The sequence below is a fragment of the Poecilia reticulata genome, chromosome 9 (assembly GCF_904066995.2).
Source record: "Poecilia reticulata chromosome 9, P_reticulata-male-v2, whole genome shotgun sequence".
NCBI classification, from domain to species: Eukaryota; Metazoa; Chordata; class Actinopteri; order Cyprinodontiformes; family Poeciliidae; genus Poecilia; species Poecilia reticulata.
This window is the reverse complement of record NC_088838.1, coordinates 27456142-27588752: the sequence shown is the minus strand read 5'-3', so window position 1 is coordinate 27588752 and position 132611 is coordinate 27456142. Positions and strand designations below refer to the sequence as shown.

At 38.0% G+C, this 132611-nt stretch overlaps 7 protein-coding genes and 2 long non-coding RNA genes across 15 annotated transcripts; 5 read left to right on the top strand and 4 right to left on the bottom strand.

Moving 5' to 3' along the window:
* Positions 1–1971: 1971 nt before the first annotated feature.
* Positions 1972–3913, top strand: LOC145552838 (uncharacterized). Its single transcript, XR_014088962.1, has 2 exons — positions 1972–2064; positions 3543–3913. It is a non-coding gene; the product is annotated as an uncharacterized LOC145552838 (long non-coding RNA).
* Positions 3914–16096: 12183 nt separating this feature from the next.
* Positions 16097–24075, top strand: LOC145552836 (uncharacterized). Of its 3 annotated transcripts, none has more exons than XM_081610819.1 (15): positions 16097–16750; positions 16818–16877; positions 17299–17349; positions 17450–17641; positions 18056–18294; positions 19123–19235; positions 19804–19940; positions 20083–20151; positions 20622–20819; positions 21385–21477; positions 21670–21824; positions 21959–22087; positions 22607–22747; positions 23083–23194; positions 23315–24075. In XM_081610819.1, exons 1-15 carry the CDS (start codon positions 16672–16674, stop codon positions 23530–23532), a joined length of 1986 nt encoding a protein of 661 aa, XP_081466945.1. In that variant the 5' UTR covers positions 16097–16671; the 3' UTR covers positions 23533–24075. The 3 variants fall into 3 exon arrangements, with proteins under 3 accessions (XP_081466945.1, XP_081466944.1, XP_081466943.1); XM_081610818.1 differs by having other exon boundaries at positions 21577–21803; XM_081610817.1 differs by having other exon boundaries at positions 21577–21824.
* Positions 24076–24190: 115 nt separating this feature from the next.
* On the bottom strand, positions 24191–28589 carry LOC145552837 (uncharacterized). Of its 2 annotated transcripts, XM_081610820.1 has the most exons (6): positions 27705–28583; positions 26907–27040; positions 26626–26773; positions 25662–25910; positions 24546–24810; positions 24191–24423 (listed from the first exon to the last, which is right to left on the bottom strand). In XM_081610820.1, the coding sequence occupies exons 1-6, from the start codon at positions 28058–28060 to the stop codon at positions 24220–24222; spliced, it is 1356 nt and encodes a 451-aa protein (XP_081466946.1). In that variant the 5' UTR covers positions 28061–28583; the 3' UTR covers positions 24191–24219. The 2 variants fall into 2 exon arrangements, with proteins under 2 accessions (XP_081466946.1, XP_081466947.1); XM_081610821.1 differs by lacking the exon at positions 25662–25910 and having other exon boundaries at positions 27705–28589.
* Positions 28590–28825: 236 nt separating this feature from the next.
* Positions 28826–43777, bottom strand: LOC103469941 (zinc finger protein 462-like). Of its 3 annotated transcripts, XM_008418025.3 has the most exons (12): positions 43539–43775; positions 43397–43427; positions 43188–43238; positions 38282–43089; positions 37351–37640; positions 35863–35981; positions 34994–35113; positions 34638–34884; positions 33555–33697; positions 31946–32169; positions 30308–31448; positions 28826–29439 (listed from the first exon to the last, which is right to left on the bottom strand). In XM_008418025.3, the coding sequence occupies exons 3-12, from the start codon at positions 43195–43197 to the stop codon at positions 29309–29311; spliced, it is 7233 nt and encodes a 2410-aa protein (XP_008416247.1). In that variant the 5' UTR covers positions 43198–43238; positions 43397–43427; positions 43539–43775; the 3' UTR covers positions 28826–29308. The 3 variants fall into 3 exon arrangements, with proteins under 3 accessions (XP_008416247.1, XP_008416246.1, XP_017162359.1); XM_008418024.3 differs by lacking the exon at positions 43397–43427 and having other exon boundaries at positions 43539–43777; XM_017306870.2 differs by lacking the exon at positions 43397–43427 and having other exon boundaries at positions 43569–43775.
* Positions 43778–44614: 837 nt separating this feature from the next.
* coq2 (coenzyme Q2 4-hydroxybenzoate polyprenyltransferase) lies at positions 44615–50441 on the top strand. The gene is made up of 7 exons (XM_008418026.3): positions 44615–45093; positions 46510–46676; positions 47626–47747; positions 48709–48794; positions 48889–49022; positions 49900–50088; positions 50180–50441. Exons 1-7 carry the CDS (start codon positions 44778–44780, stop codon positions 50306–50308), a joined length of 1143 nt encoding a protein of 380 aa, XP_008416248.1. The 5' UTR covers positions 44615–44777; the 3' UTR covers positions 50309–50441.
* Positions 50442–55608: 5167 nt separating this feature from the next.
* On the top strand, positions 55609–80163 carry gldc (glycine dehydrogenase (decarboxylating)). Of its 2 annotated transcripts, XM_008418027.3 has the most exons (26): positions 55609–56030; positions 56140–56218; positions 59590–59725; positions 60096–60260; positions 60387–60464; positions 61191–61338; positions 62101–62297; positions 62384–62480; positions 62582–62687; positions 65055–65123; positions 66274–66413; positions 67068–67148; positions 67295–67392; positions 68844–68928; positions 69016–69057; positions 69901–70043; positions 71498–71573; positions 73298–73423; positions 73765–73914; positions 74866–74978; positions 75472–75613; positions 76321–76432; positions 76518–76613; positions 76692–76864; positions 77505–77585; positions 79367–80163. In XM_008418027.3, the coding sequence occupies exons 1-26, from the start codon at positions 55704–55706 to the stop codon at positions 79505–79507; spliced, it is 3201 nt and encodes a 1066-aa protein (XP_008416249.1). In that variant the 5' UTR covers positions 55609–55703; the 3' UTR covers positions 79508–80163. The 2 variants fall into 2 exon arrangements, with proteins under 2 accessions (XP_008416249.1, XP_008416250.1); XM_008418028.3 differs by lacking the exon at positions 65055–65123 and having other exon boundaries at positions 55610–56030.
* A 543-nt stretch (positions 80164–80706) lies between these two features.
* LOC145552835 (uncharacterized) lies at positions 80707–90073 on the top strand. Its single transcript, XR_014088961.1, has 2 exons — positions 80707–83030; positions 89674–90073. It is a non-coding gene; the product is annotated as an uncharacterized LOC145552835 (long non-coding RNA).
* On the bottom strand, positions 89085–95359 carry LOC103469945 (monocarboxylate transporter 13). Its single transcript, XM_008418029.3, has 5 exons — positions 95010–95359; positions 94124–94416; positions 93882–94025; positions 92377–93159; positions 89085–89988 (listed from the first exon to the last, which is right to left on the bottom strand). Exons 2-5 carry the CDS (start codon positions 94323–94325, stop codon positions 89780–89782), a joined length of 1338 nt encoding a protein of 445 aa, XP_008416251.1. The 5' UTR covers positions 94326–94416; positions 95010–95359; the 3' UTR covers positions 89085–89779.
* An 877-nt stretch (positions 95360–96236) lies between these two features.
* jak2b (Janus kinase 2b) lies at positions 96237–127765 on the bottom strand. Its single transcript, XM_008418031.3, has 24 exons — positions 126781–127765; positions 124579–124813; positions 123960–124083; positions 123738–123855; positions 118318–118463; positions 117885–118176; positions 116846–116965; positions 116597–116754; positions 116312–116423; positions 115625–115811; positions 112790–112914; positions 112491–112625; positions 111767–111854; positions 110800–110927; positions 110509–110647; positions 110054–110205; positions 108677–108827; positions 107545–107678; positions 106618–106807; positions 105475–105599; positions 105213–105385; positions 103005–103122; positions 97999–98112; positions 96237–97020 (listed from the first exon to the last, which is right to left on the bottom strand). The coding sequence occupies exons 2-24, from the start codon at positions 124808–124810 to the stop codon at positions 96913–96915; spliced, it is 3369 nt and encodes a 1122-aa protein (XP_008416253.1). The 5' UTR covers positions 124811–124813; positions 126781–127765; the 3' UTR covers positions 96237–96912.
* Between the last annotated feature and the right edge of the window lie 4846 nt (positions 127766–132611).

The following is a 132611-nucleotide window of genomic DNA, read 5'->3' as shown; positions in this document are numbered from 1 at the left end:
CAAAATAAATAAACAAAATGACAAAAATAAATGAATTTGAAGTCTTTGAAATAAAAAATTTCCTTCAAAAAAGGTTTAGCTGAGACCAAAGCACCAACCTGAAAGCTTTTATCATACAGTTTTTTGCAGAAAGAAATAAATAAAAAGAGAAGTGATAAATCATGCCAATGGAAATTATTGAATTTGTTTTAATTAATCATGAGCACGTAGCTCGGTTCATTGTGCGCGTTGAAGGGACACGCAGCGGCACGAGCTGACGCCGCCGCATGCGCAGTGTGTCGCAGCGCTTCGTGCATCTCTGGATCTTTGCAACTCGGTGCGGATCACGCGCGCCGCTCTCCCAGGCTAATCTGTTGCTTAGAGATCAGTGTGTTTACTGGTAACCAAGAGCCACGAAGAGAACTTCAGATATTTACTTTTGCGAAATTTGCCAACGGTAAATGTCTTGTATCTAATCAGGTAAGCGTTATTTCAAAAGAGCTTTTGTTTTATAAACTACTTGTTATTAATTTGATTTTAAGAGATAAGCGGGGGGGTTTTCTGGTAACGAACTGCCACGAAGTATAAATCGAGATTTTTACTTTTGTGTTGAATGTGTGTTTAATATAGCCTATTTGCCATTAATGACAAAAAAAAATTACTTTTCTGCAAAATTGACCAACTGCACAATTCTTGTTAATATAAAATAAGTGGTATTTCAAAAGAGCGGGAGAAACATTATACATTTTTATCAATAAGTATTTTTTGTTGCTACGCTGTTAATCTGTTGCTTAGAGATGATCGCGTTTTCTGGTAACCAAGTTCCACAAAGTTCCATAAAGTAAACGTCTGAGAGATAGCAGAAGAAATCCTATGTTTTTTTAACAATAACAATTTTTTGTTGCTTATCTGTTGCTAAGAGATGAGTGTGTTTACTGGTAACCAAGAGCCACGAAGTGAACTTCAGATATTTACTTTAGCGTACTTTGCCAACGGTAAATGTCTTGTATCTAATCAGGTAAGCGTTATTTCAAAAGAGCTTTTGTTTTATAAACTACTTGTTATTAATTTGATTTTAAGAGATAAGCGGGGGGTTTTTCTGGTAACGAACTGCCACGAAGTATAAATCGAAATTTTTACTTTTGTGTTGAATGTGTGTTTAATATAGCCTATTTGCCATTAATTGACAAAAAAAAAAATTACTTTTCTGCAAAATTGACCAACTGCACAATTCTGTGTTTTGTGTAAAATAAGTGGTATTTCAAAAGAGCGGGAGAAACATTATACATTTTATCATAAGTATTTTTTGTTGCTACGCTGTTAATCTGTTGCTTAGAGATGATCGCGTTTTCTGGTAACCAAGTTCCACACAGTTCCATAAAGTAACGTCTGAGAGATAGCAGAAGAAATCCTATGTTTTTTGAACAATAACAATTTTTTGTTGCTTATCTGTTGCTAAGAGATGAGTGTGTTTTACTGGTAACCAAGTGCACGAAGTGAACTTCAGATATTTACTTTAGCGTAATTTGCCAACGGTAAATGTCTTGTATCTAATCAGGTAAGCGTTATTTCAAAAGAGCTTTTGTTTATAAACTACTTGTTATTAATTTGATTTTAAGAGATAAACGGGGTTTTTCTGGTAACGAACTGCCACGAAGTTAAATCGAGATTTTTACTTTTGTGTTGAATGTGTGTTTAATATAGCCTATTTGCCATTAATGACAAAAAAAATACTTTTCTGCAAAATTGACCAACTGCACAATTCTTGTTAGTGTAAAATAAGTGGTATTTCAAAGAGCGGGAGAAACATTATATTTTTATCAATAAGAATTTTTGTTGCTACGCTGTTATCTGTTGCTTAGAGATGATCGCGTTTTCTGGTAACCAAGTTCCACAAAGTTCCATAAAGTAAACGTCTGGAGAGAGAGCAGAAGAAATCCTATGTTTTTTGAACAATAACAATTTTTTGTTGCTAATCTGTTGTAAGAGATGAGTGTGTTTACTGGTAACCAAGAGCCACGAAGTGAACTTCAGATATTTACTTTAGCGTAATTTGCCAACGGTAAATGTCTTGTATCTAATCAGGTAAGCGTTATTTCAAAGAGCTTTTGTTTTATAAACTACTTATTATTCATTTGGTTTTAAGAGATAAACGGGGTTTTTCTGGTAACGAACTGCCACGAAGTATAAATCGAAATTTTTACTTTTGTGTTGAAAGTGTGTTTAATATAGCCTATTTGCCATTAATGACCAAAAAAAATTTACTTTTCTGCAAAATTGACCAACTGCACAATTCTTGTTAGTGTAAAATAAGTGGTATTTCAAAAGAGCGGGAGAAACATTATATTTTTTTATCAATAAGAATTTTTTGTTGCTACGCTGTTAATCTGTTGCTTAGAGATGATCGCGTTTTCTGGTAACCAAGTTCCACAAAGTTCCATAAAGTAAACGTCTGAGAGATAGCAGAAGAAATCCTATGTTTTTTGAACAATAACATTTTTTTGTTGCTAATCTGTTGCTAAGAGATGAGTGTGTTTACTGGTAACCAAGTGACAAGAAGTGAACAAAAAGCAGAGCACAAACATTTCTAATGTTACTATTGCCCAAATTAAAAGTAGGCTTTTTCCTAAAATAAGCTTTTTAGCTATTTTGTTTATTTATTAACCATGTTTAGCACACTGAATGGAGGAAGTCAATGTAAGACAACATGCTAGTTATAGGCCACATGCCACTGGCTGCATTTAGGCTAATATTACCATTATTCGATCTTGATATTGCCTAATGTTTTGTGATACCAAGTATAGGCTACAGAACAAAGACAGAAATATTTACAAAAAGAGATGTTTAAGCAGAATCAATGCAAAGGCAGAAATGAGAAAAAAACACAATTTATCTTAAACTCCTAGAACTGGCTTTAATTCTTGAGTTATAGGAATTCTATTAAAAAACAGAAACACCTGCTTTACAAGCAGACTTAAAATGTTCCTTTCTGTGAGCATCCAATGTATCATCTGATATTGTTCGGACAAGTTCAGATCTGATATCACTTGCCTTGTTAAATTTCCTGTTCATAAGTTCTCTGACAAGGCCCAGAAATTTGATAACGAGTCAGATTTCTAATTTTTTAAATGTTATCAGAAAGGTAGAAAGTTTGCATATTATTTTCCTTACATTTTACAGTTATGCAGCACTTTGTGTTGATCTGAAGTAATCATCTTTGTTGTAAAATATCTTGGAATTTGTGGCTGCAGCATTGCAAATGCTAAATAGTTATGGGATGTAAGCACTTCTGCACATCATGGTGCTTGTTAGAGAGCCCTAAATATTGTATGTTTATGTCATTTCCCTCAGTTACTCAACATATACTGTTACAGAAACTCACAGTTTCAGTGTTGGGGTCACATTGTATTTGGGAAACGTTTGATAGTTGTGCACATAAGAAAAAAATAATGTAGTTTACTGCTAGGTGAAACGCTAGTTAAAATCAAACCTACTTGGAGATACTCAGACAATGTGTATATTTTATTCATATTTATATAAATTCCCTTCTCACCCTTCCGCAGGTGGACTCTTTCATCCTCTGAGCTCGGGTCGTCTACCAGAGGCCTGGGAGCTCGAGGGTTCTGCGCAGTATCTTGGCTGTGCCTAGAACCTGACATTTCTGGACTGAGATGGCTGATGCTGTTCCTGGGATCTGTTTTAGCCACTGCTCCAGTTTGGGGATGACTGCCACGAGGGTCCCAATGACCACAGGCTAGACTACCACAGGTCCCTGCGCTCCTCGGCCCTGTAGACGCAGGGTGAATCCTAGCAACCTGCGGCCTCTTTGCCGGGAGCACCGGATGCCACCTGATGGTGTAGACCCGCCGATTTCTGCCAGGATCAGTTTGGTAAATGCCAGGTCGCTAAAAAATAAAACTTTCGTCATTAGGGATTTCTTTTCCTCTTATTGATTGGATGTTTTATTAACAGAATCATGGACAAGTGGTTAGGTGACTCCAGCATTTTTAATGAACTTGTACCGTGGTACTGCAGCTATTTTAATGCTCCAAGGATGTCAGGGTCCGGTGGAGGTATAGTGACTGTTTTTAAAAGCAGTTTTACTTGTAAACAGTTGCCTCTGGCCTCGTTTAGTAGCTTTGAGATCAGCCTATTTGAACTCGGCAGCTCTCACACTGTGCTGTGTGCGGGTCTATCGGCCACCGAAGTACAACAAAAACTTTATAAATGACTTTTCTGATTTCCTGGCTGATATTATGCCAAGGTATGACCGAGTTCTCATTGTTGGTGATTTTAATATTCTACTTCACCTATGGCTCAGTCATTTCTTAATGTAACCGATTCTTTTAATTTTGTGCAGTCTGACTGGTGCTATCCATGAGCATGGTCACAGTCTTGATCTGGTTTTATCTTATGGTCTACCAGTTTGTAATTTAGTGATTGGTGACTCATTATTTCAGACCATATGCCCGTTTTATTTGAGATAACGCTGTCCTGTGCTAAAGCTAAAGCATGCACTGCAGCTCGGTTCTATCGTGTTCTTAACCCTTCTACTGCTGGTCAGTTTTCTTCTGTTTTTAATCAATTTATTGGTGTATAAAGTGCTTCATAAATAAAGTTGGTATGGGATGGTATTGTACTGTGGTCTTCACCTTCCAGGCCTTTTCCAGTTCCTCTCTGAGGCCCTGGTATTTCTGCAGTTTCTCGTGCTCCTTTTTCCTGATGTTGTAGTCACTTGGTACTGCTACATCCACCACAACGGCTTTCCTCTGTTGTTTATCCACCACCACAATGTCCGGTTGGTTCGTCATTACCATTTTGTCTGTCTGGATCTGGAAGTCCCACAGGATCTTAGCTCGGTTATTCTCCACCACCTTTGGGGGTGTTCCCCACTTTGATCTTCCAGTCCATATTCTGCAGATGTTCCTGTACACTATGCCTGCCACTTGGTTATGTCATTCCATGTATGCTTTCCCTGCTAGCATCTTGCACCCTGCTGTTATGTGCTGGACTGTCTCAGGGGAATCCTTGCACAACCTACACCTTGGGTCTTGTCTGGTGTGGTAGATCTGAGCCTCTATTGCTCTGGTGTTTAGGGCCTGTTCCTGTGCAGCCAGGATGAGAGCCTCTGTGCTGTCCTTGAGTCCAGCTTTTTCCAGCCATTGGTAGGATTTCCTGATATCAGCCACTTCAGTTATTTGTCGGTGGTTCATCCCATGCAGGGGCTTGTCCTCCCATCATGGTACCTCCAGCACCTCATCCTCTGTTCCCCATTGTCTGAGACATTTATTGAGCACATTGCCTGTTGAGATCTTGTCCTTGGTGTATTTATGGATCTTGGATGTTTCATCCTGGACAGTGGCTCTCACACTCACTAGTCCTCTGCCTCTTTCCTTGCGGCTAGTCTCAGGGTGCTGGATTTGGGGTGGGACCCTCCATGCATGGTTAGTAGGTTCTGAGTCTTAACATCCATGGTGTTCAACTCCTCCTTTGGCCAGCTAATTATTTATTTATGTATTTATTTTTATTTATAACAGACAGAAAAGACAATCAAGAAAGAAAAAAATCAAATAAAATAGAATGAAACAGACTAGAGAAATAAGAGGTAAAACAAATTATTATGCCCAAGTAACATGAAAATTTTATATTTTCTGTTTGAAAAGGAGCAGAAGATGTAATATCTTATGATGTCCTGCCCCTTTCATACTTATCAATTTATAATCAATTAACTGTCAAAACATCAAAACGAGACAACTTGTTTCCATTTTACATGACATTTAAAGATGTCTCATTATTTAAAAAGTATTTATATCATCAATAGTATTTACAGACTTTAAAACAGTCATCTTATAGAACATTTTGCAATAAGCTCCTTTTAATCAGTTTTTAAGCTGGTTTATTTCTACTTTTTTGAACTCATCATTCAATCCATTCTATACATCTACTCCACGCACCGATAAACAAAAACTCTGCATGGTTGTTCTAATACATTGTTTTTTAAAATGTCCATCACCTCTTAAATTATAACTTCCCTCTCTGTCACAAAACATTTCTGTATATTGGGTGGAAGTTGCTGATTTCTGACCTTAAACATGAATTGTACAGTTTTAATATTTCAGTATTCTGGGACCTTGTTGCTCTGCTTGGGTTCCCAAGGTTTTGGGCCCACTCCTCTTTTACTGTACATACACCCAATAGGTTTATTTTAAATCGCCACAGTAAAGGATTCCAAAAAGGTTTGGTTCCCTCAATTAAGAAAACTCAAGGAATCACCTGCCTTATTTACCTTCCTTGTTCCTCGTTTAGTCAGAATGCTGGATTTGGGGTGGAGCCATCCATGCATGGTTAGTAGTTTCGGAGTCTTAACATCCGTGGTGTTTATCTCCTCCTTTGGCCAACTAGCTATTCCTGCAGGATCTCTGATTACTGGTAAGGCTTAGCTGTTTATTGCACTGATCTTGTTCTTGCCATTGAGCTGGCTTCTCAGGACTTGCCTTATTCGTTGGAGGTATTTGGCTGTGACTCCTTTCCTTGTGACCTCATCGAGGTTGCCATTTGCTTGTGATTCCCAGGTACTTGTAACTGTCCTCAATGTCTGCTATTGTTCCTTCTGGGAGTGAGACCCCTTCTGTGTGGACGACCTTCCCTCCATCTGACCACACTTCTCCAGTCCGAATAACATCCCAATGTCAGTGCTGTAGATCCTGGTGGTGTGTATTAGTGAGTCGATGTCTCGCTCGCTCTTGGCGTACAGCTTGATGTCATCCATGTAGAGGAGTGTTAGGGTAACATTAATGGTGGCCCCATTCTTGAGTCGGTATCTGTAGCCAGTCTTGTTGGTGATTTGGCTGAGGGGTTCAGATGCAGAACAGCAGTGGACACTTGTGCAAGTGGTTTGCAGTTTGCATTATATAAATAAAAAAAATAAAATAACAAAACTGCATCTGAAAACCAATTGTGCAAGTGGTTTGCAGTATTATAAAAAAAAAATAAAATAAATAAATAAATAAAAACTGCCCTGAGACGACTGGCGACCTGTCCAGGGTATCGTGCGACTCTGTCCAGGGTGTATCCCGCCTCTCGCCCCAGAACTTTAGCTGGAGATAGGCACCAGCACCCCTTCCCAACCCACTAAGGGACAAGGGTGTAAGAAAATTGATGGATGGATAAAAAACTGCAACTGAGAACCAATTGTGCAGTTTGCAGTATATATATAAAAATAAATAAATAAAAAAACCTGCAACTGCAAACCACTTGCACAAGTGTTAATCAAATGGGGCAGAAATCAAAAACTCTGGAAAGAATCATAATTCTTTCCAGGAAACTCTCTGCCCCCACTGCTGTTCTGCATAGGTCTGAATCCCCTCAGCCAAATCATCAACGGAGCCATCCCGTCCTTCCAAACAGACTCCAGGATGGTGACTCATGGGATCCTCCCAGTCAGAGCCGTCATGCACTCCCGCGACATCTGCCCCCGACCCGGAGTCGGTAGGCACCTTCTGTGGGAGTGTAGCGCTGCTGTGGACCTGTGGGCAAAGGCCGGCTCCTTGCAATTCCCATACTTGCCAGTAAGGGAGGTCCTCGACACGCAGCTAGTGCTGCACGGGTGAGCCACCGGAAAACATAAAAAGGGCCTCATGGAGATGTGGCTCACCCTAGCCACCATATGGACCTCCAGAAACCTGCTGGTAAGCAGGCGCAGGCAGATGCCCACCCACGTTTCTGTGATCCGAATGGTGGCAAAAAAAGAACATACAGAGCTACAGGTGGCGCGCCTGTAGCTCAAGGACACAGGCACAAAGAAGAATCGCCTGCGCCTCTTTGGACGAAGGAGCCGGCGCTCCACGGACAGAGGTCCCAGCAGCAGTGGGGCCCTGGCTCTCCGGGTGAGGCAGGTGGGAAGGAGCAATGAGGGAGGAAAGCCCCTCTGAGCACCATCGCTGTTTGGAAGAACGGGATGGCTCCAAATTCAACCAGACTGGCCACGGATACCGACTCAAGAATGCAGCCACCAAAAGTCTCCTCCTCTACATGGATGGCATCAAGCTGTACGCCAAGAGCGAGCGAGACATCAACTCACTGATCCGCACCACCAGGACCTACAGCACTGACATTGGGATGTCATTCGGACTAGAGAACTGTGGCGGATGGAGGGAACGTCATCCACACAGAACGGGTCTCACTCCCAGAAGGAACAATAGCAGACATTGAGGACAGTTACAAGTACCTGGGAATACCACAAGCAAATGGCAACCTGAATGAGGTCACAAGGAAAGGAGCCACAGCCAAATATGAGGGGGTACCCAAAAGTTTCCAGAATGGCGCTGCTGCACGCGCAGTTTTCGTAGTACACGATTCTGCCTCTAGGTTAGCGGTTCTCAATGTGGGCGGTGCCGCCCCCCAGGGGGCGTTCAGAGGACGGCAGGGGGCGCTGGCGGACATTTTTACAAAAGGGGGGCGCTGGGATGCCTTTAGGGGGCGTTTAGTCGAAGGTAAACTTTACACCTTAAATGCACAACAATGCCAGTTTAGACTTTGAGCAACTTGGTAAAACTGTATTGTGTAACATTAAACCATGCTTGGCTGCAGCTGTATTGATGGCAGCTCTTCTTCTATTCAGTGTTTGTAGCTTCTGTTAGCTTCTTGGCGCAGCTCCGTTCTTCTTCTACTGGTAGCTAAAATCACGATACCCTCACTGTGTATCCCTCTGAAAAATGAACCCATTTAAATAAAGAAATCAAGAAATCCCTCCATGGGTGATACCACGATAGAGGGCGTTCATTTTATAGCCTTAACACCGGTGCTGTAAGTGGTCCGGTATGAAACTGGTGTGATAGAACAACACAGCACTTTTAAATTTCAATAATCAGAATGCAGTATAGCCTATATGTGCTGCATCGCTTTTCCCCATCGATACGCTTCCCGACCGCCGAGCACCTTAGGGGCTTAAAAAAAAGACGTGCACATTGCGCAAAACTCTGAAACAGGAGAAGCGGGACATAAAACGGAGCGACGAACTAGATGTGAATTATGGCATAAAAACAGAGAATCCGACACTGAACATTGAAAAAAATCAACACATGATGTGAAACACATGACGATTAGGCAGCGCAGCAGGTGATGAGTGAAGATTACTGGTGTGAGCGTCAATAAATGATCAAATAAATCTAGCAACAGGAAAGAAACTAAAGTGGACATAGCAATAAACCAAGAGAGGACAATACTAATCAAAGGAAACTAAATGGAAATGAATGAAGAACAAAATGCAAGAATTAACTAAGAAACTAAAGTAAATACAGAGGAATAAACTGTATGGCAAGACCTTTCGAGCATAATTAATACAGAGGACTGTATGGCAAGAATAAACAGACACTATTTCCAGATAAAGGTAAAATATTGTTGAAATGTCATGGGTTTGTTGAGACCCCATCTAGTACTGAGAATAAATATATCTTACAGACCCAACAGTAAAGAACTGATCACTTATTTATGTTTTTAATTAGCTTTGATATATTTATTTCTTCACTATTAATTTCATGTCAGTGTCATGAGGTTGAGACTCCATGACACTTTCAATTTGACTCATTAGGATTTGATTAAGGATTCATTCTGTCTCATATTGTATGGCATTAAAAGACCTGGAACTTTGTTTCTCCACTGAAGCTCTGGTTTGCACAATAATGGATGTAGGTGAAGTTTATGATGATACTCTGATGTCCATTCCTGAAGGCAGCACAGAGGTGCACGACCAAACTGACAACACTGATGTATTACATTCTATCCATGTTTATGTTCAGAGCTCAGTCTTTTGCAAATAGTTCAAGTTTAACTGGCTTGCTACATCTTTTTCTGTCATTTTGTCAAGATTTAACAACTAGAAAACGCACAAAATAAGATTTTTTTCCCACTCTGATTGGCTGCTGTTAGGCCTACAATTTAACTTGATGTTCATTGCATTTTTCGTAGACGCTGTGAATAATTTCTATTTCATCACTTTTTTGTTCTCTGGAAATTATTTTTGATGATAAATACAGAAACAAGCAAAAAATCAAAACATCTACAATATGATAGTAATATTAATGATAAAATATAGTCAGTGCAAAGTCGCCTGCAAATCTTTGGTGGGGGCGGTGAGGACCTGGATAAGGGCTAGGGGGCGCTGGCTTGAAAAATGTTGAGAAACACTGCTCTAGGTATTTGTTCAACCACGCCTTCTCAATCAGTGTGCCAAGCGGCGTTGATGTGGAAGGTTTCATCTACCCGCAGTGAATTTTGTTGTAAGAGCTGTTTTGTCCAGCCGTCGTTTTTCTTCATGGAGAAGTTTGCGTGGCTGAAGCTTTGCTTCCTGCTCAGGAAAAAAGCATCGGAAACCGTTCAAATGTTAAAGAGCGCTTACAAGGATGACGCTATGTGTCAAGCTCAAGTTTACTCATGTTCACCAGCTTTTAAAATGGTGAATTGTCAATTGATGATCAACCGCTTTTTTCCGGAGCAGGAAGCAAAGCTTCAGCCGTGTGCTGCTCATAGAACTTCTCCTTGAAGAAAAATGACTGCTGGACAAAACAGCTCTTACAAGAAAATTCACTGCGGGTAGATGAAACCTTCCACATCAACGCTGCTTGGCACACTGATTGAGAAGGCGTGGTTGAACAAATACCTAGCGGCAGAATCGTGTACTACAAAAACTGCGCGTGCAGCAGCGTCATTCTGGAAACTTTTGGGCACCCCCTCGTACCTCCAACAAATAAGGCAAGTCCTGAGAAGCCAGCTTAATGGCAAGAACAAGATCCGTGCGATAAACAGCTACTCACCAGAGTAGGGCTGTTCTAAACGATTATTTTAGTAATCGAGTAATCTATAGATTTTTCTTACGATTAATCGAGTAATCGGATAAAAACAATTATGAAATAAAATATTAGTAAATCTTCCATAACACCAGTGTTACTATCGGATATCAACATCAGTCTATTTTTTCCACATTTGTGCTTCCCTACCAGTTACTTTTTTGTAGACCGGGGGAGCAATACGGGATATTTACTGCTCCTCCGTTCAGAAACTCATCTACCAGCCATGTTCCGCCTCCCGTTTGTTCAGACCAGGATGATAAAAGTTTATTGTGCGGTTCGTCCGTAAAGCTGCTCTTACCCTGTAAGCATCAACCCTCAGCCGCCCGCCGTGTTCAGTCTCTCCGCTCACCTGTATAAATCCTCCTCAGCTTCTTCCCGCCGTTCAACCAAAAGCTCCGGAGCAGAAAGGCTGCCGAACTCCCGGCATCATTTTAAGGATGTTTATTGGTCCCACAAAAACGATGAAAACCCGGAATTATCACCAATCAGTAAAATCCCCGCAGGCCGAACTTGAAGATTGGACGTTATGCCGCTAACACGTAGCTTCCGTCAACAACTCAGAGGCGGAAGTCAGAGCTCCGCGCAACGCAGATCATGTACCGGCTGAAACACGGTGCGCTAAATGATAAAACATAAATTAACGAAGCTTCGAGGCAGGTCAATTTTCCTCGAGGAATTTTAATAATCGAGGTACTCGAATCACTCGAGGAATCGTTTCAGCCCTACACCAGAGTAATCAGAGACCCTGCAGGAATAATCAGCTGGCCAAAGGAGGAGACGAAGACCACCGATGTTAAGACACTCGGAAACTACTGACCATGCATGGAGGGCTCCACCCCAAATCTAGCATTCTGACTAAACACGAGTCGTAGGGAAGGTAAATAAGGCAGGTGATTCCTTGAGTTTTCTAAATTGAGGGAACCAAACCTTTTTGGAATCCTAAAGACCTTTATTGGAAATAACAAACTGTTCCACAAACAGGAGCCATAATACTGGATGGATAATAAATGACTAAAACTATATGATCACGTAAAAGGTTAAAATAAGATTCACAAATATATATGCGTAGAAAACAACAAGAAAAATGACAAAACAAACCCTAATTGATTTCTATTTGCTTTTTCTCTTTCTCTCTGTCTGAGCCTCGCGCGGTGCATCTGACCTCTGACCTCAACTCTTCCCATCTGTCCTCCCATGGACCAGATGATGTCCCTCCTACAAAACCAGCCGATGAAAATGATCGAGAAGATCTGGAGGATCAAGAAGACAGAAAAGACCTCCATCACCTCCAGGGGACAACTGTCAGTCTCCTGATGAGCATTTGGACTGAAAACTGTGAGACTGAGCTTTAACAACCTCCGCTGGTCTGCTGTCCAGTATCAGCGTAGAGGAAGAAAAGTTAAACATGCTTCAGAGCTGTGAGAGAAGACGACTCTGAACTGTTGATGCTTGTTTCATCTGTGGACAACATGGACATTTCCTGAGGGACGATCTGGACAACCCAAAGATCCAACACCAGAACCAGTTGGACTGACAGGAAGCCAGAGAAGAGAGACGGGGGAGGATTTGGCTGCAGCAACGCCGAGACCGAGTGGGGGAGAGGGGCGAGAAGGAAGAAATAACATGAATCCACATCAAGCACTGTGAAGGACGACCTGTCTGTAATGTCCATCTAGATCACGACTTTAAATCTGAAACAACAGAGCAACAGAGTGAGCAGCAAAACTTCACTCTACCAAGTATCAAGTACTTCAACTTTTGACACCAAAGAGGACAATGTCCAGAGCAACAGCTAGTTTAGATGTTTCTGAAAGGCTCTCCACTCAAAGAATTATTGCTGGTCCACTGTCGAGTGACCAAAGCAGAGAGTGAAGATTTATACTTTTATGACAGGAGGTAACAAACCCTCCTGAGCAGGCGATCAGTGTTCCTGCTTCTACGCTTTACCTACTTTCCAGATGGAAAATCTGCGCTTTCTTGTTGGGTTTTGAACGGACACTTATCTATACCTTCACTGCACTAATGTAATTTTTTTTTGTTTTGTTGGGTTTTCTAGAAAACAAATGAAATTGGGTAGCTTAATTATGATCATTCTTAGTTGTTTGACTCCTGAAGATGTTTAAGAGTTTAGAAATTCATTCTTCTAGACATAAGAGAAGTACATTTAAAATTAACTTTAATGTGTTTAAAAGACTCATGTGTTGTCTCTGCCTGGCAGAGCTTTCCATCCAGAATTGCTTCATGATTGATTGTCCTACAAGCTCTCTGTATTGTGCATAATTCATAAATAAACCTGATTGAGTGATTTTACCTGAACAGTGCTTGGTAAGTTTTTTTCCACAACAATGGAGAAAACATTAAAGGCTCTCAAGTAAAAAGCGTGGCAGTTTTAGTTAATGTTGGACCCATGAGCCAATGCTAACATTAGCATATTAGCCTGCAAAGACTTTTATGCGTCATCTTTTCAAAGAAAAATTAACCTGTAACCATATATGCGAGTAGTAAAGGCATACATGACACATGAAAATATACTGAAGACGAATATCTCACCTTTAAAGAAGCTCTGTTTCTTCCAGTGGAAGCTTCCCGCACTTTACTGCGCACCGCTGAGCTGAAGCATTGACTCCAGTGACAAAAATAGTCAAATCCAGTTTACTCAAAATAATGTAGTCTTGTACTTTTCTCAGGCCAAACATGTACATTGCTCACATTACTTGAGTTGAATAAACAATTTAGTGAGACTTGAGTAAAGCATACAAACCTAATTTAAGTAAGAATAGGTATTGCCTTTTAGAGTGTTCTAGGCAAGGGCGTAGGAACGAGTCTGTCATTGGGGGCGACGCATATCGGAAACCTGACAGATCAGTTAATATTTTGAGCAGAAATGTCAAACAATTATGCCATCATCACATCAGTAATGCGTTACTCTAATCTGACCCTTGTTTCAGTAATAAGTATTCTAACACGTTACTATTTACAATCCAATAATCAGGATTCCAGGATGAACACTCACTTTAGCATTTGCCTCACAACTAGCAAGCTACATACTCTGGTAGCACTGACAGGCTACCAGATTCTGATATATCTTATTGGTCAAAAGACATTTGATTATTGGTCAAAATGCACTGATATAAATTGACTTGCAGTTGAACTGGTTCTACTTCTTTCTAAAACCAAAGTAAAAAACAAATAATAAAATAGGACTCGGCAGTTTTAAACTCAATACAGCAGTTTGACCAACAAAAATAAAATCTAAAAAACAAGTTTTGTTCTTCTTGAACAACTCTCTACATCAGTGCAACAGTTTGATCTACAAAATAAATAAAAATGATGCTTTTCACGTCTGACACCTTAGCTCCTCACTGTTAACTCAGTCTCACTTTCCAGCCCTGCATTCAGTAACTTAGCAAACATGAGCCATAAAAAACACTGAGGCAAAAAGCCTAAATGTTTTTATTCTCCTGTCATTTTTAGCCGCAGACATTTAATTAAAAATATCTACAGATATGTGTTTCTGTCTCTGCCTCCCTCTGACTCTCTGCTCATGGACTTACAACAGACACTACAGTCATTTACAGGATCAGAATGTGAACTAAATATAAAAAGTATGTTTTTATCATACAGAATGCAACAACTTCATTTTCAGATGTATACATTATTATACATCTCAACTCTATTTACTTTGTAGCAAAAATTTTCACTAATTTACTTTTAAACCTCTCCTCAAGCACTTTTCTTATTGTCTCATGTAATTAATATAATTTTTATATAATTAATTAATATAATTTTTATATCTTCACACTCTAAAACTCCACCTGGCTCTCCTATGCCTGATCTGCTCCTCTCTTAATAAAATAATTTAGCTTATTTAAGCGCTCTGCTAATGCGCTGTAAAAGCATGCGAGTGGAAGATTTTAAAATTCTTCGCAACTGAGGTGAAATTATTGGGGGGGACGAATGTGACTCTCTTCAATATTGGGAGGGGGGGGGCGGACATGTCCCCCCGCTTCCTACGCCTATGCAAGTGACGCTAAAAGTTGGACGAAGTCCCCACCTTCTATGAAAGCGAAGCGCTGCTGATTTTACATGTCGCCATATCTTATGGTTTATGCAGCGCTATTATATAACTGACGATTAGACAGACATCTTCTCCCGCTCAAAGGAAACCACTGCACATGTCGGGAGCTTCACGTGCGAGTAAAGTTGGAGGCGATGGGTGACAACAGACGCGTAAGTCACGTTATTACTTGGATTTTACGGCGCCACCTTAAGACACTGAACTTCACATTTTAACGGAAAAAAAAGCTCAATGCGACTTGGATGTAACGAGTAACGCGACACTTTTGTAGAAATGTAGTGAAGTAAAATGTACAGATACTTACTGTAAAATGTAGTGGAGTAAAAGTATAAAGTACCCATTATTAAATCTACTTAAGTACAGATACACGAAAATTGTACTTAAGTACAGTAACAAAGTACATGTACTTCGTTACTTCCCACTACTGGCTAGGCATTTTTAATTTTTTTAAGCGGTGTATTTTCAACCATTTAGACACCTAAAATTTTAGCTTAGCTTTTGGACACAATTTTATTTTGGTTTCAAATATTAGCATCAACAGTTTTGTATAATTTTACACATCAAATTTGTTGGAATAAAATGACCGACACACATTACTTATTTTATTATTGCACAAAGACACAACAGTGAAATTGGCATCGAAATGTCTGAAAATAGTAAATCATATATATTTAGCAATATATTATTTGTATATTTATAGGCACACTTGCGACTTTTCTATTTTTTTTTCCTGTGGCCAAGCGTCATGTCGTTTCCAATTTCACTGTTGTGTCAGTGCGACGATAAAACAAGTCAAAAAGAAAAATCTTATGAAAAACATTTTATATATATACTGACTTTCTACAGAGGGCTCAGTTAAGTGCGGTTAAAAGTAATAAGTTTTGACAAATAATTGTACATCAAGGTCAGGCAGATGTTAGCATACTTGCTATGCTAATTTTAGGTTAGCATAGCGTAGTTAGACGATTATGCTAATATAGTTGTGCATTTAGTTATATCTGAATTTTTATTTTTATCTATAAAATGCCAAAATTTAAGTATAACTTTAGATTTTGATTCATCTGATCAAATTTTTTAATATTAAATGATTTATGTTTTAATCTGTTAGTAGCCTCTTTACCAAATACTGGCTACTTTTTATTTGAGTAAAAATATGTTGTACTGCTACTTGAGTACAACTCTACCCACCTATGGAGGACCAAAACTGACATAATAATAAATAAAAGAATATATATATATACTATATATTTTCTTTTTTATTTCTCCATACACTTGACTTTCCATCAAGAAAAATAGACATTTTTTATTTATTATTTCCTAACCGTATTTATTTCTTGATGTATTTATTTATTATTTCCTCGCTGCATTATTATTCACTCCTCCGTATTATTATTCACTCCTTCGTATTATTATTCACTCCTCCATATTATTATTCACTCCTCCGTATTATTATTCACTCCTACGTTTTATTATTCCCTCGTCCGTTTTATTATTCCCTCGTCCGTTTTATTATTCCCTCGTCCGTTTTATTATTCCCTCGTCCGTTTTATTATTCCCTCGTCCGTTTTATTATTCCCTCGTCCGTTTTATTATTCCCTCGTCGGTGTACGAACGAGGGAATGTAAATATGTAAATGAGGAAGCCTGCTTTCTATGTCCTGCTCCTCTATTGGGTCAATCAACCGGAAACAGAACGATCAGTCTGCAGATCCATTGTTCATGCCTTTCTACTTTGCGCTTTCGGCCTCAGTTGAGCAGTACTTAAGGTATGGCGGAGTCACATGGCGGACGCTCAGTTTCTGACTTGTTAAGGGAGGCTGCGAATAGGTTGGAGGAGTTGGAACGCGGTAAGTTTTGGCTAACTATACATTTGGAAATTTGTGGAAGATGTTAATCATACTCTCATTTCATTAGCAACCACCGGTTCTACTCCTCCGACACAAAGTCCCAGGGCCAGGCCAACGCGCAATTTTAGTAAGTGTTCTCTTGTTCCCGTCCTTGTGTGTGTTTTTTTTTTTTTTTTTTTTACTATTTTTAATGTAATTCGTCAGCTTATGTTATGTTACTTCGTTATTGTACTTAAGTACATTTATTGAGTACTTTCTCCACCACTGATGGGCGGAGCAGCAGGAAGACGCAGGTGGAACCGTATCAGATGGGGAATCGTGGATTGACATACTCCCGTTTCCTCCCACAGTCCATAAACACGACTGTCAGGTTTATTGGTCTGTCTAAATCAGGGATGTCCAAAATGTTTTTAGTGAGCGCCAAAATGCAGAAAAATAAATGAAGGTATTTAGAGTCTAAATTATCCGTAGTTGTGAGTGTGTGTTCATGTTGCTTACAATGCCAGACTTTCTCACATATTTTGACACATTTCTCATCATTTTCACAGCATCAACAACACCTGGAAATGTTGATTTTGCAGGACGGCATCCGGTTGATGGTGAGCTATTTCATAGTTTTTAAAAAAAGGTTTTTAAAAAATTGTCTTTCTTAAGTATGTAACTTTGGTGCTTTGAACACTTGATTATTTTCACCCTCAGCTGAGGTTTCTAGACTGTTTTCCAGCCGGACAAATCTAAGGCATCAGAGACGGACAAATCCCGTCTGTCAGACGACGTATACACACAGTTTCTGTTGTCTTGCACGGAAAGACTCCTCGGTTGTCCCAAGACGACAGGACAAAGAGCGTCTCCAAAGAGCTGGGCTGGGAGAAAAACGCATATGTTTCCGAGGTGGGTTAGTTATGTTACTGTTGCTTTACTATTTTGCTTGTCTAACAATGTATGTAAAATGTTTTAGTTCCATAAATTAAAGTGTGTTTGTAAGGACAAACCAATTATGTGTCTTTAAAAGGCCACACTGGTTTGCAATACATCAAACAATTTTATTTTGACAAGTTTGATACATTCCTTCAAAATTTCTTGCTTAATTTTTAAAATGTAATGATTTATGTTTCTTATTTGTTTGTAGAGTGCAACAATGTACTACTAATGGAATGTCTTTCTTTTGTTAAACTACTTATTTTTTATTGAAAACAGACAGACATTACATTTGTTATTACATTTAGTGGATGTCAAAGACTCCAATGATAAGGTTTCGATAGACAAGTTCCTTCATTTTTATCTTTTGTTTATGTTATTTTTCAGGTAACTTCAAAAGTTCTGAAGATTTTTCTCACTGGCTGTATGACAATTATCCAAAGTTGAGGAATAGTGGCGGATACGAGCTCCTTAGATCATCTGGTAACACGAGATCTCGCCAGCTTACACTTATACACTGTCCTAACGAAGGATACAGTGTAGAATACCTGAAGGCACCGAGCACCATGATTTTTCACTCCACTATATACATCCGGCCTGTTCAATCCAATATCAGCATGGAGCAGGTAACTACATATTTTTACTCTGAAATATGATCACTGAACTTGCACTTTAAATCTTGGCTCACAACTGTACAACTGTAATAATCGCTACATTGTTTTATTGATATTTTTGTACTAATAAAATGCACAGGCATTGTGAATTTAGAAATTATCAGTGATAGATGTTTATATCTATCTATCTATATAGACCAGTGGCTATATAGGATCATATTGAATTATTATTGGATCATATTGAATTATGATCATATGATCATAATGATTCAATCCGACTAGGTCATAGTCGGACATGGGGTTCGGGGCCATCGACCGGTGTTCTATCAGATAGCCATACGCTGTCAGGATAGCATACATGCAGTTAGTACGCATGCCCGCGCATGCGCATTAAGAAGTCCAACCGTCAGTGGAGTTGTCAGTTCAGCATACACAACACGTTATGACGAAAATAAGTCATTAAATTGTCTATAATATCACATGATAACTAGATAAATATACATGCGTTGTCGTGGTTTCAACGTGTATTTAAAGCAGGTCTTGTTGCTGCTACAGTAAATTACAACACACGCCGTGTAAAACTCATTAACCTACTTAACCGCTAAGTCAGGATGCCATACAGTTGTTCATAACAAAGTGTATGATGATCTACGTCATGATTATATGTTGCTGATTAAATAAAATCATATGGTAATGACTGCGTATACATGTCTGAGCTAAGCGTATGACTATCTGACAATGTATGCTGATCTGACAGAACACCGGCCCCTATCATGTTTCAAGCTCCACCACTGAGAGATACTTATTTTTAATCTTTATATGTATTTGCTTTCTATGTAGGAAGAAATCGATTGTCATTCCGGCCAATTTTCTGGACCACTGACACCATGTCTTTTTTGTGGAGAGGACTTTCCTTTTTCACAGATGAGGACACACAATCAGTCATGTTCAAGGTACTGACCTAAATCTAAAGTACTCAGCTATACACAATGTTGGACTTAAAAATGTAAAATGCTTTCCCAGACATTTATATTACCTGGATTTACAAATGAGTCACATATACCTATGTAAGAATTGCCTTCATATACCATTTTACAGATTCTTAGGTTTATTCTTTGCTATGAAGTGGTAATGGCTTAATCGAAATTTACTCTTAGTTTATTGTCAGTTTAATTTACATAATTTTAAAAATTAACTTTTAATAAAATTTAATATTTAAATTAACATAACATGGATATTATATGACTTCCCAATCCATAAGGAGTTGTATCCAAAATATTTTTATTAATAAAATTATATATAGGCGATGTACATAATCTGACACTATCAGGTGCAACACATTGTGAAGGAAGACACACCACACAAATGATGAAGATGTTTACATGTAGTACTATTACACATATTTTAATATAATGTGACATATTTAGAGTGACTCAAATTTTTCATTTAGAATACATATATATTTTTTGGGTAATAATAAATAACATGAATGATGTACATCCTTATTTGTAATTGTTTCAGAATATCACAGGTTGACAGGGAAAGACAGACAGAAAATGACACTGGAGAGGAATCTATCCCTTCCACCAGGGGAACAAGTCGCACCTCTTCACTGCAACATGCTATAGATATAGGGGAAAATACAGGTTCAGATCAGGGTTTGTACAGTGATATCTGCAACCAACTGCAGCAATATTTTGTGTATTTTTAATGTCAGTCCATTGAGTTTGCAAATTAATAGAAGCCGACTTGTATTAAATGTGTCTTATAACTTGTGCTATGACTGTTTTTTATCTTTAGCTGGTCCTTCTACTTCTACAAGTGTACAACTGGCTAATCCTCCAGAAATTGAAAATGATCAGGGACATGGTAATTGGCATTATTGTATCATACTTCAGACTTCAATCTATTACTCAGTAGATGTTAAGATTTTCCGTTTATGTCAATGGTCACTTGGGCACCTATTGAAAACAGTGGCTTTCCATTTTTTTTTTCAAATTGATCGTGCTTGTTTGTCATTGTGACGCAAACCTGCTGCTCATGTCATGACATTTGTTATAAAATGTTTTTTTCAATATTCAATGACACACACTCATGTAATAATTATAAAAGGAGACCAGCGCATCACATTAACAAAGTTTGTTTCATTTTGAAAACTGTGCCTTCTTTTATTAATGAGGCCCCAGTTGTTCAGTTGCTACATGGAGTATGGAATGTACATGATTAGAAAAAATGTAAGGATAGAATAGATGTTTTGGTAAAAGTCTGGTTTTGTAGTCATGTCTTTACTTAAAAATTAATACAGCACTGATTTTTGTCCTGTTCATGTCTCTGTTAAGCTTGGATTACAGAACCTCTCCCAGCAAAAGCTTCTGAACTGTACATTGACTCAGTACGTAAAGCGAACAAGGATAAAGACAGTCTGACATTTACTCTGAGTTTAAAGGAAAGCCTGAAGGAAAGGAACCGTGCCATTATTGGATTCTACAAAAGACCACGAGTGCAGTGGACCAACCCACTGCACTGCCAACTCATAGGTAAAAATGACATGAAATAATTTTTATCATTATAATCACGTTGGGAACACGTTTGGCTTATGCTCAACAATAAATTATTTTCATAACAGTCAAATATGAACTTGCTTATATGCACAAATTTGGTATGACTGACTGTTGGATCGTAATTGTTTGATTTGTCATATGGCATATGTTCTTTAACTAAGGTAAAATGCCTTTTAAATGTAATTGGTCCTCCATAGCTTGTTGATATTGCAATAACACATTATTTAAGATGGTTACAATTTATATTTAAACTTGAAAGCACTTTTAAATGCCTTGCTGGTGAAATAGGATATATAAATGCAATATGATTCAATAAATGATTTATGTAATGGATATGCTAAAAATGTATTAAATATTGTTAGATTAGATATTACGTCTTTGGATGGAGATTAACAAAATTAAAATTAAATTAATTTTTTCTAAACAAAATATAAATTTATTTATTCATTTAATTAGCCAGTAACTGCATGGACACAAACTCTTGCAAGAAGTTGCTTTGATCTTTTTCACACAACTTATCTTCTTTCTACCTCTTTCTTAGGTGATACCGCAATTGGGGATGGTGTCAATCGACATATACTTTCCATAGTAATGTATCATCTCCAAAATGGATTCCTGCTAGCTGAAGAAAATGGTACGGTTGTTTTGTTCATTGTCTTGTCCTGGCAGCTATGCTATGGAGGTAGTTCAGTAAAAATATGTTTATTTAAATATCTACATAATATCTTAACAGATGTGACAACATTGTTGTTCGAGGGTGAGCAGGACCATTTAACTCCCTCCACATCAAGGTTGCTTACAGAAAGCGACTTTTTTGTGGTGGCAGGTAGAATGATTGGCCACAGCTTCCTGAATGGTGGACCTCGTCTGGTTGGTCTCAGCCCTGCCATTATGCACGTGCTGATTGGAGGGGACCCAGAAACCGCCACTTTAACAGAGTCAGATTGTGCTGACCAAGACGTACGGGAAGTTGTATCAATGGTTAGATTAATGTATTTATTTTCTTTTTGCGCAATTTTGGATGCCCTTCATATATACTTAGAGATTTATATGTTGCTGTGCATATCTATCAATTGATGTCAAACTGTTTCATTTCTTCAAAATTACATATGTAGTTACAAGGAACAAAGGAATTGAGTGAAGAGGAGAAGTCTAAGGTCCTCGCTTTGACGCTGCCATGGGATCTTCCCGGCGTTACATCCAAAAATAGATTTTGGCTCAAGGAGAAAATCCTTCTACATGCTGTAAGTTAAAATGCATGCAGAAAAAATGTCTTATGAAAGGCCATACATTGAGGTAAAAGTGTCCCAATGTTGTTGTACAGTCACTGCAGTCATTATAGTCTTACCTTGCACAATGTATAAGTGTTGAAAGTAAAGACAATTTCTATAAAGACAGAAGGTATGTAATATTAAAGACAAATATGTCTCTTTGTATTACAGATTGTGATAAACATTTTCTTTTAATTTTTTAAATTTTGAATACTCTAATCATAAATTTAAAAAATAACCTAAAAAAGTGTCATGATGATAAATCCTTTAAAAGCAATAAAGAGCATGTCATTAATTCCATACAAAATTTTTAAATTATATTTCTAAGCTTCCAGGACAACCTCTTAAGTACAACACAGAGCATAACAATGTACCTTCTTCTCTTTAACATTGCAATGACCATTGAACTAACTGTCGTCTGTTTTTTTTGTTTTGTTTTTTTATTTTCAAATGTCTTACAGTGTATCACAATGTTTTTCTTATGTTTTGTAGGTTTTGGAAAGAACAGAAAAACAAGTCAAACAAATTCGAAGAGGACTCAAAGACACAGGCGTTTTAGAATTTTTCAGTTCAAGGCCTGATGCTTTGCCTTTACTTTTTCCAAGGGCCAGAGAGGCTGAAATAACTCCACAGGTAAGTTCACATTGCACAGCTTACAATTACACAATGCATGCAAAGTTGTTGTTTTTTTCATATTAAACTAAAAACCATTAAGAATATATTTTGGGGATGGGGCCTACATACAGTGCTTGTACACGTGAAGTTATATGCACTTGAGACATGTTACTGCACAGTACATACAAATGCATGACACTGTTTACACTTGTATTTCATATGTCTCTTCTGCACATTAAAACACTAAACAAAAGACTTTACACATTCTTAGGCCTACCTTTATACGCATCTTTTTCAAATCTTCAATAACCTATATGTAGATGAATGTTTTTGCATTTCATTTCTTTGTGCAGATGTTACTTGATAACATCAACTGGCCTAATGACGAAGAGATCGATGAGGACATAGTCTCTTTGGAAGATCACTGTCTGATTATGAGTTTCCTTCGCAGATTCATCGAAAGTGGTAAGAAATTATTTAAAAATACATTGGGTTTTTTCAAAACTTAATTGGGAAGAGTTTTTTCACAGATGTATTAATTAAATTTTAATCTTAACATAATTTTTGTATTTGTGTGCCGTAAAGGGACGTCGGACATCCTAAGGAATCTACTAACCTTTTGGACTGGCTGGGGTCTGGTCAGCTCCAATCTGGAGATTCAAGTTGTTGACTGCAGTCTCCCGCAGTCATCTACTTGCTTTCTGATGTTGAAATTGTCAAAAAATGACAAAACCTATGCAGACTTCCACCAAAACCTTATGGCCAGCATTTCATCAAGCTATTCAGGTTTCGGACTAATTTGAACCAGGCTATTGCAACGCGTTACAAGTTTACGCACTTAGACATGCCCCATGACATTTCTTGTCAAAGTTACAACTTTCTAATTTTCTGTAATGGTTCTGAAGTAATGTGTAGTGCACTTGTTAATTACTCGAGTTTGACAGAACTTTGCATTATTGTTTAAAATATAACTGCTTCAAGTTATTGTACAACTTATTGAAGAGCTTGTTCTTGATGCTATCAATTGTTTACTAAGTTTACCTAGTCATTTGTAGTATTGCACAAAAACTTTCAAAATATAAAACCATAGTAATACTTTATTTCTTAGCTTGAAATTAATTAAACCTACAAGCTAAAATCTGATATATATTGATTTATAATGAAAAGTCATATTAAAGGTGTTTTTATTACAGAAACATGTAAGTAGCACATTTAAACACTGAATATTGTTAATTTCCAAATAGTTCACATCAAGTTTATTGTCTTTTCAATTACAAAATGTAACTGGACCACTGTGAAAGATTATGTGATGGTTATAAATAAATAGCAAGTTGTTTCTGTTATAATGGAGTTAATTTTATTAACTTTTCGTCTGAAAAGGAGCAACATACATTATGATAATAAATTACACACTCAAAGAAAATATTTTTATCTAATAAGGAAACAAAGTTGCATCAAATTTTCAAGGACGTTTCTTTTGTAGCCTCTATTTACATATTTCCAAATATTTCAGTGAGAATATCAACTGTCTGTTGATAAACATTTATCACATTAGAAAACAAGGTCGTTGGATCTGGTAGTCTTTCAATTTCCACCCGAGTCAAAGGCCTTGGAAGCTCTACCTCTGGCACAGTCACGCCATCATGATGGTGACCATATTGCCTCTCCCCATCAATACCATACTGGTTGTCAACCTGTCAAAGATTTAAGAAATCGTGATATAAATAAAATCCAAATTAGACACACTGGAGTTTTTTTTAAAACACACAAGTTAATTTATAATTAAACTTTGTGAAATGGAACACATTACACAAACCTGTGTGGGGTCGCCATCTTCACGTTGGTTTTGAGACCACAACAGTAGTGGTGACTGGTTCCGTTCTGTACGTAGTCTGTGGTTGTTCCAGCCGTCCATGAAAAATCTCAGATGTCTGTTGATTTGAGGTAGAAAGGTCCAGTGTAATGCGTATAAGTGCACCTCGTTGTCTGTTTGCAACAGGCCCTCGGTCTCCAGGTAGCAGAAAGTTGTATAAAACAGATCCAACACTGCCCCAAATACATCTCTCCACAACCTCTCAATCCTGGATTGAAAAGACATTTTAATGAGAAAAACAAGGATCTCATAATACACTTATTTAAAGACCAACAACTTTAAATTCTATTTACATTATGTCACTCAATGTTATTCATGTCCTGTAAATGTATTTAGTCTTTAGAAAACAAATTGAATGGTTATTTAAAATCTTTAATAACAGTCTGAGCGTCAATAATTTTCAGCAAATTCAGTCATGTGTACTACAAAAATGTGAAGACACAGACAACTGTACAAAGCCTTGGACTGCTACACAAGTTAGATGAGTTAGAGCAGTTTAGTCTTCCAGCAGCCCATGACCATGGAGACAAAGGAGAAGACGTGAGAGAAAACAAAAGCTAGGGTGTCATGGACTTGCACATCAGCTAAAAGCTACCCTTTCCAAATGATAGCTTGAAAGCAATGTATCATTGCTTTCATGTAGTCCATTAAGCTTCATGGATTACATGAATCTTAATGTAACCACCAAAAGGGAAACAAGAAACTGCTGCTTTCTCTTTTTCTGCAAGACATGGATAAACTATTTTTTTCCTGATAATGCCATAAGGCTTGGAGGGGCTAACAACTTTTATTGCATGACAGGAGTCATGCTCTTACAGGTAAATCCAGTATAGGTTGTGTTTGGATTTACATTAACAGCTGGCTTCACAACGCCACCCTGGTATCCAGTTATTGCTCTGTAGACATTGAGTTCATGATTTTGAGTTCCATATCTTTATACTAACCTCGGTAATTTGGTTATTTTTAATGCTATTTTTAAAAAGGTAGCAATTTCCATGTAAGTAGTCAATATGAAAAAAAAGGATAATGGATAATAAATATAGAATTTAATTTTAATACCTCTGGTTATGTGTGCTTCTTCCTGTTATGTGAGAATTTCTGTTATGTCCTCTGGTTGAAACCATGAAGTGTGCCACTAGTACGTTCTCTCCTCCTTTGTCTGAACGAACACGAGATGGCACTCCATATGTGTTCACAGCTTCAAGAAAGCTGTCAAGAACTGTTGTGGCACGGTTGTTTGTAGCAGCAGTCAGGTAAACAATGAGGCGGCTAAAGCCGTCAATGCCCCCGTGAACAACGACTCGCCATCTATATAGAGAAAAAACATTTTTGATTAGCACTGGTAGAAGAAACTTTATTTTTATTGTTGGATGCATGATTAAAATTCACATAGAAATAAAATCATAACTGCAGTGCAATTATTAAGCTAAGTCCATGTTTACGTTAAATAAAATGGTAGTTCCATTAAGGGTTAATTTCTCAATTAGGAAAAGCTGAGAAAAAAGTTATCCTTTTTTTGTCTCACTTTGAAAAATGGCATTAATAAAAGTAATCTGTATAATCATCAGCACTTGAAGTCCTTATTCCCTATTTGTAAAAAGTACATGTATTTTTAATGTCAACTTAATTCCTCTTTTTAAAAAATTACATTAATAAGTAATCATGAGCAGGCAAATAAATTTATAGGAATCAATTTTTACTTTAATGCTTTTCATTATGTAAATGTAATGAAGCAGCTATAGAAGTTTTACAAACATAAATCAAATGTTTTTTTTTTTCCTTAATAGGCCTATTCTTTTCATAATAGGTGTGACCCTTAATAAAATGATCAAAACCATTTCAAAATAGATGGTCATTAAAAAAGGAAAATTTGTATGCTTAATTTAGGAAGATTTAACATGTTTGATCAGTATCTGCAGGTCACTAACTATATAGTTAAGCATTTATCTGGTCTTGTCATTTCTCTGTGTCCATAAAGTATCAGGAATTGTTGATATTATTCTATCAAATAAATAATTCTGACCGTATAAGTTTATGGTTTCCATCTATGTGCCACAAGCTGTTTGGAGCTGGCACAGAGTATCTTCTACGACGAACAGTGCGAAGCTGGAAAGTGCGCGTCAATATTCCTTGCTGGTCAACTCGGTGCATTGCTTCTTGCACTCTTCTTCCTTGAAAATTTAAGTAAACCATAATTAAAGCATATTTTATTTGGAGGTGAAGAACATTTATCATCAATTGAATGATATATAAAACTGCAATTGTTGTTTGTATAAGCAGCCACAGGCTCATCTGTTGACTTACTTTGGATATGAATACCTCGGGCATTCAAGTAGCCCAATAACATCTTGTATCCTGTGTTAGGGTGATAACTTAGAATGTCTCGCACAACTCCATCGAGCTCATCATCTTCTATGTTGCTGTATAATTGAGATATTCTAAAAGAGAAAATAAAAAGCAACACAAAGTGAAGTTACACACACAGAATGAATTGCAGGAATAATTACCATAATAGTTATGTGGAAGAATATTAATGGTGGACAGCAAAAAATTCGTAAATACTTTTCTGATGCCATCTAAAACTAAATATATTACTATTAATCAATCAATCCATCAACACTTATCATTATCCTAGTTGGGTGATGATGGGTGAGGTAAACTATCTCCAGAGGTTAAGAGGTCAGAAGCAGGGTTAGAACAGAGAACGAGCAAATCATTAATGAATATGAATATCTCACAATTCTGAACTTCTTCAGTGAATTAAAGGCTCAAGATGACATGTTTTATTAGTAAAATTTGATATTTGGACATTTGAACACAACAGATCAGAAACATGCGGTCAGGGGAGGCAGAGCGTCAGCTGTCATCATGAAAAAATAATATAATGATAACATTATTTATAATGATTTTTGCACCCTGTTTTTCCATAGCTAAACACTAACATGAATGGGATCTTATGATTTAGATTAAGTCAGTACCTCAACAGCCATGAAACATAACCACACGCAACTGAAACAGATGTTCTGTAACAACTGGAATTATAATACTAATATTAAATACAAATAAGTTCCAAAAAGCAAAAGAAATATCACACATGCTTACCTTATACCGTACTCTGCCATTCGCCTGTGAACTGTTCTTTCACTGACCCCAAAAAGTCTGCCAATATCCATGACGGATACACCAGCAAGAAGAAATGATTCCAATACCTCAGCAGGCAGCAAATATCCAGGTCTTCCAACTGTTCTTGTGTGGTACACAGATTGGTGCAAACGGCAAGCCACTTCCTCCAACATCTGGACAACTAATGAGTCAGCATCATTATCCGTGTCTGCAGGTACCTGGACCAGCAACTCCATAAAAACATTGACACGAAAAAGCAAATAGTCATCACTGACTGTGCTACTTTCAGCTAAATTGGCAAGGTGCCTTAAATCCTCAGCAATCCTACGATACATGTCTTAGATTTTTTAAAATTCCTCTAAAAAAGGTTGCTCTGCTAAGAGAAGCACAGCGCAGGCATGAACAATGGATCTGCAGACTGATCGTTCTGTTTCCGGTTGATTGACCCAATAGAAGAGCAGGACATAGAAAGCAGGCCTCCTCATTTACATATTTACATTCCCTCGTCCGTACACCGACGAGGGAATAATAAAACGGACGAGGGAATAATAAAACGGAGGAGGGAATAATAAAACGGACGAGGGAATAATAAAACGGAGGAGTGAATAATAATACGGAGGAGTGAATAATAATACGGAGGAGTGAATAATAATACGAAGGAGTGAATAATAATACAGAGGAGTGAATAATAATGCAGCGAGGAAATAATAAATAAATACATCAAGAAATAAATACGGTTAGGAAATAATAAATAAAAAATGTCTATTTTTCTTGATGGAAAGTCAAGTGTATGGAGAAATAAAAAAGAAAATATATAGTATATATATTTATTCTTTTATTTATTATTATGTCAGTTTTGGTCCTCCATACCCACCTGACTAGCACACGAGTTACAATATTTGGATTCAAAATGTTCATTCTATAACTATGAAATTGTAGCTAAAATTAAAACATGAAATTCCATTGTGTGTAAAGTATCTACAAGTTTTACTTCTGAAGTTAACCTAAAGCAAGAATTGCAGTCTTCACTTTCATTTTATTAAAGTACAATGCAAGTGGGAGAAATTAATTTAATAACTATCAAAATGCAAACAAAATGCTTAAATCTAAAGGTTTATTGAAATAAAAATAGAACCAAATACTTAATCTTAATAAAATTCAAAAAAGCAAAAGTGCCTTACTGAAGCAGAGGCACCACCTACAATCTAGAATAAAGTCAAAGTTTTGAATTCAAACACAGTTCACAGTGTTAGTGTCTGCATATTTTACAGCAACAGTGTCGGGGTAATAACTGTTCTGGAACTGCAGTTAAAATATAAATGAGTACTAACATTTTTAAACAATAGAAAACCATTTTGACTTTAACCTTTCAAGACAGGTCACATACAATACTGTCATCCTCCTAAAGTTTTATTTGCTTACTGTTGATGTATAAAACAGCCGTTGTATTAAAAAAAATATTTAATTAGAAAAGGATAAAAAAAAAATCTAAAAAAAGGGGGCTGCATAATCGTAACAGTGGGAACAGTCTGAGAACAAAGAGAACAGTATAATACTTTTATCAGAGAACATAATGGGAAACTTTATACTCCATGACGTAAGATGTGGCGGTTCAGTTCAGAGACGTTCATGAGGTTTCGTCCACATAGTTCACAAGTAAACAGTTTCTCGTCATAAAGAAGCTCAGCAGCTCCATCCATGGGGGCGAATGCATCTGAAAAACAAGAGGTTAATCATCATTAAATAAGATATCTTTTGAATTTCATCATCATCTCATGATACTAAAATGTCCATAGGAATAAATTAAAAATTTAAATTATGAGAATAAAATCGTACTAATATGAGAATAATCATAATATTTCTGAAATGAAGTCATAATAGTAAGAAAATAAAGTCGAAAGAGGATGAAGTCGTCATATTTAGAGTAGAGACTTTCTTAAGAGAATAAAGTTATATGAGAACAAAGTCAGGAATAAAGTCAGATTACAACAATAAAGTTGAAATAATAAGAGAATAAAGTCATGATATTACAAGAATAAGGCTATAATATCTAGAGAATGAACATAATGAGAAGAGTCATAACATTCCATGAATATGGGAAACTCCACATTTACAAAAAAGATATGAAAGTAACCAATTTACTTAATACTTCAGAAGATTTTTTATTAATCCTGTAAGACTATTATTGTTCTAATAGTAGATACAAATTTCCCAAAAAGAAAATTTTAATATTTTCTATATTTATAAACGAATGACAGTTCTGTGTATTAAATGACCTGGTGGTGTCGATTTGTATATGAATGTGTATATGTAGGTGCAGATAAGATTCTGATTGTTAGAAACCTTTGTGGTTGTGGTTGGATGGGCAGAAAACCAACATTAAAAAATATAAATAAATTTAGTACTAAGGACCCATTAGGGCAATGTTTACCCTCCCATTAGGGCTGGACAATAAATCAATAACAGATTGACATGTGATCAATATCAACAGATGATAGAATATTCAATAATTTCACAGAACTCCGATCCAGAACCACACAGCACTCACGGGGATGTACAAAACATAAGAAAAACAATCCTACCATCATGAAGATGTGGAGAAACATGAACCTTGAATTCGTTCTTCTTGTTAACTTCATCTTCTCCGCCCACCTTCTCCATTTGCTCATCCTCCTTTTTCTCCTCACATTGTTCGAGATGAGGCGGCTCTTCCTTCACACACTCCTCAAGTACTGCCTTCTCTCTGTTCGGTTCAGATTCATCCTTAATGATTTTTGGACTCTGGCTTTGCTCCCGTTTAAAGTTTGCCAATAAGCTGCCCAAACTCCCCCTCTGGCTCAGTTTGAGTCGAGTATGACTGGGGGAAAGCGTCAGCAGACGCGGCTCAAACTTGAAACCCTCTTGCAGCTTTGACACGTTTCCCTGTGTAGAATTCAGTTTTGAAGTGGCTGGATTTACAATAATGTCTTGAATTTTGAGGTTCTGGGCCAAAAATGTGCTGCAAACTTTATCGGTTTTCTCATTGTCTGCTCCATTCCCCACTGTTGTTTGTCCCATTGTAACGATTCTCTCCAGATCTGCCCTCTTTCGCAGGCTCCTGTCTTCATCCAGCAGCAGGACGTGACGCACGATGTCGTCTTCTACCATCGCCTCGATGCTCTGGGATTTACGGTGATTCTCCGTAAAATGCAGCCCATCTGCCTTTGCATCCATTATTTTACCAGATGTCAAACTCCTCTGTGCAACTTTTTCATCCTGTCCGTCAGTCCGTGTGGTTTGGTTCTTACTGCAATCATCGTATTTAATATCTGCATCATCGCATTCCTCAGCCTTTGGTTCAGTATTTTTTTCATGCTGGTCTTTTGCAGATTGATGCAAGGCTACATTCTGGTCTGGTGCTTGTGAATCCTGCTCGTGTCTCTGCAGGACGGAAGTGTTTTGCTGAATAATGTCAGAATCAGAACCGTTGGCGGGTGTTTTTCCATTTTTCTCCTGCTCCTCAGGTTCATATTCTTCCTTCATTGGAAGCATCATGTTCTCTGTGGAGAGGTAATCTGGAACGCTGTCAATTTGTGGAATGTCGTCACGATCAGCGGTAAATTCCTCGGCTTCCACCTCGTCGCTGTTGGAGCCGTGGTTAACGACGGTTTCTGGTCGGGAACCTGTCCTCGCTTCCAGCTGATCCAGGCTCACCTGACCCACGAGCTCATGGTTTCTCAAAACCTGCAGAAAATATTTAAATATTAATCCAGAACTCTTCATGAGTATGCAGATATGATGGATGGATGGATGGATGGATGGATGGATGGATGGATGGATGGATGGATGGATGGATGGGCAAACTGGTGGATGGATAGATAGGAAAATGGATAGATAGATTTTATTTTCACAATCTGTTTCCAGTATTGATGGAAATAGCTGCATATCTCAAACGAATCCTTAAATGTTTCAAGAACAACAAAAAGTGAATTAAAGCAATAACTACTGATCTCTGAAAGTATTTTTATAGAATATTTATTTTAATTATCCATCAGCTGGAGAGTCCTCAAACACTGGGTTTACCATTTTAAGTTTCGAGGTTAAAATCAGTTTAATTCCAACCAAAAGCTACAATAAAGACTAAAATCTGTCCAACAGAAACTTTTCCTTTCACAGCGGACAGCTGGGTGAGCAATTAGACTTCAAGGAATGTCAGTGATGCAGAGAAGAAGCCTCCTCACCTGATGCTTATCACTCAGGTGTGCCTCCAGGTCTGTGAGTCGAGTGCAGTCGAAGTAGCAGAGTCGACACTTGTAAGGTTTGACGTCATCGTGCCTCATCATGTGCAAGCGCAGGTTTTCTGCACTACCGCTGCTGAAAGTGCATTTGTGACAGCGGAAGACGATGCCTTGTAGGTAGCGGGAAAGTTTTGGGCGGCGAACTTCTATGGGTATGACACGCTCCTCTGAAACAAACAAAAAAAAACAAACACAAAGCGGGGTTGAAAATAAAACGACACATCTAAGCCTGTCGCGATAAACGATAAATCAATTAATCGCGCGATAAATTAAACATATCAACCTCATTTTAATTATCGTCTTTATTGTCTCTTCCGGCCTTTTTTCTTTCTGTTGATGACACTGAATGAAAAAAGGCTCAGCTCCGGTGACCCTCCCTTCCTCATTTCCTTAGTGTAATGTCCAGCTCACACTACACAAGTTGTCGGCCGACTGTCGGCCCATTTTCTAAACCTGAGACACATTAGCCGACAGAAATCCTGGGTATAACAGTTCGATCGGGTTCGTCGTGCCATGTGGTGTCCAGCCACATGGGCACAAAATAATGGCTACAACTCCAGTTAACAATTTTTAAAATCAGGCATTAATCAATGCTTTACTAGAATCTACCTGTGATGCATGTGGCTAGAGTCAGCGTAAAGTCCTGACTGAATGAAAATCATTGTAACCTATTTATGTCACGTTAACGAAGAACAGCTGAAAACGTACCGGGTTTATCAACTGCAGTAGCAATTTGGCTCCAACTCCTCCCCTTGTCATTTCTATATTCTTTGCACGAAATGTTGAATAAATATTTAATGTTGTTTCCACATATCTGGACTTCGGGTTGCGCAGTGTCAGCTGTTTGGGATTCTCCTCTGTAATTTCCCCTCAAAAAGCATGGAGGAGAATCCGCGCTTTCTGATCACATTTTCCTGTCACATTCAGCGTTAAGCTCCCAGTCGGGGAAAACCCCTGATTTAGATCGGAGCGGCCACGATGATCTAAATCACACTACAGGATGATAGGTTACGAAATCACCAGCGACAATATTAGATTGTTGGCCGATCTAAGATTGTCATAAGGAGAAAATAGGGGCAAAAAATGGTGTAGTATGAACTATTGCATTAGGTTGTCGGATGTGATCATCTTCTCTATTTAAATCTAGTGATTACTGAAGGGCAATATATTATACAGACTTTATAATCTGCACTCTTTTGGTTGAATGCAGTATTTATTTCCACTTTGGCTTTATGTTGTTTAGTTTTTATTCAAGTACGTTTTTTGTTAATGGAGACTGAGAGTCCATTTTATTTTTGTTTTTGGTTGTTTTGTTTATTTAGTTTATCAGTTCCAGTGTTATGTGTTCTTTTGAAAATAAAGTGCATCTATCTATGGCAGAAAATAGCATACATTATTAGTCATTTCCATTAAATCAGTGTCAAAAGGTCTTAAAACAATATTATCGTTAATCGCAATAATCTTTTAGACAATTAATCGTCCAGCAAAATTTGTTAATGTGACAAGTCTAGACACATCACAGGGCAGGAATCTCGTAGAGAACTCAGCGCACCTCGATGCAAGATGATGTGGTCGATCATGTTGTTCTTGTTCTTGGTCTGGTAGAGGCAGAACGGGCAGCGAAGGTCCTTCAGATGAGTCGGCTTGGACTGGCAGGTGGAGTGGCCCGTCTCTATGTGCATCTCCATGTTTTTCCTTTTTAACAAGTAAAAAGTGCAAACAATTAATCAGATTAATCGACTCCTGAAATAATCGTCAACTAATTTAGTAATTGATTAATCGGTAACTGGAGTATACAAACTCAAAAAAAGACTGTTTGTTTTTTGAGCAGTAAGAAAGTCAAAACTGGACTAAAAATTTTAATGTTATTGCATTTAAAATAAAGAATCCCTTTGTTTGTAAATATTTTTCACCAAAAACTTTCAAGTGGCGTAGTTTTAGCTTCACATTCTGTAAAAGGAATTTCCTACAAAGAATCTTTTGCTATCCAGTTATTAATTAAATAAAAATGACTAGGCCTGTCACAATAATCAATAAATCAATTTATTGAAACCAAAACTAGTGTTTTGGTTTCAATTAGCCATTTTTTTGAAGGACAATTTTGTTTACAGAGACTTTATAATGTATTTTATTTGTTGTTTCTTTGTGTTCTTGCATTATTTTGTCATTACCATTATATTAGTTGAAAATGTATCCTCCAGAAAAATGTGTTACTATGAACTGTTGACGTGTCAGCAGAGCAAAGTCGTAAAAAACAAATAACAGTTCTCACTAACTGAGACCTGAGTCACGGCATCGAGTCGTTGAAAAGAATCAAGTTTCTCCTAAACGACACACCCAGCAGATAGAACCTGGCTTCCTCTGATCATATAAGTAATCTTGGAGTTGTTTTCTTTCCACCAATATCTTCAACTTTTGTTTCAGTTTATAATAATGGATAAGCCACTTATCCATTATTATTTTTAACCAAAGTCATCGGTAAGCTAGATGTAGCGTCGCACTTTGATCTGACCTCACAGTAAATTAACGGCCGTTTACATGCAGTAACCCGCGGACCACTAGGGGGCGTCCATGGACCACAGTTTGAGAAAGACTGACTTGAATGTTACTGATGTCACATTTGGCTGCAGCTTACCTTAAACCCGTGTAAAACTCGCAGTCTTTGCACCTTAGGATTTTCTTCCCGTGCCGGTTAGCGTAGTGCCGCCGGATGCTCGACAGGTGCTCCGTGTTGAAGTTGCACATCTCACACTGAAGGTTTCCATCAGACAAACTGAGTTCATGCAAATTCATGTTAGTTTTGTCCACATTTTGTGCCATCAGGCTGTAGTGGGTCAACTGCCGCTGAACATTTGGAGGCTCCGAGTACGACTCTGTAAATTCTGTCAAAAAGTCCAACTGTGTTACCACTTCAGCAATAAAAAAAGAAAAGAAAAAGAGTAATTCTGACAGATTATATAAGTTAAATCAGATGTAAGGAGAATAACTTGCCTTCTACATCCTCTGGTTCTTCATTGAGTTCAGGCAAGTTGTACAGAAGCTCCTTGTCTGAACTTTGAGAAATCTCCTCGTCCTTAGTGCTCATTTCGATGATTTCCTCCTCAATGATGTCTGTGAATTTGGAAACAGGGAAAAACAGATATTAAACCCTATAAGGCCTAAGTGTCAAATTTCCGCCTGGATACTTTTGCTTATTTTAATTGTACAAAGCTCTTTAAGTGTCCTGTGAGTAAATAATTTTGCCCATTTCTCTGTAACAACTGGAACCTTCAATATCTAGCAGTTACTTACAATTAAGAGTGTTTCTTTCATCAGATTAAAATAAAGAAAAACACGTTTCCTGCAATGGCTGAAGAGAAATTGCAGTAATAAATTAATATTGATTGGAAAGCATAATGTCTCCCCTTTCAGAAACCGTTGGAAATGTTCAGATACTACAAAGTATCATGGAGTTACATTACCGCAAAGTTGGCTTGCAAAAATGTGCCGCTGCTGACAAATTTGGCCAAATTGAGTTAAATAAAAATAATTTAGGCTATTATATCACCTGTAACAAGTACTTTTTATTAATATTAAGGGTTTAATCACTTAAAACAAGCTGCTATTTCTTGCTGAAACGTTACTTGTAAGTTAGTTTTATCGTATTTCAAGTGTATTCAGATATTTGCACTAGAAACTAGACCATAAAAGCTTGGTAAGAATTTATGTTTTTGTAGTGTAATTTATGTCTAAAGGTATTCTCTTCTCCTGTGTGTGAAATACTGCTGGAGAAAAAAACTACTAATTTAGATGTAGTTAAATACCTTGTTTAATAAAAAAAAAAAGTCCAATCAAAGTGGAAGTACTCAGTAGATTCTGACCTTGATGGTTCTTCAGAAAATGACTTTGCCAAAGTGCCATGAAATTCGTCCGGTAAGCACAGCAGCCGCAGCGGTAAGGCTTCAGAGTCTCAGGTTTATGGAGGAGGTACTTTTTAATGCTGGTGGGAGAAAGAAAACACACACTTATTAAGAACATGAATCACAGTTGATGCTTAGAAGCATTATAATTAGAAAGAAAATCAGCCTGACCTGCTGATTGCAATTTTTTATTTTTTTGCTGAAAAGTCATTAAATATAGCAGCAAAGTCGCTAACGTTGGCAACAGTGGGGTGACTATTGTTAACTCTACAAGTCTGTCAGTCAGTCCTCTCTCACAGAAAAGCAAAAGAGAACAGTGGCTCATTTTTAGACCTTTGTAGAGTTATGCAAGATTAGTTTGACCAGTAAATATCGCCAACCATCCAAAATTAAGGCAATCGGTCCAATTTATCAGTGCACCCCTCAAAAATGTCTTGGGTATTTTTATAAATTCATATGCTAAGCATGATGTTATTTACTACAGTTTAAAGAATTAAAACAGGTTTTACTGCATAAAAATAAATATTTTTAGTGTAGCCTTTTATTTGAAAATAAACACAAAGTGTGTGTTATTCAAGAGGAACTGCTGACTGCTGGAGAACATATGGTTACCAGAATTATCATCACATATTTTAGGTTTGTCCAAAGGTTCTGAATTACTGGAAAGACATGATTCCTGTTAAGGAATAGAAAGACGCGACAGTGGTTATTTATAGGATGGAAAAAATTAGCCTTTTCTGCAAATCTGCAGATTTGTTCAACACTGGGAGAAGTAGGACAATAATGCCAGAAAACGTAAATCCAATTTTATTTGAAGTAAATGAGGAACTAGCTAAAATATAAAAATGTTACTTCACTGCAGAAACACAAAATTTTACCAAGTAATTTTGATCTAGTTTCTAGTGCAAATAAGACAAACTAAGTAACTTATCAAGATATAGAGGCTTGCTTTAAGAAAATTACTTATTACTGATGAAAAAGTACCAATTCCATTGGCAAATAAATTAACTTATGAGAAAATGCCTTGCTAGAAGTGAAATACTCTGCAAATAGAACAAGAACATTTCCATCAATATTAAGGATTTACTTACAACAAGCTTATATATCTTATTGAGAAATTACTTGTAAGTTAGTTTTGTCTTATTTCAAGTGTACTAAGATATTTGTTCTAGAAACCAAACAAAAAATACTTGGTAAGATTTTGTGTTTTTGCAGTGTTAAACATGGCTACACGTTAATGTTCCCTTTCTGTTTTCTGATTATTTTCATTAAAAAAATATGTATATGTTAAAAAAGGGAAAAACATGAGATGAAACATTAGTTGATCTTTTTCAGATTTATTTAGAGCTAAAGAGCATTGATTGTGTTTTTGTTTCCACCATGGGAAAATAAAAATAAAGTAAAACAATAGGAAAATCCTAAACATTAAATGGTAGCAGTTTTCCTTACTTGTTTTTGAACTCCGTGTTGACCAGATTGTCCAGTTTCTTAATGGCTCCCAGGGCTGCGTGACTCCGCTCATGTGACCGCAGACCTTTGAGCGACATGAACGTCCGCTGGCACAGTTTGCAGGTGTGTCCGGCCTCTGGTGCTTCAGCCTCCCGTTCGACATCTGGGACTTGCGACGACGACGGTGGAGGACTGGAAGGGAGGGTCACGACCTCTACCGGTGCACCAGTCCAGTGGCTGAGCTCCGTGATGGTTTCAAATGTGGGCAGTTTATCTTTTTGTTGAGAGACCTGAGAATTAAAATTGCAGAAATTAAACTTGCAACTGCAGCTGGAAGATGTGGTAAAAGATGAAGAGCAGAGCAAAAGCAAAAAAGTATTTTTGGACTAGTTTCTACTGCAAATATCTTAGTACTCTTGAAATTAGACAAAACTAACTTACAAGTGACTTTTCAGTAATATAGAGCTTGTTTTAACTCATTAAAAAAAAAACTTATTCCACTGGCAGATTATTTCACTTATAACAAGGCATTTCCCCCATGTTATAAGTGAAATAATCTGCCAATGCATCTAGTACTTTTCACAATAATTAGGGAATTTTTTTACTTAAAACAAGTGACAGTTAGTTTTGTCTCATTTCAAGTGTAGTAAGATATTTGAATCAGAATTCCTTTTAATGTCATTGAAATTTTAAAAAAATAGCAACTCTTGAAGAAACAAAACTGGGATGTTCAGCATAAATAAATAAATAGATAAATAAACAAATAAATAAATAAAATAAGGTTATAGATGGGTTTGCTGTGTGTAGTGCTACAACAGCTCTTAGGTAGAAACAGTTTTTGAGGGAGGCGTTTCAGGGACTTTACTGGAAACTAGACCAAAAATACCTGGTACGATTTTGTGTTTTTGCAGTGAGTTGAAGAGTAACTCACCTTAGGAGACGAGGGATCTGCTGTTCCACTGGCAAAGGAAAGTTTTTTTTGCGAGGCCTCCATTTTCATCTGGTCTCTGTGGCGATCCAGGTGTCTGGTGAGATATCTAATTCCATGCAGATTCTTCCTGCAGAATTTGCACTTGTAGAGCCCAGTGCTTTTCTTTCTCACTCCAAATGACACCACCGTGAAGTCAGATTTGTTGCTCAACTGATGAAAATTGTTATAATGTTCAATCAGCAACTGGGACGAGTCGAACACCGAGTTGGGGCATTTCTTGCAAATGAGATTTAGCTGTTTTTTTAACTCATTATATCTAAAGAGGAAGTTGTTCTTACGTTTGTTATACTTTTCCAACTTCTTATAAGTACTGAGAGCATCCAGTTTGTGGAAATATTTGTAATGACACTGGAGTTTTTTTCGTGTTAAAGACGAGTAAGTACACAACTCGCACTTGTAAGATGAGAATTTTTTCAGCACTATCTTTAAGGGGGCTGCTTTTCCATCTTCCCTCTGAAGCTGGGCAGATTTTTCTTCTGCTTCGTCTTTGTTGTCATCTTGTTTCTCTGCTTCAGAGAGAAGCTCAGAAACGGCTGCAGGCCCATGTTCATTTCTACAGTGGCTTACTAGTTTCTTGATTGACGGATGAATTTCTGGACAGCTTTTGCACATGTACCCTCTTTTATAGGAGCCTTTGCCTTTGGAGCACTCCACAATGTTGGAGATGAGTATTTCACCCGTTTCCAGTTTATCTGCTCTCACAGTAAAGCTTGGGTGTTTCATCTGGCAGTGGGTGAGAGTCCCATGGTAACTGGTATTCACATATGGACAAGTGGGACATTTATAGACCAGCCGTTTTTCCGAGTTACTTTGCTGTTGCTGAGATGACAACTCTTTCTTCTTCTGAAATGGCTTGTAAAGTGGAATGTAGTATTTCTGAAAGGCACCTTTTCCATGAGTCCTGACATAATGCTTTGCAAGTCGTCTTTTAAAAGGATACGTCTGTGAGCACAACATGCATTTATGTATGCCATGCTCTGGAGTAGCATTGTTGTGCTGCTTAAGCATGTGACTGTTGAGTCCAATGTTTGTGCTGCAGACATAAGGACACTGTGGACACTTTATCTTGATGTAGACCTTCTTGGTGAGAAGCGAAGCCTTGGAGACAGACTTAAGCGTTCTATTGGGCTTAGCCAGATTGATTCTAAGGCTCAGCTTTGGCATAGAAGAAGCTGGTTTGGTCACGCCACTAGTGGTCTCATTGTGATCTTTTTCGCGGTGCCTTTTCAGTTTATTCAGCGTTTCGCAGATTTGTGGGCAGGTTTTACACATGTAGCCACTAAATTTTGAAACTTCGTCAAAACTGTTTCCTTTCGTGAAGTCATCACAATCCGACAAACGTGCCGTGTCCAGATAAAGGCTGTCCGCCCTGGAGGTGGAAGCTGGATGCCTCATCTGACAATGAGTGAGGACTCCCTGATGACTGGTGTTGAAATAGTTGCAATACGGACACTTGTAGACATGCACATGCCCTTCAATTTGTTCGGGTTGTTTTTTCACATGTCTGCCGTTGAGGTGTTTTATTCCAGTGTGAACGCTCAGACCGTGCTTGTTGTGAAATGTTGCTGGGCATGAAGGGCACTTGATCACATCGGAAGATGAAGTTTCTTCATCTGTGTCTTCAAGAGGCACTTGGAAAGATTCAAACAATCCTGGCATTTTGTTGAGGTCATCCAACTCGCTCTTTTCTCTTTTGCCTTTGTCACTTCGGGAATCTTTTACCAGCGAAGGATGAAACTTGTTGCAGTGGCGTGTAAGATAGCGCTGTGCATTACTTTTGAAAGTACATAATGTGCAATGGTAAAGCCGATCTTGGTCTTTTTGTGAACTTTGGGATGTCTGGCCTTTAGAGACTGATTTTAGTTCAGTTTTCTCATCTTTTGAATGTAATTCTTTGATACCGACAAATAACCGAGCCTTCACAGTCCCAAGGCTCATCTGCTTGCAGCCCGGATGTCGGTCCTGGTAGTGTTTATGGACCACTTCTGCTTTTTTGTGACTGAAAACGCACCACTCGCAGTGATAGCCTGATTCTAAAGCTCCTTTACGGAAACAAAGTCTTAGAACAGCTGCAACTGAGAGTTTTGAAAAGTGAATTTTCCTCATATGTGACATCAACAGGAACACATACTGAGTAGTAAATGTGCAGTATTTGCATGGAAGCTTTCTATGCGTTTCGGTGTTTATTATTGAGTTGGAAAAGGTTTTGGAAGACATGTTTGTTGCTTCTTTTTTGCCCTCCGGTTTCTCTTGGTTTGCAGCTGACTTCAGAGGAGATTTCTGGAGCTGTTCGAGAACCTTTGATGTGTACTGGCGAATATCAGATATATTGAAAGGTTTGCAGTGTATTCTGGAGTAATGGTGTGCTACTTCAGTCAACGATCTGTGTTTATAGTTGCAAGAGTGGCAGAAGAACATGTTCTTGTCCTCTTCTTTTATTATCGGAAGAGGTAATTTTGAAGAATACAATCCGTTCTTTTCAGTCTTCTCACGGACCAAGGCTGAATATTTCAGAATACTCTTCCGACTGGAATGTTTGTATTGGTGGACTTTGTTTTGATGAGCAATGATTCCCTGTGTTGATGGATTTCCAAGATTGCACAGATGGCAGAAGTATAATTGGTCTACATGCACACTGACTTCAGTTTTTCTAATCTGGGTTTTAGGTTCATTGCCATTTTTTATGTGACTGGTTGTTTTAAAAGTGATTGGACTCTTATTTTCAATCACCTCAGCGCTGTACTGTATGATGTCTTCCTTTGATAAGGGCATATGGGCAGCATGTTTTGCATTATGATGGCCAATAACGCTTCTGATTTGGGGACTTGCATAGCTGCAAAACTGACAGTAGTGCATGTCCAGCGGTGAACTACATAAAAATTTGTCAGATTTAGACTTGGTTGTTTCCGTGTTAGGTTTAGGTGGTGACATTTTGGTTGTGCTTTCATTTTTTGAAGACTTCACACATTTAAATGTGGAAATCTCAGGTGTTTTCAGAGTAGCTTTTGATGGAAGATCTGATTGGGACAATTTACTATCATTTTGCAAAGCCAGCGCAGGTTTGTGCTTTACTTTCTGTGAAGATGCCGTTTCTTCCGTTGATTTTCTTATATGTTTTGAGGGGGAGCTCCCTTTCTTGGCATCATCCGCTAGAGATTTAACATTTTCAATTCTCAAATGGTCTGGAGAACCTTTGGGAACTTCAGGTGTCGTAGCCTTCTCTTTTATTTTTACTGCGGATTTTTCTTTCTGTACACTTTTTTTCTCAGGCGTCATTGCACGAGCTAACTGTTTGATTTCATCTAATGAAACAGATTTTTCTGGGTGTTTTTTCTGGTAGTGAACCTGCATGGCGACAGCTGACTTGTGCTCAAACTGACACTTGATGCATTTATACAGCGTCGCGTCTGGCCCTGTGGAGGTTGGAGGTTGGCAGGAAACCGTAATTTCCACCTCTTTATGTGGTGTGCTGGTTCTCTTGGGAGGAAGCTCCACTGACATTTCTGGGCTGGATTTTTTTTCACACGTTTTCTGACATTCCTTCACTAAATATTGACAGAACAACAAAGACTTGTCCACTTCCCAAGTCCGATGCTTCTGCTTGTAATGGTATCTTAGGTCCCTCACCTCGCTGCAGGTGAATGTACATGTGAAACATTTAAACTCCAGTTTGAGTTCATTCAGCTTCATCTTGAACACATCTGGAGCCTCTGGGTGTTTTTCTGTGTAGTGCCACTTCAGGTCAACAGTGCTTAGAAACTCAACCGGGCACTCAAGACAGCGAAAGGTCGCGCTCTGATCAGACGACTGTTGAATGTAGCTAGCGTTGCATCGGACATACGGGTGATCGCTGGCATAATGAGAGGATACAAGCCCGGAGCTCACATTGCTGTAGTCACAGTGCTTACAGAAATAAACTTTGGGGCGCGGCAGGTCTCTGTTAACAAGCTTGGCCTTCCTTTCCTCTTCTTCGTCACTTACTTCGAATGAAAATTGTGCACTGTCTGAAGGTTTTCTGTTTTTATTTTCAGATGCTTCTTCAAGTTTGGGTTTTTTACTTGCTGGAGCTTTTAAGCTTCCATTACTGGTCTTCCTGGCAACCTCGCTAATCATTGTATTTGTTTGTTCGGCCCGAGAATCAGATCCTTCTCGCTTGGGATGGTAAAGATGGTCAGCATGTTTAAAAACGTCTAACGATCGAAAAGATACATCAATCCGAGGCGTTTCCTCTAAACTAAAAGTTTCTGTTGTATCACTAGCTAACTTGAGCTTTACATTTGATCCAGATGTTGCTGTGAAATACTTTGTGATGGTTTGCGATGATGGCCTCTTGTATGTTCTGAGATCCTTAGATGAGGACGCTTCTTCAGCTTCATCGTGTTGGAATGAATTCGTGACAGGTGTCGGAATAGTTTCAATCAATTTGAGGCTTTCAGTTTTCCCACAATGCATCTCATGATTCGTTAAAACTTCTCCACTGCAAGTTTTAAAATCACAGCTCCTGCACGTAAAACTCTTTTCTGCACTTTTGCTCTTCTCTGTGTTGACATTTTTACTCTCAGCATATTTTAAGCCGGCGTCTCTCAGACACACGTCTACGTCCAAGCAATGTACCTTGTTGAGATGTTCGAAGAGGTACACCTTAGATTTGAAAATTAGGGTGCATTTAGAGCAATGGAAAGACTTTGGCAGGCATTCTTGGGGAACTGTCTCCTCCATGTGTCCAAAGGTAGAAAACTGCACTGGATCTAAAGATTACAAGGGAGAAAATGTAAGGGGAGCTGCAAAGCTTTAATTAAAACAAGTTTACAAAAGAAAGAATGTGGATTATCATTGTAGTACATACCACTTTGCATTTCATTCAGTTGCTTCCCGTTAAAAACCCACGACGGCACACCTGAAGGATTAACAAGTAAAATTGTTTCCATTAATGAGAATGCAGTTAATGCTCCATATAAATTAATTTGCATTTTGTTAAAAACTGCACAAGTTAGAGGTTAAAAACGACGCCACTTTTTTCCTTTAGAGTTTTAGAAAATCAGCTGATAATCCCACCTCTGTGTTTAACTTTTCTGTCCTGTACGTCCTGCAGACAGGAGACATAAACTATTAGAGCCCTAACAAAACCTCCCCAGAAACATTTAGCGGTGCAGATATAGACGTGCAGTGGCTCGCAGTGCAACTATATTATACTCACACATGAAGATAAACACGAAAAAAGGCCTACTAGTCAATGTTTTGGGGCGCTGCAGCAGAAAAACACAAATAGACACGTTTCCGCCATTTTTCCCGCGAGTAAATCTGGCCTTCCTCCCTCCTCCTCCTGTTCGGATTCTTCATTTCTTCTTCTTCTTTTTGGTTGATCGAGAGTCAAACTGCTCGATTCTCATTACCGCCACCTTGAGGATTGAGTGCACTCAGAAAACGTTCAGAAATAACTCATTTATTCCGCAGTTATATCACAAGAAAAATTGTAATAACTTTATAATTTGTAATGTTGATACAAAATTTTCACGAAGCATATTATTTTTTATTTTCTTGGAAAAAATACAAATGCAGGTAGTTAATCTAATTATTATATTCGGCAAATTTCATACTCAAGTGTAAGTGTTTATCCTCTTCACTTTATTTATTTAATACCGTTAAAGACATCAAATATTTAGCTACTATCGCAAATATTGCAGAGTACAAACAAAAAAGCTGTAAACACAAATTAATGTTGTAAATCATTGAATATTTTTAATTTATAACAATGTCTGTTTTTGTTTCAATGTATTGTAGAAGTTCACGTTATTGCCATACTTCATTTCACATTGCGTTCTTTCTTTATTTTTGTGAACAGAGATGTTTTCTCAGTAATAAATAAATAAATAAATAAATAAATAAATAAATAAATAAATAAATAAATAAAACGGTATATGCTCACACGTTCACTTAAAATTTTCTTTACTACACCAAAGGGTGCTAAGTGCAAGTTTCCACACAAATAGACAGAGGCAGACAGAGAGACAGAAGTCTGATTTTTTTTTTTATGTAAACAAGTAAAACGTCCCAGAATAAAGTATTAGTTTGATATAAAGGAAATGAAGGGTCAAAAAAAGATCAATTCTATTAATAAACAGGCAACCTTCTTTGTACTTCACTTGCGCAAAAACATTCAACATAACATCTTAATCATTACCCTCATTTCTGGTTTTAGTTTTTTGTTAGATCTTCTAGTCAACTTTCAAAGACAAAATAAGCAGCCTCACCTGGAGTTTAAAGCGCTATGTAATTTGTTCCGCTTCTTGTTGTGGTCGTTTCCTCCGGACAATAATATTGAACGTACCGCAACAGTAGAAAGCGCTCTGCAGCGCTAGGTCGCTTATTTTCTGTGGTATTTTTTTATATTGCCGTTTTAAATTTTAAAATGTGCAGCTGACCGAAGAGAAACGTCATGTTCCCTAACAGGCTGAGCAGCCGGTTAACTCTGACGGCCTTGAGATGGACCGCTGTGAGTCGGACCTGTCCCCCGTCCTGTCTCTCCACCTTGTCCAACTGCTTCCTGCAAAACCAAACAGCGAGGAGTAAAGACGGCTTCCATTCAGAGTCTGCGGTGTTGAGACGACTTTTGTGCAGCCAGAGTCGGTTTATGTTGAGACCCAGAGAAACCCAGAGCAGGTCGTTCAGTCTCTCTGGTGCTAATGTGGTGAACTCAGCTCCTGCTCATGTCCAGCCTTACCTGAGACTGATGAGGCTGGACAAACCCATCGGTAACTGCATTCATTCCTTATGAAAGACATGCCTTACTGTTAATCAGACAGAGGTAAAGTCTCGTAACTTTATTAGTGTTAGCAAATAACACTAATAATTTGCTTTTCAGTCATATTTTCACTATGTTATTCATACTTTTATAAATGCCAGAAGTATTAAGTTAGTCAGCAAGATAAATGTTTAGTGTGGAAAATAAATAATATTTATTTGGAGCTAAATATTTAGTTCCCATCTAAATACTTAAAACAATTTAGTTAAATAATTTGAAAGTTTAATATTTAAAAGTTTGTAAATTGAATGTTTAGCTTGTGAATTACATATTGAGTTTTGTACTCTGGAAAATATGACTTTGAAAAATGGGCGCCCACTCTTTTCACAATGACGGGTTAAATAAAGCAAATTATTGCCGTTTTTTTTCTTTTACAATGTAACTTTAGAAATGTCATTTTTGTTAGAGTATCCAAAAATTGAATTTAAGAACAGAACTACCTACATTTACTCAGTTATATTTTCTTGAGTGGAATAAAAATACTTTTAGGAGTAGTTTTACTACACTGTACTCTTTACTGTTACTTGAGTAATATTTTTATACAGTATCTCTGGTGTAACTTTTCTGGGTACTCTACCCACTTCTGTGAGTAACTTCACTGAAGGAAGAAAAAAAACAAGGAAATACCAAAGTCAGGCTGAAGAAACACTTTTCCAATATTTATATTTTCAATACAAACCTTAAGAAACTAATACTTGCAGTCTGTAAGTATATGCTGGATGAAGGTAAAGTACTCAAAAATGCCTTGCAGCTTACAAACACTTTATTTGATTGATGTTCAGAGGGAGGAACATCAGTCAATTAAATTTAAAAACAGATCTACTGTTCTTAATCCAGTGTGAATCCACCTCAGACTAGCTGAGGTGGATTCATCACACAGCCAGTCTTTTATCAGAGTTTGGTTGTCAATCTAGGGCAATGACTTGTGAAAATTGTGTGATTAAACAGAAAACTAAGTATAGTTGGCAGGAAATCAGAATGAAGAGTCACTAACACAGAATAATATCTCCTAAAGAAACCAAAAAAATTATGAATCAATTGATGAATATCCTAAAACACCTTGAGTAAAACAAGTTTTCACAGAAGACTTGATTTTTAATTAGAAATATGATTGGAAAGATTGAAGAGCCCTCAAATTAAAAAGAAAGTCTGTGTTGTTTAATCTCTCTGTGCTTTCAGAAAAAGATTCAGTTCATGCATTAATGCGTTGCTAAGGCTTTGCTGAAACAACTTCAGTCAGATCACAGTTAATCCTCCCGCTGGGCACAGCTTCCTCTTGGCTGAATTTCTATTTTTAGTCAGTTTTTTTTTTTTTTCATGTTTAGCAGATAATCCTCTTTTAAATTCAGCAGCGTCTCGTTTTTAGGAACATGGCTTCTCTACCTTCCTTGTACGTGGAGCATCGCCTTGGCAGCGGAGCCTGGATGCCTCCCGGATGTCGGGATGCTCGCCCTGTTTGGTACCGGCGCCCTGCTGATGAGGGGAGCAGGCTGCACCATCAACGACATGTGGGATAAAGACTTTGACAAACAAGTAAAATAGGCTAACATATTTATTATTATTATTATTTTATTATTATATATTTTATTTAACCAGGTAAAAACCCTATTGAGATCTAGATCTCATTAAAAAACCTTTGAGCATATAGTTTTATTGCAGTGTTTCTGCAGCCATCAGATTTTCTTCTTTTTTCTAATTAATTATCAAATAGTGCATACAAAAAAAACATTACAGACTAATAGGTAGAGATATTGATCAATAAAATAACAACTAATCAATTAGATAAGAGAACGAATAACGACAAGAAAAATTAAATAAACAAAAAAAGGAGATACACATTAAAATGGACTAAACGGAACATAAACAAGTGGTGTCACAACAAAAAAAGAATTATTTTTCATACATGTGGGTTAGGATACTTTATTTTTTTATCTATTTCTGATTTGCGTAATTATTATTTTCCTTCTCTTTAATATTCCTTGTTTTGATTAATTTACGGACACAGTGGTATTTTCAATAGAAGTGGGAAAGAGAGGGAGAAAACAACACACACACACACACACACACACACACACACACACACACACACACACATATATATATATATATATATATATATAATTATTCTTAGATAAAGAGTCACTTTAAATCTAAATAATCTGCTGCTATATCCCAGAACAAAGAATAAATAAGTAAATAATTTGTGCTTTTATAAGTAGGTTCTCCAATTTCTCCTCTCTTCCCTGGTCTTTTATTTCTGCAGTGAGATTGAAATGGCATTTAGAATTATGAAATATACTTTACTGAAATATTCAAACTGAATTTTATCTGTTGCTGATTGTTTCTCCATTGATATCTGTTGTGCGAGAAGATCTTGCCATTGTGACATTTATCCTGTTTTTCCAGGTAAACGTATTGTTTTCTTGGTGACAGTCATTATAATTTTAACAGTCTGAGGTGAAATGGTGACGTTTCTGTGCAGGTGGCCAGGACAGCCTGCAGACCGATCGCATCAGGGGAGATTTCACGGATGCAGGCGCTGGTTTTCCTCGGAGGGCAGCTCTCCCTCGCTCTCTGTGTTCTTCTGTGTCTCAACTACTACAGGTAACCAGGTGCATCCTTCAGGTTAAGACAGACAAAATGAAAAGACGATATATAAATAGAAGCTGTATTCAAGACACCCATTACTAAACTCCGCCTTCAGTCCCTGTGGTCCTTATGTTCGGCTCCCAGAGGTTCTCAAAGTTCCGTTGTTTACTCCTTGCAATGTACATTAGTTTTCCAGTTCAAGCGAACTTGCAGTTTCTTTCTCCCAGAGTCCCAGGGAAGGAATCCATGCTCCTCCAGCATAATGCAATATTTCTCTTGACTTGAAGAAATCCATATTGTATCTATTTAGTGCTCTTCTCCAATTGTTTAAATTCCATTGGGTTTATTCCAAGTACTCAGAGTTTAATGTCTAACCTTAAACAAATCAGATACACCTGATGACATCCTTCCAAAATGTCTGGATTTTAAGACAATCCCACAGACAATGGAGAAGAGTTTGTTTTTCAAATAAGCATTTTTGTGCAAGTATCTGGAATATCACTGGACATATATTGGCACATTTAATAAGATCTTGCAGGAAGTGCTTATTTTTTTAGGTTTGAGTCGTAGTTAATGTTGAATTCACTTAATTGAAAATTGAGAGAGTTGGTTGGCAGCCTGAAAAGCCACTGCAAGCAAGTTCTGGTACGAAATGTTCCATTTGTCTAAAAACAAAGAGAGAAAAAGGGCTTTCAGTTCAGCGTGTCCCTGACCAGGCCAGGTGTGGGAACCGGGGAGTCAGAAGATTCACAATTCAAGACAAAATCAAAGCAAACAAGGAAAAAACAGCTATGGAAACCCAGACTTTATATCTCTCAAGGTTGCTAAAAGCTCCACTTACTCAGAGAAGATTGGTGCGAGTTTTCTCTTCTAAAGGAATTTTCTGTAATATTAGAGTATAAATTTATATTCCACGTTGTTAGGAAATCATTTCTTTTTAAAGGTTTCTGATTGTGTGTTTGTTCTCTCTTGGCAGCATAGCTCTTGGTGCCTCTTCTCTCTCTCTTGTCATCACTTACCCACTGATGAAGAGGATCACTTACTGGCCACAGCTTATACTGGGTGAGTGTTTTAGGAAATTTAGATTTTCCATCTTAAAGCCGTTGCCTCTCCACATCAGTGAAGCTAAAGTCTTGTTCATGTCGCCTCTCTGCAGGGTTCACTTTTAACTGGGGCGCTCTGCTTGGCTGGGCCGCTGTGAAGGGCTCCTGTGATTGGTCCGTGTGCCTTCCTCTGTATTGCTCTGGAGTGATGTGGACGTTGGTATATGACACGATATACGCTCATCAGGTGATACAATCAGCTCAATAGACACAAATTTTGAATCATAAGGAGATGATTTCCTTCTACACTAGTCATTATTGGAGTGAGTGTTAGTTACGGTTTTGTTCAAGAAAAGCTGCTGTTCACATTTTGCACATTTTTATACTTCCATTTGGGTCCCTTGTAAAAAAAAGCTGAAGTGCTTAAAAACAACATCCAGATGTTTTTTGGCAATAAGTTAATGATTTTTGGTGTCTCAAAAATGAGATATTTCAAAAACCAAACTGTTGTTGAGTCACTGCAGTTACCTAGCAAGCCCAGCCCAGCCCAGCCCGTCACTTAGCAACCCAACTCCAGTACTTTGGTCAGCTGGTTTTACCGCTAAATCGGCTGTACAACGTGAGACAATTCAAACCTTTGGGGCGCCAGTGACACCTGGTGGCCAGCGGAAGTCATAACAACCTCTCAAGAATACAACTTGAGTCTGCCGCTGTATTTCAATCTGCTGATGTTCTTTTCTTCATTTATACTAATTAATGATCAAGTAATTTTTACATATAATATATTAAAAATTTATTTGGATCTATACACTCATTGCTTCAAGCAGAGGAGTTCAAGAATCTGTCTTGTTGTCAACGGATGGAGTTGTGCTGCGTTCCAGTTGTACTTGTAAGTGGGAAATTACGACTTCCTATTCGAAAAAACTAAACTGTCGTGTCGTGTTTCCCACTTGGAAACCAGGTGCAACTCCGACTACCCCCCCGGTTATGACTTGTGAGGCGAACTTCGCGTTTGACCGTATTTCACACGTTTAAATCATACAACTGACAGACAGAGTGCTTTATTTTTTATCTTATCTATGAAATGATTGAGTTCTGATGTCCCGTTGATGTTTATTACGCAGGATAAAGAGGACGACGTTAAAGTGGGAGTAAAATCCACAGCGCTGATGTTCCAGGAGCGAACCAAACTTTGGCTGAGCGGCTTCACGGCGGCTATGTTGTCTGGGCTGGTCGTAGCCGGAGTCAACGCCGAGCAGACGCTTCCTTACTACGCCGCGCTGAGCGCTGTGGCCGTTCACCTTGCACGGCAGGTGAGGAACATAAAAATGTTCACTACCTGACGCCATGCAGATGATTTTTAAATCTGGATCTTCTTGTAATACATTTACTCTTTTCTCTTAGATTTATACAGTGGACATCAACAAAGCAGAAGATTGCTGGAAACAGTTTAGTTCAAACAGAAACCTGGGACTTCTGTTGTTTTTCGGAATAGTTGCTGGTAATTTGCTGAAAGAATCTAAAGAGATATGACTGTAAAATAATGGAAACAGTTGGATTGCACATAATGTATTTTAAATACTGAAATGTATTTAGGGATTTATTTTATGATCAAAAATGTGCAATTATTTTTATATTGTATCATTAAAAGGATGTGAAATGACAAGTCGGCTTGGACTTATTACTTTTTTTCTCTCAAGACAAATAAAATATGTTGGCTTTACAAATCACTTTGTGCTTTTATGATTTTATGTTACAAATTTAGCAAAAATAAAGTTAATCTGAATGTTGGAAGATAAAAAAACATCCAAACAATTGTGATTTAAGTATCTAAAACTAGATTTTCTAAACAAATTAAGTCCATCCATCCATCTACATAAGGGTGTCCACATAAGGACACCACCCTTATGTTCAGTCATAAGGGTGTCCATATGTGCACTTGGCACCAGGACACCCTAGGACGCAGTTCGATGATCGATTTTGTCATCGTTTCATCGGATCTGCGGCCGTATGTCTTGGACACTCGGGTGAAAATAGGTGCGGAGCTGTCCACTGACCACTACCTGGTGGTGAGTTGGTTCCGGTGGTGGGGGAGGAAGCCGGTCAGACCTGGCAGGCCCAAACGTGTAGTGAGGGTCTGCTGGGAACGTCTGGCAGAGTCCCCTGTGAGACGGAGCTTTAACTCCCATCTCCAGCAGAACTTCAAACACGTTCCGGCGAAGGTTGGGGACATTGAGTCTGAGTGGACCATGTTCCGTGCCTCCATTACCGAGGCGGCTTATCGGAGCTGCGGCCGCAAGGTTGTTGGTGTCTGTCGCGGCAGCAACCCTTGAACCCGTTGGTGGACACCTTCGGTGAGGGATGCTGTCAAGCTGAAGAAGGAGTCCTATCGGGCCTTTTTGGCCTGTGGGACTCCAGAAGCAGCTGATGGGTACCGGCGGGCGAAGCGGCTCGGGTTGTAGCTGAGGCACAAATTCGGGCGTGGGAGGAGTTTGGAGAGGCCATGGAGAAAGACTTCCGTACGACTTCGAGGCGATTCTGGTCCACCATCTGGCGTCTCAGGAGGGGGAAGCAGTGCAGCACCAACACTGTTTATATTGGGGATGGTGTGCTGCTGACCTCAACTCGGGATGTTGTGGGCCGGTGGGCGGAATACTTCGAAGACCTCCTCAATCCCACCAACATGCCTTCTGTTGAGGAAGCTGAGCCTGGGGACTCTGGGTCGGGCTCTCCAATCTCTGGGGACAAGGTCACTGAGGTGGTCAAAAAGCTCCTCAGTGGCAGGGCCCCGGGGGTGGATGAGATCCGCCGGGAGTTCCTGAAGGCTCTGGATGTTGTAGGGTTGTGTTGGCTCACGCGACTGCAATATCGCATGGACATCGGGGGCAGTTCCCCTGGATTGGCAGACTGGGGTGGTGGTTCCCCTGTTCAAAAAGGGGGACCGGAGGGTGTGCTCCAATTACAGAGGGGTCACACTCTTAAGCCTCCCTGGTAAGGTCAATTCAGGGGTCCTGAAGAGGAGGGTCCGTCGGATTGTCGAACCTCGGATTCAGGAAGAGCAGTGTGGTTTTCGTCCTGGTCGTGGAACACTGGACCAGCTCTACACCCTCAGCAGGGTCCTGGAGGGTGCATGGGAGTTCGTCCAACCAGTCTACATGTGTTTTGTGGACTTGGAGAAGGCGTTTGACTGTGTCCCTAGGGGGGCCTTGTGGGAGGTTCTCCGGGAGTATGAGGTTCCGGGCCCTTTGATACGGGCTGTCAGGTCCCTGTATGACCGGTGTCAGAGTCTGGTCCGCATTGCCGGCAGTAGGTTGTGAGAGTTGGACTCCGCCAAGGCTGCCTTTTGTCACCGATTCTGTTCATTACTTTCATGGACAGAATTTCTAGGTGCAGCCGAGGTGTTGAGGGGATCCGTTTTGGTGGCCTTTATTTATTTATTTTACTGATGCAAAAAGCATCTCTGCTTTTTGCGGAGGATGTGGTCCTGTTGGCTTCATCAGATCGTGATCTGCAGCTCTCGCTGGAGCGGTTCACGGCCGAGTGCGAAGCGGCCGGGATGAGGCTCAGTGCCTCCAAATCCGAGGCCATGGTCTTGAGCCGGAAAAAGGTAGAGTGCCTTCTCCGGGTCAGGGGGGTCGTCCTGCCTCAAGTGGAGGAGTTTAAGTATCTAGGGATCTTCCTCCCCCGCAGGAGCTGGAAGAAGTGGCTGGGGAGAGGGAAGTCTGGGCCTCCCTTCTGAAGCTGCTGCCCGTGCGACCCGAACCCGGATAAAGCGGAAGAAAATGGATGGATGAATGGATGAATAAAACATTTTTTTCCTCACTGTCGGAAGTTAAATCAGACCAAATTAATTTTTGTGTTAGGTCAGTTGGAATTACCTAAAATTATTTCTATTGGCTACATATATCACAATAATGACAGAATATGTGAAAAATGTATTCATGAAAGTTTTTAAAATCAGAAGTTTAAATACAGTGATTATTAAACAATGAAGGAAAGTCATTCCATGGCTTTGGAAACTTCTGATAGGTTAACATTTGAGTTAAACACATTGCTTTCTTTTTTGATGAGAGGGTCAAAATAAGTCTTAGGGAACAATTACCAGATAACTGAAGGTGCCATGTTTGTCTGTTTCAGCAATTATATTCAATTATAGACGTAATGGAAATATCCAATCATACTGAAATACTTTTGGTGATTCTAATTGATCCAAACCTAGAAAGGTTTGGTTCAATTTAACTTCAGGGAGTGAGGGGGAAAAATTATTTCAAAATGTATGTAAACTTCTGGTTTCAACTGTGGTTTGATTATAATTCATCTTTATCTGATTCTGAAACAAAAAATGTAAACAAACCATGGACTAAAATGATGCTGGTGTTGACGTTGGTTAATGCTCTAAATTTTTTAAATTGTCTTCACAGGTTACATGGAGGTTGTAATTTCATCCTTTTTTCTCCAAGCATGACCATCGTGTGCAGATAAGGTGTGAGCTGCAAGATAAGAGTGGGTGTCACAAAGACTTAGAGCCTCAGTAAAATAAATAAATTGCACAATAATTAAAAGCTACTCATATAATTTATAACAGGGCTACTTAAGCTCATAATGGGCGAGAATGTCATACCAATATTTTTTTTTTTTAAAGATTTCAAGTCATTATAATGCTGAAATACCCAATTCTTATTTAAAAACAAAACACTGAAGTCGTTTTAAAAGCTTAAATTAATATAATTTTTTATGCAAAACCAGCTTAATTTATAACCATTTCAAAAACAAAGGCCCAAAGTGCTGAGCATTAAAACTGAAATGCAAGAGGAAGACGTAAAATGTCGGATACTGATTAATATTTGTGAATGATCAACTAGTTCCATTAGGGGACAAATATTTAAAACATTACTCAGCTCAGAAAGAGAATGGTTCAGCATGTTCCTCAAGTGAAAACATGTTTTGTTTCTGACCTAGTTTCAACAGACGTGACTCACGTCAAGCAATTATAAGTCAATAACAGCCAACAGAAAATTATCACATTCCCACAAACATCTTAAACAACCGTTTCTGTTTTTACACCACTGGGTGCAATTCTCAACAATGGCAATTAAAACTTAACATTTTTTACTTTCGTTTGTTGATTTATATATATATATATAAATACAGATCCCATCTACATCTATGTTTTGTTTTTAATTGCTTTCCCGGAAATGCACCTTGAACACACCTTTTTTTGTTCTTGGAGGTTTGCCACGTTCCTCAGTGCCTCCTGTTCACACAGAGCAGTCAAACCAGGTCAGATCTGGAGAGCTTCTGCAACTTCCAAACAAACTCTCAGCTGAAATAAGATTATTGCAATAGAAGACACAAACAAATCCTGAGGAAAATATTCATGTCAGGAAAATCTTTAAATAGAGTTTTAGTTTGCTTATTTAAACTCAAAGTTCTGTTGAAACTAGTTACACTATTTATTTTTTTTGCCAAAAAATTAGTTTTATGATTATTTTTACTATGATGTACTTTTTACTTGAATAATTTTATTATGAAGTATCTCTACTCTTGAGTAAAATTTCTGTATTTCTTACCCACTGAATGACAAACAAACATGTTTTGATCAAAAATGTACCAGACACAGATCCACACCTGCAGTTTTTGTTAAAATTTTCTAAATTTTTCATTGAAAGAAGCTGATTTGGAAAAAGATTATTTCTAACTTTTTTTACTAGGACAGGCAGGAGGAATTAGGCTGGTATGAGCGGTTATGGTGACGACTGACTCTGACTCACCTGTTAAATGTAGTAAAAGTTACAGGAACAAGTTTAATACACAAATATCTTGGTAAATCGTTTCCCTCACTGATGAGGGAAACAATAAATGTTGGTGAAATGGAGTCTGCAGCTAAGCTAGCTAAGCAAAAGGTTGAAGCTAAACTAAAAGGTTAATAATCACTCGTCTAATCAAGTTTTGTAGAAAAACTATACCACGAATTGACACATTTTTCTTTTGTCTTTCTTCCTAGTTGAGAGAAATAAGGAAAGAAAATAAAAGAAAGACAAAGTTTCTAATCCAGTTTTTCTACAGGAGTTGCTTAGACTATATTGATTACTAACCTTTTAGCTGAGCTAGCTTACTAAAGCCATATAGCTTATAACTAGTTTAATCAACGATCTTATAGAAAAACTTGGTTACAAACTGACACCTTTGTGTTTTATTTACTTTTCTTTTTTTTTTTTTTTTTTTTGAACTCGTCTTTAAAATTCTAGTGGCAGCATAATTATAACCACTATCGTTTTTGTCTTTTACTGACCGCTGCTAAACACGGTCACCGTCAAGTTCGCTAAAGCAGGAACAAACCATTTCATACACAAACGGGGGTGTTCTGTAAATATGAATGCTTTGCTTTTTAGTCTGGGAGTAGTAAGACTTAACTTTTATTGCCGAAAACAATTTAAAACAACCATATTATTTCTTTTTTTATTGACAGGGGCCTCTTCTACTTAAATAAAAAATGTTTCTCCTTTTTTAAGTCAGACGTCCTTTTAATTGCCCTAACTTCCCGCCCCTTGATTATGAGGTGATGGAAATCTGTCAGTTGGCGCTATAAAATCCCATTTGCGCGCATTTATTAGCATCAGTGATCGCACCAAAGTCCAGGAGAACTTTAGACCGAAATCAGATTCAAAGGTCACTTTAGCTACACATTTCCTCTTTCCTCTTCTTTTGGTCATTGGGGGTTGGCACGTGAGAAAGTTTAGCAGCTGTTTTGCTGGGGCTCGTCACTACGTCACACAGCATCTCCGCGCTGATTGGTCCGCTCTTGTGCAACTGTGCAATAGTATAAAGTGTGCCGTATCTCCCCGCACAGTGGAGGGAACCTCTTCTGAGGGGAAAGGAGGAGAATAATAGAGCTTCGCTGGGTTTTTTTCGGCACATTGAGTCGGAGATGCAGAGCTGCGCCAAGTCTTGGAGGGTCTTTGTGGCCAAGTCGGTGCATCCGAGCGCACCGTGCAGGCATCTGAGCGACAGGAGCCGCGTGGTTTGGAAACTTCAGAGCAGGATCCGGCTCCAGCGCAGCTCAGCGTCCCTAACAACAGCAGCAGCAGCAGCGGCAGCAGGAGCAGGAGCAGGAGCCCGGGGTCTGAGGACGTCTGCAGCCGCCTCGTCCAGGCAGATCGAGCGGATTTTACCCCGGCACGATGACTTTGCAGAGAGGCACATCGGTCCAGGTGAGAGGGAGAAGAGAGAAATGCTGGATGTTTTGGGACTCGAGGTAAGATTATCCATTTGATCATATTTATTGGGTTTTCATATTAATAGCATTAAGTTACACTCTTTATTTATTGCGCGCCTTTAATTCATTGAAATGCTTTTGTTCGCAGTCAGTCGCCCAGTTGATCGAAAACACAGTTCCATCCTCCATCCGTATTCAGCGCAGTTTGAAGATGGATGATCCAATCTGTAAGTTTTGGTTTATTTCACCACATTTCCACCTTTTTGGATTTTAAATCTTTGAACATTTTCGAGTTTCTCACAGGCAGAAAATGGTAGTTTTCTTTGTCTCAGTCAGCAGTAGTTACTGTGCACGGCTCAGTCTCCCCTCATCCAATGAAGCCAAGTGAGTGGCTGAAATGTAGGTTGCACCTCTATTGTGTGTTAAGTCTTCCTTTGAACATATTAGGAGTTGTTTTTGCGAAACTCGGCGAGCAGCACCAATCTCCTGATGGGAAGCCGATGCTCATAGGATGGCAACTGGAGTGTAAAGTTTAGCCCTGAGCTCCGGTCCCAAGTCCAGTTTAATCTGGTTGCAGCGTTCACATTACATCACAGCCGAGGGGGTTCCTAATAAGGTGACTTCAGTGTGATCTGCTTCACAGACTGACCTCGATGTTTTCTCTCCTCTTCTGCTCCGTGTTTCTGCGTCAGGATGCAGCTTATTTCCAAAAGTTTGTTTTGTAAGGAAGTGAAACATTATGAGAAGCCCAACATTTTGTCCATTATCTTGTTTTAAAATGATGAGGAAATTAATGATTTTTTAAATACATAAATGTAACCAAATCGTCTGCCATTGAGTTCTGATCAAAACAACTTTAATGCCATAAAATAATACATAGAATTTGAAAATGAGGTTAAAACTATCCATGAGAAATAAAATACTTAAATTAATGTACACAGAAGTCTTGGGCACATGAAGCAGAAAAAACATTGAGCCAATTTGCCAATTCATACATACTTATTGTTCCCAAAGGAAATTAAATGTTGTAACTCTTATTAGAGCTTTGAGAAGCCAAGAGCTGCCAAACATGCTGTTGGCAGCATCATCCTGTGGGAATTTCTCAAAATAAATTGGCTGCATAAAAAGCAATAAATCACTAATATTCAATACTGTCTACTTTCTAAAATAATGACCCAAATAATTTTTTGTCCAAAATTTTTAAATTCTTTTACAAGAATAAGTAGGTGGTGTTTTTAAAAAAAATCATTTTTGAATGTATTAATTTGTTTACTTGTCACATAATTTTTTATAATTATATGCGATTAGAGTTTTGATTTTAGTGACAGGAAGGTTTTCTTTGGTCTGTTTGGCAACAATGCTTATAAATACTACAGTTTCCTTTTTTTATTGTATCATGACTTTTTATTTTTTGTATTTTACAAAAAACTGTTTAAATGCTTTAATTAGAAAAAAAAAAATTCTGATTCCGCTTAAAAACCGTAAAAAAAGTTATATTTATTGATGATGTTTTTTGTCTTTATCATTTTGATGTGTAGCAAAAAGCACCATCACTTTTTAATGTAGTTCTAATTTTTAATTGCTTATTGCGCTGAGTATTATTCTTTATTGCTGTTCTCTTTTTCTCAGACAGTCTGTGGTTTTTGGATGGAAATATTTTCATGCGTCTTAATTTATCTTCCATGTAAGCAGAGATAAAGTGCAGCAGTGTTCTTTTAGCCAGCTGACCAGGAGGAGTGCACAGAAACAGGTGGGGGAGCGGGTAACGTTTACAGCCTAGAACATTTTCTCTGGCATGTCATTTAAAAGTACTTTCAGTTTTAGGAACAATATAGTAAAAAAATGTTACTATTTTGGAAAAATTATTTATCTTTTATACATTTTTTATAGATTTATTTATTTTTACAAATTAATCTGACTCTGTGCACAAAGGCATAGCTATAACTTGAGTTGGAAAAATGCAGAAAAACATTTTCAATTAAAGATTTACTAGGTGTGAATTAATTGGTCACAAATGATAAAATATCAAACTCCAGCAACGCCCACCTCCGAGTAGTCTCTGTTATGTTTTAGTAAGTTTATAGACGTGGCTAAAACAGAATTTTATTTGGATTTTTTAAATTTAGTTTTAGTGACCAAGTCAACCTGCTCTGGCCCATCCTGAATCTGTCAGGTTTCATAACACAGCAAACCAAGCTGAAGGAGAAAACTGGAGGCTGTGCCGGTTTTTCTGCTTGTTCAGCTTTCAAGGGCTTTGCTTTGCAAATCCAGCTACGGATTCTCTGTGCAACAATAGCCCTCCTGGACGCTCCTGAATCAGGCTTTTTATTATGCCCTGCAAAACTCTGGAAGCATTGGAAAGCAGTTTGACAAAATGAGCATCCACTTATTAAAAAAAAAATACAAATGTCTCATTCTAGTTTGGATATAAATCTGCAGAGCTTAATGTGAACTTCCTTTTCTTTTTCTTTTTTTTTTTTTTCTTAAATAAAAGCTGTAAATATCCAGTTGTCCACCACGGAGGAGTAGTTTCTTGCATTTCTTTTCTAAAAGTAGTCGGGGCTTTTGGAGCAGCTGGGCGGTATTGTCCATTTCCTTGTAGTTGCTAGGCAGCAGGGAAGGCCGGAGGAATCCAAGGCGGGTCGTTCACTCGAAGAAACTTCCCGACGATGTCTCAGAAAAAGCAAAGCAACACTGGGAAAGAAGCCATGGGTGTCATCTGTTAGTGGATGATTGATTGCTGCATGTAGATGTGGTAGATGTAGATACTACACCAGCAGATGGTTCCCTGTTACTTTAGAAACAGGAGATTTTTCAGGATCCCTCAGTCAGAATGGGTGATTTGGACTCACCTGGACTTAAAGTTTTACCGCAATATTTCTGATGAAAGTGATAAGAACTATTTGTTGCTACTTTTTCAAGTAACTTTATGACTGTGAGTTTATGACAGAGCGACTACAGCCTCACGAAAACAAATAATTCACCTGAAAAACATTGATTTAGGATACACAAAGAAGTGTGATTTATTGTTTAATGTTGTAAAGTGTCTTTGGGTGTCTTGAAAGGCTCTGACGAATAAAATGCATTATTATTATAAGACTTCAGAGTACCTGGATTTAATCATGTTTTCAAATACATTTGGCATTTGTTTGGAGGCTAAAAAATATTCAGCTATGGATTCCTCTGATTAAAGCACCGTATTCCACATGTTGACCAAAAAGTTTTGGTTTTGTATAATGTTGGTGTCAGAGTTAAGTAGTAACTAAGTCTAAGTAAGTAAGAGTATAAATACTTCATAATAAAATTACAAGTAAAAGTAAAAAGTACAGTGTAGCAAGAATACTCGTAAATGTAACTTATTACTACCCAACTCTGGTTTTAAGGTTAATGAGTAATAAAATGTAATATTGTAACATTAGTGCTCCTGTATAAAACCAACAGATGTACAGTATATTTTTTTAATAGAAATCTATGCCCTCATTTGCTGTGCTGTGTGACATGGGCATGATATTTGGCAGAAGATGTGCAACCACTATTTTTATATATATATATATATATATATATATATATATATATATATATATATATTTTTTTTTAGGTGAAAATGAGGTTCTGGAGGCTTTGCAGAAGATTGCGTCAAAGAACAAAGTTTGGAGGTCCTACATCGGTATGGGTTACTACAACTGCTCGGTGCCGCCGCCCATCCAGCGTAATCTTCTGGAGAATGCCGGCTGGTGAGTGTCCTCAGACGACCAGAGAAACCTTAAGGAAGGCCCGTGAGGCGGTTGTCTTGTGATCACGAATAACTAATTGATTTAAGTTTGGGTTACTGAAGTTTAATCGTGCATAACATGCCTTCAATCAGAGGTCTTGTGATTTGCCTCATGTTAAAGCAGGTGAGGTACTTCTGTCCAGCTTTCTGCTTGGCAAGATTCTCATGTGGCCAAATCCAAGCCAGCCATGTTTTATCCAAACCCCCTGGCCATGAGGAGACGCACAATGCATTCCTCTGGCCGTCCCGCTCCCTTGATTAACAGCAACTTTGGCCTATTGTCCTTGTGTCCGAACTCGTTCACTTGATTCACAGCCGGTCTTTGTCCTCAGGGTGACTCAGTACACGCCTTACCAGCCTGAGGTCTCTCAGGGCCGCCTGGAGTCCCTTCTCAATTATCAGACGATGATTTGTGACATCACAGGCATGCCTGTCGCCAACGCCTCCCTGCTGGATGAGGGGACTGCGGCTGCAGAAGCCATGCAGCTCTGCAACAGGTAGACAAACTCCAGCCTGTAGGAAAACTTAAAAATACTCAGAATACAAAGTTTTATGACTTGCATTAAAAATTAATGGTTGGTTTGGTTATGGATGCTTCAGTTGGTTGGTTTTGTTTCCCACAGACAGAACAAAAGACGAACGTTCTACATTGACCCGCGCTGCCATCCTCAGACCATTGCAGTGGTGCAGACCAGAGCCAAGTATGTCCTATAAACCTTTATTTACTTGTTTGAAAACAGCTAAGTACAAGCAAATAGAAAAGAAACTTTAATTATACGATCACAATTAGTGACTGCATGATGGTTTTATAAAGAACTTTGAGGTGCCTTGTTGCACAAATCTACACAAATAAACTAAACTGGACTCATTATCATGTCAGGAGTCCTAAACATTAAATCTACCTCAAAGGTGTTCAACATGAGGTCCGGGGGCCATTTGTGGCCCTTGGATGAATTTTGTGCGTCTGCAATTCAAGAATGGCACAAAAGTGGCCTTCCAAAATTATTTGTGTTTGTTTTTTTTTATCTTCTCAAACTGAAAATGTAAATTTTTCTTCAGTTACTTTTTTTTTTTTTTTGCTTTGATTTTTATCTCATAAAAACATCTTGCTAGTTTTTACTGAAAAACGGACTTGGGCACACCCATCCATTACATTTGGCTAAAAACAGCAACGTTTGTAGGAGAAAATTTTTATTTTTGTCACTAGGAATAAACTAAAAACATTTCATAGAGTTGAGGCCAAGCACTATATGTTTTATTTACTGTTGTGCAAGTAAAAGAGAGAGAATTCACAATAATATTTATTGATTTTAAATTGAGGGGGCGGGGGAGAACGTTGGCCACTGAATGCTTTCAACTTGGGGATTTTGGCCCTTTGTGCAAAAGGTTTGGACACCAAAAATCTACCTCTGTTTCTCTGTTTGCAGCTACATTGGAGTGAAAACTGTTCTGAAGCTGCCTCATGAGATGGACTTCAGTGGGAAGGATGTGAGCGGTGTGCTCTTCCAGTATCCAGATACTGATGGCAGGGTGGAGGACTTCACTGCCCTTGTGGACAGAGCTCACAAGGGAGGGGTGAGAACGCTTTAACCACATAAAACACCACAGGTTTATCCCGTGAAAGGAGTCTGGTGACTGGTTGCAAAGAGAAATCATTGGTTTGTTTCTTCTTGTCAGTGTAAAAGTGTCTAAATTGGCTGGATTTAAACAGAATAATTAAGTTTTACGCCGATGACACACATGTATATTTTAAAGGGTATTTATGTTGTGACTACTAGCTGTGTTTGGGTCACAGATATGCCGTTTGGAGTTGAACTGAAATATCTTTAATATCTTGATTAGTTTGGAAAGAGAATATAGTATAAATTGTGTGTTTCTGGACTGTATTTCTTATTTTGTTTTACTAAGACGTTTCTGTCTGTTGTCATAATTTGAAGTTAGATGGGATGCCTGTGGCACACTGGGAAGAAACGTTGTCTTGCAATCTGAAAATTGTTTGTCCCAACTTTCTCACCGTCTACAAGTGGATGTACCTTTGGGCACTCAGCATCTGGTTACCTACCGTTCTGAATGTATGTCCGCTATGAGCAGTGCGACTCTAGTGTAAAAGAACTTTTGAACCCATTTATCACTTAAATTCATAGTGAGGTTTTGTTTGAAATGGAGTAAAGAAGCAGTGAGGAATTTCTCAAATTAAATCTGAAAGTTTTGGCTTCCAGATTGAAAAAATCTCCACTGGAACCCTCTTGGTTCGACCCCTACAGACAAAAGAGTTTTTATTTTGCTCAACAATGGCTCTGTCTGAATCCATGTGGTGTTTTTTTTTTTTCCCCTCAGGCCCTGGCTTGCTGTGCCACTGACCTGCTTGCCCTCTGCGTTCTCCGCCCCCCTGGAGAGTTCGGAGTGGATATTGCACTGGGTAGCTCCCAGAGGTTTGGGGTCCCACTCTGCTACGGTGGCCCACACGCCGCCTTCTTCGCCGTTAAGGACAACCTGGTCCGGATGATGCCTGGCAGAATGGTTGGAGTCACCAGGTGAGAATCAACCTTGACTTTTAAATCGGCTTTTAAAAGACGTCTGGTTTTATTTTAGCATTAAAAAAACATAATAATAATTTCAGGGATGCAGCAGGGAAGGAAGTGTATCGTCTTGCACTGCAGACCAGAGAGCAACACATCCGCAGAGACAAGGCGACCAGCAACATTTGCACCGCACAAGTATGACCGCACTCACTTTTGTTCAACCTTGCTTAAAATTTTTTACACAAAGGTTAACATTTTTGTATTTTGCTTGCAAATGATCTCTTTATTTCTTGAAGGCTCTGCTTGCCAACATGGCAGCCATGTATGCCCTGTATCACGGCCCTCAAGGACTTAAACACATTGCTGAGAGGACACACAGTGCTGCTCTGATCCTTGCTGAAGGTAATTTCTTACTGCAGTGGTTTAGTTATGCTGTGAAAATTGATTAGATACTATTAGGAAACATTGACGTTTTAGTTTATTTTAGTGAGTTTGTGAGAATTTTGCTGTGAATCCAAGTTTCTGTGTTTCACCATAAAGATTTTCAAAGTTCCTATTGAGTTTTTTTATTGGAGGGTAAACCATTAAAGTGATTTGGTATAAATTTTTGTCAAAGATTCAGTCGATGCAGCTGTGAAGTGATAATGCAGCTTTGTAATGAAGAATGAAAGCATAATCTGATCAGTCAGTGAGATTTGTTTACTTCATAATGAAACTGGAGTTTATTTGTTAGTCAAAGCCCAACATATATTTTAAAAACAGACTTTGAGACAGTATTTTGGGCTCATGTCGCATTTTATTTGGATTCTTATGGTGGTTGTTGTCCTGGTTTGTTAAATTTTTGCCACGTTGGAATCAACAAGTTGTTCACGATGAAGCATCTCAAATTCAGGCTGTGTGATCACTTTTCACCTGTTTGAGCTTTTCGAACAATTTTATTTCTTCAAAAATACAGGAGTTTAAATCTTAAGCTAAGTAACTAACTCACAACCTGTCCAAACTAATGATTCTCAAACTTATAACAGCTATAGTTTTAGGAAATACAGAATTTTCCAAATATTGCCATGCTGATGGAGATTTTAAAACCATCTTGCCATTGGAGTTGGACTCTCAATTTTCCATTAATCAATCAATCCATCAATACCTGCTTGTCCAGGGTTATGGGTAAGTTGGTGTCCAGCTCGATGGTCATTGGAAAAGGAAATATTTGTATCTTTTGGCACTGCTTGATTGACTACTCAGAAGTTGAAATAACTTTATATGGATGGAAGAAATTAATAGTCAGAATTCAAAGTGGGAATAATTTGAGATTTGACACCGACCGTATATATCCGACTGGCTTATTAAACAAAGAAAAATAGATTATTTGCTCTTTTGTAGCTTTTTATCTAATTACATTAACGTGGTACTGAACAGCCATGTGAAAGTCTGAAACACTGCTGGTACTACGTATTGAACGCAATGATTTGTAAATCCCGCCGGTTTTGAACCTCAAGTGCCTGAAAAACTATTTTTCCTGGTTTACAATCATCAGCATCTGTTCTTACTGGGAGCTATTGTCAATTTTTTTTCCCCCCTTGTTTTGTCTTTTAGCGTCGTTTCTGATAAAACAAAGGTCAATGTTCTTGTGTAATGCATCCTTTGGCAGCTTGTGCTCATTCATTCAACAGCAGAGTTAAGTTGTTCATTTTTTTTAACTCCTCTGGGCTCACCTTTGTCTTGAAAGTCGATACTTGGAGTTTGTAAATGTTACAGAAAAGTTGGCTGCAAGGCATGAAACCAGTAGGATTTGTTTGTTTCTGTGGCGCTAACCTCCAGGGATGGAGGCGAGAGCTGATTTATTTTTTACATTTTTTTTCTGGTCTTGATCTTGGTCTCGGTTTGAAACTATTTCATCCAATCATCTCAGAAAAAATATAATGTTTTTGTTGCTAATGATCAGAAACTTGTTGCATGTGAATGTTTACAACACCAGATGACATTTGGTCCTTTGCTTTAAAGTTACCTATTTTCTTTCTTGAACAAGTTAGGATAGGTCCATCCATCTATACAAGGCATGTTCATCACATTTTTTGCACAAAATAATTCTTGACTAATAAAATTTTAATCTGCTCAATTCTGCCTGTTCTGAACTGGTTTCATAATGAGATGTCTTAGGGCCTCTTGTCACATTAAATCCAAATAAGCTGCTGCTGGCCACGCCCCCAAACTCAATGTTTACACTCGCACACAGAAATGGTCGCAAACAGCCATTTTCAAAATGGCTCTGTACAACTCTACATCTTTGAAAAGCAGAAGTAGAGCCTCCTGCACAACCAACAAGAATAAAGCAAGTGGTTTTTGAATGGAAAATCAACTACAAAACGCAGCCGTTGCACAGCCCATACAATAGTAAATTAACCAGCTGACCAAATATCCTGGAGCTCAGCTTGGGTTGCTAGGTAACTGGCTTTGCTACGGTTGCTAGGTGAGGGACAGTGATTAATGATTTGTGATATTGCATTGAAAAGGTTTTTTAAATGGGGCATTTTTCAGACACAAAAAATTGGCTTTTGGTTGTTTTGTATGCGTTTTTGCAAAAACGCATGCAAAATGTGAATTTTGAACAATATGTCCCCCCTTTTAAAAAGAGTGTGTGCATGTTCACATTCTGAGCAAACACCTGCAACCTGACCACAGAAAATTATTATAATTGCTTTTTAGAAACGTAAAGAATCTTAAAGGGAAAGAAAAAACACCGGACAACCTGTAAATTTTGTCCACTGCCAGGATTAACCACATGCGAAGTGAGCGAGACGACATCTAGTTTTACTACATCTACAGCGGATACAAGGAAAAGTAAGTTACAGTGACAAACACCCAGTTTTAACACTTGGCAGCTAAAAAAAAAAGCTAAATGGATGCAAAATCTGCCTGGTAAAAAACAGCAACGGTATTGCAGTACTGTCTCAGCCACACAAGCAACGGTTTAAAATTAAGGTGCAAACTCTGCTCTTTCCATCGATATCGGCATCACCGCTCTACGTGCAAAACTCACTGAACCAGCATCTGATGAAAACAAAAAAAATAAGGCTCATTTCATCAAAAGCCTAAATTCAGTTTTACTGTTGATATTTTCTGATATTGATCTGAGGTTCTAAACATTCAGCATTTGTCTTTGCACTGGAGGGAGCGGTCTTGGAAGAACCGGTCTTGACTCTTTCTGTTAACCTCTAACAAAAGACAATTCGCCCCTCTATTCTATGTCCTGTACAATGTGTGCGGCGCATATAAAAATTATAAACTAACAAAAAGTTAATTCACACAACTTTTTTTTTTTTTAAGTTCAGCCATATTGAATCTGAACTTAGGTTTACGGCTGGACAATATGACTGAAAAAAGTGTCATGACAGAAACATTTTATAATGGTCAGTATATTTGTTGTTTAATTTTTTGTTTTGAAATATCTGAAATATTACCAAACTGGTAATGTGGCCTTTCTTGTTTTATTTACAATTTTCACTCCCTGCCATTGTCTATTTTTGAGCATTTATGAGGCACAGTGTTAAGTTACCAAGCAGGTTGATGCTAGGTAACAGAGAGTGAGTGAGTTGCTAGGTAACCAAAGAGTGAGTGAGTCAGTTGATTCCACCAGCTTTGCTTAGCTAGCTGTGAGAGGTTGAGCAGCCTTTCCTCTACATCTCCCAGAATGCTGTGCGGTTCTGGATCGGAGTTCAGTGAATATTCTATATATTAAATATTCTATTGGATGTATTATCTATTGATATTAATAAATATATATATACTGTTCTTGATTTATTGTCTAGCCCAAGTAAGGTTCTGATTTTCCAATTCAGAATTCCAACTTCTGGGGGTGTTTTTTTTTTTTTTACATGTTTGAACTCATCAGCCGCCATTTTGATAGTTCTTTTTTTCCCCTCCTTTAAAGCTACTGAGTGGGGAGCATCTTTATGAGCATCAAACTAAGCATTTCTTCTCTCTGTTTCAGGTCTCAAGAGAGCGGGCCATCGGCTGCACAGCGACATGTTTTTTGATACCCTGAAGGTAAACTGTAGCGTGGCTGCCAAAGACATCCTGGAGAGAGCCGTGCAGAGGCAGATAAACCTGCGTGTCTATTCGGAGGGAGTGGTGAGTGCCTGGGTGTTTTTTTTTGTTTTTTTCTGAAAGTACAAAGGCGATGAGGTTTAGCAGGAATAATTGTTGTTTAGTCACTGAGGGGGAACAAACCTGAATACCAAACACATTAGAAGTCAGAAAGGTTTCTGGTTTCAACTTGCTCCTAGGATTTGATGTTCCAACGAATGGAGGAAATTATAGTTGACATGACATCATCATGATTGTAAAAGGCAGTTTAGTCTGAGGGTGGATTGTAATAATACTACTGGAATGTACAAAAAAGTGACATAATTTGTTTCCTTCAATCTGTCAAAATTGCAACTGTTGAATGAAAACAGCAGCAAAGAACCTATACATTTATAACTGTTGTTAATCTAAATATGCAAATGCATGAAAACCAAACGTTGGCTTGCAAGGAAATGAAGAAACAAACAAGTAATTTGGATAGAAGGCGGTAAACCAGAAAAATGGCAAACATCTCTTAGTGTATCGTCTTCATGAAGTGGTGTTGAGTTTGTATGAGATGTGCAAAGAGAGTTAGATGTAGTATAATTTTACAGCTTTGGAGTTTTTATGAAACAGTGTAAAATAATGTCCTACTTTAATGTGTGTAACGTTTGTGTTTTATTTGTATTTTGATTTAATTTTTCACCTCTCCAACAACAGCTGGGTGTCTCTTTGGATGAAACGGTGACTGAAAGGGACTTGGATGACTTGCTCTGGGTCTTTGGTTGTGAATCTTCAGCTGTACGTTAAACTTAAAATTGTATTTGTTTTTCTTCCATTCTATAGAGATATGTGTTTATAATCCCATCTCCTTACAAAATGCACTTAAAGTTGAGCACATTTAATGTGATTTTTTTAATTACATTTTTTTAAAATATAATTTGCAGGAATTGATTGCTGAAAAGATGGGGGAGAGAGTGAAGGGAATCATAGGAAGTCCTTTTAAGAGGACGAGCAAGTTCCTCACTCACCAAGTCTTCAACAGGTTGGACATCAGTTCGCTTGTTGCTTCCAGAAATGTTCACACCCCCTGACCCTTTTCACATTATGTCCCTTTGCAAACACAAACTTTAATGTTTTTTGTTGGGATTTTATGTGACAGAAGTGAAAGGAGGATGATGCATACAGTGAAAAAACAGTGTTAAATATTTTTGTCTAGAATCTAGTGAAAATATCTTAGTACACTTCAAAAAAGACTAAGATAACTTACAGGTAACTTTTCAGCAAGAAGTAGGAGTTTGTTTTAAGTGAATAATTCCTTAATATTCATGGAGAAGGTACCGGTACCACGGGCCAATTATTTCACTTGTAACATGGGGAAAATGTCGTGTCATAAGTGAAAACAATTTCGCCTCGCCTCTCTGACAACAGCTGGGTGTCTCTTTGGATGACACAGTGACTGATGTAGTATAACGGTGACTAAGATGTAGTATAATTTTACAGCTTTGCTGCTTTTATGAGACACTGTAAAATAACTTCCTACCTTAATGTGTATATAGTTTACATTTTTTTGTATTTATTTGTTTTAATTTCTCATCTCTTTGGCTGAAACGGTGACTGTTTCATCAAAATGAATTAATTATTCACTTAAAACAAACTCCTATTTCTTGCTAAAAAGTTACTTGTAAGTTATTTTTTTCATATTTCAAGTGTACTAAGATATTTGCACTAGAAACTAGGCCAAAATATTTGATAAGATTTTGCGTTTTTGTAGTGTGGTTTTTTTTTAAGCTTTTCACCAAAAAAAAAAGTGGCGTTCATGTATAGTTATGACTTTTGATACTCTTAAATAAAATCCGGTGCAAACACATTTCTTTCATAAGTTCCTGAAATGGTAACCTGAGTTCTTCTATAATATTGTCGCTTTATAAATCCAGCTGTTATGTGCTGTATAAAATACTAATAACATAAATTGAAGTTTGTGGTTATAAAATGAAAAGTTTAAGGCATGTGAGTACCTTTGCAAAATGTGATCACTGTTTTTTTTTTTGGTGGTTCTTTTACTTTTGCAACATTTTAATCTTTTCTTCAAGCACCTCTGATGTTAAAGTCATTTAAATAGAAGTGTTGCTGGCATATTTTCATAGAAAAATTTCTGGAGTTTATATTTTCAAAGGGAGAAGTGAGCTGAAGCTAAGTCCCTGTGAGGTAGATTTAGTACGGTGCTCTGAGTTAAAGGGATTTCTGCCACTCTGTGGTTGTAACGAAACGGCTGATCAAACGCTGCTCCTGCATGTCTCCCCTGGTTTCTAAAACTGGACCATATAATCTTTATTGGAGCCATAAAGTCCAAGTCCGTTTATTTTTCTACAGTCACTGAGATATGAGGAAAAGCGCTTCGTCATCCATCTCCATGAAGACTGTTTGGCTTAGTGCAGCTGAATTTTGACTGACCTAATTTCCTTTACATATTTGTGTTTTTCTTCATTTATTCAGCTATCACTCTGAGACAAATATAGTTCGATACATGAAGCGGCTGGAAAACAAAGACATTTCCTTGGTGCACAGCATGATACCACTTGTAAGTCTTAAAACTTATTTTTGCTTGGATATAAGTACATAAAATATATTTTCTAATGGTGGCTTAAAGGTTTTTTTTTGTCTTTAGGGCTCCTGCACTATGAAGCTCAACAGTTCATCTGAACTCATGGTGAGTTTGCTTTATCTCAGTGGCATAAGTTTACATGGACAATTTAGAAAACTACAGCTTTTAATTTGAGTATATTAATTCTGGGATGAAAAAAATCATATTTTTGTGAATAATTATCTTAATTATTGACAATTATTCACAAAAATAATTAATACTTGTTAAAATACTTAAATGCAATTTAAGCATTTTAAAAATTGTATTCTTTATTTTTAAAGTCCAAATGTCTTGCCAAGGTGATATAGAGGTCAGTTTCTTTTAAACCTTTGCATGGTTTTATACTTCCATTTGGGTTTCTACTACCTCTAAAAACATCCCAAACTCTCAACAATATCCAACTTTCTGTTTTTGTCAATTAGAGGGATGTTTTTTGGTGTCTAGAAAATGAGCCATTTCAAAAACCTCACTGTTGAGTCACAGTCAGTGGTTACCTAGCAACCCAAACAGAGCTCAAGTACTCTAGCACTGCTGAAGGTGCTGCGCAATGGCTGTGTTTTATTGTTCACTTATTATCCAGAAATTGCCTGCACCATCCTGGTTGGTTGTGTAGGAGGCTCTACTTATGCTTTTCAATTCAAAATACTTCATTGATCCCAAAGAGAAATGAAATATTGTAAATCATTAATTCTTCATACATCTACCACAACCTGTTAAAGTAAGTTTGATATGTCACCTTTTTTCAGGCTTTTTACACATTTGTACCAGTGGTGCCAATGGGCATCTAGTATTACAACTGGATTCTCTCCTTAATTAGACATTGAAGTCTGTTTCCTGATTTAATTCCCTAGTTTTAGTTGATTTGGGTTGTTTCTTTTACAGCCGTCTTACTGTGTTTTCCTCCCTCAGCCAATCACCTGGAGGGAGTTTGCCAACATCCACCCCTTCGTGCCTCTGGACCAGGCTGAGGGCTACCAGAAACTTTTCCGGCAGCTGGAGAAGGATCTCTGTGAGCTGACGGGCTACGATAAGATCTCCTTCCAGCCGAACAGGTGATGCCTGCTCAGCTTTTTGTCGCTTGTAAACATGGGTCATTTAGACAAAAACTTTGTTTTAATTTGGAAGGAATCTAGGAAATTATCAGAGCGGTATTGTAAGTTCTGCTGGGGAATGTAGAGGCTTTAAGGAGACATCAATGAAGATGCTACTGTAACATTTAGCATCTTTTTATTGTATCTCTTATAAGAAGGGATAAGATAAAGTGATTAATGCTGATACCTGGATACATTTTCCCAAACACATTTGAAGCACATAAAGTAAGGAACCTTGTTGGGGTTGGTTATTTTTATAGTGCATCACTGCAGTAAATCCTTTGCTGTTGAAAATATTGTCTGCTTCTCTTAAATAGAGAAGCAGTTGTGAGGAAAATGCTTTTATAGGTTGAGGATTCACCCATAAAAAACTTTCCAAATCCTGTCTGCATGTCAGAAAAATTTGTTGAATAGAACAAAAATTATTTTACTGTCCATTAATGGGGGAAATTTCTGTGTAACAGCAGAAAAGTGACAAGCGATATGAGCAAATAGAATATAAAAACAGAATAAAAAATACTGCACTGCAGTATTTTTTATTCAGTTTTTATAAAAAAATAAACACTGCAAAATAAAAAAATAAACACTGTGTAGTTATAAAAAATACTGCAGTCCAGAGGAAAGTGCAACCAAGTTGGTTAATTAAAAAATATGTCAAATATGCAAAAGTCCGACTAGCTAAGACTTTATTTGTTCAAAACGTCTGTTATGAACACGAAGGAGCCTTCATAAAAGCTCATGAAGTGACATTCTGTAAATGACATTTTTAATGCAAAGCTGATACTTTTCATGACCTTTTAGTGCAACTTTGCATTAAAATTGTCACTATTGACACTACATGAAAGCAGTTGTAAATAAGCAGGCTTTTCTGACAGAATAAAATCTATTTCTACTGTTGTTGCCACAAAGAAGTAATCAACCAAATACAAGCTTTCTTACATTTTCTGCTAACTCTGTGTTAGTATTTCTCCTGACTTCATAGTCATTTGGGGTAAATGCATCTGCTGTGATCAGATATGTAGTTTAAATAATTGATTTGGACGTTCTTAGGATATTTTGAGTCACGTCTTGAATAATTTACATTGCAGGCAGAGCTCTCACTGCCTAGTTTGCAGATGTGGTAGACTGATTTTAATATGCATTATTGCTGATTTTTAGTCTAAAGTAATCTTATTTATATCTGCTTTCTTCTGTCAGACAGGAGGAACTACATGCTTCATACATTTCCATGTTTCTCCTGATAAAGCGCACACCCACCTGTTATCAGCAGTGTTGGCTAAGAGGGTTTATCATGGAGCTAGTTGTTCATCCTCTGTCCTCTTGATCTTTTGCTATTACATGCTGCTCTTTGGACTTTGACAGAATAAAGTATAATGTGAGATGCATGACCGTCGTGTGTTTGCCGTGTTTTCCAGCGGCGCTCAGGGGGAGTACGCCGGCCTGGCTGCCATAAAGGCCTACCTGAACTCAAAGGGAGAAGACTCCAGAAGTGTAAGTGTAATCATGGAAAGAAAAACCCATCAAACCAGACAGAACTCGGTGGGATTATCTGGAGAATACTGGGATTAAATACTTATTAAGGCTTTCAAATACGTCTCAGGCTTTTCTAACTTTTAAACATTCAGAAGTTCAGCAGAGCCAGGATAGACATCTCTGCAGAGATGATGATTCCTGGCTGCAGCTTGGTGACGGACTGGATGCACAAAGCTGAATGTGAAGCGGTTGTCTTATCAAAACATCATTATCATTGTATTTTACTCCCCAAAATAATGCAAATAGAGACCAAAATTGATTAAAGTAAGGCAGAAATAACTAATCAACTGTTGCACGATTGAAAATTAAAGCAGGTTTTATGATTGTGTATATCTGATGTGCAAAGATCGCCTTTTGTTCCTCTGATTGTGCTGATTCGCTGACCTCTGCTGACTAATGGCTATCAAAGGACATTTTTTTACAAGAGCCTGAATGTCAGATTTACTGTTGACCTCTGCAGCAGGTTATTTTGACATCACAGATTAACATGTTATGGGTATGACTTCAGAATCCCAGCATTCTGATTGACTGTAGTCGGCACAGGACGCTGATAAAACGGCCTCAGATTAAAGAACGGCTGACTGCGGGATTTTTTTTCTCCTTTCGCCTTTGTTTTCAATTCCTTCCTCATGAGTACATCTTAGATAGCGAAATGATCCCTGCTAACAGTCAAGGTCCAATCTGACAACAGTGCAAACAGAGGGGCTGACAGCGATGTGATCCAACCACAGGCCATCCACCTTCAAGACTCCATATTTGGATGTTCTAAGACTCCGCCAGCCGGCCGTCTGTTAACTTTGGCCGACCTGCAGGTCTAAGCGCCCCGCTGGTCTTTGTGACCAAGTTGCAAAATGCCAGAAGTGTCGTCCTAATAAGGGATGAAATCAATTAGCTGCCAACAGGCAGGTTACTCATTAGTACTAGGGCTGAGAGCAGAGCAGTGGAAAACAAGCTGCAGAGTTTAACCTCAGGAGAACTGCAGGAAGAAAAACCAAACCTGTTTTTTTTGCTAAAAATTTTAATGTGAAAAGTTTGTTTAGATTTTGTTCAGCAGCCCATATTTAAAGCCTTTCGACTAATAAAAAAAAATACAACACATGGTTCCCACAAAACTGGACTATGACGGCATATTGGGGCCATGATGAGTAGGAAAAAAGGAGTCAATTTCCCCCCAAAAACTTAAATTTGGTCAATAATCTCAGATTTGTTTTTTGAAAAAACATGGAAATTCCCGAAGGCAGAATTTTTGGGATTAATCCCTGAAATTTTCTAGAGAAAACTTTACAAAGTCAAAAATTTATGACTTATTAAACCTTTAAAAAAAACTTGGAAATTTCTACAGTTAATCAAAAAACTTTTTTTTCCTAGAAAATATTCAACATTTGAAACTCTCAAATGTTCAAGTTTTTTTTGTAGAAAATTTCTGAGATGAATCTCAAAACTTGTGAATTTTTTTAGTAAATATTTGACACGTAAAACTCGTATATTTCCAAGTTTTTTTTTCTTTTTCTTTTTCTGAGATTAATTTTAATCCGAGTTTTTTTTGGCAGAAAACAAAACATTTCTAACTAAAAAAGCCTTAATACGCCAGTGTAAAAAAAAAAAAAAAAGTCATCAATAAGTAAATTGACCAAGTGAAAGTTGGATTATGTTCCTAATGTTCTTGGTGTTTGGCTCTTTAGGTCTGCCTCATTCCAAAGTCCGCTCATGGCACCAACCCAGCGAGCGCTCAGATGGCGGGCATGAAGGTCCAGGTGGTCGAGGTCGACAAAGACGGCAACATCGACCTGGCGCACCTCAAGGCCCTGGTGAGCGTCGACAACAGATGCATAGAAAGAGCTTTGGAAAGAGTTTACAGCAACATGCAGCGACTTTCTTACAAACAAACGCCTTGAGCTTTTTAATGTTGGTCAGATTACAAATGGGCGATATGGCTTAGATTGTCTTTCTTTGTGTTGGTCTAAAAGCAAGTTTTTATTGTAATGAAGCGAAGCGAGAATAAGCTGAATACCTTATTGGTGTAAATTTGAGTACAAAGACTCTACAGATTGTTATGTCGGCCTGTTTGATGATCAGATAGTAAGTGTGATTTCTGCAGATTTTAATGTGATTATATTTACTTGTCTTTGGTTGGTTTGTTCTCTCCCAGGTGGACAAACACAAGGCCAGCCTGGCGGCCATGATGATCACGTACCCGTCCACATTTGGAGTGTTTGAGGAAAATATCCGAGACGTTTGTGATCTCATCCATGAAAATGGCGGACAGGTGTATCTGGACGGTGCCAACATGAACGCTCAGGTGAGTACACTGATTTTCTGTTGTGGAGACAAAACTTGGATTCTGATGGATGTGGGGAACTGCAAACTTTTAGGTTTAAGGTTGATAAAAGTGAGCTTTAGCTATTGATCTAATATTTTAGATATTTTGGGGAAAAGTTTTCCACTTAAATGGTGAGTTTGGGGATTTGCAGGTGCTTTTTCCTGCAGGATCGCTGCACAGGGCTCTTGACTAAATTAAGTAAAATTGAGAAGTTATTGATGTGAGCATAGAGCTGAATCAAATCCAGTTACATTTTAATCATTTTTTATTATTTTTGTTTCAACCTTACTTTTTGTTTGGACCCATCATCAGTTTATATGCTAAAAGAATAATTCATTTGCTGCTACACTGCAAAAACACAAAATTTTACCAATTATTTTGATCTAGTTTCCAGTACAAATATTGTAGTACATTTGAATTAAGAGAAAACTAATTGAAAGTATCTTTTTAGTGAGATACAGGAGCTTGTTTTAGATCAATAATTCCTTAATATTGATGAAAAATTACTTTCTCTATTGTCATTTCACGTTTAACAGGAGAAAACGCCTTATTAGTGGTATAACCTGCCAATGCAAATAATTATTGAATTATTGACCTAAAACAAGCTCCTAAATCTTGCTAAAAAGTTATTTGTAATTTAGTTTTCTCTTAATTCAAGTGTACTAGAAGCTAGACAAAATAATACTTGATAAGTTGTTTTTTTTGCATTTTAAAATTGCATTTAACTTATTTGAATATGAAACTTTAGTCTACTTTGTATAATTTGTGTATTTATTTTACCATGGGACATCTTTAAATCACTCTTTAAAATGGGAACCACCAGAGAACAAATTATCCAACTGACGCAGATTTATCTGGAAATGGCTCCTGCTTTGAATTTGAATTTGAATGAAAGTTTTTGTCTTAGTTTGTCCTAACTTTGGGCTTCAGGTGGGTTTGTGTCGCCCTGGAGATTACGGCTCTGACGTTTCTCACCTGAACCTGCATAAAACCTTCTGCATCCCTCACGGCGGCGGAGGACCGGGCATGGGGCCCATCGGAGTGTGAGTCCCATCAGAACCTTTCACTGCTGTTTATGTCAGGATAATGCGAGGATTTCTCTGCTTTATTCTTCACATCAGGGCTGCAACTAACAATTATTTTAGTAAGCGATTAATTAATTTTTTATCTCATAAAAACATGTAGCGAGTTTTTACTCAAAAACAGACTTGAGCAGGAATTATATTACAGTTGACTAAAAACGGCAAAGTTCATAGAAGAAAATTCTTATTTTTGTCACTGGGAATAGAATAAAAGCATTTTATAGACTTAATTAATGGAAGCCCAAAATGTTAAGTGACTGTAAACGTTAAGGGAGATCTAAAACATAACATGATTTATTTACAGGTAAAAGAGAGAATTCACAATAATATCTGTGGGTTTTTAATTGGGGGGGGGGGAAATAGAAAATGTTGGCCCTTGAATGCGTTCAACTTCAAGCTTTTGGCCCTTCGTGCAAAAAGTTTCATGTCTTATTTTAAATTGTTTCCCCCCCAGGAAGGCGCACCTCGCCCCCTTCCTGCCCAGCCACCCGGTGGTTCCCATGCAGTCGGTCAACAGCAGCAGCTCTCTGGGGACCATCAGCGCCGCGCCGTGGGGCTCCAGCGCCATTCTTCCAATCTCGTGGGCTTACATCAAGGTCGGCACCGATTGGCCCAAACATTCAGGAAACTGGAGTCCAGAACTTTAGTTCTCAAGGGTCCCTATCCTGTAACTTTTGGATGTGTCCCTGATCCAAAACACTTGAATCAAATCACTGAGTCAAGTTCAACAAAGTTCTGCTCATTAATTATTTGCTTCTTCAGGTTAGATGAAGCAGAGACATCTAACAGCTACAGGATAACAGTCATCAAGAGCTGGAGATTGAGTTTTTAACTTCAATATATATATATATATAAAAAAAAAAAAGTCAAAATCAAGGAGAACGTTAGAAACTTTTTAATTTCAATATCAAGCTAAAAATCGACAGTGTTGCATTAGGGGCGCACAATACGGCTGAGAAGAGTTTCATATCGGACGATGTAGATACTATTGATAAGTATTTTTAGATATCTGAAAAGCGGCCAAACTGGTAGATTTGGCCGCTTTTCAGCGGCCAAATTAACTGGATAAAACAGAAAAGGATAAAACCTTTTCTGTTTTATCCAGTTTTCATGCCAGTTGTTTTATTTGTAATACTTAAATCATCCAGTAGAGGGAGTCTATGATTCAATTTGTTGTTTTCAACCTTATTTTAGATTTTAATGGTGTCAGATTTGAGTCTGTCTGAAATGATAAAATAATAACTTTTTACTTGTTTAAGGTGGAAAAGTTAAACTCTTTGCCTCTTGTGTTTGTTCTGCTTAGATGATGGGGTCAAAGGGTTTGACTCACGCGACAGAAGTTGCCATCCTCAATGCCAACTACATGGCTAAGAGGGTGGAAGGTCACTATAAAATCCTCTTTAGAGGCAGGAAAGGTAAAGCATGTCCACAAAAAACATAAATGACCTTGAGACACACGAGGTCTTAATGGAAAAGTTGTTTTTGTTTTGTTCTGGGCAGGTTTTGTTGCTCACGAGTTTATTCTGGATGTGAGGCCGTTCAAGAAGACCGCAAATATCGAGGCTGTCGATTTGGCCAAGAGGCTGCAGGACTACGGTAAGATCAACTGGACATTATTTTCCCATATGTTACTATAGTGCATGTGCAGAAGGATAAGTTGCTGTTTTTGTGCAGGTTTTCATGCACCGACCATGTCCTGGCCGGTCGCTGGGACGCTCATGATCGAACCCACTGAGTCGGAGGACAAGGCTGAGATGGACCGGTTCTGTGATGCGCTGCTCGCCATCCGACAGGAGATCGCAGACATCGAAGAGGGAAGGATGGACTCTCGTATCAACCCACTCAAGGTGCGCCAGCTTGATTAAATTATGGAAGAAAAGATGCATTACAGTGGAAGAAATGCAAAGATTAAACATGTTAACAGGGTTCGTGTGGGTGCTTAAAATCCTTGAAAAAGCTTGAAATTCAATGAGGAGTTTTCAAGGTTTGGAGAGTTCTTCATTTCTGGGTTAAGTCCTTGAATGTGCTTGACATTGAAACTGCACAGTTTTGTAGCAAAGTTTAATTAGATGCTTGATTAATAGCCTAAATTTGAAAAACGTTCCTTACAGTTAAAACCAGATATTTTCATAAACCTAGTAAAAATGAATATCTATTATTTCTAATGCCTTCATGACTTATTGATCTGTTTAAGACTTTATAAAACATAAAATTATTTTATTCTAGTTCATCTTCTCCTTTCTATAGAAAGTGGAATACTATCAGAAGACATGATTAAATACAGTAATAAATTATATCATGTTATAGTGAATTAAAACTTTTATCTTTGTCTTTAAGGTTTGATGCTGGAAAAGTTTGAAAACTGAAAATGCTTGAAAAGTTCTTGAACTTTTCCTGTGGGGAAAAGTGAACTAACTCTGTGTTTAGTTCAGACTTTATCCCTTTTATTTCTTTCATTTTTTATTTTTTTTGCTGTTGTCTGTGCAGATGGCTCCTCACTCTCTGGCATGCATCTCCTCGTCAAACTGGGACCGACCATACTCCAGGGAGTACGCCGCCTTCCCACTGGTGAGTGTCGTTGTCAACCTGGGGATTAAAATGAAAACCTGTCCTTCAAGCTTGGTCTCTGTTAATCTAATTTAAAACAACATAAACTCATCCGCTTAATATTTTTTCTTTAAGGATTTGAAGCCGATTTCAACAAAACTTAACTAACTTTGTCTCCATCTAGTGGCGAAACATAGGAAATGTCAAGAGTTTTGATTTTAATAAGACTCCATGATTAGAAAAACATGACAGCATTTTCAGTTTCAAAATAAGCTTTTATTAAAATTTTTAATTAATAAAGCTAGTTTTTTATGTTACACTTAAGTTTATATGCTTATCTTATGTAAGGCTATAATATATGACTGCGTATTAGGGCCATTGTAGGTAGGAAAATAAAGGAGTAAATTTCTGCCAAAAAACACTTCAGTTTTAATGTTGTTTAATGTTAAGGAATGTTGTGATTAATGTCAGAAATTTTCTAGAAAAAAATGACATTTCTGAGTTTCAAAATCAAAAGCTTCCTGTTAAGGAAGCTTACCTTCTTCCTTAAGTTGTTTTCTAGATTTTTTTTAATTATTATTTTCTAGAATTTTTTTGAAATTAATCTAAATACTTCTGTTTTTTGGTGGAACTGCCTTAATGCTCTATCATCATAATGTCTGTTTTTCTTGCCTAAAACAAAGTATTGAACTTCTGAACTGCTTCATGTTTAAGACATGGTTATAGAAAGTGTTTGAAAATTATTATTATTATTTTTTCATTATATGGAAACTTTTTTTAGTTTTACAAAGCGAATTTGCTTCAAGCCACCCTGGTTTTACCAGTACAAATGGTGCTGTTGTAAATTGAACTGTTTTCTTTTGATAGTGGAAGTCTTATTAGAATTTTGAACTATTGACTTCTTGTGTGTATTTCCCGTGTTTGGTCACTAGATGGGGCTGTAGGCTAAACTATTTGCGCAGGCAGGCAGGTGTTGAACCCGGAAGGACGTGCAAGTTTTTGACCGCTGTAGCAGAGTCCGTTTAAATCCTGTTACTTTGGAGTTTTTGGGTTTTATTCACAAATTGTCTTATTGGAGTTTAATAAACGGATGAACCTCCGAGAGAATGCAACCCAAGAAGAAATTTGGGACTGACTTTTACACGCCTAAACTACAAAGCAGCTGCGGATCAACACTTTTTCATGCTGTGGGACCCCCTTTGGAAGGCCCTAGAAAAAATATGTGAAACATTGAATTTCCTTTTTTTCCTCCTCACTTTTATTTCCCATTCAGTATGTTATATCTAATTTGGCATAAATTCTTCCTCATACCTTTTAATTTTTAGTTGGCAATGGAAAATTTGGTCAGAAATGATGTTGAATATATTACCAGATACAATTTTCCGCCACAGTTAAAAATTATGTAATATTTTTTTATATGAATCTCATCAGACATTATTAAATCACCACAGATGGCTCCTTCGGTCTTTTTCTATTCAGAAACTTTTCCATTTCCAGCTCGAGGAGCAAATCAATTTAATAAATTTAACAAGCGGCTAATCAGAAAGATGAGCATGGCAAATAATGGTTTCCTGAATTTCCCTTCTGTGGGACTATTTCGGGCTCCATTGTCAAGAAGTTAATTTAATTGATAATGATTCAAAATAGATTACGTTTATAGTACAAATTTAAAATTGTAATTTAAAATTTATTGGGATTCTGATTTTTTTCTTTCTTCATTTACCCTGAATAAATGAAAATGTAGCTTAAACTTGGAACCGTTCATGTAGTCTGATTTGGATGTTTTTCTTTTCTTTCAACAGCCCTTCATAAGACCCGAGACCAAATTCTGGCCAACCATTTCCAGGATTGACGACATCTACGGCGACCAGAATCTGGTGTGCACCTGCCCACCCATGGAGGTCTACGAGTCTCCGTACGAGGAGAAGCGGGCCTCTTCGTAGACGCAGTCCACAGCGCCGTCTCCACATCCAACCGTAGAGGACGATACTAAAAACTCAGACTTCCAGCTAACATGAACTGATGATGTGACACCTAATGATTGAAAAACCGGATGTGTTGTTGTTTTAAGGAGGTCTTGAGTTTTAGTAGAATGGGGTTAATTACTTCTAACCAAACATGAACCGGTTCAGAACTAGGACGGATCAGAGATCTGCTTGTAGACTTAAAGGTGGACGTTGGGTAAGGCGCTGTAGGGCTGCACCAGCGTTTGGTCAGGCTCGTTCCAACTTGGACTTTTCAAACGGACCAAAGGGTGCAGCTTTTTGCTTTCCAACCTCTGAAAACAACTACGCTCACCCCCAGAAAATACCCCGTCTCATGACAAACCTTTGATATATTTTGATCTCCAACTCTTACAAAAATGCTCCCTCTGTGCCTGTTTTTTTTTTCCTATGAAATGGAAATTTCCCCTTCATATTCCTAAGAGCTTTTGGAGATTTAGATTTTGTAGGTTTTTGTTAATATGCATCTGTGATTGTGAGCTGTTCTTAAATGTGTTGTGACGACGTCAACCTTGTAGAAGAATCATTTTCTAATCCAAATAGTTTTCTATGTTGTTAAAAGAAGAAATGTCTGTATTAAACATTTTTGTCGTAAAGAGTTTACGTGTTTTGAAATAAGACGATAACCTAACTTTGCACCAGAGTGATCTCTTATATTCATATTCAAAATTGAAGAATTTTTAAGGCAAGTTTTCATACTTTTCCAGGACCACACATTAGAGACAAAAACAATAGTTTCAATTCACTATTAAGTAATTTCCATCCATCCATCCATCCATCCATCCATTTTCTTAACACCCTTGTCCCTTAGTGGGGTTGGGAGGGTTGCTGGTGCCCATCTCCAGCTAACGTTCTGGGCGAGAGGCGGGGTCACCCTGGACAGGTTGCCAGTCTGTCGCAGGGCAACACAGAGACACACAGAATAAACAATCATGCACACACACTCACACCTAGGGGCAATTTGGAGAGATCAATTAACCTGACAGTCATGTTTTTGGACTGTGGGAGGAAACCGGAGTACCCGGAGAAAACCCAAGCATGCACAGGGAGAACATGCAAACTCCATGCAGAAAGACCCGGGCTGGGAATCGAACCCAGAACCTGGTGGTGTTCATATTTAGTTAGAAGGTAAACTAAATATGAACACTTTTTGATTTTACACGAGACATCTCGCTGTTCCAAGAACAAAATACAAATTTTAAAAATCCGTTGAATTCGGTAATTTAAACCAACCATTATTTAAATTACACAGATCAATAATTCATCAAGCCTTCAGCAATAAATATTCACATTGGGGGTAAAAAAAAAATCCAAAGAAGTTTACTAAAGAATATCAGCAAAATTTTCTGGCATTTACAAACAGAAATAATTTTGGTAATTTTAGCTAACCTAAAACTAGAAATTTTTTATTTTGCTTCACTTTGGACAGTGAGGGGGTATTTTTATTTGGTATTTAAAAATATCAAAGCAAAGCGCAGAGCAAAGTGTTCTGGACCAGATTGGATTCGACACAGTGGCGCAAAAAGTGGTTATGCACTGTATACAATGCATATGGGCGCTACACTAGAGGGGGCGCAAAAACGATGTAGGGATTTTTTTTTCTACTCGGTATTTTATGTACTTATCAGCTGTTCGTGTATGAAATGATCAACAACAGTGTAACAGCACTGATTAGTATGAGGAGCCCCTCCCCTCCTGCCAGCCGCTCTCCCCTCCCATACAGGTAGCTAGGGCTCACGTCCCTTCGAGAATTTGTAAATACATTTATCAATTCTAGTTGAAAAGCCCGCCCACTCTTTCTGCAGTCAGGTTGCGCGCGCATCCACCGTGTTCATAAAATCCCCCACCAGACAAGCCCGCTCTGAATATCAAATGAAACTGTGACATCACAATGTGACATCACAATTTAACTCCAAAGGCAGAATTCTGACATCACCAGTGATTATATAAGCTCGTCACATCCATCTACTTTCATCACAACCTGTTGGCAGCCGTTGTTGATAGTTTCTGGAGAATTTACTTAGCAGATCACAGTAGGATTTTCAGCTTTGTTTTTTGCACATTTCTTTTGAAGATTGACATCTTAGAATCTAAATCAAGCAAAGGTTACAATGCAGTCCATCGTTACAGAGGAGGAGACAGTCGATGTAGCAGAGAAGGAACAGCCCTCTACGTCTGAGGAGCAACCACCAACAACGACAATCATCAAGAAGAAAAAGATAACAATTCAAATGTGGTTAGGGACACAGGCCCCCACTGATCTAAGGACTCCAGCTGGAAGTACTGGAACGGAGGACATTTTACCGGTTACCAAACAGGAATTGGTCTCCATATTGCAGAAGACACCAGAGAAAGAACAGCTCTCTAAGTACAGCTCTGAAAATGTTAACAAGCAGGACACTTTTCTGCTTGAAGAAGAAGGCTTAAAAAATGAGATTTGCAAAGAGGAACCTGTGATTTTTACAACAAAAGCAAGTCAACCAAAATGTGCATGTGAAGCCAAATTTAAGGAAGCTGAACTGGAATATATTGAAGTACAGAAATGCTTAATAAACCAGCTTGATGAGATGTTTGATATAAATAATAAACTAAAAGCTAAATTTAAACAGCAGGATGATCTGATGAGGAAAATACTCTCAGAGAGAAGTCAACCCATGAAGTCAATGGTTTCTGTTGAAATACAAGACAGCTCAGAGCAGGAAGCAGTGCATTACCAATCTGCTTTAGTGCAAAAGGAGATGGACGTACAGGAAACCAGTGATCAACTAAAACCAGTTTGTCAAATGATTTCGACGCAAACTGAGATGGAAACCCTCTATGATGAAAACGTTTCTGGAACAGACACTGAACAAGACACTGAACAAGACACTGAACAAGACACTGAACAAGACACTGAACAAGACATTTTAGAAACAGACACAGAAACAGAAATAGTTGAGAATCAGACTGCCTCCATCAAATATTACATTAATTTGCTTGAAGCAGTGATCTCTGGCTCCCAGCAAATCTCTGAAGAGGAAACGAGACAGGCAGCTATGAATGCTGCCTCTGAATTGGAAAACCTTAAAAGTAAAAAAGTTGGGAATCAGACCGCCTCCATCGAATATTACATTAATTTGATTGAAGCAATGATCTCTGGCAACCAGCAAATCTCTGAAGAGGAAATGAGACAGGCAGCTATGAATGCTGCCTCTGAATTGGAAAACCTCAATCGTAAAAAAGTTTCTGGAGTAAATAATGAACAAGGGGACGTTTCTCTACCATTAATAGTTGAAGATGAAGCAGCCTCCATCATAAATGAGATTCATAGTAATCGGGAATCAGAAACTAAAGCAGTTGAAGAAACAGCTGAGCAGAGCAATATCTCTGCACAAAAAGAGAGACCCAGGAAAAAGCCTTCACTGTGGAGCCGAATCAAAAAGGCTTTCACTCCAAAACATCGGCGCAAGTACAAAGACAGACGGTAAGTATCTCCAGCGTAGACATCAACTTATGTCTCAGAGTACATTAGATTTGAAAGGGGTGGAGTGGAGGGGGGGGCACCTGTGGGTTGTTTGATTGGGAGGAATTGGAGAAAGATATTGTTGTTAATTATACATTTTAATATTAAAAAGTGGGCTGCACAGTGGCGCAGTTGGTAGAGCTGTTGCCTTGCAGCAAGAAGGTTCTGGGTTCAATTCCCGACCCCGGTCTTTCTGCATGGAGTTTGCATGTTCTCCCTGTGCATGCATGGGTATTCTCCGGGTTCTCCGGTTTCCTCCCAGAGTCCAAAAACATGACTGTCAGGTTAATTGGTCTGTCTAAATTGTCCCTAGGTGTGAGTGTGTGTGTGTGCATGGTTGTGTGTCCTGTCTGTCTCTCTGTGTTGCCCTGCGACAGACTGGCGACCTGTCCAGGGTGACCCCGCCTCTCGCCCGGAACGTTAGCTGGAGATAGGCACCAGCAACCCTCCCGACCTCACTGAGGGACAAGGGTGTAAGAAAATGTATGGATGGAGTATTAAAAAGTCAGGACTGCACGGTGGGAAACGTCTCACCGTGTAGATGTGGGTTCACTCTGGGTGATCCGGATTCCCCCACGTTCAACAACATCAGGACTCATGTTCATCATTTTATTTATAATTCTAAACAGAAAATAAGACAACCACATTTATAAAAGGGAGATTTAGAAAAAGAGCCTTTTAGAAGTCTAAACCTATACAAATTGGGAAAAATTTAGAAAACTAATATATATATATGTGTGTGTGTGTGTAGATAGGTAGACAGACAGACAGACAGACAGATAGATAGATAGATAGATAGATAGATAGATAGATAGATAGATAGATAGATATCTGTATCTAAATCTATCTAAATATATATCAATCTGTCTCTCTCTATAAATATATATAAATCTACATATAGATATCTATATATGTCAACATATCAATCTCTCTCTCTGTATAAAAAAAAAAAAAATTCCCTTCTCACCCTCCGCGGGTGGTCTGTTTCATCCTCTGAGCTCGGGTCCTCTACCAGAGGCCTGGGAGCTTGAGGGTTCTGCGCAGTATCTTGGCTGTGCCTAGAACTGCACATTTCTGGACTGAGATGTCTGATGTTGTTCCTGGGATCTGTTTGAGCCACTGCTCCAGTTTGGGGGTGACTGCCCGGGGGCCACGATGACCACAGGCACCACTGTGGTCTTCACCTTCCAGGTCTTTTCCAGTTCCTCGCTGAGGCCCTGGTATTTCTCCAATTTCTCATGCTCCTTTTTCCTGATGTTGTAGTCACTTGGTATTGCTACATCCACCACAACGGCTTTCCTCTGTTCTTTATCCACCACCACAATGTCCGGTTGGTTCGCCATTACCATCTTGTCTGTCTGGATCTGGAAGTCCCACAGGATCTTAGCTCGGTCATTCTCCACCACTTTTGGGGGTGTTCCCCACTTTGATCTCGGGGCTTCCAGTCCATATTCTGCACAGATGTTCCTGTACACTATGCCCGCCACTTGGTTATGTCGTTCCATGTACGCTTTCCCTGCCAGCATCTTGCACCCTGCTATTATGTGCTGGACTGTCTCAGGGGCCTCCTTGCACAACCTACACCTTGGGTCTTGTCTGGTGTGGTAGATCTGAGCCTCTATTGCTCTGGTGTTTAGGGCCTGTTCCTGGGCGGCCAGGATGAGAGCCTCTGTGCTGTCCTTGAATCCAGCTTTCTCCAGCCATTGGTAGGTTTTCCTGACATCAGCCACTTCAGTTATTTGTCGGTGGTACATCCCATGTAGGGGCTTGTCCTCCCATGATGGTACTTCCAGCACCTTGTCTTCTGTTCCCCATTGCCTGAGGCTTTGTCCTTGATGTATGTATGGATCTTGGATGTTTCATCCTGGACAGTGGCTCTCACACTCACTAGTCCTCTGCCTCCTTCCTTACGGCTTGTGTACAGTCTCAGGGTGCTGGATTTGGGGTGGAATCCTCCATGCATGGTTAGTAGCTTCCTAGTCTTAACATCCGTGGCCTTCATCTCTTCCATTGGCCAGCTAATTATTCCGGCAGGGTATCTGATTACTGGTAAGGCATAGCTGTTTATTGCACGGATCTTGTTCTTGCCATTGAGCTGGCTTCTCAGGACTTGCCTTATTCGTTGGAAGTATTTGGCTGTGGCTCCTTTCCTTGTGACCTCATCGAGGTTGCCATTTGCTTGTGGTATTCCCAGGTACTTGTAGCTGTGCTCTATGTCTGCTTTTGTTCCTTCTGGGAGTGAGACCCCTTCTGTGTGGGCGACCTTCCCTCTCTTTGTAACCATCCGACCACACTTCTCTAGTCCGAATGACATCCCAATGTCAGTGCTGTAGATCCTGGTGGTGTGGATCAGTGAGTCGATGTCTCGCTCGCTCTTGGCGTACAGCTTGATGTCATCCATGTAGAGGAGGTGACTGATCGTGGCCCCATTCTTGAGTCGGTATCCGTAGCCAGTCTTGTTGATGATTTGGCTGAGAGGGTTCAGGCCTATGCAGAACAGCAGTGGGGACAGAGCATCTCCTTGGTATATGCCAAATTTGATGGACACTTGTGCAAGTGGTTTGCAGTTGGCTTCAAGGGTGGTTTTCCACAGCCCCATCGAGTTTGCAATGAAGGCTCTTAGAGTCCTATTGATGTTGTACATCTCTAAGCATTCAATGATCCAAGTGTGGGGCATTGAGTCATAGGCTTTCTTGTAATCAATCCAAGCGGTACACAGGTTGGTGTGTCGGGTTTTGCAGTCTCGGGCGACTGTGTGGTCTACAAGGAGTTGGTGTTTGGCTCCTCTGCTATTTATGCCTATGCCCTTCTGTGCATTGCTCATGTATTTATCCATGTGCCCGCTTATCTTAGTCGCTATGATGCCTGACATGAGCTTCCGTGTTGTAGAGAGAGGTTATTGGCCGATAGTTGGATGGGACTGAACCCTTCGAGGGTTCCTTCTGTATCAGGATTGTGCGCCCTTCAGTTAACCATTCAGGGTGAGTCTAATTTTGTAGCAGATGGTTCAGTTGAGCTGCCAGTCGCTCATGGAGGGCAGTGAGTTTCTTAAGCCAGTAGGCATGGATCATGTCAGGTCCTGGTGCTGTCCAGTTTTTCATACCCGAGACTCTGTCTTGGACATCTGCCACAGTGATGGTTACCGGGGCTTGTTCCGGGAGGTTGCTGTGGTCCTCTTGTATGCTGTGGTCCTCTCGTAGAGAGGTTAGCCACTGTGCATTGCTGTTGTGGGACGCCTCCCTTTCCCATATGCCTTTCCAGAATTGTTCAGTCACCAGCCTGGGTGGGTCTGCTCTGCTGTTATTACCCTGCCATTGAGAGTACACTTTAGCTGGTTGGGTGGAGAAGAGCCGGTTAATCCTCCTGGCTTCATTCTCTCTCGTGTATCTCTTTAGGCGGCTGGCCAAGGCTTGGAGCCTTTGTTTGGCAGTTTCGAGTGCTTCAGGTATGGGCATCTGGCTGTACTTCTTGGGTACTGATCTTTTCATTGCATCCCTTTGGAGCTCTGACAGTTGACTCACTTCCCTCCTTGTTATCTTGATCTTAGCCTCTAACCGTCTTTTCCATGGTGGGTATTGGGTCTCATGGTTGCTCTTATAACCAAGCATCTCAAGGATCACTGATGCTGAGTTGTATATCAGCTCATTGGTTTCTGCTATGGTGTTGGTAGGGATCGTTCTCAATGCTGCATTCACATCTTCAATGAGACTTTCTGATGGTACTTCACTCATCCGTTGTAATTGGCGTCGGGGTCGTCTGGTGTTCATTCGGGCCATGATTCTCTCTCTCAGGTCAGTTGCTGCCTCGTTCAGCTCAGATGGTTCGTTCATTACTGGGGCTACATACCCAGTCTCTGGGCGGGGAGTTGTAGTTGACTCCCTTCTGACCTGGCATCCTGGCTCCTTCCCCTTGCTGTAGCACTTGTGTCGTACCTCGTAAATCTCAAGTTGTGACAGCAGTTGCCGTTTGCGGATGTTGGAACACTGAGCTACTAGTTGTTTGGCAGTTAGTGTTGACTGGGGATGTCGAACTAACCATTCCTCCCACAGTCTTTGCATGTAGCCGCTCTGACTAGGATTACTTGAGTAGTAGCATTCCAACAGATCCATGTTTTCACCTCTCGCCCATTTCCGTCTTGTTCCAGTAGCCCATTTTTCATCAGGGTGCTCTGGTTCCCCAGCACCTGACGCAGACCTTGTTTGGCCGGGCGACGTCTGAGCCGGCATGTCGTGCTTATTTGTGTCTCTCATGGTATGAGGTAGGCTATATAGCTCCAAGGGTCTTGCCTAAGGACCCACACTGACAGCTCAATGTCACCTTTGTAAAAAAAAAAGGTGACATATATGTCACCTTGTATATATATATACATATATATATATATATAAATAATTTATCAGTTGATCAATTTTTCATTGCAGAAACTATTATTTCAGCTTCAACACAAGCACTTGAACCATGTGACCATGTGGCCGCACGCTGAGCTGGTTGCGTAACTCCTCTCTGAACATCCCAGCAGCTTGTGGAGCTCGTCCCGCTCTGAGCGCGTCCACATCCTGGTGTCGGTTTCATTCTGCGGTGCGCGGGCCCCCCCGAGGCGCCTCAGCTGGCTGTCTGGGACGGGCTCTCCGCTCCGGGACAGCAGCAGGAGGATGAAGGACGCATGCTTCTGAAAACACTGCAGATATATTGAACCCTTTAATATGTCTGGGAGTTTGGGTTTAATTAGTCATGTAACCTATTAACTCAAAATCAATGATTCTGAGTCAACAAATCAATGACTTGTTAACTCAAATTCACTGGTTTTGAGTTTATAAGTCATATGACTTGGAAGCTATTGAAGAAAACGCCTTAATTTTGACGTTAAAAGAATGTAAGAATAGTAAAAAAAAAAAAGTCCATCCAGTCTAGTAGAACAATTTCACTCTGGTTTTGAGTGAATAAGTGACTTGAACCAGAAGCTATCGAGAAAAAATAATGCATTTTGACACTGCTAAAAAAATATAAAAAGATCTAAAATGGAAGTGAGCCTCAAAAGAATTTCACACTGATTTTGAGTTACTAGGTCACATGACTTTGAAGTTATTGAAGAAATAAGCTACTTTTTAAAATCTAAAATTACCTAAAAAATGGAAGAGTTCAAATAAAAAAGTTCTTCATCTATTCAGTCCAGTAGAACAATTTCACATTGATTTTCAGTTTAATTTGCATCTTGTTTTAGGTTTTACAGAGTCCTGATAACTTCCTTATAGATTTAGACCTTTTCATTGGATTTATTTGCATCAAAATCAGAGAAAACGGTCAAACTTTTCTTTTGAAAATGAGATTTTTACAGTCAACTCATTCTCCACATATTCTCTGTTAATGTTGCAGATATTCATCACTCCTCTGCAGCTACAGCCTTTTAGCGTTTTTGTGCTACGTAGGAACAATTAGTTCATTTGTTTAAAAAGGAAAAGTGGACCCCAGAGCCTCAACCGCAGAGTAATAATCCTGGGTTTGTTTCTGGGACAGACGAACCCGTGACTTGGAAAAAGACGAACAAACTGTTTCCGTTTGTCATGAATATTCTGGTTATAAAAAGACTGAACAAGATGCAGAATTCAGAGGGGAAATGTGAGATTTGATAAAGCAAAGTAACGCTAATAATAATAATAATAATAATAAACTATTATGACTGAGAGCGAAAACTGAGAGTTGGAGGACAAACTATACCAAAAGGCCTTTTCACAGTTAATGCTTATGAGTTCATCCTAGGTCTGGCAACAAATCAATTGTAATTGAATTATTTGTTTTTGAAGATTTAATTTAATTTTTTTTTCCAGCAAAGCTCTACTTTGGTTTCCAGAGTGATGTCAACCCACCCAGCTACGACCAGCTTCTGTTTTACAGCTTTTACTTATTTCAACTTTGAATCACGGTCAAGTCCCAGAAACAATTATCAAGATAAAAGCCAAATTTTAAAGATATTTTCTGTAATTTTTTAAGGGAAAATAAATTAAAATCAGCAATCAAATCTGGTATAAAAATTTTATTTTTTTAAATAAGAAAATTGCCCAGCATCAGTTCATCCTCGTAAGAATAACAAAAACGATTTAGAAAAACTGCTGCTCAGTAAATGACTGACTCAATTTATTTAAGATCAGATAGAAAAAAAACTATAAAACTTACTGCATATTTATTTGATGAAAAGAAAACAGCACATTCCAGCATAAACGTGTATAAAACATGTTGGTGGAAGTGTCATCGTTTAGCTAATTTAGCAGCACAATGATGAATTTCATCCCTAAACGTTTGTCTTCCTCTAAAACGGCAATAATGGAAAAAAGAAGAAAAGTTTTTAAACAGCCAAATCAAAGTTTTGTCCGTAATCGAGCTGGAAGAGGAGATTACATGTGTTATAAACATTTTTGAGCAAAATAAAATCTGAGTTAAAACTCCCCTAAGCTGATGTGAAGCTCCAATCCAAAGTCATCGGGAAGATTTAGATTTTTTCCCACTCAGTTTTTTAAAACTGCCATGTTTTGTCTTTAATCCTTTGGTCTACTTTCAGGTGAATCATATGAAGTTTGTGTGGTTTTTCTTTTTTCTTTTTTTTTTTTTGCAGGTGTACAGAAAATGTATCTCACAACCTAGCCAAACACAAACATTAAACATTTGTTTAACTCAGTCCGAGCCACATCGTCCTGCGTCCCCTCAGTCTTCACACACTGTTAAGATTCTTGTGCAACGATGAGTCCTTCGATTTTCCCCGTGTCCCCGTCGCCCTCGTAGTGGATCGTCTGGTGGCCGGCGGCCTCCACAGATTTCCTCCTCTGGACGAGGCGGTCGACCAGGACGACAAACACAGCTGATGTAACGAGGCAAACGCCCGAGAGGTAGAAGGCAGCGCCGAAGTTGTTCGTTTGGTCCACCAACCAGCCTGCAGCGGAAGACAAAGGGTGACAACTGTCAACTATTCCAACGATTAACTGATTAATCAGATAAAAAATTTGGCTCGTTCTGCAGATTTTTCATTTAACTACTTAAGCCTCAACGTAAAAAAAATTAAAACGAACAAGTCAGTGCCTTTTTAAAATAAGAAATTAAACATTTTATTGCCTAAAATGGCATAACAGCATTCCTTTAATCCTTTAATCATTTGTAGATGAATGGACTATGTTTTGGATTAACTGATTAATAATTGGATAGGAAAATGTTGCTTTTACAGAAGTAAAACTATTCTGGTTCTGTGTAGATTATTTTCAAAAGGTTTTTTTCATTTAAAATGCAAAGTGTGGATATTTTTTGTGCAGTGTTTGATTGTGTTGTTCTTTCAGCAAATGGCCCTGTTTTGAATTTGCCTACTACAAATGATTAATCGATTAACGATTTATCTGACGATTATTTCAATAATTGATTATTCACGATTAATTGTTTTAGCCTTGGTGAAAATGAGACACATTCAGAGTTAACACTTTAGAAGCCTTCAGTTCATACATAATATTCATATTTGCCTACATTCTATATTATTGCCACAAATGTATTTCATAAAGCAGCTCATAATTGTAAAGTAGGAAAAGGTTGTATGTATCTTTTAATGTATGAGAAATACAAGTCAAAAAATTGTGGCATTTATATGTTTTGGGCCTGCTGAGTCAGTAATTTGTGGAATTAACTTTTGCCATAAATGTTGCTGAAAGTTTCAGGGATTTGTTTCTACCAACATTTCACATCTAGAGACTGAAATTATGACCCATTTTTCTTTGCAGAAAAGTCCAAGATCAATCAAACTACGTAGAGAGATATTGAGATTTTACCTGCTTTAAACTAGAAAAGTGCACATTTTCTAGTGCACTTTTCTAGGTGCACTAGACTAGAGGTCCAATTAATTGCTTTTCTGTGTTGGTTTGTCAAATAAAATCCTAATAAACTCATCAAGGTTTTGGGGTTACAACTTGATAAAAATGTGGAAAACTTTACGTTGAGTGAATATTTTACAAAGCACTGGAAGGACTGCAGATAGATTAGCATAAGTCAGCATCAAGGGTATTAACTCCTCCTGTAGATGGCGCTCTAATGTCAAAGCAGCCAGTATACACTGCAAACAAAATCCTGCTATGATAACATCAGCTGAACAGAAATCAACAGAAATGTTTAGCTCCCCTCAATATGCAATCTAACACGTTGTTTTGCTTGCAAATGTAAACAAAAATCTCCACAAATCTGGAAAAATTTAAAGAATGGGAATTTACAATTAGTTTTTATCTATAGTTCCTCTGAAGGTGTAGTGATGAAAAAAGTATTTTTCTCTTATTTAGCAGCTTTTGCTTTTAGTCAAATTCAAAAACTCTGAAAAAAGCATTAAAATTCATCAGCATTTCTCCAAAAAATGTAATGTAGCTCATCCAGTCTCTGCCAGGACGCTTCAGTCTGGAGAAATGTAAAGAGCAAACTATTTACTCGCAGAGGAGAATTCACTGAGAAAACATGCAGGTGACTTAAACTTGAGGTCATTTGACATTTCTTTGATGTGAGGCCAGTTTCAGTTCATAATCCTCACAGGATTATCACAGATGATTTTTTTTATCTCTGACAGCAATGGAAACCATGAGACCATTAATGTGCACATAACCAGTCAGAAACTGACTTTTTAGCTTTGTCAGTTTTATTTGTTCTTCTCTAAAGTTTAGTAAAGATTATGGGACTTTCACTTCCCACTGGGATATTTTGTTGCTTTTGTACCAGTATTCTCTCCTGAGATGTTTTTCAAAGCCTTAAATATTTTTTTTCTGATATAATTTAAATGCTGCTTTGTACCAGACAAAAGTTATTAAATATTTAAAATAGGAATAACTAATAAAATATAATCACTTTTTGCCTAGATTTCATGGAAACAATTTTCATGAAATTTTACAGTTTAGAATAATTGATCATTTAATCATTTGTCAGTTTTGCATTTAGGATAAAAAAAATAAACTGGTTAAATTCTGTTAAAAAAAAAATCTGCTATCCAATTATTAATTCTTAATAAATTATTGAAATGAAAAGTTTTTACACCAGTTTTTGGTAGAAAGAGAGAGAAAAAGAGAAAAACAAAAAATCAAATGTAAATCACTGAGGTCATGTTAATTTATCATGCATTTAATTGATTTATTGGTTATTACGGCAGGCCCCGTCAGAATAACTAATGACTAAAATAATCGTTAGCTGCAGCCCTGATTAAAACATCGATGCCAGTTTTATAAAAACACCTGCTGGTTACAGTATCGAGGTCTCAAATCTTGTTGCTTTGGCTCCAGTGAACACAAAACGTTCTAAAAACGGTCACCTCCAGCAGGCGGCCCGATGAAGCCTCCGATGCTCCTGAACAGCATGAAGAGCCCCAGGCCGCTGTCGAAGCCCTCCAAGCTCACGATGTCCACGATGGAGGTGACGTGAATGGCAACCATGCAGCCGAACAGGAAGCCGTAGAGCAAGGCGAACACCAGAACGGACCAGTAGTCGTGACTGATGGGCAACAGGAGCAGCACAACCCCCTGCAGCATCGTAACCATGGTGAGCAGCTGCAGGTTCCTCAGGAGCCTCATGTTAGCCAGCCAGCCACAGAACAGCCTGCCGACCAGGTCGGCGACGGCCATGACAGACAGGATGAACGCGGGCCAGTACTTATCGATCCCCAAGCTGTTGGCAAAGGGAACCAGAAAGAGGGTCGGGATGAAAAACCCGGCGGCTGCAAAGATCGCAAACAAGATGTAGAGAAGAAGTTCGGGCTTTTTCAGCAGGCTGCACCGGAAGACCGCCTTCTTCTTTGGTGGTAGCGCAGCAGCACTGTCCTCTGCGCTCTCTTTGAGGTTGGTTTGTGAGGCTCGAGTTGCCTCCAGGGGTCTCATGAGCGCACCGCAAACACACAGGTTGAACTGAAGGCCTCCGATGATGAGCAACGCGCCCTGCCAGCTGTACTTCTCGATGAGCCACTTGAGCAGCGGGCTGAAAACGATGGCAAGGACACACTCCCCTGAGCTGGCGATGGCGTAGGCGATGGGGCGCCATCTTGAAAAGTAGTGATTCACCATGCTGATAGCAGGTACCCATGAGAATGAGATACCTGTTCCTGGAAGCAGAAGAAGAAAAATGTTTGCTGGAAGACCTACAAGAATTCATTATATCTGCAGATGATGCTGGTATCTTCTGTACTGGAGGAAACATCCAACCACTACAGAAATTAAATGACTAAAACTAAAACTTTTTTATTTGAAGGGTTTTTACACATCTTTACCAAGATTACAAAAAATTGTGTCCATCAAATTCAATCGTAGTTGACAGGGAAAAAAAACTAAGAGGTTTGTGATTCAGGACCAAAATAGTCAAAATGTTTCACTCTGGTTGTAGACGCTGTTTAAGCTTACAATTGGTGAGAGTGAGAGATATACTAGTTTGTAATTGTACCACTTAATTTGTGCTCATACCTGTAAAGCCGTATATTACCTTAAATACTATTATTTCTTTGTCTGCTGCTTACAACTGCAGTGTCACAAGGAAATATTTTCATTTCTTAAGTCTGATTAAACTCATAAGAGACTAAATACACAAAGATCAAGACAAGACAGGGAGTGTTGAACCAGGTAGTCAGCGACTTCTTAAAGCAACATTGCATGACGGTTAAAAAGAAAAAACTGTTCTTCCATACCTTTAGTTCTGCTTCCTTTTATTTACCAAACCAATGAAGCAATGGAAAAAGTCTTCCAAAAATGCCAATGAGTGAAGCTTTTAATGATGTAATTTATCTGGGAAAGTTCACCAAGCAATAAAATACAGTCAGGAAGTCTTACCTACCTTCTAGGACACCCATAGTGAGGTAGAGCCAAGGCAGATTGATGTCCAGAGAGGCCAGCGACATCCCCAGAGTACACAGAACTCCTCCAACTACGATGACCACTCTCTGAGAAAACCGTAACGTCAGAGCACTGGCTGCTGGAGCTAGTTTAAAAAAAAAAAAACAGCAACAACAAAAGAAACTTTAAAAACACACTGGTTTTAAAATGAGTTGCACTGTCAACAGAAAGCCACACGCTTACCTCCTATATGAAACATAGCAATAGTTGTGGAAGAAACCCATGAGGTAGTGCTGGTCAGGACTCCAAAGTGACTCTGGATCTCCAGGAAGAAGAGGCCGAAGTTTTTGAGGACAGCTCCGGTAAGGCCCATAGCAAAAAAGGCTGAAGCGACCACCACCCAGCCGTACCCCCCGTCTGGAGGTCCGACTCTCCTGGACTTCATCTCCAGCTACTCGGCAGGCTGCTCTCCCGGCTGCCGCTCGGAGGCTGTTACATAATGATCCCCCATGTGGGAAGGACTCATGAAAACGAGTCTGCAATGTGCACAGATGTACAGAAGTTATAATTGTACAGGAAAAGCGTTGCCTTAAGATGCTAACATAAATATTGTTTCTCACTGTATAAAAATATAGGACCTTCAGAAACGCATAAAGACAATTACAAAGTCAGCCTTTTATCACCGGAAGAAACTTTCCAGAATTAAAGGACTAATTTCCCAAGAGGATCTTAACCAATACCTGAAACCCGCATAAAACAAAACGCGAACACTAAAAATATATGAATGAAACCCTCAAGATCACACTTTTGACCTACCACGCCTAGTATCTTTACAAATATGTAAGATAACCTGTTCCACTGATTAAAAGCTGCATGCTCACAACGCAGAGGGTCTTATGCTGCCGAGATTATGCAAAGGTTACGGCAAAACGGATAAAATCTCACCCAGGACTTTTGACAAAACTAGGAAATGTGGGATGAGATAATTTAATTTTAACATCGGAGATGTCTCATTTTTAAATAAAACAAACTCCCTCTTCAAGGTAAACAGTAAAACTACTAAACATTTCACAAAATCCAAACGAAACATGCAGAGATACTGAAAACAAAGATTAAATTGTCGACTCACGTCTTTCCACGATGCTTTCTGTCCCCGACATTTACTATGCACTTTCAGCAAGTGTTAATTTTTTTTAAACCGAAGTCAAATTCAGAGCCCTTTAAATTGCTGTGCGCCTCTATTCGGACGTCTACGGTAAACTCATCTAAACCCCCTTGAATACAACAACGTTTAAAATTACTCGAGTCTTAGATCTTCGTATCTCCTGGACAAACGCTACAGCGTACAAACTAATTTTGCAACTAAAAATCAAGACCTTATAAGGATTTTTTCTTTCATCCGGATAGAAATGTCAGCGAATGGCTGCGACCTTTGATGAAGCTAAAGCTGATACATATCGAACGTCACATCCGATTTTCAAAACAAACCCCTGGTATTTTAAATTTAATTTTTTTTTACCTGGCGTTAAATTAATATACGTTACAGACAAAGAACCAAAGAACAACTGACTAAAAAAACAGATGAACAACAATAGGCCAGCACAAATTTGTCTAAAATACGTCTAAAGCCAGTCGAACTGAACGTCACATCCGGTTGGTATTTCATAATAAAACACCACAATAATAATTATGTTTGTACTAATCTTACTAAAAGATGTTGGTTGTAGTACATTACAGAAGAACGTCGTCAGGCCTTCTGGTACAGAAATGTTAAATAATTTTCAGTAATGTAATTTTCACATTACTTAACAGGATATAAACTTCTTTGGGTCAACTGGTAACTTTACATAGCACCTAATAAAAATCACATCTGGGATTTTCCAAGATTCCAGACTTTTATAGCTACATGACCCCACTTGTTCAGATTCTAACAAATAAAAAATACCGTAATTATGCTGGTGATACCTTACATTACTGTCACTTGGTGACTTAACTAATTTAAGCAATGAGCAGATGCACAGAACAAATGTGTGGATGTGCTATGACTTTCTTTAGTTGAATAAAAACAAAAACTTGGGTAATTCTTTTTTTTTTGGACCAAAGAAGAGGGATTACGAGCTAACACACATCTTCAAATTGAACAGCTAAATTTAGTAGTTTTACAGAAAACTGTAAAAATACTAACACATTTGAGTTTTAGTGTATCTAGCTTTTAAATTAAGGTAATGTAATAATAAAAAAAATCAAAAGCATCACATGTTCTGCTAATTTCCCAGTGGATTATGTGATTTCAACTATACATTAAATTTGTGAAATGGAAGTTTTGAGGAAAATGAAGGAAATGCATGTAAGGAAATTTCTTCAGATATATTCTTTATTTTCACGCCACCTCTCACAATGAAAACAATGACAGATTGTTCAAATCACCTTTGTATGCACATACTTTAACAATGGCAGTTGCTGGCATTTCAAATATAGTGTTAACATTATTTAAATTAAAAAAATTATAAAATATTTCTGGACATATGTACACAATTTACGGCTATAATACAGTTAAGAACACACATTTAACAAAAAAAAGAAGCTATCAGTCCACTTCTTCTCAGGTGACAGAAAAGGGGATGGTAAGAGCTAGCCCAGCTAGCTGTATGGACCTCTCACACACACGCACACGCAGACGCACACACATAAACAGAGAACTTGTTCTCCACAAGCTTCTGCAGCTTTAGTTCTGGCAACAGTCTCGTCACAGTCTCTATAGGTGCTTCAAGTCTTCTTTTAAACTTTGACCAAATACAGTTTCAGCAACATCCGCTTCAAAAGTTTGACCATCCAAACATTTCCAGGCCACTCAGCTGCTCCACATTACACAAATGCCTTGCTGGAAGGCACCTCGGCAGTAGTTCTCGAGCAGATCCTTGCTCCAAGTCACGGCGCTCCACTTTTCTTTGCTTTGGTCTTCATCCTTCTGCCACAATCAGGGCAACAGTGTTTCAAGTGTGGTGGTTCAACGTGAGGAGGGCACTTGACTTTTAAAACTCCTCAGTGTCCCTGATCAGGTCGATGCGCAGAGCCAGCTCGTTAAAAGACGGACGTGAGGTTGGGTCTTTATCCCAACACTCCTCCATGATCTGGTAGATCTGGAGAGAAAAGGAAGAATGTCAGCAGATAGTAAAGGAAATCAATCATTAAAGGTTTACGACACAGAAACATTTACAACAGAGGCGTCAAAATCTTTTGTCACATGGGCCAAAAGAATTTGTGGACAAGAAAAATATTAATCATTTTTTTTAAATCATTTGTTTATTGTAGGAAAGTGATGTCATCCATAATGGATCCAAAAGGTAAAAAGGATTTTGCTGCATTGAAAAGAAAAATATAGTTTTTGAATTCTTTTGGACTCAATTGAACAAATGTATTCTCAGTTATAAGAACAGGGTCACTTTGGGTCACTTTCTTTCAAAACGTTTTAATAAATTAAACAAATGCTCTAAAAGTCTCCGATCTGCATAGATCTACTTATTTACTTTATTTTTTATTTGATACAGATCCAAGAAACAAAGATCAAGACCATCTAATGTCTGAATCACAGTGTGAATAGCCATCGCTAACTCACAACACTCAAAACTAGAAGGACCTTTAACAGTTTCAGTGAAAGGATCAACAGGAAATACAATTATAAATTGTATTAATTACATACAATTTTATATTATGAAAGCTTAGCTATAAAAAGACCAATACTTCATGACGTACTTAACTTTTTCCATTGTAAGAAAATTATGTCGATAATAATTTTACACTGATTAAAATTAAAAAGCGCAAACCACTTGTGATGGATCAAATTTGAATCATTCAAGAACTGCAGTTGGGAGCCGCACAAAATCAGTCCAGGGGCCACAAGTGACCCACGCGCCACACTCTGGACATCCCTGATTCACGTTGACATGTTGGTTTGTGTAGCGTGACAAAGCACAGCTGTCAGAGGAAGTCGTTATCAAAATCTAGTGGCAGTTGCTGTTATATAAAGCAGTTGGTAGAACTTAATAAAAGCCATTCAGGGCTGTAGTAACAATAATCTGTCACCAACGGAGCTCATAGATAAACACAAAGGTTCTTACCTCTGAAGGACAACCCAGGGGCTGAGGCAGCCTGCTGCCTGATTTGAGGAGCTCAATGAGGTGATAGACGATCAGCTGCCCCTGCTTATCGTTACCCATCATTGACATAAATACCTAAATGGAGGAAATAAGTGGAAAAAAAGATGGTGAGTTTGAGGCCAAGTAGGAATTTTTCAGACTAAAATCACAAACTTTAGTCCTTTAAGTCACAGACAAACACAAAGTAGGACATAAAAATAAAAGCAAAATAAAACAGTTTTTTAAACATTTTTTAAAATTATAATCTGGAAGAGTAGCACATATTCACATTCATCCCTCATGAGGAAATACTTCCTAGAATCTCCATTCACTGAAATCCCTCATGAAGAAACACCCAAACATTCAGACAAAAGACTGAATATCTGCTTTTCTTTGCAGAATAAGTCAAGCCTTGCCGCAGAGCTCAATGAGTTTAGGCCTGGACTTTCACTCTGCCTGTCTAACATAAATAATCTTTGTTTTAAACCATTCTATTGCAGCTCTGGTGTAATCTTGAGTTGTTCCCCATCTCTATTAGCAAACCTCCTCCCCAGTCTCAAGCCTTACGTAGCCTCTAAAATTTTTCTCTAGTTATTGCCTTGTATTTAGCTCAATTCAACTCTGACCAGCTTCCCAACTAAAAAAAAGAGGGAAAAAAAAGAGGTGAAGTAATTAATATTTATAAAGAAAATGTAAGCGAGAAAGATATGTGAATATTTCACATTACTCATTCAGGCCCGAGTCCAGTTGGGAGATGTTTTTGGGGAACTGAGCCACATGCACATTAAGACGTGAAGGATAACGTGCCTTGGCTGTCAGGTTATTGGAAAGAAGAGCATGTCTGGAGAGGGTTTATGTTTAATGGCGCTGTCATCCTACATGAATCAAACTGAAGCCTGCTCTCTGAATGTACGCAGTGTTCTCAGAAGTACAGAAAGCCTTTACATCTAGCGTTCAAGCGAACATCATGAGTTCAGTCTGCTCAGGTGAAAACAGGGTGAAAGACTCCACCCTCAGGCAGTCGAACCATCTTTTAGTCAAGACTCGCATGTCGGGGCTCGTTTTTGGCCACTTTATAAAAAAACGAAACAATGTGCTCTGAAGCCAAAAACAGAAACTGTGTACACTGTACCCGTGTCTCCTTAATGCGTTTGCTCAGTAGAGGTCCTGCATGTCTTTTCAAGTCTAGAATTTCTCCAAAATCCTGTCAATTTCACTTGGGTGGAGGCATTTTATAGAAATGTTTAGCACTTAATTTCACACTGTCTTAAATGTTGCAAAAGACAGTTTTAGTTTCTTAAAAAATGATGAATGAAAAACAGAAACCAACAAAAGGATCGGAATAAAAATGGATCATGTGAAACGCCCAAACTGGAGTAATCTGATTGGATTCAGATCGATAGGTATGAATTTGTAACCCACCTGTAAAAATTGGTTCTGATCAGGTTATTCTGATTGTGGCACAGCAGCATAATTGCACAGGTGACATATTTCTACCTTCAATGGCTAGACGCCATGCAGGAGAAGCAACACAGGTCTGCTGATTTCTCACGCCGTAACGCAGGGAGACCCACAGCATGTGCTGCTCAGCTTGTAGTTTAACCTTTATTATGAAATGGCGCTGGTCCATCTGGGCGCCACGGCGACACAGAACAGACAGACTGCGACTGTTTTTGAGAAGTGGAACTTCAGTCTTTTTTTAAGGAACATTTTAAAACTGCACGTAAATTTATTCTGTTCTGGATTAAACATCTTGATTGGATTAATTAATTTTGTGCCCATACAACCAATACATTCGGATAATTTAATCTAATCAAGGAATTTTGCACATGTATACATAGATATTATGTAGTGAAATGGACAAAAAAAGTGAATTGCAGAATTTTTAGTTTGCAAATAATTATAATGCCCCTTCAAAATAATAATAAAAAATGCCTCATACTAATATTTTTTTATTTTATTTTTTGTAAAATTACTCTGCTACTTGAACCACTCTTACACTTTTTGAATCTAATCAAATCCAGCATCTCTCTGCTATCAAAAAGGCAGAAATTCACATTTAAGGAACCCATCTCCCAAAATTGTCAATTAATTTAATAAAATAATTCCTGGAGGTTTCTAATCCCCCATCCCTCTACAAAAAAGCTTTTTCTTCAGACACAGAAAAGAAAAAACATGCGGTAAATTGCAACACTTGGCATCCCCATGTGCTGATGTTGGAGAAGCCTCGAGGGTAAACATCATTTCTAAGAACGGGAAATCAAGCTATGATGCAAGTTATAGGCAAATTTCAAGAGTCTACATGCAAAACTGCAGAAAAAGCACCGAACAGTGAATACATGTTCAATTTATTTTAAAGATTGCACTCAGAGGTCCAAGTTATTAAAGTTATTAAGTGTGTTTTTAAATTAATAGGTCTGTTCAGAAACGTGCAACGCTATACAGCAGGAGTCATTTCATAAGGCGACAGTGTAAAGACCAATTTATCACTTTTCATTTTTCATTGTGGGAATTACAGGATTGCTAAACCTTGGTTAACCTCAAATTCAAGGACTTTCCAGGATAATTTCATCAAATTCAAGGACCAAATGCAGCAGCATTTACCTACTGCTACAATATTATCAAAAAATAGTTTTAAATGGACTGAACTTATATAGTGCTTTTCCAGTCATTTTGACCACTCAAAGCGCTTTACACTAGAGTCACATTCACCCATCCGCACTCAAACGCTCACACATTCATACACTGATACACAGATCGGTTAAGTGCCTTACGCAGGGGCACATTGACTTGGCAGGAGGAAGCTGGAATCGAACCTACAACCTTCTGATCGCAAGCCCACTACTCTATCCACAGAGCCATGAATCAATACAAATCAAATTCAATAAAAAAATAAAAAATAAAAAATAAAGTTGTTGGATCAGAATCATGACAGAAAGTGAATTGAATATTGAGTCTAATAGGGCTGTTATAAACAGTGACGGTGAGACGAGGTTTTCAAACTTTAGGCTCAAAGATACATTTAAGCAATTCTCAGTTAGTATTTCAAGGCTTTGTTACCTTAACAAGAGAAACTGATACAGACTGATACAGACTTGTTGGTTCATCATTTTTATTATCGACTGACTCAACCTGACAGGCTATTCATCCACGAGAGGATTGCACCAACTGATGCGTGTGTTGTCACGCACATGTTGTCTAAGTACAGGAAACACAAATTGCCAATCAAAAATTAAAAATAAATTACACGTTGACAACAGCTGTCATCTGTGTGAAATGTCAAACCCTAAAAAAAAAAAAAAACATTCCAGGACTTTTAATGATGGGCGGCGTTCAAATCTTCAGAAACTTTTCAGGACGTTTTCGAATTCAAGAATGTGAACCCTATAATTTTTTATATTTTATTGGAAATATATATATATATATTTAAATTTTCTACAGTTTCCATGCTTGATTTTAAAGTTTTAGTTGTGACCTTTCCTGTGAATTACATGTGTGGGAAAGATACTTTTTTTTTAGAAGGCATGACACAAGCCAGATAAAAACAACTAATATGACCTTTGACAAGATACTTTCATGAAGATAAACTTCAGGGACACTGCAGCTAAGAGAAAATGATTCATCCACTTAAGGCATGAAACCGTGTTTTACCAGCGAACGTTTCACCTATTCAGCAGACTTCAGCTTTCGGTTAAAAATTATTTTACAGGAATCTTCCCATCACGTATAATTAACCATGATTGATATTTGGTAATTTTTCTAATATAAAGACAAAACATTAAAACACTAAGAAGAAGTTTAGATACATTTTGATGCTCATGCAGATTGGTGATGAATATAAAAATTGGCCACTGTCAGAAACCCACAAATCAGATCTTTTTTCCAACCAGTGAATGCACCACACTAAGAGCTACAGGTTGGGGCTGACATTTCAAAGAGCACGCCCTCATGCTGAGGTCATTGCTCTTTCCCGACAATGTAGCTGGCAGTTGCAAGCTTCAGCAATTCACCAGAACACAACCATTAATCCTGAATATCAGGATTGCATTTGCATTTGTACCAAATGAAGCCCAATGCAGATCATTACTGGTGTGTATTTAAGTTGGTGCTCTTTTTAAAACTATATTTGCATCCACAAACGGTGTATATTCTTGAAATGAGCCACCAACTTGGAGGTTAAGCTTTTAATAGGAGGTTAAACTTTAAGAAAGAAAGGAAATGCTTCCAGTGACGCACATCTTGCCCTCTTTGTTTCAACTCTGTCTACAAAGACACAATGAAAGGCTAAGGCTCTGATCTCAATCTCTCTTTCTGAGCCACTGGTTTTGGATAACAAAACATTCATAAATATTTTACAACGTTATCTCAGAAATAGTAGAGAGGAATCTCATGGGTGTAGTAAAGCTGAAGTAAATCATACTGGATTAAAAAGAAAGATGCATTTGTTGATTTGCAAAAGCAGAAATGCATTAGTAAACATGGATTTAAAGAGGGTAAAAGTTTATAAAGTCTATTAAATTAGTCATATTTTGAGGATGCATTAAAACATAACCTGTAAAATATATTCTCTGTTATAAATGAGAGTTAATTGGACATTTAATGAAAAACTGAAAGGTGTAATTGTTTATAAACCTCCAATTTCCAAAATTTCTACTTTTAAATGCCATTCGCACTTCTGGAGGTTTTTTTAATAAAAATAAAATGGGTGCAGAAAAAATACCATATTTCTAGGACTATAAGGCACACTTAAAGACTTTAATATAAAAAAATATATCACTGTGCGCCATATAGTGCAGAAAATACTGTAAGCAAATTAAAACAGAAAAAGAGAGCAGTGGAAAAAGCAGCCAGCTGGAAATCTACCCTGGAGTCACCAGCGGTAGCTTTGTGTTTGGCTTACTTTATCAAGTTGCTAGCAGTCGCACCGACATCAACTGGATTAGGAAGCAAAATGCAATTCACACATACAGACGAATTCAGCTACTTACTGCAGGAGGGCTGCAGTTCTTGTAACTGTGTGTGAAGAGCTCATACAGCACCACTCCGAAGCTCCAGACATCTGAAGCCACAGAGAACTTGCTCTCAGTCAGTGACTCAGGGGAATACCTGCAAAACACACGTAAACAGGCGGGCTTTACACATGTCATGGTAAAGCATATCAGAGCATATAAAAAAAACAAAAAAACTGAATAAATACCAAACTGAGTGAGTGCTGTTAACTTGTGGTCAACTTCTGTGCCATACAGAGTTGAAACTAGAGGTTTACAAATAATAAATATAAAAACAGTCTCACCGTCTGAGACCAAATGTCTCATTTTAAATCAGCTAGAATCTACAAAAAGTATTTCTATTTGCTAAATGCTGCTGTAATGGGAGAAACAATATGTGCCTCTCAGCAAGGAAGAATCCATTATGCCAAAAGGAATACAAAAAGCCAGATTGCAGTTTGCAAATTAACACAAGGACAATGATGTTCATGTCTGGAGACATGACCTGTGATCCGTTTAAACTATTTGGTCATAATGACCATTGAAGGAAAATCAAGGACGCTTGTACCATGCTAACTGTGAAGTATGGTGGTGGCGGCATCATGTTTTGCTGCAGAAGGAATTGGTGTGCTTAATAAAATAGATGGAATCACGAGGAAAGAACATTATGTGTTATGAACATTAAGAACACCAATCACATTGTGAAGTTCGCGGATGACACAACGGTGTTGGGCCTCATTACAGATGATAATGACCTGGACTACAGAGAGGAGGTGGAGGAGCTAGTAGTTTGGTGCAGAGAGAACAGCCCGATCCTGAATGTTGACAAGACTAAAGAAATGATCGTCGACTTCAGGAAAAATTGGCCCAGCCACTCTCCACTGCTCATAAATAGTTCGGCTGTGGAGGTGGTCAGCAGCACCAAATTTCTGGGGGTGCACATCACTAACGACCTCTCCTGGACTGTGAACACCGCGTCTCTAGTCAAGAAGGCACAGAAACGTCTGTATTTCCTGCGGAGGATGAGACGAGCACACTTGCCCCCACCCATCCTCAAGACGTTCTACAGAAGCACCATAGAGAGCATCTTGACCAGCTGCCTCTCTGTGTGGTGTGGTGGTTGTAGCGTCTCCGACTGGAAGAACGTGAGGAGAGTGGTGCGGACAGCAGAGAGGATCATGGGGGCCACCCTTCCCTCCGTTCAAGACCTTTCATCCCGGCGCTGCGTGTCCCGAGGTCGAAACATCGTCAGAGACCCTTCACACCCACAGCATGGATGGTTCTCCCTGCTGCCCTCTGGAAAGAGGTTTCGAAGCATCCGGTGCAGGACATCCAGGTTCCGAAACAGCTTTTTTCCACTTGCCATTAGACTGCTGAACTCCCAACCGTATTGCACTTGAAAATCTGGTCTCCACATTATATCTGCCTCTTGCACAGAACAAAGAACTCTTTTACTGTTATTCCTTCACTCTATATTTTTCTATATTTATATACGTATTTACTGTCCTGAGCTGTATGCAACGAAATTTCGTTTTGTATTCACCTTGTGTATGCAATATGACAATAAAGTTTAACTAACTAACTAACTAACTAACTTATGTGAAATACTGAAGTTGAAGCTCAGGTCCAAAGGGACCGTGGTTACAAAAGGGTCCAAAGGGACCGTGGTGCTCCGATTGCAGTTTTCTGTCTGATCGCCGATTACCAATATTTTAAAAAACCTATCCTGCCAATTCCAATTTTGGCTGATACCATTTTTTTGGGGGTCTGAAATGTTGCTCAATACAGCAGAAAAGTTGTTGAACTGGCAACAGTGGGATAACTATTGTTACCTGTCAACATGCAGACATGACCTGGTCTGTCAGTCAAACTTTTCTCAGAGGACAGTGGTTGATTTTTAGACCTCTGCTGAGGCAGATAAGATCGGAGGATAAGATCGGCTTCAGATCTAAAAATCAGCTGATCACCAATCTCCCAAAATCAGCGATCAGCACCGATAAATCAGCTGGCCAATAAATCAATGCACCCGTAGTTACAAAGTGTTTTCAGAACAACAATGAAGTCAATGTTTTGGTCTGATTTACCTTCATACAGCGAGGGGAAAAAATGTGCATGTAAACTTCTGGATTCAACATCGGCTGTCTAGTTTACTCATTTTGTCGAATTAAGTGCATTTGTGACATATGTAACATAAAAAAAAGCTCTAACCAGAATATGGGACTCTCTCCCGGCTCTTGGACCATATAATACTCTTTGTCCTGAGGCAGAACTTTGGTGAGGCCGAAGTCTCCAATTTTCACTCTGAGCTCACTCTCGACTAGGATGTTGCGTGTCGCCAGGTCTCTGTGGATGTACCGCTTACTGGACAGGTACTCCATTCCCTGTTGACACACACAAAGACAAACAGGAAGTCCAGTTGTTGGTTAGAGGCTCGGAGCAGGTGCTAAAACTTCAGGTCACGCTGCAGCACCTTGCAGATCTGAGAGGCATAGTGGACCAGCTTTTTATGGTCGATCCGCTCCATGTTTTTTATGAGGTAATCGCGAAGACTTCCAAAGGGAAGATACTCCATGATGAGGCGAAGATTACGTCGACCTGAATGGATGCAAGGAAAACAATGACATGCCAATAACACACAACAAGATAATGACTTTAATGATGCTCAGTGATTATTCTATTAAATAGTCTGACAATTAATCAGATAAAAAATATTCACATTCTGCAGATTTTCATCTAATAATTTAGGACTTTTTTCACAATACCAGAAATACATTAAAGATGAAAAAATACTTTTTAAATTAGAAAATAGAAATTGTATTGCCTAAAACGCAACAACATAGTAAAGCACCTAGACATCCAGATTGCTTTGATAATCATTTCTGAAAAAATGTGTTACTCTCGGCGATGGGGCTGAAAACTTATGATAAGAAATGTTTATATTGTGATATAACAACTGATCTATCAGTTGTTTGTTTTAAATATCTGAAATTCAGTCAAACTGCTGGTGTGACCTTTCCTGTTCCACAGTTTTATTTTTAAATAGTTATGAGGGAAAGAGGCAAAAACCTTACACTGCTGCTGTGCAAGTTATTCAACAAGTCGTTGCTAGGAAACCACATGTTCCTCAACGTGTTGTTAGGTAACCAAAGAGTGAGTGAGTTGGTTCACTCACTCTGAGCAGCTAAAGCCTTTCCTCTGCCTACATCTCCCAGAATGCTTTGCGGTTCCGGATCAGAGTTCAGTAAAATTATAAAAAATTCTATCAGATTTATTATCTATGGATACTGATCATGTGTCTACTGTGATATATATTGTTATTGGTTTATTGTCCAGACAAACTCAGTGAATTAAATCCTCTGCTGGGATGCTACCTGTTCAGTAAGCACATTTGTGAAATTTCTTTGCTACTACACATTACTTAGCCAGCTTGTAGTAATACTGCATCTCAGTCATAGTATTATACACAATGCAAACTGTTTAACCTTCTGGACCGTCTTTCCCCAGACAGCAAAATCCATATTAAACCTGATCTATTTCATTCACTAAGCAGATTATATTTCAGTCATAACACATGAGGTTTAGAATAAATACTAAAAATAAACGTCAGAAGTACCTGCGCTGTAACAAACACCCTTATACTTGACGATGTTCTCATGCTGGAGAGATTTCAGAATCTCAATTTCCCTCTCAAAATCTCGCATGTGCTCCGCTGTGCTGTGCTGGAGTTTCTTCACAGCAACGACCTCTCCGGTGTTGTCCTGGAGCGGGTCATAGCGGCACATCTCCACACTGCCAAAGTTTCCCTTAAACACAAAATGACTCCAGGTGAGACACTGCTGTTTGATTTGGGACTCTAAAAAATGTACAGCACATCGGTTTTGTTCTAAATGAAGTCTTTATAAACATGTAATAATGTCATCTCTAGTGAAGACCGACAGTCTACACTGCAAAACCACCAAATCTTACATTGTATTTTTGGTCTAGTTTCTAAAAAAAAAGAAAAAGAAAAGAAAAACTAGCAGAATTTTTCACTTAAAGACAATTTTTTCCCTTGTTATGAATAAAAAATATACCAGTGGAACTAGTACTTTAATAACATTTAGGAATTTATTTTATTTTTATATTGCTGAAAAGTTACTTTTAAGTTAGTTTTGTCTTATTTCAAGTGTACAAAAATATGTGCACTAGAATCAGAATGTATTTTTTGTCATTTTGCATAAAGCGCAATGAAATATAAAAAAATAGCAATTCCCAAAGGCAAGTCAAATAATTGAATAAAATAATAAGTTTATCTCACATACAAAATATAGTAGAAACACACTAGAAACAACTGGGATGTTAAGGATAACTAAACTAGAAACCCGACCAAAAATACTAGGATATTTAGTGATTTTACAGTGTAAAGATACTTTGCAGGGGTTCAACAGATGAAAGCATCATCATCAATTACACAGTGCTATTGCACTATGATGCAAACATGGGACTGCTGTTCTACTCAGTTTGTAAATAAACTTTATAATAATATAATAATAATTAATACCTTGCCGAGTAACTGTAAAAATATGAGATGCCGTTCTTGAAACAGAGCTGGCTCCTGATTCTCAAAGCTGCCAGCTGTGCCACCAGCACCTGTTGTTCGGTTTGGCAGGATGTCATCCATGATCAGCTCGTAGTCTAAGAACAGGAAAAGATACATTTAGTTTGTGTGGGTTTGGGAAGTCCATGGCAAAAAAAACTAAACAAAACAAAAAAAAGACAGACAACTTAAAATGGAAAATGAATTAACCTATTTTAAGGTTTTAATTTTTTGACAGGAACCCACTTGAAAACATAGTATGAGTTTACAGGGTAGAAGTTCATACATTTTTTTATTCTATTAATTTTTTTCTTTTTGGGTCTACAAAACTATGTCTCTTGAATTCCTTGTTTATGTCTGCCACTTGATATTGCCATCATGTTTGAAATAAGTAAAGTGTACAGTTAAGATGCTGATAAACATCTTTGCAATAACAGCATCCTCTGAAGAAGTTTAAGTTTAGCTAGAATAAGTTTTATTTATGTAGCATTTCTTCAGCAAAAGGCGGTTCAAAGCGCTTTACATGAATTAGAAGAAACACAAAAACAACAACAGATAAAACAAGCACAGCAAAAGAAAAACTACATTTTAAAATGTTCTAGTTGTTCTGGGTTGCTAAGTAGAGAGTATTTTCAAAGTTTGATCTAGATTTGTAAAGTATAAAGCCAATTGTTGGTTCTCCATGTTTGATTCTTGTTCTGGGTTGCTAAGTACTCTGATAATAGTAGCCACAATTTTTATAGAAGCTCAGCCAATTCCAGTACCGATTCCTCATCTATCTAACCTAATAATCATGTGTTCTTCAGAGTTCGGTAGTTGCCTAAGAGGACAAAAGGGAAAAAAAGCACATAAACTCTTATACTGCCACAGAGAAAACACTGACTAATACTTCTTCCTTTAGTCTGTTCCTAATTTTATTTCCCCAGAATCAGTGAGCCAAGACTTTCCCAATAAGTTCTCAGGAAATCATTACACATACTCATGACTGTTTAGTTGGATGCGTTCGAGGACTTCTGGAATCTATATGGGCGTCTGAGTTTTAATCTGAAACACCAGAGGAGGAATTTGTCTGCAGGGTAAGGAGGGTTAAACCGACCCGGTGTGAAGAGGCCATGAAGGTCGCGGATCACCGCCCGGAATGTGGGCCTGAACGTCGGCTCGTAGTCCATGCAGCTGGCGATCAGGTTAGCAATTTCTGTCCACTTTGGTGCCAGAAGCTGCTGGTGATCGTTGTAGAACAGGACTTTCTGTAGCGAAGAAATGAGGATTAATGCAAACTCATTCTGAAGAACAAAAACAACAACGTCTTGAGTCGGTGTGAGAGAACCAGGCATTCGGCTCAGGAAAACCCAGTGAGCGTTCTTATACAATATGACAGCCGGCTCATGCATCAGCAGGATGGCCAATTATTCAAATTACGCTCGGTTTATCTAATTACTTTAAACAAGAAGTGCCTGCCGTGATTAATGAGGAGCACAAGATTTCACTATGACACTTCTCTTTGGAGACGTCCTAAGAGCTTCCTGCATATTTTACCGTTTGAAAAGATATTTTTTTTTAAAACGTAAGGTTTCTTTCCTGTAGTTTATAGGACACATGTGTCAAACTCAAGGCCCGTGGGGCAAATCTAGCCCGCCAAAGCTTTTTATGTGGTCCTCTGGATTCTAGACTGAACACTTAAATATCATGTAGTTGCAGTTTTTATCTGCTTAATGCCAAAATATATCAATCAGTTCCTTCAGTTTCTTGGGAATTATTGTGGAAATTCGCACAAAAATAATTAAAAAAAATCTCTGCACTTTTTTTGAGCTAATTGGGAGTTTATTGCAGGTTTTTCTAACAAAATTGTCTAAAACTTTCTTACTTGCACTAAACAGCTGCCTTGGCTTTAATTGATGTCAGATATCTCGATCTTGAATTTTATTCTGAAATATACCTGGTTCTATTAAAGGTGGCTCTAAGAGGAGTGTAATGCTCAAACCTGAAGTAATTTCACTTTGCAATAAGCTGGAAGTTTAAGGGTGAAATCTCCAACCAAACATTTGTCTGAGGTGCAACCAAATCTAGATGTGAGAGAAGGAGTCCTAAAGAACATCACTGCGATTTTTAATATCAGACTACTTAATATTTTATGTCCCTCCCGAAACATCTTCTCCCAATTCTCATCTCTGATTATTATTGCATTAATTTTCAACTCCTATTTCCCCTTCGTATCTTTTGTGTCTGCTATGGCACCAAAGATCAACTCTAATTCATTGTCTAAATACATCAAATCAAGTCTGTATAAAGGTTGTGACTGTGATTATGGGTGAATATTGCACTGAATTGATCAGTTACCATAAATCTACCTCATTTCCAACTCTGCGGTCAGTACACTACTTGTACTTGTGCATCAGGTGTGAGAATATACAGGAAGTGATGCTGCATCAATTTTACAAAGATTTTCTATTCTTACTCATAAACTCAGCCCTACCTTTGTGTTGTCCAGCATTGCCAGTGGTTTCTCTCCGCCGCTGCAGATTTCCCACAGCGTGGTGCCGAAGCTCCACTTGTCTGCAGCCAGGCTCAGAGTCATCGGCTCGTTTATGTATTCAGGAGGCACCCAGGGGATCCTTTCAATCAGGACTGATTACAAACAAAAACAAGTGAGGAATTGATTGCTTTTTTCCCCCAGGTCACATATTGACATTAGTAAACAAAATTTAATTGTATCCAGTTTGATTTGATGCCTTCACTGATTACATTTAGAATAGAAATGTCAATATATCAGCTGTAAAAGTCAAAGTTTGTAGGAAAACAGCTTCTCTGTGCAGTCACTTCTTTTTATTTGTTCGTTTGTCAACACAAAAAACGTCCAACTGGTGCTTGTCAATGTGCTAACAAGCGCCCCCTGCTGGTAGAAATGGGTATGGCTGGAGAGGAGCTCACTTTCTTTAGGCAGGACAGTGATGCCGATACCGGGGTCGCTAAGCTTGATGAACGGGGGATTCCCAGCCCGCCGATCCTCCTCCCTGATCAGCAGAACATTTTTGGCACAAACATTCCCATGGACAAGATGCTTTTCCTCCTGCAGGTACAAAACGAGAAACTTGTGAAAATGTAACTTTAAAAAAACAAAACACATTTTAGCTCATATTATCCTTAATATCGTCTTTATAAAATTCTTAAAATAAATTACTGCAGAACAAACACAGAGCCCGATTTAAAATGGATTTTTACCAAGAAGTTCATAGCCCAGGCCAGCTGTTTTGCCACTTCGAGCTTCCACTGAATGTTTATAGAGTTCTTGTTCTTCTTCAGGTAGGTGTCCAGCGAACCCATCTTCACATATTCCTGCACCATGATGTCTGAAAGGGGACAAAAAGGGATTTTTCTTTTTGCAATTTATTTTTTAAAAATGACAAGCTTTTTCAAACCAAGATATGAAGCTTTGATTACAAAGAGAACCACAAAACATATTTTTGTTGCAAAATAATTGAAAAAAGGGCAGTCAGTAGCTTGGGCAGTGAAAAACACTTTTCACTTTTTTAATCAACAGGTGAAACAGCTGCGATACATATTCGATCAAGTGGAAGAGGATTTCTAAACTTTAAAGGTTAAGAGAATTTTGTCATTTTTTTTACCTGTGTAAAAAAACATTTTTTTTTTACTTATAGCAAGACATGATTCCCATGTTAATTTATCTGCCAATAGAACAAGTTTTTTCATCACTATTAAGGATTTATTTACTTGAAACAAGTCTCCAAATCTTGCTTTTAAGTTAGTTTGTCTTATTTCAAGTTTACTGAGATATTTGCACTAGAAATTAGACCAATTATACTTGGTAAGATTTTGTGTTAATGAAGTTCAACTCAAATTTTGCAAATTTGATCAGTGACTTATGGTTAGAAATATACAATTGTAGGCATAAAGTGCAATTTCTTTTGGTTGTTAGCCAATTTTACAAAAGGATTTAACCATCACTATTTATTTATTTCAGATATTTGACCTCCACTAAAAGTTTGATTTGGACGTTTGAACCTCAGGTGAGAGAGTCCCTGTGAAACATCATCACAGCGCTGCCTCAGTCGACAAATAATCATGTTAGTGGTATTTTTAATCAGATTTAACAGTATTAGAAAGTTAGCATTGCTTGTAACATACCAGCAGTAAGAAATATGGCAGAAAATGTCAGAATCTGACTTACTCTCTTCTCCACAGACACAAACTCCATAGTTGAGGATCAGGTGTTTATGGGATAACTGGCTCATCATGCTGGCTGCTTCAAAGAAAGACTAGAAAACCAGAAGGAGAGAAAAAAATATGCAAAATTACAACTCAGAAAAACTAAAACCAAACCAGAAATCTTGGCTAGTTGAGTTTTCTGAGTTGTATCCATTACACTATTTAATACTTCACCTTACAACCATCTGAGTCCTTCACATGTACTGTCTTGGTATTTATTTTAATTTCCTTTTCAAAGACATACTCCACTTTTAGACGATAAAAGGAAAGGAAGGAAAAACATAAAGTAAGAAAAAAATAATATGAGGGGAAAAAAGAAAAGTAATGTAACATGAAAGGACAAAAACAAGAAAAGGTGAACATAGGATGGTCTTTATCCCTTAGGGACATAAGGGAGGAGGAGAGAAAAGATTAAGGAAATGTGGAAAAAGAAAAGACAGGACACCAAAGGAGAGATAAAAATGAATCGAGGATGGAAGGAAGCACAGAGGAGGAAGGAAAAACAAAAAACTTTGAGTTTTTAGGACTGTGAAAGAAGCCTACAAAAAGAGATGCTTGACCTAGAAGATCTGCACCATGACTAATGTTTGCACTGTCTGTGACTTGAATAAAAAGCAAGCAGAAGTGGGCCTTTAGTCATTTGGTCATTTAGCTATAACACAGTAAATGGCTGTAAAACCACAGACCTCGGCGTAATTTCTGTGGGCCTGGTCCAGAACTTTCATCCCAACTTCAGTTTCGTGCATTTGCCCGTAGTCGCCGAGCTCCTTGCGAACTCCTTTAAAGATCTTTGTAAATGTGCCTTGACCAAGACTCTCCACCTGACAAAAATCACAAATAAAAACAAAAACGAGAGTAAAGTGACTTCTGTAGCTGGAATTAATGACCAAACACAAATTCCAAGTTTTATGAGAGTTTATGTAATCAAAGAGACGATTGGGGGATTACAGACACCACAGAGGTTAGAAATGCATGGTAAGCTTACAAACTCCAAGTCTTCTTTCCTGATCTTGTGAAACACCATCTGACTGACGTTGTGTCGTTGTAGCGACGGAGACAGAGGCACTTCTGAACCTTTGTTGCTCCTGCAGATGAGGAGGCAGGACTTTTCTGTTTGGAGAAAAGAATTTAAAAAAGGCGGAAACTTAGTTTGTTTCTTTTTTTTTTCTTTCTAGTCTTGGTTTTAGAGTTTGTGTTATGAGTCAGCAGTCTGAGAAACAGACTATTTCTTCATCCCTTTCATCACCACTTCTGGTAAAATTTCGAAAGAAGAAAGGGAGCAAGGCACTTTTAAAGGTTCCTGATTATTGATAATTTTCCCTTGAACTGCGTTTCTGTGCGGCTGACAACATGTCAACTGGAGAATTTAACAAGAAGCATAACGTCTGGATATCCTGTGCGTCACTTTATTCTGTCACAACAGAAAAACGGTTCAGGAACGATTTGAAGAGCACACAAAACTAAAAAATATTAGCTAAAAGAATCCCCCCCTTGTTGATGGAAATTAGCTCAGTAATTACCTACTGGTGTAGACAGGGACTGCGCAAATACAGATGCCACCAGCAGGGGGAGACATCAGTTTGTCTAAGGTTGCCTTGGTTAGGTAATAATTTAAACGCAGCGTTTCTTTCTGCAGTCGTCTCACTATTTCCACACAGTCCTTGAACAACACTTCATAAAAGTGAAGCATAGACTGCAGCTCAGAAAAGGTCTGACTATACATTATGGCTGAGACTAGCGATTATTTTTAGTTATTGAGTTTTCTACAGATTGTTCTGATGATTATCTAAAAAGGTGGCACATTATGCAGATTTTATTGAAACTTTTTATGCAAAATTAGAAAAACATAAGAAAATGCATATTAATAAATTCCTTTTATAATATAAGAAATAAACATTTTATTGTCTACAATGCAACAGCATAACATTCCTTTACTGAATGCCTGATCATTTGTAGCATTTGTAGCTAAAAAATACTTTTAAACAGAAAAAAATATTAAAATCTCAAGTCATTTTTGCTTGATTTAACATCAGTACAGTGCAGGGCTGATCTCCAGACTGATAACTAATTAGATGGTAAAAGAATTTGAACCAAGTGAATCTAAAACTATGTCACTTCAGGAGTTCTGGGCAGTACATATTTACAAAAGTAAATGTTTTTTTTCTTATCTTAAACACAAAATGTGTATATAAATATTTTTTGTACAGCTTTGGCTTAATTACTTTTCTGAATATGTTGTTCCTTCAGCAAATTTTTTTTTTTTGAGTCTATTAAAGTTAATGATTAATCAATTACTAAATCAGATGACAATTATTTCAATAATCCATTATGATCAATTGTTTCAGCTCTACTTGAGATCATCTTCAAATATTATAGTGATAATTGCATAACCAACATTTGGTCACCTGATGAATACACCTGAAGTCTTTAACCTACTTGTGATCTACGACTGAATCCATAACGTTCAACAATCACAATCCCCTTAGTTCTTACTGACAATCAGCAAAACCAGACTTAAGTTTTGAGGCTTTTTAAATATTATTTTAATATAAAAAAAAACACCATGACCAAATTTAAAATAAAAAGGAAAAAACCTCAAACAATATTGGTTTGCACTGGACAACAGAAAAGACATAACAGAGACAGAGACTGTGCTGCAAGATGAACTTTGTGCACAGATCCCTGTTTATCTGATGACATTAGAGGAGCATTTCATCTGTTGTAACTCTTCTCTTGAAAACAAAAATAAGCCCAAAAACATCCATATTAAGTGACATAACCAAGATACCTTAAAATATTTTTTATCTGCAAATCTGATAAACATCCATCAAAGCAGTAACAGCAAAAACAGGTTCTTATATGTAGGTGTTTGGCCTCAGATACATCATCTTACTTGAATGATCCTTTTGTGTTTATGCGTAAATTATGCAAAATAAAATGAATGAATGAAACATCTGGTTGAAAACACATAACCTAAGAGCACAGAAAAGCATATTTCTTTGTGCTTCCTCTGATAGCTATCCTTTTTGAGACATAATCTAATGGTACTGCACACATTCTGTTAAAAAATCCCCAAAGTAGAGGCGTGTAATTAGATTGTGAAGGATTAGAATGTGTTAATCTGCCAAAGCAGATTATATGTAGGATTATCAATAGAGAACATTGTATGCAATGATGCTGCTTAGATGCATCAGTTTGATTTTTCTCATTTTCCTCCAGCTACATAAACTAGTGTTATTGGCTTTAATTATTAACATGACAGCACTACAGTATTAGTATAATTAGTATTTGTTTAAAAATAAAGGTAACTTTAAAAATGTGTTGGATTGCATTAAACCTTATTAATTGTTTTATTTGGCCATTAAACACAGAATCTCACAGAAAGGCAGAATGACGAAGTATTTCAACAACTAAGTATTTAAAACTCAACAAGGTGAAGCAATCGGAGGAGCGTTTGTTTCATAACGACTAACCTTCACAACCAGAGACTTAAACATAAAGAAAGCTCACTGAGCTTCAAGTGGAATATTTTAAAGCTAATTAGCACTTTTCAGTTTCCTCTCTGCTTGTTTAAACACAACAACCTGAATGCTTTACACTGTTATTTCATACAAATAGTATTCTGTAATGGTTTTAATGAAAAATACTGAAATGGAAACCAATAAAAAGCTGGTTAAAAATGACATTTACCAGAAATGCTCTATTACAAGTTTTATTTTTTACTAAGAGCTATATTTGTATGGAAATCCTGCAATGATATTTTCACCTGAAAGCCCAAATTTTCGTCAAAGGATCCTTCAAATAAATGCACTGTGTTTACCTTTGGACAGAGGGGGATAGCACTTTCTGAACTGGAACACGATGCCGTCCGAGCGCACCGTTTCTTTTTGGTAGCAGCTGAGCAACTCCTGCAGTGAGCTGAAGTTCCTCTTGGTTCCACTGAGGTTAAACTCTCCAGCGGCGGACCTGGTGATCTGACAGTGCTTGTAATCCACCGTATCAAACACCTGGCAGACACAAAGCACACAGATTTACTGCAGGAACACAACACTGAGCATCATTTTGAGGTTCACGTCAGTTTAACAGGGAGAAAAGACAAAAGGTTCATAAAAATGATTGTTTTATGTTTTTTGAATTTGTGTTTTGATGTTAAAAATCTAAAGCCGTTTTTGGGATTCATGCAGGGATTAAAGCGTCCACAATTTGTTTAAAGTCTAAAATAAAGTCTTCTGCTCTAGACTTCTAAATGTTTTCCACTTATTGAAGGAGAAATTATGATATGAATCCTATTGTTGCTGCCCGGCTCTTCAATGCATGCATAACAAGTGGTTCTTCTGGCATCACCAACAACATAATTCCCACATACTGAGAGCAAAACAAGACAGAGGGACAAGACGTACAAGGGAAAGATGACTAAATACACATGAAGGGGAAAACGGCTCTAAAACAAACCTCAGGAACATTTTCCATTCAATAATTTTTAGTCATCACTGATACAGAAACTCACCTCCACTGGGAAAGTTAGAAAATACTTATTGAAGTCTTTTGGGCTGCATCTCAAAATGTATAAGCCCCGCTTGTCTCCACACTTCTGAAGCCGGCTGACAGCAAACTCCATTCTGCAAAAAAGTCATCGATAATTAAAAACAAGCTGTTGTTACTGACAGAGAATACAACCAGTGATTTGATTTTGTTTGATTTGGACAAGTTTTGAAAACGAGCAGTGAATGAGAATTTTTGCTTTTTTCCTTCCAGATAAATATTATGTAAATCACAGAAACGTATGACTTACGAAATGGGGCCGTGGCAATGACAAGATATGGCCTCAACAAGCCTGGGAGGGGCCACCTCCTTACAAAGGTAGTGATGTGCATCTGTGGTCAGTCGATAGTAGCCGTCAACGAGGGACGCGAATGACAAGGCTTCAAACAGACTCGGAAACTCCAACTCCTAAAAAAAAACAAAAAACCCTCCGGTCAACATCAAGCTGAGCTCAGGTTTCTCTGCTGGAGACAGAAACAGGTTTATTTTGAGACGCTACCAGGTTCTTCCCGTCCTGCTTGTTGATGGTGACCAACCGGCTCTCTGTGGTGCCTTCTTTGCAGGCCTGTTTGATGCTGATGTCTGTGACATCATGGAAGTCGCACAATGTCTGCGGCTCCTGAACAAACAATATAAAAAAAACAACTATTGTAGAAAACATCGTTTTTTTAAACTTTAAACATTTTTCATGGTAATTTATCCATTTGGGATAATCCACGTTTTCACTTCCGATTCCGACGAGGTTTTGAATCAGCCGATTCGATACAGAACTGAATTGACTTAAAATGTCTCTTTTTTGAAACAGAGATAGTTTTACAGAATCACAGACGTACTTAGTAACACTTAAATACACAAATTGCTTCACAAGCTTAGTCAAAAATGTAAAAATAACTTTAATTTGTTCAGTCAGTGAAATTAAGACTATAGCAACCAATGTAAAATAAACAATAAAAAAACTGAAACTGACAAAAACAAACTAAAACTTTCTTTCAAATGGTTCAGAAAGTGCAATTAGGAATTGTAAATATAGTGTAATATAAATAATAAGGCATGCAGTCACTCAGAGTACAAAGTATAGAACTGTACTGAGTAGATGTGTCCTTAGGAATCGGGCATATTGTCACCAATACCTGATCTAGATTTTTTTTTCCCAATATCAGATATTAATATTGGACCGGTGCATCTCTAGTATCCATCAGGTTTCTTTAAGCTTCAAAGCTAGTGATTATTTTTATATTGTAAAGTGTGCTGCAGAATTATTTGTTACCCATAAACTTCCAGATCTTGTCATGTTGCAAAGACAACCGTCAATGTATTTTGTTTGCAGATCTTTTCAGATATGTCATCGTTTTGGGTTTACTTCACAAACCATGACACAAAAACACACTGAACACAATTTAATGTTTTTGGTTGTAACATGACAAAATGTGAACAAGTTGAAGTGTGATCTGTGTTAGTATGCTTATGACCAATTCAGTTCCGGTTCCTGGTGTCAGTTCATTCTGGTTCAGAGGAAGAAACCTAAAGGTGGTACAAACCTCATCCGAATCTTTTAATTTCTCTCGGCACCACTGTATCCCTGTGTCCGCTGCCACCAGGATGATGAGCTGCCCGCTGGCTGGTTCTCTGACCTGAAAGGTCTCCGTGTAGAAGGCTTTCTCCAGCGACTCGATGCTGATGAGATACTTCAGCTTCAGGTCGCGCACCGTTGTCCGACACTGACTGAACTGCTGGATGAAGCGCTTGAAGCGAAAGCGGATCCTCTTACGAGTTAAAAAACTACAATCCTGGATCTGATTTCTCATATCCTTTGGTAGGAAGGACTTGTAACTAGAAGAGACGCAACAGATTTGAATAAATATTTGTCTTAAATTCATTTCTAAATGTAACTAAACAAAAATGTACATTGAATAGAGAAGGTGAGCTACTATTAGAAAATAAAACATCAGGAGTTTTATTTTTTTTTGGTACCTTGTATTGTGATAGATGTCCAGAGGGGACATCTGTCTCTCCTTAGCTGTCCTCGTCATGTCCAGCACAGCCATACCAAGGCACTCCTCCTGTGACTCGTGGGAGTTGGAAATCGTCACCACTCCGTTCACAAAGTCATTCCTCCACTGCACACAGTAACGAGAGAGAAACACGGCTAAGTACTTCCTCTACTTAATGCACGTTAGTGTGAATAGGCCTGTTAAAAGACTTAATTTGGACATTTTCATTAGCAAACTACCTAAACTACCTGAATGCATTTGGAGACATTTAGTCAGTTGTTTAGTTTTGTAAAAATAATAAAAAAAAGCTTAGCAATGTTTTTATTTAAAGTTGTCACAACCCAACCTCATTAAAGTTAAGAAGTTGGTAAATGGTATGGGCGTTCTTGTTGGCGCAGTTCAATTTTGAAATTTCATATATTATGGAAAGCTATTTCTAGGATTTGATAATATTAGAAATATGCATAATTGCAACAAGGGAAATGAAAATAAATCAATAGGCTAATTGGAACATGCTGACAAGAGGATGGAGGTTTGTCTTTAATTTTATTTCATTTTTTAAAAAGGATGAATAAATGAGAACTTAACATAGAATCTAAAAACAAGTTATATTATTTGCCACTTACTTCAGAAAATGAAACATATTTTATAAAATTGTCACATAGAGTGAAATATTCCAATACTATATCATCTTGTATTTTTAATGATCACGACTTACAGATAATGAAAACTCAAATTCAATATCTCAGAAAATTTTAATATTGTAAAAAGAAACAAACAAAAAAAAAAAAACGTTAAACATTAGAAACTCGTGGTGATGCAACCGAATCAGCCAATTAAATCAACGGTTTCCTGAGTCTCTCAGACTGGGTCAGTAGACAGTCATGGCAGGGACAGCTGACTGGACCAATGTCCAGACAAGTCATTAAAACATGTCAAAAACAGGAAAAGGTGCAACAGCAATGATAACAACCACAGACTTTAGAGATATTTCAGTCAACTTCATGCCTCAGCTGAAGCTGATTTCATTTTCCACACTGCCAAAGAAAGAGCCCAAAAGCTGTTCAGTGACCTTGGTGTTACTGTCTTGGCCGGAACCCCAAAGAGAACCAACAGGGGTAAAGTCAGGAGGGAGAAGAGAGACACTTGACCAACAATGTATCTTAGCAGAACCACAGATTTATCATCTCCAAAAAGAACCCAAACCCAAAGCCTGAAATTTATATTAAAACATATTTCTATAAATTAATCATTTTCTGACATTCTAATTCTCTGAAATGCTCAAATTTGGGATCACACTGTTGTAAGCGACAAAAAACAAAAGCTTGAAATATTTCACTATGTGTGATGATTCTATATACGAGTCTGACTTTCTGAAATGAGTGAAAACAAATCCTGAAACTTTTCATGATATTCTAATTGAGTTGTACTTTAATTTCCATGTTAACAATTACTAGGGTGCACTGATTGCCAATCTTTAAGAAGCCTGATGTGCGGATTACGATTCTGTCCGATATCAATTTATTTTTAATGAAATGTCGATAAATATAGCAAGAAAGTCACTGAGTTAGCAACAGGGGGGTGACTATTGTTGACTGCATATGGTGGGCCGGTTTATCAGTCAAAACTCTCACAGCAGAGCAGCAGAAGACAGCGGCTGATTTTTCTGCTGAGGTAGATAAAATAGGTGGATAAGATCGGCTTCTTATATAAGTATCAGTTGATCACCCAAAATTAAGGAAAATGGCGCCAATAAATCAGCTGGCTGATAAATCGGTGCACCCGTACCAATTACTGAACTTCATTTACCACAAGATCTTTGTTATTTTATAGCTAAAAAAAGCAAGGAATGTGGAGTTTTACATTTAGAGAAGAAAATGTACAGGTACAACTGAAAATCCAAAACTGTGGAAAACACTATGGAAGCAATAATCTCCTTAGATTTTATTCCCCCAATACTTATTCACATCTAAAGAAAATATAATAAACTCTATACCTTGGAATAAAACCACAGCTGCATTAAAGGTTTGTCACATTTCACTCCCATGTGAGCCGATACTCTTATTACTGTCAACTACTGTTGACTGAAGCCGTGTTAAGTCTAATGAATTCAGATATACACAAATATCTAATCGGTCCGACCACCATGTCGTTTCCTTACTCAATCTCTTATTTATTCATATAAATTTATAACAGGTCCTGAATAAACTGCCTTTAAGACCTTTTTGACCTCCTCAAAGACTAAAAAAAACAGTCTGGAGGAGGAACATGGTGACATGCTTGAAGTCACTGGAACAAACTTTGTTTTCGTTTTCCCCCTGCAGGCCCACATGACGCTGTAGGATGGCTGCTAACCACGACTAGCCAATGAATGAGCTTCCTATTAGTCTATGTGACGTAACATTTGCAACTCTTGTTTTGGCTGTAATGGGCCAATGTGAACACTAAACAGACCAGAACTAAAGGCTAGTGGATTCGTCATCTCCGTCTCGATTTTCACACCTTCATTAATCTCGATTTCAAACGGGGAGGGTGTAAACTAATAACACACAGATAATAACTAACTGATTAAGACACATAATGTGCAACAGTGTTTCTTTGTGTTTAAAAAAAAGCTGTTTTTTTAAGTTATTTTTTTACAACTTATGTTTTAAGTTCAAACTTCAGCTTCACCCCAATTAGGTTGAAGTCTATTTATAAATCATCTCTTGCGTCAACCCAATTAGATTGTAATTTGTTCTTATAACATTCAAATTTAAGTTAATTCAATCAGGATGCTGGTATGTAATAATGAGTTTTAAAAAAAAAAGCTTAGCAAAGGAAAACCATTTGAAACCACATTTGCTTGCTCTATAGGCGCAAACACACAATGTGTCAAAACAAACGCCCTAACCCTGCAGTGCTTATCTTCTAACATGTTGGCTTTCCACAGACTTAAATCCACATAATCCATAATCCAGTTCATAAAGTCAACTTTAGTCTCCTTTATAACCTCTGTACTCTTTTTATTGAAATGTGGACATTTCTTGTTTTGTTTTACACATTATAGTTGTGTTTGACCCAGAGAGATGAGGACAAACCAACATAGATAAACAAGAATCAAACTAATTTCACAGAAACGCTGTGATAAGATTTTCAAAAGCACAACTCCACAAACTCCATAAGTCCATGCATCGGTCAGCTTGGGTTACTGATGACGTAACCCACTAATATTTTGCTGCAACTTGACAATATTTTTTGGGTTGGATAATTTAACTGAGACCACATCTTTTTTCGGGAAATCCAACCAACGTTTTAGTGTTGATGATTTTCCGGACAACTGAAATAGTTTGAAGAGTTTGGTTGGCCTAACATTATTACATTTTTGTCAATTCTCCATGCAGGTTTTTGGATCGGAGCAGTTGCACCACAGTGCATCACACATAAGATGACGACACAAATACAGGAGAACAGAAAACAAAAGAGACTGATGTGGTTATGCATCAAGAAGTTTCAGATATCTCAATAAGGATGATTTCATTCCTGATATTTCGATAGACTCAGTTCGATTGCGGATCAATGTTGCAACATTCATTTCATTTGGTGTGGTTTCGCTTTCACACTGCGCTGTGCTAAACGCCTTGCCTGCGGTGTCGCTCCACCAAGAACCATTGAGGAAATGACACAAAACCCTCCATGAACGACATGATCGCTGTTTCCTCCATTACAAAACGTAAAACAAAAATGGAATAGCGTCACGTTTTAGTAGTTGCAGAATTTCTCTTTTGTCTTCGGTAAAATGCCAAGAGCCATTTCTCCCTCCAAGTTAGATTCCCCACTGTAAGCAAAATGCACCATGGTTCACTTCCAGACCCACATTTTCAGGCAGACCAGTGTTTGCTTGTTTAGGATTTCACCTGCCCCTACCGAACCAAAGCGGACCAAACAGATACGGTAAAAAAGCACTCTCAGTTCATCTACAGTGTTGATCCTTTGACAAAAAACTACAAATGACTTTAGGCAAAGAGCCTCACTGTTAATATTTTGTCAGATATGCCAAGTATAAGCAGACACTCTACTGCAAAGTGCACAGTTAAAAAAGATGCCCTTATGAACAGCATGCATCAAAATGACTCCAGTATGAGATACAGCCAGAGATTAGAGGTCAACAGATTTAAGTCGAGGATGTTTCGTTCTGCATTTTGCAAACAAAAATACATCCTTTTCTTTGCATCGGTCAAAAACATGAAGAAAAAACTCAACTTTCAACCAAACTGACCGTACTCTGGAGTCCAGGTTTGCACAGCCTGAACAATGTCTCAGTTAATTCATCAATCTAAAAGTTTTTTTGAGATTTGTTTTCTGTAAATAATGAAATAAAAATAAGGCTTCATATCTTCTGCGGGAGCCAATTAAATTAATAAAAATTTTCAATATACACAGATAACATTAAAAAGTATAAATACCCATTAAGTAATTAAATGACATTTAACTTTTAGGTCTTTATCCAATTGCTCACAGTTTACCACCAGTCACAGCACAACTGTTGTTACATTTCTGGTTGTTTTTATCAATCAGCCAGTAATCAAAATGTGCCAATCTTACATTACTCGATAAGCCAAATATGTTTTTTTTTCTCTCCTTCTCATTATGTGAATCAAAGTTGAAAACTGACATTTTGTTCATGCTGTAAATTTGTCAACCAACATCCTTTTCTTTGCTGCACGTTTCCACAAATGAGCCTGTATGTGTTAACGTCAGAGAATCAGCACCCACAAGTCAATTTCCAAACTAAAACCGGAAACTGTCCAGTAGAGGCCTGTTTATCTCTATATTCTAGAAAAATAACCTTTAACCTGATACAAATTGTATCCACACAGTCAAAAAGATGTTTGTTTTGTCAGCTGCAATCTATAATAATAATGAAATCTATATTTTCAGGCAACATGTGCAACCCAATGCCAAAGCAAAGTTACTTTTGCTGCGAGGCGACGCCAAGCCTTGAGACGCTTCCTGCTTTGTTCCATCATTTACTGACTCTTACTGGAAGGAATCCTGTGTGCGCGATTCCTGTGTGAGCTACAAGTCCTAATTGTCTCAAACAAATACAGGAAGTAATGACTAATTTGGACAAAGGCCCTAGAGAAGAAGCTTCCAGCACACTGAACCAGTAGAGATTCGACTGTAATAATGCGTCCGACTAAATGTGTCTCAACTAAAGTGTATTTTTCATGTAAGTACCAACAGTTATTGTAGAAACTGAGATCCCTGGGTGTTTTTTAATGAGTTGTAACACGGCTGAATATGAAAGCAAGGCAGAATGGAAACTAAAACTTTGAACTGTCTATAGTTTAACTCATATAAAAGGCACCGTTATTAAAGTTTGCGATTAAAAATAAAGGCTCACTCAGAGGCACTTACCTGAGAGAAGAGGTAGGACATTACATAATCATCAAGGACGGGACTTTCTGACCCTTTCTTGACCCCATATCGATATGCTCGCGATGCACCACTACTGTACCAGCCAGGGAAGTAGTACCTGCGGTGAGCAAGAAAAAAAAAATGTCACAAAGATTTTCAGTAAATATGTATGGAAATAATTAACATAAGGACAATCTAAGGTGAACTAAAGTGTGCTGCTACCGTATTCTGAAAATCAGATCTTCAGAGGTCGATTCATCAACTCGAAAGACGTGATTGGGAGAAAACCACAAGTTGTCTCTCTCTCGAAAAAGGCTAAAAAGGTTGTAGTACAGGGGTGATATACCTACAGTGTAAAAAAAAAAAAAAACAGAAAACAAAATAATTAAATGCAAGTTTCATGATGTACCACTAAATAATCAGACTTCCGTGTCTGTAGTGGCGCAATCTTTAATGAGGCAATTAACCGGAATACGCCTCAAGACATGCAGAAGAAAACTGTTTTAAGTACCAATACAGGTGAAAAAAAGGTCAATGAAGATTATCTAAAATGTCAGGTGTCTTTTGGTTTACCCTTAAACACCTGGCATGCAGGTAAATCTAGTCTCTGTCCCCCGGCCACCTTACAGTACAGAAGTAGTGGCACATTTATACTATCTGATCACACCTCCACAAAAAAAAAAAACAACAACAACAAAAAAACATAGCCTATTTATTTTTGCTTGTATTTAAATTAAAAACTAAATCTGAGCAAAAAAAATCGAATCCCATGTAGTGAAAGTTACAAAAATCTTCACAAATGGAGTGCTTTATGCGGGCCTGCACAGTTTGGAGTACTCACAGCACGCCTTGGCTGCATCTATACACAACTCCTCAGCCACGTAGTTCCCGGGTGGGTAGCTGAGAGTGCCGCTGTCAGCTGCTCCCTGGCTGCGGTAGTAGAAATGAAGCCTCAGAACAGGAGCAGCTGGTCTTGTGTCTGAAGATTCACGATGGGCGTTCCCGTTCTGGTGCACTGTGGGACGCGAGTCCGTCACAGTGTCCATAGCTGGCGGGGAAGCCATCAGCAACATCCACTAAACGGTGATAGCAAACAAAATGGGTTGGGGCTGACAGTGGCCACTTGGCCTACATATAAATTTAATATCATGACGAGGGTGCATGGTATAAAACGTTACAGAGCTGGAAAATGTTGCATAAAGCTGCAGCACAGAGGAGGCATTGTCTAAAAAAAGGTTATAAAATCTGTAAATCTAATTTCATGAGTGACAGTTATGAAACGCAGTCATGAGTTTCTTTTCCAAGTGGACCGTGGAGATTTTTATCCAACCATTTCATCATTTTGTAAAATTCAGGATATACATCTTATTTTAAGAAATTAAACACATTAATTCTGGTTTGTAATTAACGTCTGTAAGAAAAATAATCCTCCCACTGCAGAGATTAAAACTGGAGATTGGCATGCACTTACTGACTAACATCTGACCTTGATTCAGACCTGCTGGGTAATTAAATGGAGCTGCTAATAATATGAAACTCAGATGAAAAATGAATTAGTGTTTCGATGTTTTCCATTAACAGCCAAAGTCTTTATTACTCAGTTCCCATCTTAATTTTAGCTTCTCCTCAGGAAGAGTCGCTATTTTATCCTAACCCCATTTTTCAATACTTTAGATATTGTATCCTCCCCCATCTCCTCTAAAAGTTATTGATCCCATATGCAGTTCATGAAGAAACATTCTTCTTACTGTAAATGTGAGTCACAAGGCAAAAAACATGAAGCAAAAGGAGACTGGAAACCCATTTCTCTTGCAGACAAAATTTTGAGGCAAGGAGCACGAAGAAATTAAAACACATAAACTAGATAGATAGACAGATAGATATGAATTGAGATAATCTTTAGTTCTGTTTCACATTTTGATTCTCATCAGCTAAAATACTCTGTTAGAGTATAAATGTTACATGTTTCTTTTTAAACAAGAGTGCAGAAAATCTAAAAAAAGATGAGTCAATTAAAACTAAAAAGCATGTCCGAATTACATGCACGTCACTAGTTTTAAGCTTCGTCGTACACACAGTGTGACTGCATTTTCCAAAGAAGCATAAAAAGAGGATATGGTAACTAATGCATCAGAGAATCTAGTAAACTCAGTTTTTCTACTAGAGGTTGATTGAAACGACAAGATATTTAATATTCTACATATCCTTGAACATGAATGAAAAATCTTTTTTAAAAAAACAAGCAAAAACTCTAGGAAGGACAGTTAGTTTGAGTAAATATCATGTAATTTCTGACTGAATGGTTTAATTGCAATGGCATTTCTGTTATAGGTTAGTTTTAAAATGAGTACTATTCAAAATATACACAAAAACAATTTTTTAAACCAGTATTTTCATTCTGTTTTTTGGTTAGTATAAGTTCAGGGTCACAGTTCTGATATGTATGACATTCAAATGAGAAATATTTTCCCATAACAACAGCTCCAATGATATCATGCAGCTTACATAAAATTCATCTGCATTGCAAACCCCCTAATGTTCTATATTTCAATCAAAACATAAAGACAATACATGCATTGACACTTTTTTACAGTAACTGATAGAAATGCACATTAATATTTCTTCTCCATCCTAAATTTTTGCTAGAAGCCAAGCATGTCATCTCTAAAGTACTTCAAAGTAGCAGGCTATAGACCTGTTCAACACTTCAGTATTTTCTTAAGGTTATCTGTTAATATGTCAGACTTTAAGCTGCAAGATAACAACACTAAATACAGCAGAGGATTAATTCAATAAAAACTTGCTTTAAAACTTAAGGCCGTGATCTTTGCAGTTAGCTGTTGCTTCAACTGACTCCCAACTTGTCGCTTGCAGCCCCATTCAACCACCGACAATGTTACTGGAGAACTTTACATTAATTAAATATTCTAATTAACTGCAGCTGACTCGTAAGGTTCAAGGTTATACACCTTCAAGAATACCCCCCAACCCCCTCCCAAAAAAAGGCTGCCAAGGAAATATTGATGAGTTAGTGTAGACTTACCCTGGTGGTGGATAGCTATTAGCTGTCTGCTAACTTCCAAGGCCAGCGCCGAATCCTGGACAGAGAGCTCCAAAAGCAGCGCCGAGATACCACTGCTTTCTGCTGTCGCTCACCGAATAAAATCCCTGATTTATTTACGGTATAAATCCTTGAGGAGATATTAACGATTCCATGTTTCACACAGCTTGCCAGCTGACTAAAGCTGGCTGACGCTACCTCTGGTCAACCTAGCTTTAGCCATCTCACTCCTACAGGGGAACTTCGTTTATCTCGTCAATCTTCTCATATAAGCTAACGCTAACATGGTGCGTGTTTATAAATTGTCCCGGTCGCACGAATGTATTTGCTGACAAACAAGCTTCTTCTGAAGCTGGTACATATAACTACATAACTAAAATATTTCAGACTAGGCAGCTCGAACTATGACACTTTGCTAGCTACTTTGTCAGTGCCTGCTCCAGCTATCCCGAGCTCCAACTGAGTCAACAAAGCTGCCTCTCCCACCATACTGAATGGTGCGTTTACCGGCGGTGGGAATTCTGAAGAACTCTGTCCGGATGACTCCAAACATCAAAGCATCAGCGAATTACCCGCTAGCAAAAACATATGGTTGAACTTCCCTGGAGGAAAGGAAAAAAAGAAGTTCAAATGTAAGCAGCTCTGATCTAATAAATGACGCCATCGTAAAAAATTACAAAAAACAAAATTATCAGACTTTTATAAGCAGATTTCCCCGATATGAAACTACAAATACGTTCTCATTAAACAGAAAAAGGGGCGTAGAAAGAAATTTGTTATTCCACCACTCAGTGGAAGAAAAACATGACTTTTGTGATGCTTTTCTCAAACAAATATGCACAAATTTATGCCATAAGTGTTAAAGGTAATTCCTCCTGTTATGATTTTACAAATTAAAGACATGATAACATATTCAACAGTTCTACAAAAGAGCCATCTTTGATTATAAGTGGCTGAATTTGTATAGACAAAACATGTAGTAATAAACTCATATGAAATTCTCATCAACATGCTTTCCATCAACCGTGGGAATTAATGCATTAATTTGTTTAGAAATGGATTCCGTTCCCCTTTCCATAAAAGGTCAAATACATTCACAATGAAACGATGTAAGTTAACTCACATTGTCATAATGACTTTTTACAATTGAAATGAAATGTCAACTGTTTTGTGATTCACATATTGAGACAACAGGACATCTTATTTTCATTGCAATGTTATGCATGTTTTTTAGAAGGATTTTTATAATTTGATCTTATATACAAAATCTGGTTCACTTTTAAATTTTGATTTGATTTTCTAGGGGATAAAGAATGAAACAAATAACTAGTAAAATTTGCCATTTTTTTAAAGACAAACCTAAATTTTTATAGATTGTCATGTAATTACTTATTTGCTCAGTTGTCCTATTAAACTGCACTTTTTTTTGTTGTAAATTGTGTTTTGTTATATTGTTTTGAATCTTAAAAGTTTTTAAAAAGTTCAAACTTGTCATGGGAGATTTTCACTCTACTGCATTGTCAGTCACCAGCTGACATCTGTGTACAGCAAGAATCAATTGATTAAAGATGATTTGTTACTGGTTTCGTGATCATTTTAGAATCTGGTCAATGTTTTCTGCCAGGGAGACCCAAACACACTAAAATTCAGACTGTCATAAAATCCAGAAGCTGTGGAAAACTGTGAAGTATTTTGGAGATTATGATTCCAATTTTTTTTCTTACCACTGAGGGATTCCATATTTTTTTCTTTTAAATAATCTAAAGAAAGATTTTCTATATCAAAAATAATTTTTACAACTACTTCAAAACAGGTATTAAGGGATGCGGGATGACCAGCTGCTCTGTCAAATTACTGTATCCTCAAGATTGTTCATAGATCACTTGATTATTTTATCAACTAATTATTAGGTCAGTAAATTGTGACAAAATTAGAATGAAAAAATCTGAACCACTGATCATTGTTCTGGTCATGAGATTCATAAGTCAAACATGTAATGTTTCTAAAGTGTAATTTGCGGTTATATTGCCCAGCAGTAACATGCAACTACAATTTCTGTTCAATATTTAATTAGGACTTCAGTGCAGCACTAAAAGCTTTTAAAAGTATATGGAGATAATTTTATACTGAATTTGAATATATGCATATATGAAAAGCTCAGGATTTGATATTATCACGGATCTGTGATGTGGTGTTTGCAACCCTATGGAATGTTAATAATGTGAACTGCTATCCTGTCTGCACACAGGGTTTAGTTGACACCAGAGATGCTAATAAGTCTTTCACAGGTGATCTTACATATTTGAAAAAGTGCTTTTTATAGAATGAATGCATTCAAACTTAGATACAAAATCAGTGTGAGATGCTATTGCGATAAAACATAAAATTGTTTTGATATAATCTGTACATTATAAAGAGTGAGATGATTCTAGTGCTCATTTTATTTTCCTCATGAAACAAAATAAGTTTTTGTTGCTAAGACGACAAAGTTACTAGGAAGGAAACAGTCTCAGAGAAAAAGGTTACCATTGACACGCAAGCCACCAACCTTACCAACACCCACCCACCGAAACTGGAGTGGGCACATATTGCACAAATTACCACAAAGGAGTAACAGAGCGGAGGAAAACAAACCCATTTTCCCTTCAGACCTAGAAGAGTTTCATCATAAATATTGGCTTTGTGGAGGTTGTAACAAAGCATTGTATTGTGCTATCAGAAATAATGTTGGGTTAGAACTAATGAGTTCTTCTGACCACAATATGAACTTATAAACAATTGTTTTCATTCTGACCCCAGGAGCTAATGTCTGTGGTTTTATCTGGCAGAACTAAATCAAATGGTGGCTTTTGTTGTGGTTGCACAGTTTGTACTTTGAGATTACTTTTCATGTTAGCCAAGTTGAAACCGAGCCAAGACATAACTGAAAAATTGGAAACTTGAGAAACTGTTTCATGAGAATTTTAACAGCATATGATGAGTCCCGCAAAAGAGAAGTTGAGGTTTTCAGACCCCAGACATAAAAAGCAAAGGTTAAAAACTGTAAAAAAGTTTGATTTTAGAGGCTAAATTGGATAAAATAAGTAAAAAATAAACAAATAGCAGTAAAGCTAACTTGCGACATTTCCTTGATTTTAACAAAACCTGGTGATTTTGTTGTGCTTAGCAAATTCTACTCTATCCTTTGTGGAAAAAAAGGGAGACAATGTCGCAGAATGTAGAAAAAAAACTCAACTACCTCAAAATATCTCAAAACCTAAAAAAAAAAGAAAAAAGGCAGAGTTGTGTGCATCATAAGGTTAGATTACCAGAAACAGCTCTCAGTTTCCTCAAACAAAACATATACACACAGTGGTGAAAATATTTGTATAACTTCGCTCATATGCAGTTCTGCTATTTTTTCTTTTGGTCCCACTTAAATGTTTTAGGAACAAAAAACGACAACCTGAGTACACAAAATGGATGCTTGCACTCTAGCATTGATAACTGACAAAAAGTGCTTGCAGGAACTGCCAATAACTGTTTCACATTTCTGTGGAAGAGTTTCACCCACATCTTTGAAGAGCGGGTTTGTAATTCTGCTACATTGCAGGATCACACTACAGAGTTATGTCTTTACTTTGACTAGGTCACTACAAAACCTTCATTTTGTTTAGTTTTTTGATTGCACAGAGGTGAACTTAGCGGTGCGCTCTAAATCCTTAATCCACACTGTAAAACATTTGAAAGTGATTTGACTTGAAGATGAAAGTTATTATTTCACGATGTTCAAGAAAAAAAACTGCCCTCACCTGGTTAAAAAGCCACATTTTTCTATTATTTTACTCACAATATAAAGTTAAAGTAACTTATTTCACTTCAGACTAATTTAAATTCTTGTTTCAAATTGCCTGAATAAAATGTCTGATCTGATAATGAATTTTATTAAACATCACAATGAATTCTGCTCAAAAACATTTCACATGAAGAGGACATTATTCTCAAGATGCATGAAAATAAACATTTACCTTAATAAAACTCAAGAGTCAGTTCAATGTAACACACTTCCATGTCAGGATACAAAAACAAGCCGCTAAGCATTCTGGGAAATAGTTCCCACTCCTCTCTTTTTCCTTTTTTTGTTTTTTTAAATGCCAACCTAAAATCTCTAGTTTATTTAACTGTTGGAGGTTTGACAAAATTAATAAAAAGTTAACACAACTTGCTACTGGAAGTTTATTTTTCACAAACTCACACATTTAGGTTCAAAATCTAAAACTGGCTCAATTTATTTGACTTAAACAGTAGAAGATAGCAGACCCAACTAAATGCAGCTCAAATGTTTTACATTGCAGGTGTGATTGACCATGAAGTTAGTCTGTAAAATGATGAGAAGAAATATGACACCCACCAAATGTAACTGGTGCTAAATTTGTCCAGAACATTTCCTCATAAGATATGGATTATCAAGCTGCTTCAGCAAATGTAAGATGATCTTTGGTCAAGTTGAAATTGACTTGAAAAAACTTTATTCGCCTGCTTATTTGTTTGCAAAAGTTCTTAACATGTGATTAAATGATCGCTATTGCAAAGTCAATGTGAAACTATGAAAACAATTTTCAACAAGAAGTGAAAATTGGTTTGCAGCATTCACATTGAACCAAAAGTTTGTGGCATTAATGCTAAAGTAAACACAACAATTAGATGTCAGGTTGGACAGAAAGACAGTCAAATTCACATATCTGCTGCCAAGCAAGCTTGCTTTTATTTTAGCAAAAGCCCCATTGGCAAGCACCTGACACAGACACATAAAACCTCCCTCACACTGAGATGAATTGGATGGACCTGGGGCATTCAGGTGACAAACACACACACTCCTGTTGGGACAGCAGAGTCTGTTATCCCCACGGTGGATCTAAAACATCACCACAGCCGGCTTGCCCGTGGCAGACAGAGGTGGCCGAGGGAGAAAAAAAAAGACACAGGGAAGGGAGAGAGAGTGGAAACGAAAGCACAAGACAAACATAGAGGAAGAGGAACTGAGAAAAAGGCAAGGCAACAAAACAAGGGTGGGGTGGTGGAAGAAAGGGAAGTTAGGAAGAGAAAGGTACTAAAAAATATAAATCTCTTTTATATCAACACCATGATTTACGATAAATACATTTGGACCGTACTGTTTCTGCATCCCCACTTGAACCTGATAAAAAAATAGGAATAGAAAAAGCCTTTATTGTCCCACAGAGAGGAAATTCAGGAGACAGCTTATTGTCTTTTTTGCCTTGCAGTTTTATTTTAAAATATAAGCATTTAACGTTTAATCTTCTTGCACCTCTTAAGTAGCTTAACATATATAATTTTTCGCTGACATGCCACTACACTGTTTATCACATGTGAAAGGACCAGTTTGCATGTCTTTGTTTTGCTTAAGCACAAATACCGCAGATGCCAAAATCCTCACGTCAGGTCTGTTGAAAAGTTTGACCTGTCAAGACTCGTATGAATTTGATAGGTCAGGTAGGACATGTTCTTGCTTATCAGTTCACTTTTCTGCTGTCTTATTGTTTAACCTCTCTCATAGCAGACACTTCCCCACACACCAGCAGGAAATCCCCAAGATTGATCAATGCTGACAGATTCTCACATACAACCTAAAAGATTGCATGATGATGATCACATAATTTTGAAATGGAAGAAAAATATATACAACTCTGGAAAAAAATGAAAAAATGCACTGAGTCCCATTGAAAACCTTCTGGTCATTCCACCAAATATTGATTTCTGAACTGTTCCTGAGTTAAAACATTAGTATTGTTGTTTCTAAATGAATATGAGCT

Excerpts from the sequence above, each read along its gene's own strand:
- LOC145552836 (XM_081610817.1), top strand. The coding sequence starts at position 16,672 with ATGGCGGAGTCACATGGCGGACGCTCAGTTTCTGACTTGTTAAGGGAG. Across the intron at positions 19,941-20,082 it reads AAATACAGGTTCAGATCAGG|CTGGTCCTTCTACTTCTACA; the intron begins GTTTGTACAGTG and ends TTTTATCTTTAG. Across the intron at positions 22,088-22,606 it reads AGAAAATCCTTCTACATGCT|GTTTTGGAAAGAACAGAAAA; the intron begins GTAAGTTAAAAT and ends TATGTTTTGTAG.
- LOC145552837 (XM_081610820.1), bottom strand. The coding sequence starts at position 28,060 with ATGTATCGTAGGATTGCTGAGGATTTAAGGCACCTTGCCAATTTAGCT. Across the intron at positions 27,041-27,704 it reads ATGGCAGAGTACGGTATAAG|AATATCTCAATTATACAGCA; the intron begins GTAAGCATGTGT and ends TTTCTCTTTTAG. Across the intron at positions 25,911-26,625 it reads GGAAACCATAAACTTATACG|ATGGCGAGTCGTTGTTCACG; the intron begins GTCAGAATTATT and ends TTCTCTATATAG.
- LOC103469941 (XM_008418024.3), bottom strand. Across the intron at positions 35,114-35,862 it reads TTTTCTGAAGAACCATCAAG|ACATCATTGAGGAGGAAATC; the intron begins GTCAGAATCTAC and ends CCAAATTCACAG. Across the intron at positions 29,440-30,307 it reads TTCTCCACATCTTCATGATG|ATGCATTCGCCCCCATGGAT; the intron begins GTAGGATTGTTT and ends CTTGTTTTTCAG.
- coq2 (XM_008418026.3), top strand. The coding sequence starts at position 44,778 with ATGTTCCCTAACAGGCTGAGCAGCCGGTTAACTCTGACGGCCTTGAGA. Across the intron at positions 45,094-46,509 it reads GAGGCTGGACAAACCCATCG|GAACATGGCTTCTCTACCTT; the intron begins GTAACTGCATTC and ends TCTCGTTTTTAG. Across the intron at positions 48,795-48,888 it reads CTGGCCACAGCTTATACTGG|GGTTCACTTTTAACTGGGGC; the intron begins GTGAGTGTTTTA and ends GCCTCTCTGCAG.
- gldc (XM_008418027.3), top strand. The coding sequence starts at position 55,704 with ATGCAGAGCTGCGCCAAGTCTTGGAGGGTCTTTGTGGCCAAGTCGGTG. Across the intron at positions 62,688-65,054 it reads TGCTCTGATCCTTGCTGAAG|GATTAACCACATGCGAAGTG; the intron begins GTAATTTCTTAC and ends GTCCACTGCCAG. Across the intron at positions 67,149-67,294 it reads TTGGTTGTGAATCTTCAGCT|GAATTGATTGCTGAAAAGAT; the intron begins GTACGTTAAACT and ends TATAATTTGCAG.
- LOC103469945 (XM_008418029.3), bottom strand. The coding sequence starts at position 94,325 with ATGAAGTCCAGGAGAGTCGGACCTCCAGACGGGGGGTACGGCTGGGTG. Across the intron at positions 93,160-93,881 it reads CACTATGGGTGTCCTAGAAG|GAACAGGTATCTCATTCTCA; the intron begins GTAGGTAAGACT and ends TTCTGCTTCCAG. Across the intron at positions 89,989-92,376 it reads CATCGGGCCGCCTGCTGGAG|GCTGGTTGGTGGACCAAACG; the intron begins GTGACCGTTTTT and ends CTTCCGCTGCAG.
- jak2b (XM_008418031.3), bottom strand. The coding sequence starts at position 124,810 with ATGTTGCTGATGGCTTCCCCGCCAGCTATGGACACTGTGACGGACTCG. Across the intron at positions 112,626-112,789 it reads GGAAAGAAGACTTGGAGTTT|GTGGAGAGTCTTGGTCAAGG; the intron begins GTAAGCTTACCA and ends GATTTTTGTCAG. Across the intron at positions 110,206-110,508 it reads CACTGTCCTGCCTAAAGAAA|TCCTGATTGAAAGGATCCCC; the intron begins GTGAGCTCCTCT and ends GTTTGTAATCAG.